Source organism: Phoenix dactylifera, chromosome 11, assembly GCF_051530095.1.
Source record: "Phoenix dactylifera cultivar Ajwa chromosome 11, Ajwa_hap1_PhDact_Kaust_v1.1, whole genome shotgun sequence".
NCBI lineage: Eukaryota > Viridiplantae > Streptophyta > Magnoliopsida > Arecales > Arecaceae > Phoenix > Phoenix dactylifera.
Genome location: NC_143200.1, coordinates 26701360 through 26821285, shown reverse-complemented (window position 1 = coordinate 26821285; position 119926 = coordinate 26701360). Strand labels below are relative to the sequence as shown.

The 119926-nt window shown below is 38.2% G+C and overlaps 10 protein-coding genes, 3 long non-coding RNA genes, 3 other non-coding genes and 1 pseudogene across 55 annotated transcripts; 9 read left to right on the top strand and 8 right to left on the bottom strand.

Annotated features, from left to right (window-relative positions):
* Positions 1-4259: 4259 nt before the first annotated feature.
* LOC113462430 (small nucleolar RNA Z221/R21b) lies at positions 4260-4344 on the bottom strand. Its single transcript, XR_003384745.1, has one exon. It is a non-coding gene; the product is annotated as a small nucleolar RNA Z221/R21b (small nucleolar RNA).
* A 153-nt stretch (positions 4345-4497) lies between these two features.
* Positions 4498-4606, bottom strand: LOC113462432 (small nucleolar RNA Z152/R70/R12). Its single transcript, XR_003384747.2, has one exon. It is a non-coding gene; the product is annotated as a small nucleolar RNA Z152/R70/R12 (small nucleolar RNA).
* Positions 4607-4822: 216 nt separating this feature from the next.
* LOC113462431 (small nucleolar RNA R11/Z151) lies at positions 4823-4916 on the bottom strand. The gene has a single exon (XR_003384746.1). It is a non-coding gene; the product is annotated as a small nucleolar RNA R11/Z151 (small nucleolar RNA).
* A 1467-nt stretch (positions 4917-6383) lies between these two features.
* On the bottom strand, positions 6384-12583 carry APO1 (APO RNA-binding protein (DUF794)). 3 transcript variants are annotated; one of them, XM_088707571.1, is made up of 6 exons: positions 12190-12298; positions 11134-11212; positions 10974-11061; positions 10818-10870; positions 8509-8879; positions 6384-7636 (listed from the first exon to the last, which is right to left on the bottom strand). In XM_088707571.1, the coding sequence occupies exons 3-6, from the start codon at positions 11011-11013 to the stop codon at positions 6799-6801; spliced, it is 1302 nt and encodes a 433-aa protein (XP_088563697.1). In that variant the 5' UTR covers positions 11014-11061; positions 11134-11212; positions 12190-12298; the 3' UTR covers positions 6384-6798. The 3 variants fall into 3 exon arrangements, with proteins under 3 accessions (XP_088563697.1, XP_038983881.1, XP_038983882.1); XM_039127953.3 differs by having other exon boundaries at positions 10974-11212; positions 12190-12583; XM_039127954.3 differs by lacking the exon at positions 11134-11212 and having other exon boundaries at positions 12190-12383.
* A 2168-nt stretch (positions 12584-14751) lies between these two features.
* LOC103702355 (protein PHR1-LIKE 2-like) lies at positions 14752-20411 on the top strand. 4 transcript variants are annotated; one of them, XM_089926234.1, is made up of 7 exons: positions 14752-14916; positions 14982-15185; positions 17032-17108; positions 17268-17322; positions 18468-18552; positions 18722-18791; positions 19738-20411. In XM_089926234.1, the coding sequence occupies exons 2-7, from the start codon at positions 15023-15025 to the stop codon at positions 20050-20052; spliced, it is 765 nt and encodes a 254-aa protein (XP_089782360.1). In that variant the 5' UTR covers positions 14752-14916; positions 14982-15022; the 3' UTR covers positions 20053-20411. The 4 variants fall into 4 exon arrangements, with proteins under 4 accessions (XP_089782360.1, XP_089782362.1, XP_089782363.1 ...); XM_089926236.1 differs by having other exon boundaries at positions 15020-15185; positions 19738-20371; XM_089926237.1 differs by having other exon boundaries at positions 18483-18552; positions 19738-20371.
* Positions 20412-21967: 1556 nt separating this feature from the next.
* Positions 21968-30049, top strand: LOC103702354 (myb family transcription factor PHL7-like). Of its 4 annotated transcripts, none has more exons than XM_008784757.4 (8): positions 21968-22102; positions 22222-22306; positions 24991-25217; positions 25635-25711; positions 25791-25833; positions 25984-26041; positions 26644-26713; positions 29281-30049. In XM_008784757.4, exons 3-8 carry the CDS (start codon positions 25001-25003, stop codon positions 29836-29838), a joined length of 1023 nt encoding a protein of 340 aa, XP_008782979.2. In that variant the 5' UTR covers positions 21968-22102; positions 22222-22306; positions 24991-25000; the 3' UTR covers positions 29839-30049. The 4 variants fall into 4 exon arrangements, with proteins under 4 accessions (XP_008782979.2, XP_008782978.2, XP_088563701.1 ...); XM_008784756.4 differs by having other exon boundaries at positions 22222-22319; XM_088707575.1 differs by lacking the exons at positions 25635-25711; positions 25791-25833.
* A 1030-nt stretch (positions 30050-31079) lies between these two features.
* LOC103702353 (putative calcium-binding protein CML21) lies at positions 31080-38040 on the bottom strand. The gene is made up of 5 exons (XM_008784755.4): positions 37688-38040; positions 35337-35581; positions 33731-33930; positions 31888-32062; positions 31080-31436 (listed from the first exon to the last, which is right to left on the bottom strand). Exons 2-5 carry the CDS (start codon positions 35530-35532, stop codon positions 31327-31329), a joined length of 681 nt encoding a protein of 226 aa, XP_008782977.1. The 5' UTR covers positions 35533-35581; positions 37688-38040; the 3' UTR covers positions 31080-31326.
* Positions 38041-43552: 5512 nt separating this feature from the next.
* On the top strand, positions 43553-45769 carry LOC148700744 (uncharacterized). Its single transcript, XR_015971486.2, has 2 exons — positions 43553-44710; positions 44799-45769. It is a non-coding gene; the product is annotated as an uncharacterized LOC148700744 (long non-coding RNA).
* A 3549-nt stretch (positions 45770-49318) lies between these two features.
* Positions 49319-50301, top strand: LOC148700743 (uncharacterized). Its single transcript, XR_015971484.2, has 2 exons — positions 49319-49947; positions 50097-50301. It is a non-coding gene; the product is annotated as an uncharacterized LOC148700743 (long non-coding RNA).
* A 659-nt stretch (positions 50302-50960) lies between these two features.
* LOC103702352 (uncharacterized) lies at positions 50961-63191 on the top strand. Of its 17 annotated transcripts, none has more exons than XM_088707568.2 (15): positions 50963-51792; positions 51887-52067; positions 53324-53405; positions 53522-53625; positions 54260-54306; positions 54391-54485; positions 55053-55176; positions 59555-59635; positions 60113-60211; positions 60361-60546; positions 60843-60930; positions 61027-61097; positions 61170-61241; positions 62321-62464; positions 62769-63191. In XM_088707568.2, exons 4-15 carry the CDS (start codon positions 53529-53531, stop codon positions 62964-62966), a joined length of 1302 nt encoding a protein of 433 aa, XP_088563694.1. In that variant the 5' UTR covers positions 50963-51792; positions 51887-52067; positions 53324-53405; positions 53522-53528; the 3' UTR covers positions 62967-63191. The 17 variants fall into 17 exon arrangements, with proteins under 17 accessions (XP_088563692.1, XP_088563688.1, XP_088563694.1 ...); XM_088707557.2 differs by having other exon boundaries at positions 54180-54306; XM_088707565.1 differs by having other exon boundaries at positions 51004-51305; positions 53324-53430.
* Positions 63192-63217: 26 nt separating this feature from the next.
* On the top strand, positions 63218-72781 carry LOC103702351 (ubiquitin-conjugating enzyme E2 28). 4 transcript variants are annotated; one of them, XM_008784741.6, is made up of 6 exons: positions 63218-63296; positions 64678-64825; positions 65353-65447; positions 67485-67612; positions 71917-72021; positions 72407-72781. In XM_008784741.6, exons 3-6 carry the CDS (start codon positions 65378-65380, stop codon positions 72548-72550), a joined length of 447 nt encoding a protein of 148 aa, XP_008782963.1. In that variant the 5' UTR covers positions 63218-63296; positions 64678-64825; positions 65353-65377; the 3' UTR covers positions 72551-72781. The 4 variants fall into 4 exon arrangements, with proteins under 4 accessions (XP_008782963.1, XP_008782965.1, XP_008782964.1 ...); XM_008784743.6 differs by having other exon boundaries at positions 63235-63296; positions 65362-65447; XM_008784742.6 differs by having other exon boundaries at positions 63235-63296; positions 65341-65447.
* On the top strand, positions 68807-70645 carry LOC113462428 (uncharacterized). Its single transcript, XR_003384735.3, has 2 exons — positions 68807-68952; positions 69045-70645. It is a non-coding gene; the product is annotated as an uncharacterized LOC113462428 (long non-coding RNA).
* Positions 72782-74008: 1227 nt separating the features above from the next.
* On the bottom strand, positions 74009-80092 carry LOC103702350 (Phosphoglycerate mutase family protein). Of its 5 annotated transcripts, none has more exons than XM_088707569.2 (6): positions 79737-80089; positions 79178-79277; positions 77468-77647; positions 77244-77361; positions 74925-74979; positions 74009-74619 (listed from the first exon to the last, which is right to left on the bottom strand). In XM_088707569.2, the coding sequence occupies exons 1-5, from the start codon at positions 79960-79962 to the stop codon at positions 74956-74958; spliced, it is 648 nt and encodes a 215-aa protein (XP_088563695.1). In that variant the 5' UTR covers positions 79963-80089; the 3' UTR covers positions 74009-74619; positions 74925-74955. The 5 variants fall into 5 exon arrangements, with proteins under 5 accessions (XP_088563695.1, XP_008782960.1, XP_008782959.1 ...); XM_008784740.5 differs by having other exon boundaries at positions 74490-74619; positions 79731-80092; XM_008784738.5 differs by lacking the exon at positions 74925-74979 and having other exon boundaries at positions 74402-74619; positions 79737-80085.
* Positions 80093-82151: 2059 nt separating this feature from the next.
* Positions 82152-85317, bottom strand: LOC103702349 (transmembrane 9 superfamily member 12 pseudogene; annotated as a pseudogene). Its single transcript, XR_015971485.1, has 2 exons — positions 85011-85317; positions 82152-84611 (listed from the first exon to the last, which is right to left on the bottom strand). The product of XR_015971485.1 is annotated as a transmembrane 9 superfamily member 12 pseudogene (transcript).
* A 1048-nt stretch (positions 85318-86365) lies between these two features.
* On the top strand, positions 86366-96069 carry LOC103702347 (elongation factor Ts, mitochondrial-like). 3 transcript variants are annotated; one of them, XM_008784734.6, is made up of 9 exons: positions 86366-86509; positions 87121-87385; positions 87483-87655; positions 89379-89468; positions 90653-90827; positions 91861-92045; positions 93357-93482; positions 93730-93818; positions 95781-96069. In XM_008784734.6, the coding sequence occupies exons 2-9, from the start codon at positions 87142-87144 to the stop codon at positions 95824-95826; spliced, it is 1128 nt and encodes a 375-aa protein (XP_008782956.4). In that variant the 5' UTR covers positions 86366-86509; positions 87121-87141; the 3' UTR covers positions 95827-96069. The 3 variants fall into 3 exon arrangements, with proteins under 3 accessions (XP_008782956.4, XP_026658507.4, XP_017697091.4); XM_026802706.4 differs by lacking the exon at positions 95781-96069 and adding an exon at positions 93905-94975 and having other exon boundaries at positions 86401-86509; XM_017841602.5 differs by having other exon boundaries at positions 86441-86590.
* Positions 96070-96217: 148 nt separating this feature from the next.
* LOC103702346 (GPI-anchored protein LLG1) lies at positions 96218-100216 on the top strand. Its single transcript, XM_008784733.6, has 3 exons — positions 96218-98208; positions 98329-98385; positions 99766-100216. Exons 1-3 carry the CDS (start codon positions 98127-98129, stop codon positions 100113-100115), a joined length of 489 nt encoding a protein of 162 aa, XP_008782955.3. The 5' UTR covers positions 96218-98126; the 3' UTR covers positions 100116-100216.
* A 1215-nt stretch (positions 100217-101431) lies between these two features.
* On the bottom strand, positions 101432-119495 carry ARP8 (actin-related protein 8). 6 transcript variants are annotated; one of them, XR_015971483.2, is made up of 13 exons: positions 118825-119495; positions 117360-117445; positions 116643-116713; positions 116413-116480; positions 114064-114125; positions 113187-113284; positions 108787-108868; positions 107859-108001; positions 107449-107597; positions 104938-105071; positions 104602-104720; positions 103813-104231; positions 101432-101903 (listed from the first exon to the last, which is right to left on the bottom strand). XR_015971483.2 is itself a non-coding variant. In XM_008784730.6 (12 exons), the coding sequence occupies exons 1-12, from the start codon at positions 119136-119138 to the stop codon at positions 101811-101813; spliced, it is 1422 nt and encodes a 473-aa protein (XP_008782952.1). In that variant the 5' UTR covers positions 119139-119488; the 3' UTR covers positions 101432-101810. The 6 variants fall into 6 exon arrangements, 2 of the variants coding, with proteins under 2 accessions (XP_008782952.1, XP_008782953.1); XR_005512450.3 differs by having other exon boundaries at positions 103813-104283; positions 107859-108004; positions 118825-119490; XR_015971482.2 differs by having other exon boundaries at positions 107859-108004; positions 118825-119490.
* Between the last annotated feature and the right edge of the window lie 431 nt (positions 119496-119926).

Below are 119926 nucleotides of genomic sequence, written 5' to 3'. Positions count from 1 at the left end.
TATGATTAAGTAGTTCTAGTAACTGTCTGTGTCATCAGATCTAGTGCTCTTCGTACCACAATGAAACTTTGCCGTAAACCATGCAGAAGTTATTTTATTTTAAGTTTTCTAGAAGCATTTCTTAATATAAGCGAATGCAACAGTATCCCAATAAAGCCCCATTTGGCAAAGCTTTTGGAGAGTAAGAAAACATCTTCTCGCTCTTCAAAAGTACTTTTAGATAAAATAGAAATATTTAGTAAAAATATTGAAATGCTGTTTTAGCTTTCTGAGTATTTTTAGATAAAATAAGGATGTTTGATAAAAAAAATCAAAAAACTGTTTTAGTTTTATTAAAAAGCTAAAATAGCTTTTTAAAATAAGCTCCATTTTGAAGTTTCTCCAGAAAATCACTTTTAGACCCGTCTGAGAGCTGTTTTGAATTATATTTTTTTTAGTTTTAGACCAAAATACCCATGATAAAATATAAAAATTAAAATGACAATATTAATATATAAATAATAATAATTATAATATTATATACTTTTATTATTGTATTACACTATAAATATAATATTATATTACATTATACCATAATACATTGATATATTATGTTATATAATATCAAATTTGGTAATATTATTATGTTATAGTATACAATATTATATTACTATATTATAATAATATTATATTATATTGCAGTAATATTATACTATATTGTATATTTATATATTAATACATATTATATTTTATTATGCTCTGCTGTATAATAACAATATCTTTTATTGTTACTTTAAAAATACAGTTACTAAATAGCAAATAGCTTTTTATAAAAACTCTACTTCAAAAAGTTTCACTTCCAAGAGCTTACTGCCAATAGCTCTTCCAAACGAGGCCTAAATATATTTTCCTTTAATAGCTTCAATAATAATATCTTCATACAGATAGTGTTTATCAGGGTATTTCTTCCTGACAATTTCTTCTATCATCAAACTAATATTGATTTGGCAGAATGTGTTACCCCAAAGAGTTGCTAAGGAGTGGCAATGAATTATGTGCATCTCTAAAATTTCAAAGTGAGTTGCTAATGGCAGGAAAAAGGGCATTTCAATGTTCTAAAAATGAGACCAAGAGATATAGGAAAAAGAAACCAAACTTTAAAAGCCTGTTGGAAGGAGGATATAGAGGCCTGCAGTTCTGCACAGTTTTCTATTCTTCACCATGTTCAACCATTGGACTATATTTCCTGTCCATAGGAAGCAGAGTATCCCTATTATAAATCTAGAATGCATAGGAACATGGAAAGAGTTTTCGGTGTGCATATACAAGAATGGTAATGGGATATCAAACTTCAGTTTGATGTTTCACTGTTGTCGTAAGACTGATATAATCAAAAAGCTGCACATATTTGGTGATTCATATATTGCAAAGTTGTCCTGCAAGTGTTTATGAAAAGTACTCTGCGAAACATTACTTACAGATTACTGTATTGAATGTGTTAAGAATCTCCTGCTTATGTTCAAGTCTTTTTTTAAAAGTGCTTTAGGTTATATTACATTACAGATTATGCTTGGGATAAATTGCATATCAAGTATAATTTTCTTTGTTACAAAATAACAGGAATTTAGGCTTGTGCAAATGCACTCAATGACTTGAAGTTACAGAACCTCGAAACCAATAGAGCATAACAATTCAGGAACAGACAAAGGTTGTCATGACTAATTCCATTTGCAAACTCGATTCTAATAAGCATCCCATCAATATTGAAACATTGGAGTCCTCTCAATGCCATGACAGCATCTTCCTCTTTCTTAAAGTTGACGAAGGCATAGCTCCGGCCTGGAATATAGGCTATGTTCTCTATTTCCCCGAACCTCAGAAAATGCTCTGAGAGAGTGCTACGTGGTGCATACTCATTGTTTGATCTGCCCCTTACTCCTCTTCTTCCCATCTGAAGGCATAGAAACCATCATCTCCTCTCTCACTTCAACTGTTATGACCATTTTTTAGGTTTAGGGTTTCATGGGGCGATCTGGGGATTGAGGTTTTGGAGGGACAGAAGGCGAGCAAATGGGCATAACAGAGGAAAATGGAGTACTAATCTAAAGATCTAATCTAATCAGGTTTAGTAACTTTATTTTTTGGATACATATCTAACAACATAAACGAATCATAAGTATTAGGGAATCTTAGCTAATTATTATGTATCATGATATAGAGGGCAAAAGTTGTTTCACAAGTCAACCAATCACTCCTTCAACATTCTATTAAAATTAAAACTAAGGCGACAGGAGTTTGTGAATCAAAAGATATGCTTTTAGTCATGCATGAAGAATCGTCGTAGGTAGTATACAGCATGGAGAAGCGGGGAGGTGGGAGGGGGAGTTACATTGTTCCCAAATGCAAAACTAAGTCAACAAGGGGCAGAAGCACAAACAATTTAAGCCATAAGCCGTCACCAGTCAAAAATGACAAAATCCGAGCAAATTAATCAATTTATTCCCCTTAAATCTCTTAATATTGTTGAAGTGTGTGCTCTTCGCTTTTTTTACTGATCTCTTTGACTAAATTCTTTAAATTATCTCATTGGTTAGAAGTATAAGGTTTTTTTTTTTTTTTTTTTTGCTAAAGACGGATTTTCATACAATACGTGTACGAATACACCTAATAAAATCAAAAAATACTAACTCATGGATAGCCATGAAGGCAACCACCCAATCGGCTGCCCTATTGGCTTCTCTAAATACATGCTTGACCTGAACGGCCACCCCAACCCCACACATCATCTCTATATCCCGAACCAAGGGATGGTCTGTGCCCTCGCTCCTCAGCCCCTCCTAGATCCAACTGATAACTGTGGCCGAGTCGCTCTCCAAAACAATCGAGCCAGCCTGCAAAACCTGCCTCGCATATCGAAGATCCGCCCAGACAGCTCGTAACTCTGTCCTGGAAACCGACGTGCCTAACAACTGACAGCCACTTGCTGCCACCACTCTGGAGTGCGAGTCTCATATCACAAAATTCGCACCACCTCGCGCGCCTCCATCCAAAAGCATGAGGTTTGCCAAACGTTCCATGTCTTTTTATAGAGAAGCTAGACTACATTGATTTCTTCTGAAAGCTAAAAGAAAAAAATGTTGGTTGCTGGAGGGAACCTACATTTATCCCACTTTGCATCACCAAAGCAGCAAGAAGAGAAGAAAGCAAGGATACTAGTCAAATCCAGCCCTGAATGAGAGGGTACAATCAAAGTTATCAGGTTTAAATTTAAGCTAATAAATTTTAGATTTATTTATTTATCCTTAATGAGTATGAAGACTGGGGATTCACCACTCCCTTTGAATGTTCCCTCTTATCTCACGTTATGAAAAAAAATTATTTAAGAAAAAACTTCATCCATCTAATTTTGGTATTTCACCCAATAATGGTGTGAGAAGTCTTCAATTCATCTCTGCACAGAATCAAAATGTTAGAAGACTGCTGAGTAATCCAACACATAACTTATATCAGAAATTCATCTGATTTAAAATTTGCCACATATCAAACATGTGGGAACTGAAAAAAGATTACTGGAAAGAAAGAAAGAAAGAAATGTGGGATGGAGAACCATCAGACGGCACTTGCTGTCCACAAAGGCGCATGAAGCGCTGTTCAGTCCGCATCTTGGTTGGGCCACTTTTGTTGTGGCCCACATCACCTGGTCCTCCACAATATAAGAACAGAAAAATAAATAAATAAATATATATATATATATATATATATATATATATATATATATATATATATATATATATAAGGATTGATAACCTCTTAATTATCAATCTATCCATTTTTCTATAAAAAAATATTTTTATTTTTTATAATTCTTAAAAAAAATTTACAATTCCACATCAACTTACCCTTTCAACCCTCAATTAATACTCTCTTTCTCCTCAGTATACATATGCATACGCATAAGTGTGTATATATATATATATATATATATATATATATATATATATGGTATTAATTAGAGATTGAGAGAATGAATTAATATAAAATTGTAAAATTAAGAGTATTTTTTATTCCAAAAAAAGGACAGATTAATAATTTACCAGAATATCAATCCCCCACCCATATATATATATATATATATATATATATATATATATATATATATCAAAAAAAAATATATATCGATAATGAAAAAAATATCAAAAAAAATTCCTAAGACAATTCCCTACCCAACTTTGGATCCGGAGAGATCTACGGGAATAAGAAAAAAAAACATTAATGCGAACAGGCTCAGATAAATATGGGTTATATGTCAATTGTCAGCACTGATTGAATCAGAGTGGTGCATGACTGTGTTTATCGTCACTGCCTACGAATGACGGGTACGATTAGAAATCTCCAAAGAAAAATTGTGTAAAAGATGAAGAAATAATGAAAGGGTGAAGAAATTGCGGAAAAAATATTATGAAACTAAAGCAATTCGACTCAAGAGAGGATTGCTCTATGATATGAATGGTGGAATTGGGAGCTCAGTGGAAGGAGAAGTCGTTTAATAATGGGGAAAGGCTCACGGCGGGATGATTGATGCATCTCGCCACTGCCCACACCTTTGTTTTAAACTCATCATCGCTTCAATTCCTCGTGCCACCCCATAGAAAACCCTTTTTTTGGGAAAAAAAATTACATATCAACATATAATAGTAGGCAGAAATTTATCAAAATTAGATTCTGATCAAAGATCTAAAGAAAAAGCACAATGTTTTTTTAAGAACACAGATTTCCGGCATCAAAAACAATATTTCGAATGAAAAATAAAAAAGAAAGATAAGATTGGAGCAGAAGAATACAGGGGCTTCAGTGTGTGTAACAACATGAGATCAGATCATCGACGCGCGGCCTCACTGAAATCCGCTAAGATCTTTGAGATCAATCATCATCAGCCGCCAAAGAGAACCAAGAAAAGCGTTCAGGAGATCGGACGAGAAGGAAAGGGATGGTGATGGGAGGTAGGAGAGAGGTCGAGCGAAGAATGGAGTTAGGGTTTTAGGATTGATATCACGAAGTGAGGATATTGAGGGCGTATATATAGGGGACGGGGAGCCGGGAACAAAGGCGTCTAGGGTTAGGGTTCCGTAGAAGGCCCGCCTGCCGACTCGCTCTCGGAGTCTCTCAGACGATATAATTAATCTTGGCCGTCCGATGAATGTGATCCACGTAAACCGCTGGCTCTTAACGACAACATCCGAATTGGTTTAGGAGACTGCACCGTAGTTCTAGAATTTTACTTTATGTTAATTCTTAACAAAGTTAAAATTAAGGGGTGTTATAACTAAAATTTTCATAGTTAGCTCTTACGCAATTTTAACTTTTTAATATCCTCAAGGGGCTTGTATGTCAAATGTTCATGTCTAATGCCTACAAGTCCAAGATTAGCCTACATTGCACCAAACTTTTGAAAGACAATCTTGCCTATAAGTACTTAGAAGATGTTAATACTATTTGATTTTGCATGCGCTCATGCATGGAGGTGCAAATAAGCTGAGCAGCTTGCTTGACTCGGATCTAAGCTTAACTTAGACTTGATTATTACTGAACCCGAGTAGCAAAATACCCGATTCACATAATATATATTTTTTGCATATATTATTTTTTTGTAATATATATTATTAATTTAATATTTTAAATATAATATTATGTTATGGTTTATTTTAACTATATTTTTTAATTATGATCACTCGAGTATGGTTCGGTTATTATTCGAGTTGAGTCGAGTTGATCTCAAGTTTTTTTTTTTTTTTTATCAAGTCAAGTTCGAGTTTGGATATTAACGCTCGATCGATCTCAAGTCTTAAATTTCGAAGCCGAGTATTTTGAATTGAGTCGAGCTCGAATCTCTAATTACTCAATTTGGCTATATTGCACCTCTAGTTCATGCACATGACTATCCGAAGCAACTTCAACAATGGCATCTGCAGGTGCTTCACTGTCCTGTGACTCTTTATACCTTGGTTAAAGATTTCTGGCTTGAGATTGAAGCATCTCCGGGTCACCTATGGCAGGAGGAGGTCCATGGCGTCACTTTTTGGTCACCTTTGATTATTCTCAGAAATAAATCCTCCCAAGAAATTACTTACATAACAAGTTCCAATCCACTTTCTTTCAGATTTGCATGTAATCCTGCAATACATATCAGAAATAAGACAGGCTTCATTCTCATGCTGAACTGAACTGACAATATCAAGATACTAAGAGAATTAGCATGTCAGCGATTAAGTTCATGTCCTGCTAGAACTTCATTACAAGAACGTGAGGAATAAATTGCCACCAGTTATTGACAAACACTTGGGTGACTTTAATCATCTATAGTTATAATGGAGAAGACAATAAAAGAACTGAGGAAGAGGGATAGATAATCAGGAAATACCTGAATAAAGAGGACCAGTCCTATTGTTTGATACGAAGCATGAAGAAAGTAGCTGTAGTTCTTTACAAAGATGTGTGTCATATAATACCGTAAGAATAACCATTTCTTTTCAAGACAGACGTCGAATGTACAGTGAAAAACCTATAAGCAAGCTACATGCGCCATAACTAATGAGCACAGAAAATGATTTCCGAGACACATGAACCACCAACAGGGTTACAGAGGTCAGATAGAGAATCTTACAATCTTGACAAGTTGGACCAGAAATAATGCCCACTAAGAGGACCTTTTAAGTACTACCAGACTCAACCACCAAATTTTAGTAAGGGGCTGATCAATAGCCAGACCATCTTCCAAACTTTTATAAGCAAAGGTATTATTCATCTGGCAACCATTCAATCTCATGCCACCAGTCGAGCTTCTTCAGAGTCTGGAAGCACAATGTCCAGCCGCATCATAGGCCGGTAACTTTCGGGTATCTCCGCCCCTGCCTGCACACATACCTCCACCACAGCAGGAGCTTTGCCATAGAATCTCTTGAGTGCAGTTGTTAGGGGTGGGCCATTTGGGTCTCGCAGATGCCACACATAGTTCTGAGGGATCACCTCATCCAGTGTTGCATCCTGCCACCCATGCTTACCATCCCTCCACTGGTGCTTGAAGGCCCCACAAAGCTTCACATTGTGTCCCCATGGGCCCACATGGATCTCAGAGCAATACCCACAGGCCTTCACCGTGTACTTCTTCATCAGCTGCCTTACGCCCCGTCTCACCGTGCTGTATGCTTTTAGAGTCCTCTCCGCAAGCTTTCTTATGTCAGATGGTGGTAAGGGCGGTCGACCAGTTTGGGCTCCATAGGTATCAAGCTCTGCAAGCAGCGACATACAATCTTCTGCTCGATAAGGCTTGGGCTCCTCAACATATCCACCCCTGTCGATGACCTTTTTCCCAAGCATTCGAATGGGGGTGGTCCGTCGGCGTGAAGGATATTCCGGAAAATCAACCCCTGCTTGAATGCATAGCTCTACAACTGCTGGGATTCGGTCATAATTGAAACGAGTCTCATGCTTGATGCGCCGGCCAAAGGGGTCAAAGAGGTGGTATGATTCAATGGGGATAAGAACGTCATTGATGGACCCTCGAACCCAACAGTGGCGGCTCCTGCGCTGTTCACTTCCAGTGCCTCTGCAGTCCTGAATCCGGTGGCCAACAGGACCAACGTGGACTTCAGAACATTTGCTGAAAGGATCATCTGAGATCAGTTAACGATGGGTAATATAATAAAACCAAGTTAACGATGGGTAATATAATAAAACCCCAAGTTTCCAGGTGTATATGCATAGTGGATATGCAAAAAGAAAATTGATCTAGTTAACCAACTTGGACAACTATCAAATTTGATAGAATATGTCAGTGTTTTCTAGGATTTATTTTTTGCAGTAGCTACTCAGTTCTTTGTTTCCTGACTTTTGACTATGCAGTTCCTTGTTAAGCATAAGTCTTTCCAGAGAATTAAAATGAAAAAAAAGAGAGATGAAGAGAATAGTGCTTAGTGTCAAATTGCAATTAGTGCTGATGCATCACACATATGTTGAAATAATTCATAGATTGCATGCATATAGATACCATATGTGTAACTGTTACGGACAAACAATATAGCAAAGTGTCTTGCCGCCCAAGTTGATTATTTAGATTAAAAAATCCATGAAACTATATAACTTTTGAATTAAAAACAGGAAAAATAAGATTCTTATGATATATCTAAATATAATTCAGAAGGATGTTCTTTTATTCCACAAATGATCCATGAGATGCATCAAGTTCAATCTCATAAGAATAAAAGAAAAAGAACCTAAGATGCATGAATGCTCTTAGAGAAAAGCACCGCTCTAACTTGAAAAGTCTGTAGGGGCTCTCAATCAAAGTCAGAAAATTGCCTTTCTTTTAAATGGTGAATATATTGACAATCTCTTAAATTGGACGTGCGTGCGTGCGTGCACAGAGAGAGAGAGAGAGAGAGAGAGAGAGAGAGTATAGGGAGAGCTAATGAATATAAATATGACATCTCAAAGTCTTCAAGAGATAAATAAACACGTCATATATCGACTTACCTACAACCATAAACTGTAACAACATTCAGAAGCTGTGACAGGCCTTTGATCAGAACTTTCCAATGTTCCAGTACCTCATAAGCAACAGGAACAAGATCAGGTACCAGTAACCCATTCTTTGGGGGCTCAAGAGGCTTCTCTATTCCCATTTCTGCCAGTTTTTTATCCTGTCTAGCAGACCTTATCAGCTTTTTTATGGGGATGGGGAAAGGTTTCTTTTTATTCTTTGGCAGTATGGGTGGGAGATCAACATTTTGAGGACGTCCATCATATCTCTTGAATCTGGTAGAAGGATGACAGGGTTCCTGAGTATTACAAGCAAAAATCCTTGACGTTCTCTGTCTAACATGTTGAAGAGGTTGATATCTGAACTGCAAAATGGGAGGGAAAAAAAGGAGCTTTAAAAGTAAGATTACAATCCAAATCACAATTCAACCATGATTAAATATTTCCAATATTCAAAGAGCTATCGACTATTCCAAGGAAGCAACATATTATGCCATTGAATAAATTTTGATTTAGCTACTTACTCCCAAAATTGATTTGAAATTAGATTGCACAGGCAGAATATAATATTGTTCATGTTTATTTGTAAAATAGTATTGAGATATGGTTTTCTCATCTCTGATGTTTGAAATCACGGTCATCACTATACTTTTCAGCATTTAGTTGCACTTGAAAAGGCAGCTTACTGTGAATCCTCTTGCTAACATGTATCTTTTCACACAGTAGATACATCAATTCAAGCTGAAAATGCACATCTAAATTGGCCTAAAGCACAGAACTAGATTGGCACAGGATTACATATTTCATCGCAAAAGGTAATGTTTGATATGAATCTTTTTTTCCAGTATCACCTACTGCTCTCTTAATACATTTGGGATGAGCCTTTCGATACTTCTTTCATACTCATTACCAACCTAACAACAGAAACTCAACCATTTAGTTTCTCTTCTAGATTTTTATTCTATAAGAGGTCAGTACTCCATTTTAACATGCCTAATCTAGCCAAATTTGTTGTACCAAAACCAAAGACCAATAATTTAAAGTTGAAGAGACAGATATTCCTCCCCGAATTAAAGGTTTAAGTGTCTAAATAGCAGTTTTAGCACTTACAAGAAAGTAACTTAACACAATCAAATTGGAATGACTCATGAAGTAATGTTCTAATATGCACCCTGTTCTCTCACATCCTGTTTGGACAGCCAATCAGCTTATATATTGATGTTCCCAACATAAGCAGGACAGAGTGGAAAGATGAGGCAATGGAGGCAAAAGAATGAACATGTCTGATGGATTGAGGTTGTCCGTAAACCTCGCAATCTCAAAAATTCAAACAACCAGAAATCACCTTTTTAGATGAATTCTGGTATCTCAAATAAGTTGAGATTGATGAACCACTAGGCCCCCTAAATTCCGCCCCATTGTAATGAAGTCTGGATAATAAATAATATTATTTAAGAGAATATAAATTCAGAAATAAGAACAGAGTTGGATCTAGGAGTTGATCTGGATTGTTCATTGCATTGACATCAAACATAAGCTGAGAGCTTTAGATACAAAGGGTATCTATTTGGCTTCTCAGAAGAATTATGAATAATTTAAAGATGTTCATTCACCACCGGAGCAAACTCGCATATCGTTGCCACTTTAAGAATTCCAACACTATACAACAAGATCGTACCTACTATTGAACAGCTTAATATTCATTTTCATTCAAGCTCCACATAACATCAAATTGAAACAAAGTCTGGAAATCAAAATCCAGTCATCCCAATTTAGTTTGAGCCATCCTAATAAAACACCTTCTGTATCATATGGGAGCCCCAGTGGACATCCATCATAGAATAAAAGGCTGGATATGCATAGCCTAGAAGGATGTTGGATTGTGTCCGAGTATGGGCCAGACCCTGAACTTTTAATTCATTTAACTAGAGATGACCAGGTCCAATCAGATGAGATCCAATCCTGCAAGATCCATACCCAAACAAAGAAAGTTTGGGTTTTCATTTGGGATCCATACTTGATCCATGGGTTCAAACTTCAGATTCGGTTTGAGGGCGTAAATCTTTCAACCCATGTAAGACAGAGCATAGAGGTATAGGGAAGTTTAAAAGGAAAAGAAAATTAAGTCAAATTATCATCAAAATTAAAGAAGTGTTCCGCCAAGTGGACAAAAAATAAACATTAACTACTTAAATAACAGCATAAACAGACTCTCAAAGTCTCCAGATTCTTAAGGATTTTTTAAGCCAATTAAGAAAAAGAATAAACGAAAGAATTGTAAGGAAAATGTTTAAAAATGAAACCTTCAAAAATTCATGAGTTATAGGCCTCTTCTCCACAAAACCCAAGCAAATGCCTGAAAGAGAGGAGGAAATGAAGAAAGTTTAGACAAAAAAAATGAAGAGAATTTTATTCTAATGAATATGCACAAAAGAAGTAAAGGAAGAAGAGTGACTAACTCCTTTGGGGGAGAATGTCCATGACATTGGCAAAACCCATATAAATGAACTACGTAGCTCAAGAGAAAACCACTATGCAACCCAAGCACTGGAATTCAGTAATTAAAATGAAAACGAGCTCAGTCAGGCCCCCAAAAGGACCAGATAATACTCATCCAACCAAGCCAATCTCCAACTTGCTGAGGGATAAACTCAACACTCCAAACTTGCTAAGAGACAGAGGATTTAGTTGACTTTACCTGCAAAGAGGAGAGGGAGTAATTAGCTTTATATTTAAACTCTCAGTAATTTTTCCAGAACCAGTTGTTTGGCACATGAGTTGCACATGCAAATGGAATAAACATGTGCGAATCTCAGTAAAACATTAGAAATAGGTTGGCGTATAATTTATATGAACATAAAAAGGAAATTGATATTATGGAATCAATTACTTCTAAATTTATGATCATTCTTTCCCCAAAATTTTGGTAGCTCGAGCCTAAATGCTTAATATAAATCATAGCAAATTTTGTACACCAGCTAAGTTGCTTATGCACACCAAAATAGAAAAGTTTTTATAAAATAGTAACCTGGAGCATCCTTTCAAATTTTGTACATGGAACCTATCCATTTCATTGGATAGACAAATTTCAAGTCCTCTGCCCATAAAAGGAAATCTGATTGACAGAATAGATATTATCATAAGTTGCGGATACATGAAAAAAAAAAAAGAGTTGTCCTGCTCTATCTCAGATAGTATGATGATGTTCAGAACCTGTAGCAGCTAGGAAGCCAACAAGGAACTGATTAGAAGGCAGTAACTAAACAATGCTTTGTCTGAAGGTAAGAACATAATGACTCGCCAACTTTATTCCGACATGTACACAAAGATCGTTTTTGCGAATCACTGCTTCCTGATTTATCTAATACTGCTGAAGAAAGATGTGGTATCCAATTCACGGATAAACAATAACAGCTTTCAATTGTGCTTTTGAAGTATTACAATGAAACAATATAATGACGAATCGTTTCCTTAACAGTTGCATATGTGTATATATCTGTGGGAAAAGAGAGCTAGGCATTTCTCCAAACAGATGAAAGGCAACACACTACACGTTAGAATTCTACATTCAAGAAAGAGAAGAAAAAATACAGTGATAAATCAAATAACATAGACATTTTTGTTGACCAGAAGAAAGCTTGTTGCTGGCCCAAAGTACAGAGGTGATCGGGTTACCTGAAAAAATAGGTATGTCGCCAACAAACAGAGCCGGGAGAGAGGGAGAGAGAGAGAGAATAAAGAGAGATAGAGAGAGAGAGAGTGAGGGGGGGGGGGGGGGGGGGGGGGCGTAAGGGGGTGTATGAGGCGTTGGCGGGATAGAAGAGCGCCCGCCGGAGCAGGAGGTGGGAGGTTGGGCGTCGGTGAGGGGCGAGAAAAGGGGAGGCTACGTTGAAAAATCCCTTCTTTTATTATGAGTCGGATTCTTCGTTAACGGGTCGGATCAACGAGATCGTCCACCAAAACGAGAGGTGGCAGAAGTAGACTCGGCGAACGAGTGCCGATTGACAAGACCGTTTCCATTGCCCAGGGGATCGATTGGGGCAATTTTGGTGGCTGGGTTATTCGTGGTAAGATTTTGGTAACCGATTTTCTGTTTATATATATATATATATATATATATATATATATATATATATATATATATATATATATGTGTGTGTGTGTGTGTGTATGGCTCGAAAGAATTTCCGAGACTAATTCCCAATCTGACATGGCAGGAGATTGCTGCAAATTAGGCCATTAGGCAATTATTATTGTGATTATTTTGATCACATAGATGGCTCATATCCATATATTTTAAATACATGCACTCATGTTAGAAGATAAAATATCCCAAATTGAGAGAGTGAAGAAGCATAATCCATCCAAACTTCCAAAGGAATCACTTGAATGATCTGCAATATAAGTTGCCACCTAATTTGCTGCTCTATTCGCCTTTGGGTAGATATATGATGCTAAAAAAGAGATGTCAAAGCCAACATAGAGTCCATAGGTCCATCAGCATATGCATCTCAGCTATCTGAGTATGTCTAGTTATCCAACCAATTATTGTTGCCAAGTCAACTTCTAAAAGAATATGGTTAGTTTGCCATCTTAATATCACATACCAAAAACCTCCCCAAGCTTCTCTTAATTCAGTGGTGAGTAACTTTACATATGATCCTCTAGTAACGAAACTCGCATCTTCTTTAGCCTCACCATCTACCATATTACCATTGGAACTAAATTATTTTGAGCTGCGTAGTTTTATAAAGTTTTGATGGTAAAGCTTTCATCAACTTCTTTTATTGTTAAAGTTTCCCAAAAGAAAGAAAAACCCTCAAATAAAGATTGCCCGATGGTTCGTAGTTGCTAATGGTAGTGTGCATTGTGCAAAGCAAGCGCAGCTGCCTTTTTGAAAATTAAACTTTTTCAGACCATGCGGTTTTTGGATAAGATATGTTCCTGTATGACTGAGAAGTTTGTGGCAACAAACTTAGTCACCATGGTTGTATGTTTTGATTGTAGTGGAGCTGGAGCAATTTCATGATCTTAGTCAAACTTTTAGAAACCATTATTCTAGCTTCATAAACCAAGCAATCAATGATGGTTCAAGTAATCTCCATTGCGAGCACTCATATGGCATCCCATGTATTTAAGTCAACCACATCATGTCCTTTATCTTACATTTCAATCAACCATAATATATATGCTTTCAATCATGCGCATGGAAGGACCATGAAATTTTGCATTCCGCCGATTCATCATTCTCGCAAGAATTATGCATTACTGGACTACAACCTAGATTAGTCATATAATCGAGTTCTCATTTGATACAACTTTATTTAGTTATTTTGATACATGCAGAGGAAAGAGAGGTAGATGGAGATCAAAAAAATGTAGAATGATATAATAAGAAAGGACTTGGTTTCATTATTTTTTTTCAAAAAGTGTGATATATATGTATAAATATAAATTTTTAATTAGTTCACTCAAGTTAACCATATAGACATATATAAAAAAAAGAAAAGAAGATAATGCAGAAGGAAGGATGGTTTGCAACCCCCACAGCATTCACATCAAAAGAGCCCCTTTTAGCCACCAAGTTGGTAGCTTGGTGGTAAAGGGGCGATAATTCCGCCCAAGCTGTCCGGGTTCGAAATGCGCGGACGTCGATTAAATGAGGGGACTGGATACCCCACGCCCGGATGACTTGCTGGTAGTTATGCTTTCCTTCCACCTGTACCAAGGTGGCGCTGGGGTGATGTACCCACACGTAAGGCGGTGAGCATAGTGGGGTGAGCCCACGGGTCGGAGAAGGCACGTAAAAATCTGCGACCTGTATCGAATATTTTCTGGTGGAAGGGGGTCCAGTGAGGACTGCTACGCAGATGGGCTCGTCCCTCCTCCTCCCCTCCTATTCTTTTACCAAAAAAAAACAAAAAAAGCCCCTTCTATTATTTTTCTTGGAAGTAGTATCAAGGCAGGCTCTAGACGCCAATCCAGTCAACCGTTATATAGAGGCAAGACATGCAAGAAAAGGAAAAAAAAGCCAAATAAAGCAAGCCAAAGATTCTCCCACATGGCCTCTCCACGCTGTATTCTTCCACAAACTAGTCCTCTCCACACTGCTCGTTGATCTCAAATCTCCATCACCCACTGAAATTCAACAATAAACGCCAAAAAGAAGTCTCAAAAAAATCCCAACTTTCTTCCACTGGTCCAAAGCCTAAAAGGGCCAAATCCCACCTCACATTTGAGGCCACGCAGACAAACAACCACCCGCAGCGCTAAGAGCCAAAAAGCCGCCCCCCTTCTCTTTTTCTTCTCTCTCTGTCTCTTTCTCTCTCGCTCTGCTGGGCTAAAGCGCCAGCAGGGGAGCTGAGGGGCAAAAGGAATAGAAAAACCCAACCCTGTGCCCAAGTGGGTTTTCTCTTCTCCGTGCTCTTGTTCTTGTTATTTCTTTATTATTGATTGATCTCCTTTAGGTCCTCTGCCTTTTGGGCCGCCCCTTTTTCCTCGAAAGGAGATGTTCTCTGGTGTGATCCACCGCTCGGAAGCTTCGGTTCCCCAGGAGGAGGCCCACGGCCTGAGGCTCGTCCTCACGGCGGACCCCAAGCCCCGGCTCCGATGGACGGCCGACCTCCATGAGCGGTTCGTCGACGCTGTCGCCCAGCTCGGAGGGCCAGAAAGTTTGTACCTTTTCCCTTTTCTTGCTCTCCAAAAGTTCTCTCTCTCTCTCTCTCTCTCTCTCTCTCTCTCTCTCTGTTTGAATTCCCACTTACAGTCTCAGTAGCAATTTGAAATGCACGAGTTTTTTTTAGAAGGATTCTTTTGTATTTTGTGATTCGTTGGTAGCTCAGCTATGCTGCTGCTTGCTTTTATGTTAAATTTGTAGTTTTTACGCTTCCTTCCTCTTCAAAATTTGATTTTTCCCGCTAAATATCTCAGAGATCATTGAAATTTGCTGTCTTCCGAGGTATGCCCTCCTTTTTTCTCTTGTAATTTGTTGGGAGTTTTGTGATTTTGCTGTTTTTTCTCCTTAAGTTTGGCACCTATCGGATTTTATAGCGGTTTTTAGACGCCTGGGTTTCTGCATCTGTTGTTATTTTAGTCGGATTTCTTCTCATTTATCATTTGCCGATATCATGTAACATCGAGCAGCACGCTTGCCGTATTCTGTTAGAAATTTTTGCGCCTGACTTTTATTCAGCGGTGATTCAGTGATTTTTGACCTTCATTGTGGTGGTTTTGTGTTTGTTTGTTGTGGATATGTTTATTAATTTCTCCTTTTTTTCTCTGTCTAATTCTAATTATCTTGGCTTTGAATTTAAACGGTGAGATAAATTTCAGATGCTGCCATGAATGTTTCTATTGGGGGGCTTGGATGCTTGGATGCTACCTGCTAGATATGGGTTCCTTGATGGAGCCTTCTACTCCTTTACATTAATTGGAACTTCATTGATTGATATCTGCAGTGTGTCTCTACTTATGTTCTTTTTATCCTTTATATGTAGTCGAACATGGATTAATGGTGCCTAACAGCTTCCATTTGTTGCATATGACATCATTGTCTGAATTTGGTTTGGTGTTTAATCAACAATCTTTGGGTAGACATTTATGGTTTTTGTTTTTCTGTCCTGAAGGGAGGGTCGGCCAGTCCACTTCATGTTCAAGCTGTAGTTGTTGCTTTGATCAAATTACGTTCTTTTTATAGTTTTTGTGCACTTTTGATGGTACATCAAAAGAAATACGTTATAATTTTTCCTTCGAGATCTATAGCTCAACTTAGCATATGGTGGCAGTGTTCTATCCTACACCCTTATGCACATAACCGATAGATATCACTTTTTAACCATCCTTCATATCACTTCTGTAGATCCCCAACTCCCATAAAAATAGATTTCCTTTACAAACACTAAACTCTCTGGTGGTGCCATGCATGTTTTGTAAAGAGAGGCTGCATAATTAAGAAGTGTTATTGGGCACATTACTTAACTGGGCAAATTATATAGCTGTTATTAAAGTTATGAATTACTTTTGGTTTTCTAGATGCTCAATAGTCTATTCCATCTTGATATTTCTTCGAACTTGTGCTAATCAGCTTGCAGGCAATTTGTATTTCACAAGTTATAAATTAAGTACTGAATTGTGCTAGACTAATATGCTCATTGTAGTTTATTTCAATATTTAGTTGATCTGTGTGTGACTTGTGGTCCAACACAATGTCCTCCAGCAAAGAGTAATTTCTGTCAATTAGATGATATTGGGAATAACTAGATGATTGGAATATTCATCTTTATATTCCTACTTTTGCAATGTATATAGGCATTCGTATAATTAAATTGTCTTCTTCGGCAATAACTGAACAGGCTTTTTTTCTTATCAATTTTTCCTTACTAATCCATGAAAATTGAAAGCCAAATGGAAAATAATTTTTATCACTCTGAAAAGATTATCTGACTTTTAGGATCTGAGTTTTCTGAAATGATTATAGCTCTGTGTATTATACATTTGAGGGCATTGCTGCTTATGCAGAAGCAACACCAAAAACTATCATGCGAACAATGGGCGTGAAGGGGCTTACTCTTTTCCACCTGAAGAGTCATCTTCAGGTATTCTGCAATCAGTTAAAGATCCCAATTTTTAAAAGCTCCTTTTGCAGTCTAATAGGTGGACTTTTTTTTAAAAAAAAAATTTGCTGCTTAGGTATAGTTAAGTCTAATGCTATTGATATATAAAAGTGCTGATTTTTTCATTTTAATGTTTGGCAGAAATACAGATTAGGCAAGCAGTCCGGCAAAGAAATGACTGATCAATCCAAAGATGGTATTTTTTCAAAAAAAAAGTTTTTCATCCCTCCTGATTCGTTTTGCCAATGTGTTCCCTTTTTCCCCCTCTTTTGCTGCATTCTGATTATTTTTTTAAAAAAATGACAAGATATCAGGAACATATTTTCCAGTGAACTAGATGAGCAACATTGTTTAATTTAAAGAATCCTTTTTGGTACATGCAGATGCTAGCGATGTCTTCAAACGCAGTTAAGCGGAGTTTGAGCTTGTTTCAAGTATTAGTTTGAGCTACTATGGTTGTTTTAAATCAAATTTGTTGTGTGGGAATTGTGAAACTGGCCTAGGGACAAGGTCAAGTTTTGGTTCCTGCATATAAAATTTTATGGAGGTCTCTAAACTGCCATTATGGTTTGAACTTTGAAGTATTGGCACCGAAGGGCATGCCTGTCACCATACAGCATGGTATCTGCCATGCCATGCCAAACCTAAAATTTTAAAAAGAAAAATTTAAAAACCTTTACTTAGTTACAACTATTGAAAAAGAGTTAAATAGGTGTCATCCTTACTTGGGCCCAGATTCGGTGCTGGTCTGGCACGGCTGAGCATCATTGGCACTCAGAACCATAAGTGCATTCATGTATCTGTGAAAGACCATCCCATCTACAGCAGAGGAATGCCCACATTCTTTGTGAAGTGATGCTATAGACAGGCAGATGTAGATTTGTTTGGGACTACATGGATGGCACACAGGGTGTATGAAAGATTCTATGAGGCACATTGGAAGCTTAGCCTTTGTCCCTGTTTGGTATTAATGCGAATCAAGAACCTATCTCCTTGGTCAATTTTTTTCAAAAAAAAATTTAGTCTGCCAATCATTTTGCTTGATTAAATATTCCAGCTCAGCTGAGCTGTGCCTTTTAAATGGAAAAAAAATCTCAACACTTTTTTCCTTTCATTGCTTATAATTTGAGCGAGCGATCTTAAACTGTGGATGATTGCAGCAGAATGCAATCATTCAACTTTGATTCCTTAGTGAAATTACTATAGCTATAGTATGCCAAAATATTTATACTTCAACATTGAGTCTATGTTAAAAGATACGTACTTTTCATTTACTTCTTCATGACAAAACAAACAACTATGTTATGCTGAGTCTTGAACTAACATATTTTTATGCTCTAGTTGTTGAAATTTCAGCTTCCTACCCTTCAGAAACCCTGAGTAGCAGTGGTTTATCTCCAGGAGTGCCAGCTCCTGATGTGAATGAGTAAGATGACACTGTCGAAAATTATCTGTTTCTGGAATATTAAATTTTTGTACAATTGTCGCAAAAAGAGTTCATTTAAGTGTTACATGGATCTGTGATGCAAAGAGTTGCATGATGCATGAAGTATACATGCTAAAAGACTAGTACTTAAAACTGTTGTTGCTTTTAGGGGTCAGGAAGTTAAAGAGGCATTAAGAGCACAAATGGAAGTACAGCGAAGACTGCATGAACAATTAGAGGTATCTACCTTTCTTTCTTTTCTTTTCGCTTCTTTTCTTTTTTTGCTGTTATTTTTCCTTCTTCCGTACCTTTAGGTTCTGTCTGCATCATCATAATCTGTCATCGACAAACTGTTGAAGCGATATCTTATTTATTCCTACAACTATTTTTTGAGCCTTTTTAAACAGAATTCGTATTGGTTTTCATAGTAAAATTCCCTTGTGGCGGGGTTTCCATATACTAAATTTGAATCTTTATATGACCTGACGTAAATCAGAACCGACAGGCTTGGAACCTTATATTTCATGCATAAATGACAAATCCACTGCTTTCTGCCTACAGCGTTATGTTCACTGAATTCATAACAACTTTTTAGATTCTTTGTGTTGTTCTCTTCTGAAACGTCCTCATTCACAGTTTAAATGAATGAAAGTTCATGTAGACCTTTTCAATCATTTGTTAGGTTACTCTGTCTAGTTTGGTCCATGGCATATTCTGATGCATCTTGCTTGCTCAAGCATGGAGCCCATTTCATCCATCTGAATCCATTCCATTTTATTAGCACTTGACATGAACTTTAGAAGATATTGCCCATATTGTCATTGTAATCATCTAAGACAAGCAATCTACCATGGTCTGCTTGTGCAAAATATAACTGATTATGTTTTTTCAATAGAGAGAAAGTGCACACGTCTAATCTTTGCACGAGTTCCTGGATAATCTTAGTCCAACAATATGAGTACCAGCTCAAAACGCCAAGTTAATCTTCTTTTCAAAGTTTAATCATTAGCCAAGATGATTATATGATAAAAAAAATATCAATATATTTATTTAATCTTGCCAACTGAAGCCCAGATACATGGTTTATCTTAACCTGGTAAACATAGCTGCACAAAGTTCTCCTTATCTTATGAATCCTGAGCGTTTAGCAAATTCTACTAAAGGTTTGCTTGGCTGCTTGGCCAGGTCCAGAAGCATGTGCAGATCCGAATGGAAGCCTACCATAAATACATTGATTCCTTATTAGAGAAGGCATGTAAGATTGCCTCAGAACAAATTGCCGCGAGTGGCTTCAATGCGACTGGGCATGACCTCCCAGACCTGGCAACTGGGATCATATGCTCCCCATCTGATCCACTGAGCCCGTCGGTGTTTCACCAGTTATCTGTGGGAGCAATTAGTTTGCACAGCCCTGGAGGCAAGACTTCCCCCTCTTCGGCTATCGAAGGATATCTCTTTTACCACCAGAAGGCCCCCGAACTGAAACGCAGGCCATGCTGAACTCTGGTTGTAAAGATTAAGACAATGGCATTGGTTTCTCTAATCCTTAGGCGAAGCTTACTAAATTTTTAGGGACAAGCAAGTTAGGCCAATGACTGAAGTTGAGCAAAATGTTGTCCTCTTGTAAGGCTGGGTTGAAATTCTCACATAAGACTCCTTTTGTAATGGCTCTCCACCAAACAAGCTTCTGTCTTAATGTTCTTTGGTTATTTGGTCTTCAGTGCTTATCCTCTGCATAGGAGAAGCAAGCTTTGATGTTTTACTGATTATTTTCAGCTGTTGAGATATCGGATCACCTGATTGGTTGGAGTTGTCTGCAGATAAATATGAAATGAATGTTGCATAGTATGACACAGAAAGGTATAAATTTCAAGCCACGTTATTGGGAATTTAGGTGCCTCTGTCATTGGTTAGATGGTTCTGTTGAAAGTTTCAAAACGAGCTTATTTAAAGAGATGTGGTGTCAATTTCCTGTTACTTAAAAAATGATAGCCATGTCTTTTAAAAATAAATAAACGTAATGACAACTTCTTTATCCTGCATGGGTAAAACAGATGATGAGATCCCATTCCAAGCATGTTTTATCAAGCTCCTGCAAAGGTGTAGCATACCAAGATGGTTGTGGTCATTGGATTGTGCATGTCATGGTGCTCAAGCCTCTTCTTTCTTTTTGTTTTTTGTTGTTAGGATGGATGGCTCAAACATATCTGGTATATATATACCCAGCAAGATCAGAAAATAAAATATCATGAAATTGCTGCGGAGGTGCATGAAAAGTTCATCCATTGAGTGCCATCAAAATGATTTGAAATAAAAAAAGTCGTTTAGTTTGCAGCCATATTCGCTTCTTTCTAACACTTATGAAATTAGTGGACAAAATTATTAGACATGGTTTGTAGTCACACATCATCTATTGAAGTAATCTACTTTGGAATCCCTGCCATTTGATCTGGTTGGCGAAGGAGCTGATATCGACCATCCTTGTTCTCATGCAATTGACCTAGGGTATCATGGAAAGTCATTAACTTACTGTTCAAGCTCTTCGACGGGTGATGAGATGTAGAGCTTTTTATGTAATCCTGATCTATTGATTTGTGCATATTAGTTGCATGTAATTAATTAAAGAAAGAAATGAGGTAGCCGAATTTCATCGAAAGAAAGAAAAAAGATTTCGACAAGTGTTTTAGTTCTTCTTATGGGAATAGACTAAGAAAGATCCGATTGATATGGATTGGATTAGATTTTATATTCAATAAAATTAGAAATTTAGTTTTTAATCCTAAGAATCCAGCAATGAATTATGGTCCATTTTCCATCTTTTTGGCCTCTTTCTCACTTATCTAAAACCTACGCTTTGAGATCCACGTAGAAGGTAAGTTGTAAGCTAAATCACCCTCGTTGTTCCTTGCGATCTCATTAGACGATTTTTGTCCCGCTTAAGTCCCAAATTAGTCTATTAAAGCTGCCAACTAACCAACAAAATCTCGAATTTTCTTCGAGCTTTGTTTCGACGAGGCCGCTCCCGTCCAACGGAATATTCGAAATCATATGCCTTCAGCTGCCATCCCCAATAATTCCAAATTTCAGCGGATCACCAATCAAATAGCACACGCGGCAATCCACCGGCAATTCGTCACCTCGTGCATCTCATGCCAGCCGAGCCAGAACTCGACGACGGAAGCCAATCGGGACACGCCACGTACCTATTAACGGAATATTCGAAATTATACGCCTTCAGCTGCCGTCCCCAATAATTCCAAATTTCAACGGATCACCAATCAAATAGCACACGCGGCAATCCACCGGTAATTCGTCGCCTCGGGTATCTCATGCCAGCCGAGTCGGAAGTCGAAGACGGAAGCCAATTGGGAGACGCCACGTACGCATTAGCGGAAGAAGCTAGTTCGGGCTCTACAAAGCTTGTGTCCAACGAGCGGGCAGACCCTGGGCCTGGGCCTGCCCGCGGGTAGGGCTGTAAGAAAGAAGGCGACGCCCATTCGATCCCATCCCTGCTCGTTGTTTGGCCGAAGCGCGATCGGTCTCCGAGCTCGTAAGAAATAAATTTTCGCAATAATTCCTCGATTTCTACCAAAAAGTTCCGACTTTTATTTCTGGTGACTGCTGTATTTGCTATTATATGTTTAATTCTGCCTGCTTTTTTTTCCCCAGTCAAATCTAGCTCTCCGTCGCACCAGAGCCAGTGGATTTCGTGCCTTGTGATTTCTCCGGAGCTCCTAATTCAACGATTTCCGAGGTTTCCCGATTGGGTATCACTCTTTCCTCTCGTTTTTAAATTCTTCTGCGTCGATTTGATGGTTTCTCTTGCCAATTGGGCTTGGGGACGTTTGATCAGTAAGTTTTTGTTTTTCTTGCTGGGAAAAATTGGTTTTTGAGGATTCTTTTCCGAAAACCCGGGAGTTATCTTAGGCTTCCGGTTACTGTTTTTCCCCTCTATTATTTTTCCTCATTTTGTTGGATTTTTCCTTTTGGAAAATCGATTACTGATTCAAAAGATTTCGTAATGATTATAGCTCCAAAACCTCATCTTTGAGAATGGGGGGGGGGGGGGGGGGGATCAGAGGAGTTGCGCTGATGCTTCCATCACTTTCCATTAACGGATGACAAAACCCTCGAAGGCATTGAAGTTTGGGGCGTAGCGGGAACTAGGTTTTCACCTCCTATATGTCAGGTTTCTCTTAGATTTCTATGGATAGGTATCTCTTTAAGCCCTACCCTGCATCTCTGCGATTCTTCTTTAAATGTAAAACTTATTAAAGAACAGTAAATTGATTATTTGATAATAAAGAACAGTAAATTGATGGTTATTGATGCAAGGTATCCTTTTACTTGGGTTCTTTTCTTTTGTCTCCGTAGCCAGTCTATGGTATTCTAGGTCCTCGTATTTTAGCATCGAATACTTGCACCTTAATATGTTGATTTTGTTGACGCAATTTAGGAGAGTAAACAATAGAATGCAAGACTAGCTCGCTGGTTATTTTGAAATAGTTGGACCTTGAAGGATTAAACTTCGATTACTAAGAATAACATATGTAGGATACTTGCCCTTTCAGGAGCCTTTTTGCTCTCAAAAGTTCGGATTGTTTTGGCAAACTCAGATGAAGTTATGAGCTAGAAGATTTCAGAGGACAATTAATATTTAATTCATTTTTAAAATTAAAATATTTCCTTGTTGAAAGATGGCAGTAATACCAAAAGGTTTACCAAACTTTGGAAAGATACAAACTAAGGAGGGGCCACATACGTCTCAAGGTTTTTAAAAGACCTTTTAGCATCCTCTCACAGTATTCAGGATGGGCGAGAAAATTTCTTGAACCATGGAAGCAAAATTTTTTGAGGTCATACATCTTGAGAATATGAGACGATGGATAAATGGGCGTAATTTTAAATCTTTTTGTTTCTTGGCAATCACCTAACAAAGTTCAGATAATTCACTATAGATTAACCAGGTCTTAGTGCGTTCTGAGGAATTTAAGCCTCACTTTGATTTACAAGAACTAATTAAAGAGCTGTGACTGTCAATTGGATGATAGAAGGAAGAATAGATTGGCTGGCTATATATTCATGGAGGACTGGGTATGCGTCTTAGGCATAGCACTGTAATTTCTACCTTGCTAGTTGTGCCTTTTCTCTTTTTATACAATGGAAAGTAGATTTGTTAATAGAAACTAAGTATCCCTACCGAAATCAAAAAGCAGTAGTTTGATTAGAACTATCAATTTTTTGGTAAAGCTCGTTTTACATTAACCAACCCAAGGGGTTTAAGATCAGCCTGGAGACTGCATATTTAAGACGGCATCCCTTTCCTAAAGGTTTAAGGTCTCGTCTGGACAATCCTATCATAAAAGTTAGTTGAGCAGCTTTGGGGAAATTTTATGTAGAGTCAACAGAACTTTAATTTTTTTTTTTTAAAAAAAAATTATATCATTTGCAATGGTGACCAGCTTGACATAGTTGAAAAAAGGTCATCTCTTGTCAGCAATGGCCCTAGAAGTCTGATTTCGTTATGTGAAACTTATGCCTCAACCTTGGGATAAATTTTCCTCAAAATGTCCCCAATCCAAGAGATAATTTAGAGATCTTGAAAAGATTATCATACAAATACCTTACTGATGAGGAGAGTTGAATATTTTAATACAAAAGTTGCAGCCTCCTATTATTTAAGCATTCACCTCAGAGTTAATTGGACATGAATTAGGTTATGTAATTTAACTACTTAAAAACAAAAAAGGTGCAAAATTTCTTTGTAATGAAGGAAAATGAAAAATGGAATACAAAAAAAGGGAATGTATTATGAGCTCTCCAATGTTCTTAGCAGAGACAAATTGCAGTAGAATTACCTAAAGTTAAAATTTCATCCAATTCCTTGTTTTCAGATCATACAATGTGATATGTAGTAGAATCCTCCGTTAGTTCCATATGTTAGTTCTGCTTGTGCATTTCAACTGTTTATAAATACAAATTCGCCAATTGGTGGGTGGCTCTGTTGTTTCTGATGCATCTATTCAATGCATTTATGAATACAAAATCTTGTTTTGGTATTTATAGATTCATCACAGAATCTCGAGCACTAACAGCACTTCCTTGGTGGCTACTCTTATTCTTGTAGTAAAAGCAGAGACTAATGTAATCTGGCCTCGTACTTCTAGCCAGTTTGATTTTAAATGTCGTTTCCCTGTTTGCTTTTTGTTGGATGAAATAACAGAAAAGATGCCTGACATGGTCTTATGTTGTATTTCTCTGTCAGATTTAATGTTAACTTCTCTGTAATCTGACTATGGGAGTCTATTTGTGTCTCTTCTCATATATCTGTTTTATAAAGTAATTGGTACAAAATATCATTTGGTATTTATCCCTACACATTCTGCCAAATCATTCAGTATGTTTATCTGATATCAGTTCTTGTCAATTTTTTCACAGATAATTATAGATGTATCAACCAAAACCTATCTCCAATTTAGTCTCAGCTCACAGCAATCCACTAGTTTGTGACCAGCCAATAGAATTAGCTGGCAACAATATGGGCCCGTGCAGTGGAGGGACCAATCAGAATAACCCTAATCTGGCCTCAAGGCAGCGTTTGCGATGGACGCATGAACTTCATGAACGTTTTGTTGATGCTGTAACACAACTTGGTGGACCTGAGAGTAAGTGCTTATTTTTGCAATCTCACCTGCTCAAGTTTCTTGTTTCAGCTGCTTGATTCTGTCCTCATATTCTCATATCTTTCTACAATTTAAGTGGTCATGTTATTCGCTTAAAGCCTAAGAGATCGTGACCGTAAATTTTAGCTACTTAATTGTTTAATTGTTTCCAATATAGTGATTAGGCGATTTTTAGCTACTTAATGGTTTAATTTTAAGGAAAACCTGTATGTAGTCCTTGAAGGATAAAAATACTTAACCAAGTCTCTGTCATCTATTAAATGAGCCAACGAAGCTTTTAAAGTTATGATAGATGCCCAGCTTGGTTTAACTAGTAAAATATGACTGTATTTCCCTAGTTAATACATGATAACCTTGTCAATCTTAATGTGGCCATTTAATTATTTTACACCATGACAGGAGCAACTCCTAAAGGTGTACTCAGAACAATGGGTGTAACAGGGTTAACCATATATCATGTCAAAAGTCACTTGCAGGTATTTTGCATCCAGTGGCTTTTCTTCTTCTTTTCGCTTGATATGTGTTTTTCCTGATTCTGAATTATGATGTATCCAGAAATATCGGCTTGCAAAATATATTCCTGAGTCTTCATCTGATGGTAGGTTTTTGGGTGGCCATATAGGTTTGAATTTTGGCTTCTAATTTTCGATCATGAAAGCTATTTCTTTAAATAAAAACAAGGAGCTGAAAGGCTTAGTCATTGATCTCCATTATATGGTTCAGTCTAACAGGGTATCCCTTCATGTAGGTACAAAGGCTGCAAAGAAAGATTCTGGAGACCTACTTTCAGGCCTTGAAAACTCCTCGTAAGTATAAAGTAGTCATTCTTTTATTGCACAAGTTAATATGGAAAATAAACCATGCTGGTTTCGATGCTTACACACTTTTCAAAGAGAACTCAAATTCACCTTATTAAAACTAGGTGTTGTTATCAACTTTGTTGCAAGAACCTTGGCTGTTGGATGCTCATTTTTAAATGACTTCAGTATTATTTTTAACTAAGTCCATGTTTCTTTTTCATATTACTCGAATTTGAACTAGAACTTGTGATCTGTAAAGAGTATCAATTTTTTAGCTTTCACAACTGTTACCTTCTTTTTGGAGACCATGGCCATCAATGATAAGAGGACAGAGGGGAACTGTGCCTGTATATGTGTAATTTTCTCTTCATGCATTTTGTGTCTGCTATTTGTTTCTCTGGAGATATGATTAGTGAAATATTTGTCTGCCCTGCGTCCTTTTCCATCATCATGCACTTAATAGAAAAACCGATTATTTATTTTTAATATCTTTGCTGCTTTCCCCATGTCCCTTTTCTCAAGTTAGTCTTATGCATATTGTTAATTAAATAATGGATTTGCAATCAAGGTACAACTATGTCATTTAATTTTTAAATTTTTAATGTCAGAGGGATGCAAATTACTGAAGCACTTAAGTTGCAGATGGAGGTGCAAAAACGGCTCCACGAACAACTAGAGGCAAGTTAAATATTATCTTCTAGTGACATACGATTTGATGATTCAACTTTATGTGATTCCAATAGTTATGTGATAGTCAATCTTAATAAACATGTTTGTTTATTCAAAAGCTACAGTGAGTTGAAGTCCATGAAAAGGACAATTCGGTAGAGGCAGATTCTCTAATGATTTTCCAGATCAATACTTAAGAAAATCCCATTAATGTGAGATATTTTAAACACAATGAATTTGGAAAACAGACATACCAATGAACAAGAAGCTCATAAGATGACCTCTATGAATTATCCACCCGTAAATGCATGAGTTACATGAGGAATGGTGCATAATAAGATTTCAGTTGTTATGCATGCACAGCACCAGATTGACGTGATGAATTAAGCATTCTTTATCCGCACTATGTTGGCATTTGTCCACTATGCTTGTTGTGTAAGTATTGTTTTGGGCATAGAACAGCTATTCCTGTCCTAAAATTTTTTTTGAAGAAGGAAATACTTGTTAGATACCTTACAATTTTGCTTTCAAGAAAAGTAATAATCTGTGTTGGTAATATGGAGGCCAAGTGTGTGGTTCTATGAATTCTAGTGTTATGTTGATTTCTGAATGTTCTAGCTATTTTTCTCTCTGTTACTTTCTTAGGTGTTGGTGGCAGACAGATATGCGTGGTCCTATTCTACCTTAATATCCCCTGATTCTTTATTCTTTCTTCTAATGTTTACATTCACAAAAGTAAGGGACAGCCTTGATGAGAAAGTCAACTCATTGCGCACCATGCATGATAACCTAATGTAAGGAATCAAACAGTTGAGCAACTCATGAAGATCAACAAAAGCAATATAACTGCTCCTCACAAATACTTGAACAAACATTGCTTCATCAACTTGCTTGCTGTTCCATTAACCATGCTCAAAATTTTGGAAGTGTGATATGATAAAAAAAAAAAAAAAAGATAAAAAAAACCAAGAAGCCAACTATCTTTTTTTCCCCTCTCAAGCTAATAATTACATAGTTGCATGCTTTCATATAGCTGCATGCATCTTTCGTTCTATTTCATTTCTTTTTGTTTCTTTTCCTTCCTTTCTTGCTTCTCTTTTCTGAGGGTCATCTGCATTCTAACATCCCTGCTCGGTGCGACAACTGCATAAACTGAATCCAAGGTCAAATAGCATCATCATGTCCTTGCCTGCCTACTAGGCTCCACCTTCTAGCAGGACTGAAAATAGTACCCACTGTTGTAAATCATGGAGGCAATCAAGCCATCATTTATTATGGTACAAAGAAACAGAGCTGTAGTTTGGTAGAGTAGGAAAAATTTTCTTTCCAGGTGGTCACAAATGCTATTCATTGTAGTAAGACCATCACCAATTATACATAAAACTGAAGTACCAATTCATATGATTGCTTCGTACCGTTATTTTAAATTGATCCAGCCTGTAAAAGATTTGTATATATCCATATCCTTACTGTTATAAATGTTGTAAATATGACATCTTGGTTCAAGAAAGGATGATCAGGTTGTATACCATTTCCTGGAACCACTTTTTGTGATGTGTTAGATTCCCTCTTCTGTTGAGTAAATGTTCTTCTTTCCGAACAAAAAGACATATTCATTATCAGAAAAAGGGCACTATTCATTTAAGAAAAAATAACAAATAATACCAACCATCATGTTACAAAGTTAAATGCATGCACATCTAACACGAGACAAAGTATTCAGCATGTATTACAATTCTATTGACATACCACCACACATAATGTGCATCATCATCATATGTTGGATCACTTGACCATATGATGCTTGTGCCCTTGAACAGGAACTCTTAGGAACAGAAATATCTTCCCATTAAAGTTTTCCCTTGCTCTTTTCATCTTTCCTTCAGTAAATGGCCTAATAGAGGTTAAGAATCATTGAGCTGCAGAACTTTTGGTTTGATTATAAGTTCATAATTTTGTTGTTGATTGGTTTGTCTGGATCAGATGTCATGAATAACTGTTATGATACAAGTGCAACATATTTATTGTATAATTTGTGAATAGCATTAGAGGACTAAACCGATCATATTATGTATCCCAGGTATAATGCAGTCAGAAACATTTTCTGGTTGTTAATAAAACTCCAATTATATAATTTCATTGAATTAATATAAGTGTAAATTATTCCTGAACAATCAAAATTTTAGTGCTAATTGTTTAGCATACGTACATTTCATAAGCTGACACTATCCACACTTTAATTCATCAATTTTTTCTGCACCAACAGATTGGATTATGTCTATTATTGCTGCTGTCCTTGTTTTTGCTTTGCATGTCTTGACGCATCTGCACAGACTTCCATGTAGATGCGTCAGCTTCTTGTCCTATTCTTTTGCTTTAAAAAGCTGATAATATTGACAAAAGGAGATGCATTAAGCCAACCCCAAATGGTTGGTAAAAGGCATCACATTATTCAGATTAAAATTATTTGGGAACCAAACAGCCAAAATGTCTTGACATAATCTGCAAATTGGAGTACCATACTTTGACCTTCAATAGTACGGTTTTACATGATCTCAGCTTAAGATTTTTGACAGGTACAAAGGCAGCTGCAGCTGAGGATAGAAGCCCAAGGAAAATATCTGAAGAAGATCATTGAAGAGCAGCAGCGGCTCGGGGGCGTGATGGCAGAAACACCGAGTGCAAGCATTCCTGCCCCTATCTCAGGCAACCAGTGCCTCGACTCCGACAAGACCGACCCCTCAACCCCTGCCCCAACCTCGGAGTCCCCACTCCAAGTCAAGGCTGCTAGTGGGGACCATGGAGGCAGTGGTGGACTCTTCAAGAGCCTCTCCCATGATGATTCCTTCTCGTCCCACCATGAGCCTCTGACTCCTGACTCCAGCTGCCGTGCCGGCTCTTCTTTCGAGAGCCCAAAGCATGAGAGGCCTATCAAGAGGCAGCGGGAAGCCAGTGATCCAGGGAATGGGAAGACGGAGCTGGTGCTTGTTCATCATATACTTGAGTCAAGTTCAGGCTCAGATTTCCAGCAGCCATGCTCAATTTTCCCAGCTCGTGGAGGGCATTTTGATTCCTCAGGCACTTCAATTTGCGATGATGATAGGTTGAAGAATGGCTCGGGAAGTGATGTATGATCAAACTAATGCAATGCTTTTTCTTAGATGGTGGCTTGTTAGTCTTCCCAGAGAAATATTGTTAGGAAGTGTAGGTACTATGATTATATTATGATTACAATGTGATATTTACGCCTGTAACTTTTCACCATTTCATGAGATCTCCATTTCCTGAGATGCCTGTGTGCATGTATAATTCAGAAAGAAAGTAATATCTCTGGACTTCATCAAAGTTGGATTCTTGGATCAACAGGCGATTTTTTCTTTTGCCCGCGCAGATGTGCCTTTTAGCGGAAAGATACTCTGTGATGTGAGATGAAAATTTAAACGAGATTGGGATTGATTTTGAAACATGCAGAGCCATCACGAACTTTTATAACTTATGAGTTAATGGATTAAAGCATGAATCAGATTATGATGTTCCAGACCTGTTTATGAAATCAATCAATTTGCAGTGGCAACAAAAAGGGCCAGAGATCAAGTATATCCAACCAATTGAGCTGGTGATAGTTTTCTTAAGACGGTATGTCCCGGTTGAAAGAAACTGAAAAGCTTAAAACCTCGAATTGACATGAAAAATAATTGAGGTTCATGCTTTCTTCTGGATAAATTACTTTTTGCTAGACAAGGTTTCCCTTGCTCTAACTTATTCAAATCATTTACAGCCAATTAAATTATATAGAACATTCATACAAATTTTTCTCATGCATCCAATGCCAATTATGGTATTCTAATGCCTTGATGTTTTTCTTTTTCGTTGCAGTTCACACTCTTGCATATGAATCATGGATAGCATAATTTTAGATCTTTTAGTTTTTTTATTTGCCTGTTGTTACTCAAATGAGTTCCTGATGAACATCTAACAAACTCTGAATTTCTTCCACATTCTAAAATCTACATAAATATAGAATGCTTTGTTGGTAAAACTTTTTTGATTTCGGATTCAAAATGCTGAAAACCAACATTGTCCGCAAAACAGCTTCTAAAGAGAGAACGAGTAATCACTAGAGTTCGTCATCACTCATAAACATAGGAAGCAATCAGGATAGGCTCAGGAAGGCGAAGAAAAGATAGGAAACCTAATCTTCGTTCTCCAATTGAATTCATGGTCGCATTAAAAATGATGGGTGGTGGTCGATCATACTCTTGCAGGCACAACACATGCAATTCAAAATTTTTCCCGTCTGTGGAATGCTTTGAAGAATTTGAATAAACATTAACTTACCCAATGCATAAGCCTTAAACGAATTGGCAATCGAATATGAATAGAATAAAGCTTCTGCCAAAATCTTATTACATAACTAAAATTATGTTTGTTAGGTCTATTAACATAAAAATAGCAAAGCCAGACATGGGGGGAATGGATGAACCGATCTCAATCTCTTTGTCCCCACATGCCCTTATTGCAAAAGAAATACAAGTCGCCTCACAGGGATAATGCTGCTCATCAGTTCTGGTTTTACCAATAACCTGAATTGCAGGCAACTGATAAAAATGGCAGCAGAAAACTCATTCATCATCCTCTCCTTCCTCAACATCATCAATTCCCACCCAACGGGTAAAAGCAAAAAGAAACTCCTTGAAAGTCACCGTTCCATTTTTATCCCAGTCCATTTCTTCTGTTACAACACAAAAAAAAGTCATCAGTCAAACAAAGCAGCGAATTTATCTAATACAGAAATAGCTTTGTCAATATTTTACTTATACATTATGCTGCCAGCTGATTGAAGGCGGCACTTCGTACAGCATGTGAAACACAAGATGATCTACTTTCAATTCCATGCGGTGCTCGAGTGTCATGATTATGACCAACTAACTAAACAATAAGTTTTCTTGCCAGAGTTGATGCTATGTGACCGAACCGCAATGCATTGATGAGGAGAAACAGGTCCTCACAATACAAATTAAGAGGTAGTATGTTAAACCTAAAACAAATTAGAACTTCTTTGTCACCATTACAGATTTGCCGCTGATAACTAGCATGTGGACATGCATGCTTTTGAAGAAGTGGGCTTGTGCATGCACTTCTGTGTGTTAAAGAGAGGAGAGGGTGAGGAGGAATGAACTGACCAAATCTTTTCATGGCTATGCGTCCTGAAGAGCGTTCACCTGTAGTAGTCTCGTTTATGGCTTGTACCATCTCATTCTTGCTAACATATCCATCCTTGTTCTTGTCCAAGAAAACAAAAGCATCAACCAGAGTCTCAAAAGTTGCCTCAAGGCTTGGTAATCCCATCCGTGATTTCTAGCACAGGTCAAGGAAACACAAGTTTCGAAATTTTCTGCTAATGCTTTAGCCAAAAATAGTAGGGACAATGAAATTATTGAATCGGCAAGCGTAAATCAGAGGACAAAGATCATACATGGCAAAACATCAGGAATGAAGGTTACATCCTTCAGCTTCTTTTTATTTTCCCAAAATTTTCCCTCAGTTTGATAAATTTCATAAAATATAGCAATTCAATATTAATTATGCTTTGACATAAATTGGGAAAAACAAAAACAACACCTCCATCATTAGTCAACTTTGACTAGCATAGAGATTTGAAAGTATGACTGGCAAGCCAAATCAATTTGACTGAATTTGGCTTGATGGATCCAATTTCCACGCGTGATTATTCATACAAAGGGTAGCAGCCTACTTTTCTTCCTTTTTTTTCTGAGAAGTAAGGGTGGTAGCCTACTTCACTAAGAGTTTTTCAAAAATTTCCTTTTCACCAACTTAGTCCAGATATTATTATGTTGTATCTTCTTTTTTCTTTAGAACCTCCTTTTTTTTATGGGTTATTCTGGAAACTTTCAACACAAAAAGCATAAAGCTCTCCTGGCGACGTCTTCATTAGGCTCATGCTGAAGCATTTTATTAGTCTCATCCACTGAAGTGAATTCTGACTTCTTTACCTAAATAATTCTAGAACACACCCACTAAAAATCCTTGCTGTCAGCATATTTCATACCTTTTTGACTACCCAACTTTTCAACAACTGTCTTGTAAAATAATATTCATATTAAAAGTCAAATCCATGGTGAGATGACAGAATTGCTGCAAGACATTCTGAATATGTTGGATCCAATTCCATACCAGAAGATTGAAGTATGCAACATAAAAACAACAGATAATGAGGCTAGATGTCAAAAGTCATCATATATATATATATATATATATATATATATATATATATATTATGAAAGATATTTTTTTAAGATCCGCAATCTCAGTACCGGATACCGTATCGGTACCTTATTGGTTCGTACGGTACGGTATGGTATGGTACCGGATACCGAAGTAGTTCTCTAATAATTTTTCTTAATTTTTATCTCGACACGCCTCGATACAGACTGGTACACCTCGGTACGGACCAGTCCGCCTCGGTACGGGCTGTATAGGGCTTGTACCAACTTGAAGGCGTGTTTTGTACCGATTTTCTCCCAATGCGGTACGGTACGTCCCATACCATGTGGTATAGGGCGGTACAGCAAACATGTATTTTCGTAAGACTTAGCTAACACAAAAATAAGAGCCCAGATGTGAACCCCCTGCAAGGTGGGAACATTTGAGATTGATTCTGGTAGGAAAAGTAATCACCTATACAGAAGATGATTGATGGGCATATCTTTGAGCTTGCAGTATATTTTGGTATGCCAAAACCTTTTTCACATTCTAAATATAATAACAGCAAGATGTAAGGCATGACTAAAAGCAACGCCAATTAAAAATAAAATCAGGCAAGACAAAATACAACGTAGCAAAGTCTTACTTAAAAAACAGAGATGTTGTAACCAACAAAGATAGATTCACCAATTTACAATCAAAATTGTCCTCTATCCTCACTCCTATAGTCTGTCATCCTGTGATGTAAACAAGAACCAGTATGAAGCAAAATATAGCAAGCAGTTAGTGTACGAAGGATACTACTTGCACAGCAGCCGGTTCCTTGAGAAGATAAACAAGGCAAAGAAGAACGATAAACTCACTGAAATTAATTCCCATACTTTCATTGATATCGCATGCCTTAAAGAGATCACTGATCTCCTCCTCCGTAGCAGAGATTTCCAGCTTCTGGAAGCAATGCTTCAGTTCTTCTGGATCTATTGCGCCATTAGAATCTTCATCTAAAAGAGAAAATGAAATATATTAGCCAAATTGGTACTAATCATATAATTTGTACACAGGAGAAGGCGTGACTAGTTAAGAAGGAGGAAAAAATTCTCATATTTGGCCACATGATAGAGGGGCGGAAATTGATATATAGTCCAGGAAGAGGGTTGTGGAGGTGACTCCACATAAAAAAATGAGACTTTCTCATGCGTTCCATCCATCAATGGACCCTCTTTACCCCTTGGTGAACCCACGAATGAATTATGAATCACAATCTTTTAGTCAATGCGGACTTAATTGTAGACCCTCATTTAAATTGTTGAGTCAGTCTTAGAGACCCACTTGAGTAAATGTGGATGTGAACAACCCGAGATCATAAACATGCACATGAGCAAGCGAGAAAGAGAAGAGAGAAAGATAGAGAGCATATTTAGTATGAAATAGAGTTAGCTGATATCCTCCCTCTCCTTGCTTTGATTACCATTTATATCACATGGCACAAAAGGATTGTATCCTTTTCCTCCAAGTTCATTACTTGCTGGAAATTTCTTATAGTCTTGCTGATTCAAAGAAAGAAAATGGATTAATAGATAACTACAGTTCCTTGGAGTAAATGGCGATCCTCGTGTTGTATCATATTACCAGCTCAATAATGCACATGTAGAGGATTCTTCGTGCATACTCGTGCATGAAGCAATTAAAATTAATATGGACCATTCAATCTGCTGGTCACTTCCAGTTGGTGAATCAGCAAGTAGGTACCAATTGAAGCATTACAAAGTGTTGATTAAGGCACAAGATGCATATTATTGTATGAGCAACCATATGAACAGAGTTCAGATCTGACGCCTGTTCATAAAGTGAAAATGTGCCCACAATCATGTGAAAAGATCTTAAATTTAGTGTTCATTCTCTTATAATTTTTTTGATTCTTTGTGCTGAAATCTATGTATCATTTCAAGTGTATTAACATCTGATCCTACTGTAATAATACTGGATCAGTGATGGGTCATATTGGTCCTAGCCATTCCCTAGATCAAACAAGTTAGAGCAACAGGTTGGGCCATTCCTTTATGGGGACGAATCAACTTAGTAACTTAGTCGATTTGAAGACTGTCAAAGTTCTCCAACCATGGTAGGAATGACTACGGATGTATTAATAACAATAAGAACAATGACCCTAGTTAATTTGACCTCCTTTTTCCTATATTTTTTTTGGAGAATTAAACAGACAAATTGTCTTCTCTATCTTGCACATCTAGCATTAATAAGAAACTTCCGATAACAAAGAATAACAGACACTTCTTCCTGAAAGCCATTTCAAGCCCCTTGATTTGGCAAGCTCATAGTCACTTAAGATGATCGCTAACTTTTGTTTTTTATATAGCAATAAATAAATTCAGAAATGAAAATTACTCACCGAATTGTTCAAATATGGTTTTGCAATTTCTTAAGCTCTCATCAATTTTTGGAAATTTCATGATAATGCTGTTGAATGATTTCATGGAAGTTCCTTCTGATGCCCTTTTTTGCATAGCTTCGACCATTTTCGCCTCAAGCTTTGATTCTGGTGCACTACGCCTTAACGAATCACTCCTCCCAAGTACACCACCCATCTTAGAGCAGCAAGATATATGGAATACAGAATACAGTCCAATTATTTACCTATAATGTAAAGCAAGGAACAAGCATGAGATATGTGATAGCTTAGAGATTTGACTCACTTAAGCAATCTACTACGATGCAGAATAGTGTTTGACATGAAGCAAATAACGAATGCTTGATGTTGTAACTTTCTATATAGCTACCAACAGTCAGTAAGCAAGGCAAAGAAATAAACCATGCTTAGTTTTTCATTGGAATCTAGTTTCTATTACCTACTTAAGCCCAAAATTTCAGGGAAAAACCATAAGAGCGGAAAGTAAAATGGGACTAGTTTTGCATTCTAACCACATACGTCTCATGGTTCATAGAAAAATTGAGAACTCTCCCTGCCTCAATCTTTCTGCTGCAGGTCTGAATCCAACACTTTCCAGTCAGAGACAGTGCAATTACTATTGTAATATCAGCCAAAAACAAATATAAATATGACTATTTTTCTCAAAACTAAATCATTAAATGACCAACCATCTATTTTAACAAAAAAAAAAGGACCAACCTTCTACTCTTTCTTCTCAATAGTCTAGGATAAATTAGACAACATCTCACACTTGCTAGATATGATTATGGAAGGAACTGCAAAGAGCAATTCTCAAGTAAAACAAACATTTCCAATGTAAGATAGAGAGAAATGGGTGAAAGATGGATCAAACAGTCTTTAGAAATATAAGATGCAACCAATTATTCAGTCTACTACTTTAGCTACTGATGCTCATGAGATCCTATGCTTGTCCCAAGCTAGAGACCAGAAATCTGATTTCATAAGATCCAGCTTATGTAAAATTAACACCTCTATAATTTTCCTAAAAAACTGTTGATTTAAAAATAAGTTTCTAACATATGTGATATTCTCAGGTTCTCTTCACATTGAGGAGAGGTGAGATACGATTCCTAAGTAAATACAGCTCTGCAAAATGCACCGTCATTTTCAGCATCATCTATCCTTCGCTGACATGCATTTTAAATATTGTAAATTAATTCAACTTATGAATGAAAAGTCAGAAAATCTTGTTAAGACGAGCCACAAACTAAACATTCTAAAACCATGCTCAATATCATCGCACATTCTAAAACTTTTAGTATGTCCTAAAACATGCAGAAGATGAAAGAGAGTTTGGCTGTACAATTTCTACGAACTTCATTTCATTGTAGTTAGTTTACAGCTTGGGAAACACATAAACGATGAAAGTCCACAACTTGTATGGCCACAATTTTGTTATCTAGTTCTATTATCACGATGCTGGAAAATAAATGATAACAACCAAAGAAGTGATTAGTCCTAACTAACAAATTTGCTTTCTGCAATGCAACCTATACATAGATTATCAAACAAATTAATAGGAAAAAAAACAAACTCTGGCTCTTATATAACCAGTCCTAGTAATATATAGGTGAAAGAGGATAAGGAGCACTGGAATTTTTGTATGCACTCCAAGCTTAGGTTTAACACAAATAGGCCCTGTCCCACCTATGCACAACTAGCACGACAATTCTCATGCCATCTGAGAAGCTTAAAAATAACAATAAGCAAAGATAATTGCGGTTGCCCGTCTCATATATCAACAAAAATTCATCACAAAATCGGGTAAATCAACTTGCATAAAAGAAAAAAGATAATAAATTTGCCATGAATTCTTGGAAGGGAATCTTCCAGACCCATTTTGGCAAATTATTCTAATCCCTAAACCAAAGTTGACCTCTTTAAGATGAACTGAGAAGCTATATCAAATAGAATTCAAATACAGTTTTAGACGCATGATATGGCAAAAAAAGACAGCAAAACCAAAATATTATTAAAGACTCTCAAATATTTAAATAACAAGTAGTTTAACAGGTAAAATGTCTCCAAAGATAGTAAACCGAATATATAGCGGATGGGGAGTCCCTAATCATTCTCGACCTTCTCGTATTAAATCATCACAAAATTGATCAAACCCCCCCCCCCCCCCCCCAAAAACAAAAAAAAAAAAAAAATCAGCCAAATACCCAAAAATCCTCATCCGTATCAAGATAGAAGAAAACAGGCAAAATAAGAAAAAACCACAGCAAATCGGCTCGATCTCAGCCTATTAAAACCAAATGCAACAAAAATTGAGACAGACCACTTCTCACCTAGCCTTTTAGCATCACATCAAACAATCCCACGAAACGGAGCCAATAAATTGGCACGGAGGGAGAGATTTGTGTCAGAGGAAATGAGCTCTCTTCGAGCTCTCCGGTTCGATCTTGAAGGAGGAGTCTTGGATGATCGGAGGAGGAGATGGGGCGGAGAGGAATAGGGAAACGGGAGGGTTCCTTTTGGGCTAAAGTTTGGGAATTTGGTACGATACTTCATGGGATGGAGCCATGGAGCCCATTATTTTCGGCACCACGTAGGCGTTTAGAACCGTGGAAAGGGAGGGGCATCCTATTCCAAGGTAGGGAGCGTTTCCGCTTTGGAGTGGTTTGAAAGTCCCAGCCGCGACGAGATTTTTGTTCGATCCGGACCAAAATGAAGGAAGGAAGTTGGGAATTTACAAGGTAGATCCACCGTTTCTTCTTTTGGATAGACCCATGGTTGCCATTCAAATCAGGAGAAATAATAATAATAATAATAATAAAAAGCTGGCTAAACAAGTAGGAATCATCTGCCTGTTTCATCAAAAATAAAAAAAAAAAATTCAAGTGATGTGCCGCATAGAAAGCCACCCATTCAATAGTTGTGTTAGCCTTCCGGTAAATATAAGTGGTCCTGAAGGAGCCACACTCCTCTGCCATCTGCCATATGTCAAGGAGAAAGGATCGCCCATCCGACTTGGAATGTCGTCCGCAGACCTCCTTGATCACAGAAGCCGAGTTGCCCTCCAGGTGGATGCACTTTGCATTTATTGGAGATGCCCTCTCATGCCGCCCGCAGCTCTGCTCCAATGATAGAAGTGTCGAAAATCCATTATCCGCTAGCTGCCACAAACCTAGAGCAGTGATCTTTGATGACAAAGCCCACACCTTTCTTCCATCACGCTCAGCAGTGCTGCCATCAAAATTCACCATAAAAAAATACAAACAAAAACAAGTTTCATATGTATTTGTTAAAAAAATTTTTTTGACAAACATAAAAGAACAACATGCATTAAAAAATTTTATTTTTTATTTATATTTTCTAACCAAAAAAAACCAAACAAATCCTAGATGTCTACAAATTATCCTTCAAAAATTATTATCTGCACCTCTAGAAGCGTAAATCTTTATTTCTCACTTTTTTTTTTCTAATCTATCATGTTTTTGCCTAGACTAAAAGGCAACTCAATTTATGCATTAGCTATTTTGCCCTTAATCGTATATTTTAAGAAATTAAAAATATATAAATTTTCATGCTAGTGCTGTGTATATTTACATTCTCAAAAACCGAATAGATAATTAAACACCTCATAAAAGAGTGCATAAGAAAAAAATTAAAAATATAATGGCAAGATGATATGATAATAATGCATTTTGTTTGGAGAATGTCATTTGAAGATAGAGGCGTATTCAATTTTTTGATTTATACACGCATATCATTTAGTGATACTTATATCTCCCCCCCCCCCCCCCCCCCCCCTTCTCTCATAGCAGGCCATGCATCCAATTTGCATGTGTTGGTATATTAAGTGGAGAAGTGTGCAATGCATGTATCTTTGACCTTGGCACTATGCTTTATGATTCATCTATAATTAATTCCAATAATGAATACCTTTTCTTGTGTTGCTACCTTCACTATTGTTTATGAGATATTACTCGAAATATTTTATTCAATGCTTTAAAACACTTCATAGTTCAAAGTCTAAGTAGCTAGGCATATGCACACTGACCTAGCTCGAATTTAGCTTAAGATGGGATAATGTTGGTTGAATGAAAGAAATCCAACCCAATACAAGGTCGATTGGAATTAATCCTTATCTTGGCCTAATTAGCCTGGGTTGCAATCCTACTTAAGGCAACATCAAGGAGACTTATCCATACCTTGTTGAGTGTGTCCTCTAGGGCTCGTTTGGTTCGCGGAAAGCATTTTTCCTTCTAGGAATATGATTTCTGGGAAGCAGATTTCTAGGAAGTAGATACCCAGAAAAGTACTTTTGGCATGTTTGGTTGACCATGGAAAAATGATAAATTTGCAAAGTGCTTATGTTTGGTTGACCATCCACTTTTCTGAAAATGTTATGTATAATTTCTATTATACTCTTAATAAAAATTAGGTCTTTAATGCCTCTTTAATACTTCTTTAATGTTGAAGGGACTTTTTGGGAAAAAATAAAAATAGAGTGATTTCCGCCTTATGGAAAAGTAACTTTTCCATGTTTCTTATGGGAAAGTAACTTTCCCATGTTTCTTATGGAAAAGACTTTTCCATGAAATGTGGGAATCATATTCCCATGTGAACACAACTTTTCCATCTCTCTCCTTTGAAAACTCTAACCAAACAAGAGGCATCTCATTACTTTCCCGTTGACCACACTTTCTCCTATTCTTTTCCCGCGAACCAAACGGGCTCCTAATATAAAGGTTGCAGAAAATTCCTAGAACTGCCATGTGGCAAACTTTCTTCATCCAGTTCATTGGAGAGATTGATTTTAAATGAAAAGATAATATTATCTAGATACTTCATTATTATAATAAAATCTATCATTTATCCAAGTTATATCAATGTCCTGCAAGTATATAGAGAGGATTCAATATCCTCCAAAGAGTAGCTTGTTATATTTATAGTGCCTGCATGCTTTATTAACTTCTATTGTATATCCAAGTTGTAGGCACTTACTACAAGCTTATAGGGCGCCCTTCAATGCTTGCTTTTTGCTGTATTAAGTATTGAAATTGTGCAACCGTGTTACTACGTGATAGCAAACTCATGTGGCATCATTTTCTACATTGAGCTAGCTTGTCTTCAAGATTTCTTACTAAATCACCCATCACCAAGATTTCAGTAATCAATGCCATTAATTACTTTCATAGGAATTATTTTTGGAACATAATAGAGGTTATAACTATCGAAACTAACATGCGTTACCGGTGAAATTAAAATGTCATATGTCACCTTTCATAGAAATATAAATTCTTTAAATCTACATTCCCATGCATTAATAGAAATGTCAACTCCATCATTTTTTATCTTTTTTTTTCTCTTAAAAATTGTCGAACAAAATTTGTCATCATCTAGGACTTTTGAGTTAAAGATGGGGTCAAATACAAAACATAGCTCAAAGCTGAGAATGCTTAATAAAAGGATTGATTAAACGTTGTAATGAGTTATCACCTTTTTTTCAAACACCTAGAAATTGGTGCTAAGTATCATCTTAAGAAAGATGTGGACAACAAATAGGCTTGACATGAACCTACTAAAGGTAATAAACATGTAAAAGATTCTTCAAACATCTTCCAGGACTCGAGGAAGAGCTTAGACACGCTGATTCTGGCCATGAGATCACACGGCGTCCCACTTTATTGCAGCAATTCAGGCTAGATTACTTGGTGTGATCTTATAGTGACTCAAGTTGAATTGTTCTATCAAGTCTCTTGCAATTCAAATGTCATAGGATTGTTTGTACACAAAGAGCGTATCAAGTTTTCATACGACGACCACCACATTCATCAAGCGTCTTTGTGGTTGCCTGGTCTCTTGACACGATGGTTTAATTGACAAAACCCACCATCCTTTCCGAGTTTCGTGTACATGCATCTCAATAATGAAGCGATCCCTATTTCATAAAAAAAATATTTAAAGCACAAAAATTTATTTTATTATATTCTCAAAAAAATTGTTTCGTTACACGCACACACACATATATGATAAGTCAGGGGCGCCAAAAGAGACCTCGTAGCTTGCAAAATAAAGTCGATCGGACATTTCCATGGTTGATAAGCTCCGACTCCTCGTTTCTCCACATCTTCTTCAGAAAATTTGGGATAAACAGGTGCTGTAGCCCTGATTCGTTAGTATTCCGCCCTTCAAACTTGGCAACACCAGAAGTCATCATTTCAATGGTGTATGTATGTGTATATATATCCTACACTATGTGCACCATGCCAATTACAGCCATCCATTTCTATAGCGATGCATCAAAATGAGCGTTTCATGAATAGAATCATCGGTGTGGTGCACTGCTATGTGGTATTCAAGAATCCCTCAAAAGCATCATTTGAACAGAAAGCTAACGATGCGGCCATTAGTTCAAAGATGAAAGGGCCCAACCCCTTAGTTTCTCTTGAGTGAGACCCCAAGCCACCCTGCCTCTTATCCTCGCCATTCTCCATGCTCTCGATGGCAATGGCGAACCTCTTCCAAAGGGAATATCCTAATGATACCCATCATGGTCATGCCCCGTCGCAATCAAGACCGTTCAATCACATGCCAACATGCCCTGACGTACGCGGCATGCCATGTGGAGAACCTTTGTCACCATTCGCAGCCCAGTTGGAGTGGTTATTGGTTAGACCAGGTTCATGGCTCCGCTGATAGACCAGTCCAATCACGGTGCAACACACATAAAACAGACAAAAAAAAAAAAAAAATTGCAGCCTTAAATACACATGCATATGTACGCGTTATTTTGCGGTTGGATGGGTCCACCAGGATCTGGACCAGCTAAAAAGTATACCTACCTCCAATCAATCATTGACGTTGACGGGGGAGACCCGTCCGGCTTTGGACCGAAGTCCACCTACGCGACTGGCGATGGACCAATCTGCCTCTCCTCGTCTACCGAATGACTGAATGAGCCATCTTTTGCTCTTAATTACAAAACTAGCCCTCTGCTTTGATAACCCAAAGATCCATGGTGGCATCTCTCGTAAATAACGAAAATACTTGGTAAATAATTAGATCTAACCACCGAGGTGGCAACACGGATGGAAACGGAGCTTTGATTCCATTGAAGTGGCATAGATTCGAAATGCATGGACGTCGATTAAATATGGAGACCAGATGCTCTCTGCCTGGTTTATCCGGTAGAGTCGCCATTTGATCCGCTGATACTGAAGATGGTGCTGGGATGACGTTTTCACACGTGAGGTAACCCGCAAATCGAAAAGAGTATAAATAAGGATGGTCATTCCGTCTACCCGCATCGAATATTCTCCAGCTGGGAAGGGGGCCTAGTGGGGGTTGTTACGCTGGTGAAGTTCTCTCACCCCCTCTTCCCTTTTGTTTTATCAAAAAAAAATAATAATTAGATCTATTGATACAAGTGGCTGCTTCAATTAATAATTAAAGGTGGTCATCACGCTACCTACCTCGTTATGAATTCTGAAGCCTTTAATAAATGCTCTGGTAACCACTAATATCTATTTAAGACTAATTTACCAAAATACTCTTCAAGTCCTTTGAAACCCTTCGAGGGAAGGATCACTGTTATACCATTTATAATAATTTAAAAATTTATCTAAAATAACTAGCCAGAAAGTATTATTTGGATTTCTTCATTTTATATAAGTATTCAAGATCTATTCAGCAAATAATCAATATAGGACTAAATACACATCCACATGGATTCTCAGATGCTCTTCTCGTTTAAGTCCTAATATACTCGTTAGATTAAGAGTTCAAATCTAATCATAATATTATGATTGGCTCGTGGTCAGCTTTAAGAGATTTGTGCTGCAGTGTCTTCTAGTCTATATAAATTATGGACAAGATTTGTTCTAACTATTTGTAACAATGTAGGGCCTATCCGAAAGATAAGATGGTAGCTTTGCTTATACGAATTCCGAGGCCATGGGCATTTTTATGGTGACGTCGTAGAGTAGAGGGCATAATTGGCCAAAAAGTACGGAGAGAATTGGTTGTTTTCGGGCATTTTGCGGTTCCATGCATTGCTTGAGGCCAAAAAGAAGCACAGCTTGGTGGGTAGCCGGGGGAAAGTAACGGTGAAGCTTGACGACACCCGCTTCTTAACGGTTGACACCCGGAAAAGGCATCATCTCTTACCAATTATGCGGGAGACGCGGTGTTGTGCGGATTGGGTGTTTTAAGTTGGCGAGTTAACTAATTTCCCGAAATAAAAATAAAGCCGGCGCTCTTCTCCACCGTAAGAAAAAAAAAAAAATATCTATTTTAAAAAAGCTAAGTTCTACCCCTCTTTCCTTTTCCCGTGCAACGTCCTTCTTGCCGGGCCACGGCCTTTCGCCCCAACGGAGAAGTGGTGTCCTCCGCCCCGATTTCGCCCACAGGTTTCCTCCCGCCCACCTGCTCCTCGGATGCGTCGGAGCCCGCGAATTGCTGCCCCCCGTGGAGTTTTGTAGGGTTTCTCCTCCGATTCGATCGATTCCGTAGGTCTTGGGGAGTGCCACGAGCCTCGGATCTGCGGAAACGGCGAAGGATTGAGCTGGCGCGGGCTGGGTGGGCGGAATTCGGTCCTCGCTTCGAGATTTTAGGTAATGGCTGGGGTTTTTAGGGGTTTCTTGGTTTGGGTGCAGATCTCTAGGAAGTTTGAGGTGGTTGGACCTCGGAGGCGTGTTCACGATGATTTGATCTGTGAATCCTGAGCCGATAGATATTGAAGAGTGGGGGGGATCAAGGTGGAGTTTCAAGAATATCTTTGTGATGATTTGGGAGGTTTTAGCATAACAAAGCAGAATCTCTGGATCTTTGAGCCCTTACGTCTCAAACTTGAATGAGTTTTGTTGCTATCTGTATCATCACATCGGCAATAAGTTTGAGTTCTGATCCTATCTTCCTGTCGATCTTTCTTTCAAACGGTATGGGTTCTTGATTATTTTGGACACGGAGCGCGTGAAGTTTGGGGAGAGTCTCTCTGTTCCCCTGGAGTTCCAAGATTTCAAGGTCTGGTGTTGATGTTGAGCTTGAAAGTTGGGAGATCAGACGAATCTTTTCCATTTGTCTTAATAGGTGGTCGGTTCTTTCTTTGATGGAATATTTGGAAAAATTTCAGACCTTCTGGTTTAATACGTTTTTATGGCTTTAATTTTGTTGGGTCCTGCAGTCGTGTAGTCTTGGAATTATCGGCAGAGCCAGTGGATTTTGGAAACGGTGACGGTTGATATCTTGATGTTATCAGAGTCCACTTTTTTCAATACCTCAAGGTGAAAGATGGAGTAGCTCTGAGGAGTACAAGGAAGGGAAATGATCGATCAATTTGTCAATTTTGTGATTCGACCTCCTCGGTATATTTCTAGAACTTTCTCTTGATTAATCTGTAGTACCTTTTATTTCTTGCCATAATTTGATCTTTTAACTTCCTGACTCTTTCAGCTTACTGGACTTTTCTACTTACATGCCAATGTCTATATCTATTTGTGTATGTCCGTGCACACACACACACACACACACACGTGCGTGTGTTAGTTGAGCTTGTTAAGTAATTTTATTAGCTAATTGTACGAATGCTACATTTGGATGCATTGTAAGAGCTTATTTTATCCTCTCTCTCTCTCTCTCTCTCTCTCTTAAAGAGACTGATTTCTATACTAGAGTCTTGCTTGCGCCATGCTTGTGAGAAGTATTATGAATAGCTATAATTCTCCAATTTTGGGAGGTACACTTTCATTATTTCTTCACCTGGGAGCCCCCCACCTTCGAGCTTCCTTAAGGTCAACTTTGATGGGTCTGTCTCGGACGGAGGTACGAGAGGAGGTGCGGGGTTTGTTATCAGAGATGCCAGGGTGGTGGCAGCAGGTGACTGTCAGCTATTCAACGTCTCGATTCCCGATGCAAAGTTGAGGGCTGCTTGGGCAGGCCTTCGACATGCCTGACTAGGGTTGCGAGCCCGCTCAGTCATCCTGGAGGGTGACTCGGCCACAGTTATCAGCTGGATCCGGGGTGGTTCGAGGGGTACCGACGGCGACTACCCTCTGCTTTGAGACATCTGGGCCATGACGAGGGATAGGGGGGCCTTTCAGGCCAAGCATGTATTCCGTGAAGCTAATGGAGCTGCGGATTGGGTGGCCGCCTATGTGGCCAGCCATACTGGTAGTACCTTGTGGGCTGGGGATGGAGAGTTCCCCTGTGCGCTCCGAGATTTTCTATTTTCTGATTTTATTGGGTGCATTTGTACTCGTCAGGTATGAATCACCCGTTCTAGCAAAAAATAGAGGTTATAACTATCGAAACTAACATGCGTTACCGGTGAAATTAAAATGTCATATGTCACCTTTCATAGAAATATAAGTTCTTTAAATCTACATTTCCATACATTAATAGAAATGTCAACTCCATTAATTTTTTATCTTTTTTTTTCTCTTAAAAATTGTCGAACAAAATTTGTCATCATCTAGGACTTTTGAGTTAAAGATGGGGTCAAATACAAAACATAGCTCAAAGCTGAGAATGCTTGATAAAAGGATTGATTAAACGTTGTAATGAGTTATCACCTTTTTTGCCAAGTATCATCTTAAGAAAGATGTGGACAACAAATAGGCTTGACATGAACCTACTAAAGGTAATAAACATGTAAAAGATTCTTCAAACATCTTCCAGGACTCGAGGAAGAGTTTAGACACGCTGATTCTGGCCATGAGATCACACGGCGTCCCACTTTATTGCAGCAATTCAGGCTAGATTACTTGGTGTGATCTTATAGTGACTCAAGTTGAATTGTTCTATCAAGTCTCTTGCAATTCAAATGTCATAGGATTGTTTGTACACAAAGAGCGTATCAAGTTTTCATACGACGACCACCACATTCATCAAGCGTCTTTGTGGTTGCCTGGTCTCTTGACACGATGGTTTAATTGACAAAACCCACCATCCTTTCCGAGTTTCGTGTACATGCATCTCAATAATGAAGCGATCCCTATTTCATAAAAAAAATATTTAAAGCACAAAAATATATTTTATTATATTCTCAAAAAAATTGTTTCGTTACACGCGCACACACATATATGATAAGTCAGGGGCGCCAAAAGAGACCTCATAGCTTGCAAAATAAAGTCGGTCGGACATTTCCATGGTTGATAAGCTCCAACTCCTTTCTCCACATCTTCTTCAAAAAGTTTAGGATAAACAGATGCTATAGCCCTGGTTCGTTAGCATTCCGCCCTTCAAACTTGGCAACACTAGAAGTCATCATTTCAATGGTGTATGTGTGTATATATATATCCTACACTATGTGCACCATGCCAATTACAGCCATCCATTTCTATAGCGATGCATCAAAATGAGCGTTTCATGAATAGAATCATCGGTGTGGTGCACTGCTATGTGGTATTCGAGAATCCCTCAAAAGCATCATTTGAACAGAAAGCTAACGATGCGGCCATTAGTTCAAAGATGAAAGGGCCCAACCCCTTAATTTCTCTTGAGTGAGACCCCAAGCCACCCTGCCTCTTATCCTCGCCATACTCCATGCTCTCGATGGCAATGGCGAACCTCTTCCAAAGGGAATATCCTAATGATCACCATCATGGTCAATGCCCCGTCGCAATCAAGACCGTTCAATCACATGCCAACATGCCCTGACGTACGCGGCATGCCATGTGGAGAACCTTCGTCACCATTCGCAGCCCAGTTGGAGTGGTTATTGGTTAGACCAGGTTCATGGCTCAGCTGATAGACCAGTCCAATCACGGGGCAACACACATAAAACAGACAAAAAAAAAAAAATTTTGCAGCCTTAAATACACATGCATATGTACGCGTTATTTTGCGGTTGGATGGGTCCACCAGGATCTGGACCAGCTAAAAAGTATACCTACCTCCAATCAATCATTGACGTTGACGGGGGAGACCCGTCCGGCTTTGGACCGAAGTCCACCTACGCGACTGGCGATGGACCAATCTGGGGTAGTTCTAAATACACCCCCCCGATTGCTCAGGACACCCCCCAAAAACAAAAAAAAAAATACCCAAACTAACCTTTAGTGTAATTACCATTTTACCCTTAAAATTTTCTCAGTACACCCCCCTTCCTCCTCCTCCGTCTCCTCCTCCGTTTCGTTTTCAAAAGAAAAAAAAAAAACACCCTCAAATCCCCCTTAAACCCCTCGATCCATTTACATCGTTTAGGCGATCTTTGAAGGAGATTTAAGCCCCATTCGAAGCATGGACAAGCAACTAGTGATTTGGGACGAAGAATCGGCCGCAAAGGTACGTGTTCCACCTTGTTTCGAAAGTTTTTTTTTTTCACGGTTCGTGCTCCGTTCGGCACTGGATCGCCGAACAGAAGGCTTCTGTTCGGCTGCATAGTGCCGAACAGAAGCCTTCTGTTCGGCAACCCTCAGCCGAACAGAAGCCTTCTGTTCGGCTGCACAGTGCCGAACAGAAGCCTTGGCGAGGTGCACTGCACCGACCGGCGACGAGAGGAAGAAGGGGGAGACGGAGGGGGTTTGGAGGGGCTTGAGGTGCTTGAGGCGAAGTTTTTTGGGCGGAAGGGAGAAGCCGGCTGGAGTGGTGTTTTGGAGGGGAAGAGCGGGGTGGGGGGGGGGTTTGGGGGGTGTAGAGAGCAATTTAGGTGAGGGGGTGGGGAGGGTGAAGGGTAATTTAGGATTTTTCAATTTTTTAGGGGTGTCCTTAGCAAATGGGGGGGGTGTAGAGAGTATTTAATTTTTTTTTAATTTTTGGGGGGTGTCCTGAGCAATCGGGGGGGTGTATTTAGAACTACCCACCAATCTGCCTCTCCTCGTCTACCGAATGACTGAATGAGCCATCTTTTGCTCTTAATTACAAAACTAGCCCTCTGCTTTGATAACCCAAAGATCCATGGTGGCATCTCTCGTAAATAACGAAAATACTTGGTAAATAATTAGATCTAACCACCGAGGTGGCAACATGGGTAGGAACGGAGCTTTGATTCCATTGGAGTGGCATAGATTCGAAATACACGGACATCGATTAAATGTGGAGACCGGATGCCCTCTGCCTGGTTTATCCGGTAGAATTGCCATTTGATCCACTGGTACTGAAGATAGTGCTGGGGTGACGTACTCACACGTGGGGTAACCCGCAAATTGAAAAGAGTATAAGTAAGGATGGTCATTCCATCTACCCGCATCGAATATTCTCCAGCTGGGAAGGGGGCTTAGTGGGGGTTGTTACGCTGGTGAAGTTCTTCTCACCCCCTCTTCCCTTTTGTTTTATCAGAAAAAAATAATAATTAGATCTATTGATACAAGTGGCTGCTTCAATTAATAATTAAAGGTGGTCATCACACAACCTACCTCGTTATGAATTCTGAAGCCTTTAATAAATGCCCTGGTAACCACTAATATCTCTTTAAGACCAATTTACCAAAATACTCTTCAAGTCCTTTGAAACCCTTCGAGGGAAGGATCACTATTATACGATTTGTAATAATTCAGGAGTTCATCCAAAATAACTAGTCCGAAAGTATTATTTGAATTCTTAATTTTAAATAAATATTCAAGATCTATTCAACAAATAATCAATATAGGACTAAATATACATCTGCATGGATTCTCACATACTCTTTTCATTTAAGTCCTAATATGCTTGTTAGATTAAGAGTTTAAATCTAATTATAATATCATGATTGGCTCGTGGTCAGCTTTAAGAGATCTGTGCTGTAGTGTCTTGTAGTCTATATAAATTATGAATAAGATTCGCTCTAATTATTTGTAACAATGTAGGGCCTATCCAAAAGATAAGATGGTAGCTTCGCTTATACGAATTCCGAGGCCATGGGCATTTTTATGGTGACGTCGTAAAATAGAGGGCATAATTGGCCAAAAAGTACGGAGAGAATGGGTTGTTTTCGGGCATTTTGCGGTTCCATGTAGGGGTGGCAAAATATGATCCGACCCGCCAACCCGACCCGTGTTCGACCCGCCATAAACAGGTTTGGGTTTGGCCTAAACAGGTTCGGGTTGTAAACAGGTTGACCCGTTTAACCTGTTTATTAATTGGGTCGGATACAGGTTTTAGATGTCTGACCCGTTTAACCCGTATAACCTGTTTAATTGTTGGGCTGATAGATAAAGGCCACAACCCACAAAATAAGGCTTAGGGCTGGCCCAATTCCCCGCCTCGGCCCAACTCCCCGCGGCCCGCCTCGGCCTAATTTTAATTTCAGCGCGAGCTGAAATCCACCGTCCGTTCTCCAATCTCCATTCTTATTTCTTGATTCTCCTTAGGGTTAGCCAGTTAGGGACCTTAGGCTTAGGGTTAGCTTTGTGCCGCCCGAGTTCTTTGCCTGTCCCTCTTCCCCTCTCCTCCGGACCTCCGCGGCTCCGCCTCCGCCCTCTCCTCTCTCGTGCCGACTACTTCCGCCTCCCTCGTTCCCGTTTCAATCACTGCGGAGGTTGAGGGCAACGCAGCGCAGGCCTCCTCGGCTCCTCCTCCTCGCAGAAGCATCTCCGCAGGGTAATCGGAAGAGAGGGGCGACGAGGGCACCGCCACTTCCGCCCCGCACAAGTACTCCGTCAAGATTCTCTTCGGCAACCGCCATGTGAGCGCTCCGTTACCTCCTTCTCGTCTCGCTCTTCCTTTCCTCTTTCCGTTTGTACGTTTCTTGTCTTCCTTAGGGCCTTTTTTCCACCTTGGGGAAGGAGATGGATCATCTAGGGCAAAAATCTTCCTTATCGTTTATTTTCTTAGGGTTTTATCTTTTGCATTCCAAAGGACCATATCACCCTCCGCGATTACGAGATCCACGACGGCATGGGCCTCGAGCTCTACTGCAACTAATCTAAGGTCATCTTGCACGATTCCTCATCTCATCTCTCATCTCCGTGGTTATCTATTTTTTCTCTGAATTTCTGATGATCTATTGTGTGTGGATGACTGGATTTTTGAGAACTGGGGCTTGAGTATCGGAAAGCTGGTTTATTGAATTAAATTGGCAATCCTTCTAGATTGCTTTCGGCTTTTTTTTTCCCCTCAAGATTTTGCTCTTATCCCGTGCAATCGCATGCTTGGATGATGGATAGACTGGCTTCGAGTCTTCGACAGGTGACCAGAAAATTGGGTTCGTGAATTATTTAGCACTTGTTTTTGGTTCTTTTTTGTTTTTCATCTAGTTGTTTTGACTGGTCGGGTCGGATTGGAATATATTACCTGTTTATTAAACAGGTTAAACAGGTCGGGTCGGGTTACCTGTTTATTAAACAGGTCAGGTTCAGGTTGTAGTTTCTGACCTGTTTAATAAACAGGTCGGATTCAGGTTTATGATTTTCTGATCCACTTGCATGTGACCCGATCCATTTATGATCCGACCCGACCTGATTGCCACCCCTAGTTCCATGCATTGCTTGAGGCCAAAAAGAAGCACAGCTTGGTGGGTAGCCAGGGGAAAGTAACGGTGAAGCTTGACGACACCCGCTTCTTAACGGTTGACACCCGGAAAAGGCATCATCTCTTACCAATTATGCGGGAGACACGGTGTTGTGCGGATTGGGTGTTTTAAGTCGGCGAGTTAACTAATTTCCCGAAATAAAAATAAAACCGGCGCTCTTCTCCACCGTAAGAAAAAAAATATTTATCTATTTTAAAAAAGCTAAGTTCTACCCCTCTTTCCTTTTCCCGTGCAACGTCCTTCTTGCCGGGCCACGGCCTTTCGCCCTAACGGAGAAGTGGTGTCCTCCGCCCCGATTTCGCCCACAGGTTTCCTCCCGCCCACCTGCTCCTCGGATGCGTCGGAGCCCGCGAATTGCTGCCCCCCGTGGAGTTTTGTAGGGTTCCTCCTCCGATTCGATCGATTCCGTAGGTCTTGGGGAGTGCCACGAGCCTCGGATCTGCGGAAACGGCGAAGGATTGAGCTGGCGCGGGCTGGGTGGGCGGAATTCGGTCCTCGCTTCGAGATTTTAGGTAATGGCTGGGGTTTTTTAGTGGTTTCTTGGTTTGGGTGCAGATCTCTAGGAAGTTTGAGGTGGTTGGACCTCGGAGGCGTGTTCACGGTGATTTGATCTGTGAATCCAGCTCCGTATGAGCCGATAGATATTGAAGAGTGGGGGGGATCAAGGTGGAGTTTCAAGAATATCTTTGTGATGATTTGTGAGGTTTTAGCATAACAAAGCAGAATCTCTGGATCTTTGAGCCCTTACATCTCAAACTTGAATGAGTTTTGTTGCTATCTGTATCATCACATCGGCAATAAGTTTTGAGTTCTGATCCTATCTTCCTGTCGATCTTTCTTTGAAACGGTATGAGTTCTTGATTATTTTGGACACGGAGCGCGTGAAGTTTGGGGAGAGTCTCTCTGTTCCCCTGGAGTTCCAAGATTTCAAGGTCTGGTGTTGATGTTGAGCTTGAAAGTTGGGAGATCAGACGAAGCTTTTCCATTTGTCTTAATTAGGTGGTCGGTTCTTTCTTTGATGGAATATTTGGAAAAAATTCAGACCTTCTGGTTTAATACGTTTTTATGGCTTTAATTTTGTTGGGTCCTGCAGTCGTGTAGTCTTGGAATTATCGGCAGAGCCAGTGGATTTTGGAAACGGAGACAGTTGATATCTTGATGTTATCAGAGTCCACTTTTTTCAATACCTCAAGGTGAAAGATGGAGTAGCTCTGAGGAGTACAAGGAAGGGAAATGATCGATCAATTTGTCAATTTTGTGATTCGACCTCCTAGGTATATTTCTAGAACTTTCTCTTGATTAATCTGTAGTACCTTTTATTTCTTGCCATAATTTGATCTTTTAACTTCCTGACTCTTTCAGCTTACTGGACTTTTCTACTTACATGTCTATGTCTATATCCATTTGTGTATGTCCGTGCACACACACACGCACACACACACGTGTGTGTGTTAGTTGAGCTTGTTAAGTAATTTTATTAGCTAATTGTACGAATGCTACATTTGGATGCATTGTAAGAGCTTATTTTATCCTCTCTCTCTCTCTCTCTCTCTCTTTCTCTTAAAGAGACTGATTTCTATACTAGAGTCTTGCTTGCGCCATGCTTGTGAGAAGTATTATGAACAGCTATAATTCTCCAATTTTGGGAGGTACACTTTCATTATTTCTTCACCTGGGAGCCCCCACCTTCGAGCTTCCTTAAGGTCAATTTTGATGGGTCTGTCTTGGATGGAGGTACGAGAGGAGGTGCGGGGTTTGTTATCAGAGATGCCAGGGTGGTGGCAGCAGGTGACTGTCAGCTATTCAACGTCTCGATTCCCGATGCAAAGTGGAGGGCTGCTTGGGCAGGCCTTCGACATGCCTGATTAGGGTTGCGAGCCCGCTTAGTCATCCTGGAGGGTGACTCGGCCACGGTTATTAGCTGGATCCGGGGTGGTTCGAGGGGTACCGACGGCGACTACCCTCTGCTTTGAGACATCTGGGCCATGACGAGGGATAGGGGGGCCTTTCAGGCCAAGCATGTATTCCGTGAAGCTAATGGAGCTGCGGATTGGGTGGCCGTCTATGTGGCCAACCATGCTGGTAGTACCTTGTGGGCTGGAGATGGAGAGCTGCCCTGTGCGCTCCGAGATTTTCTATTTTCTGATTTTATTGGGTGCATTTGTACTCGTCAGGTATGAATCACCCGTTCTAGCAAAAAAAAAAAAACAAACAATCTGTAACCATTTCTTGTCCAAAGATTTTCATTATTTTCTTCGTCTCCTTCGTTGTCACTACTGCATAGATAGCATATTCTGTATTAAGAAGCAAGTACTAAATAGTAACAGTGGTGTTTATCAATAATATTTCTGCTTCCATGATACTATAAATATTTTTTCAATGCAAATCAGCAAATGCAGTCAAACCGTATTGACGTATTCTCACATTTACCATACTTTGAATGTTGCATGTTTATTTGGAATGTGACTATTGTTGGACAATGCTTTGGCCTTTCAACTACTTATATCCTTCTTGATATGGTGATATACAGGGCAGAATATGACCCAGACCAGTATTTATGGGAATCAGAATTCACTCTTGCAAGCAGAAAATTCAAACGTCTAGACTTGGAGGCAAGTACGGACATCAGTTATCGAGGTTTCTTCCGTCTTTCTGCAGTTCATGATGAGATGCTTATGGAAACTATGTCTAATACTTGCTGATTTTGACTTCTATTGAAATTTGACAGCTTACAAATGCAAGAGGTCACACCTTGCAGTGCAGTCACTATGTTCCATCTGATATCCCAGAAAACACTGCTCTTCCCTGTGTCGTTTACTGCCATGGAAACAGGTCAGAGATTGTTCTTGCCATTGTTTGCCCCCATATGCTTTTACCTTGCATGTATTGTTGCTCTAATGTGCTCCTGCTTGGTGCTGCATTTACGTTTTCTTTTAATAGGAAAAAGCATTCTATTCTTTGCTAAGATCTCTGGCACCAAATTTGGTGAAAAAATTGTCAAAATTGTGAGTTTTAAAAGCACAAGAAAAGGGAAAATGCTGAATTGTTATTTGAGTGCTTATTCCCTGATGTTATATCGTAATTATTTGGTTTTTGAATTTTTAAATATGTATTGTTGCTTCATGTAAGTGTTAGAGGAATGTTTAAGTGATCTGCATCTGACAAAATCCATGCCTGCCACCTCTTTTTGGCTCACTGACAATGCCATCTCTTGCAACATCATCTGTTGCAGTGGGGTCTGTACCAATGAGGGGTACAAATTTTGGTATGGTCAAAGGTGGTTGTGTGTATTTGACGTTGCTGTTACTAGTCCATTGCTTTCGTGATGAAATTTTATCCTTTGAGATGCTGAAGTGTGCTTGTTTCTTTGGTATTAACAAATGCAGTGGATGTAGAGCAGATGCAAATGAAGCCGCCGTAATCCTTCTTCCTTCAAATATTACAGTCTTCACTCTTGACTTTTCAGGCTCGGGACTATCTGGTGGTGACTATGTCAGCCTTGGTTGGCATGAGGTATCTTAATGTCTTTCAATCCCTACTAGCTTGTGCTTACCAAGTGTTCTAACAATTCATTGCCATCAATGACTTAACCATCAGAAAGATGATCTCAGAATTGTCGTCTCGTTCCTGCGGAGCAATAAGCAAGTTTCTTGTATAGGCCTTTGGGGACGATCTATGGGTGCTGTCACAAGGTATATTCTTAATATGGTGGCCTTTAATTTTATCAGTGCTAAAATTATTTATTATGTATCTTTCTGCTTTTGTGAATCTTTCTCTGCCAATCTTCTGGATTATCTCATCCAGAGCTACGGATATTGTAATTGCTTTGTTTGGTGAGTAGTTTGTAGTTTGTAAATTATGTTCATTTAAGATAGAGATATCTGGCTTTTGAAATTAATTGTACTTAATATTGTTCCCTTCGGGTAATAAAGATTGTAATTCAAAATACTTATCTTTTACTTGCTCAACCTTTTACTCTTTTTGTTCCTTTTCTGTGTTAGTTATAGGAAACCTTGTGGGATTATGATTTGCATACACTCTTGTTTTGGTGTGAATCTACGTAGGAGTCCACTTATTTTTGCCATCAATTCAAGTTATTAGGCCATCAATGATACCCATCCTATATCTCTGAACAGATCCAATTTCTTACATAGAAGACATTCAAATTATCATATCTGACTGCAAACTGCTGGCTGATAATTTGATTTCAGAAGATCCTTGCTTACTATTGAAGCCTTACTCTTGTGAATGCAATGCAGCCTTCTTTATGGTGCAGAAGACCCCTCTATTGCTGGCATGGTGCTGGATAGTGCATTCTCTAATTTATTTGATCTAATGATGGAGCTTGGGGATGTTTACAAGATTCGGCTTCCCAAATTTACGGTATGCTGCAGCCCCTGTCCCCACCCTTTCTTTTCCTGCCACCCAGAAAGAAAGATTTCTTGTAAGCTGCTGTATGGATTGACAAAGTAAATTTGTGGCCATCATTTTTGTTCTGACGTGACAAATAATATTAATGTAGACACCCCTAGTTCTATATGTGGTTCTAAATGAATTAGTGCTTCATTGTGTGCTGGGTCCTTGTAAGACTAATAGCTGAAGCTCCTGGCTTTTGCAAAATCTATGGTGGCTGCAGATCAAATAAGGGACTGTAATATTAAAACTCGTTTCATATTCTTTATGGTCATACCTCAAAATCACTTTAAAGAATATATCTATAATCATTATCAACAAGTTTTCTGCCATCTTTTGATTGTTGTTGCCTCTACTTCCCGAAGATGGGTAGTATCAGATCGATGTAATTTTAGCATAGTCTTCATTGGCGTTCCTTGTTTTCAGATCATTGGGCACAAAAACAGGACTCTGATGAGCAGTGTCCTAGTTGGCCTTTGCTACTGTGTCCAGGTTATATTAGTTACTTATCCTCCACTTTTTCCTCAACTAGTGGAATTTGTAGACCCTTTTAAACATGCATTTAACTCTGACTCTAATTATCAATGTTCTGAAACCTGGCTGGCATACCATCTTGTTTTGGTGTCTGGGTCACATCTCAATAGTTCAATCGTAGGTCAACCAGAGGTCAACCCATTGGCCTGTAACATCTAAAATAAACAAAATAAGTACATCTTTAAAATAATAAAAGTGTTCTAAAAGCACAAAATTATGAACAGATACGGAAAAAAATACAGTGATTTTAATTTTATTACATACATAACATCTAATACCATAAAAATGGCTGGATCTTACCACTTATTTTTGCCCAAGAAAAAGGAGATATAATATTATCTATTACCAAACATACGGAACAAGTAACTTAAGATGACAATGATGATGAATGGAATTCAGTTTGGACAATTTTTTAAATAGTTGAGATTAGATCCTAATCCTCAAGCGTAAAATAATGATATTTTTATTTCTTTTTTATTCGGCGCCCTTGAAGTGGTTGACCCACGCGGGTTGAAACTGGATCACCCGGGCTGGTCAAGGGTTGAACGACCCATGTCAACAGGTTGAATGGGTTTTCAGATATATGGATTTGGGTTTGACGAGGCCCATGCAGTCTTCCAGGTCCAAAGTGGGCAGGTTGATCCTGTTGACCTGCCCTGGTCTTAAAACATTGCTAATAATGGTCAAAGTTTACCTAATATATGTGGATATCTTCATGTCTCTATGCACAATTATGTGAATGCAACCCTTTCCATGGATCATCAGTTTTAACCATATGATGTTTTCTAATGTTTAACCTAAATGACAAGCCTTTTACAATTTGTAAGTAGGTGACTTTCTCAACCAGAACGATGGTCGATCAAAGTTTGAGAACAGTTGGCCTTTAGCCTATTGTCGACCCATTTGTGGCTGGTGCAGAGATTTTGGCCAAGGCATCTCAACATATTATGTAAGGCTAATTGTGGGGTACGAAGGTCTAGCCTTGACCTTATTGGCCATTTCATTTGAGTGCATGCACCCGGGAGGCCATACTGTATGGTTCCCCCGTAATGGAAGTATTTGAATCAAGGTTTTAAACTTGGTTCCAGTTTTTGGCTTTGGTCCCCTTGCTGCAGTTTCAATATTGGCAGTTTGTTCTGATTTTTGAATTTTTGGTCAAAAATTAGAACAAAATCCAAACAATAGAGAGAGTAACATAAAAGTAAATTCAAAGTAAGTTATTTCACATCATTTTATTATGTTTTGAGTTATCCAGGATTTTAATTTGTGTATTGGATTATTTTAAGCTAGGACCCATCTACACATATTTCAATTTAATAACTCATTTATACAAAAAAGATCCATTTTATGCTTGTTTCATTTTATTTCATTTTATCTTTCATACTATATCCAAAAAAAGAGAAAAAAAATAATCAAAGGAAGATACCAATTTTTATTGCTTTCTTTTGAAAAGAAAAATAGAATTATATCATGCTTATTTATTTAGAAAAATATTTTAAAAACTATAAGATTTCTTTACCTCTTGAATCTCTATCTGTGCTGCTGCTTGATTTGTGTGAATCTGGTGCAATGTCAGCAACAAGGAGAGAATGGACCGAGAAGATTGTTGAGTTGCTATCACTCTTGAGGTGGTAAAAAAAGGGTTGAGTACATTTCAATCCATCTTCCCCCACCCCACTTTCCATGATCAAAAGGAGACAAGTTGGGAACACTGATGTAATGTCACTAATTGTTCATGCTCCCCTCCCCCCAAGATTTTGCAATATAATAACAGGTCTCCCCTCTCCCCAAACAGTCCACTTTCAAATCAGAGATGCACAAATCTCTACATGTTGCAATGCCGTATTAGCTTAAAAAAATGGTGATTTGAAGGTATGTGTGCCTGTGTTGAGGCAGTAATGATCAAACACAATTCACATAATGTGTTCATGTCTTGAATTGTATCAGCCCTACCAGAAATAGCCAGGAAATTAAACATATGTACTTGTTAAACATTAAAAAAACAGCAGTTTTGGTCTGTTTCGGCCGAACTAGCTGATACCAACTGAAATATTTGGTCACTATTGGATCAGTCTTGGTCAAAAAGTTTTGGTTTCAGACGAAACTTAAAATCTTTGTCTGCACAAAGATAAAATTCTAGGTTTAATATGTGAAGTGACCTTCATCAATGTGAAAAATATGAGCAAGTAGCCAAATTGATCATAACATTGATGACCTTGTATTCATCCTATATATAACCTGTTAATGAATCTGGAAAACACGACCTCTTAATTATATTCCATGGGATTAGAGTGGAGCCCTTTAAATTTTACAGTAGTCTCCAGTTGTGGCGTGATACTCTAGGGCTGTGATTCCACAAATAGAGAATTGATAGGCCAACTGTCCTAAAATCTGTAGCAGGTGTATCTGAGATAATATGAATTAAGATCAATAAATGAGATATTTGGACATATAAAGATCTTTGATTAATGGGTATTGATGGCTAGATCTTGGTTTGGAGGCCAAGCTGTGTGGGTCAAGGGCTGTGGTCAGGCTTCCAGAAGGGTGAAGACCGGGGCATGTTAGGAAGTGGGTGCAGGTTTAAGTTTCTATGGAATTTTAGAAGCGGGTATGTTACCGTAAACTGAAGTTTCCTGTTGCTACGTGCTGATTATATGGAAGAACCACCAGGTCCAAAAATAAATTGAAACATTTTTGGAGCTAATTTAACTTAAAGGTTTGGTTAAACCATAACTTAATGTGGGTAACTCTTATTCATGTACTCATTATAGTGTTAATTGGATACATTTGCCACTGGTACATGTCTAACCAAGGTATGCCATCTTGATACCCGGCTCCATATCGGTGCTACCCTGTTACTAATCAGTATGTCCGGTACGGGGGCTGGTTCGGCGTACTAAGTATCGATACACCCTTCATACCATGTACTAGTTCATTATTACTACGGTATGGTATGCTTCATACCGGCTAGTATGGTATGCTCCGTATCGCCCGATATGGTATGATATACCTTGTGTCTGACTAAGTCATCTTTAATATCATCATGTGAACATGTGAAAACCTTCACATGCCATACTTGTTTGCAAATGTTATATGCTGAATAATCATGTGCACTGCATGTGCTACGGTTTAGCTTTGATTATATTCTCTACGTTGTAGCATGAACTTACAGAGTGTCTATAAGTTACATGGTTTTACTGGTTTTCTTTTTAAGAAAATAATACTTATGTTCAATTTGTGATGAATAATACTGCTATGATATAGTAATAGTAAAAAATCCCTGCTTGTGAGTCACGCCGTGGTTTTTTCTTTTAACCACAATATTCCATGTTCTATATGAATGTCATGAATTGGATGGTCTGTATGGAACACTTATTGTGGAAGACATTCTATATATAATCTTTTTGTGCTGTCGGATGTTTGGCTGCTATCTTTGTTTCCAAAAGAGGCTCATTAAGGGTGCATAGAATGGCCGAAATGCTCTGCTCTATATGTGATCATCTGTTATCTCTGTTTAATTCTCTCAGTATAGGTAGTTTCAAGGGTTGTGAAGTTATTAACGCTTATAGAAGCATAGTTTCCATTTTTCAATTCACTAATAATATATTAAAATCAATGAATATGACAGCTATTATCTAAGGAAGTATTCTACTTCTATAGATGTCTTACTTTATGTGTAGGTTATAATACTTAATGCTGAATCTGAGTTTCCATGATTTGATGCTTATTTTCATAGTGTTTGTATTGTTAGCTACGCAATTCTATACATTCTTGCAGCATCTTGATCGTTGATATGAAATGTCTGCCCCATCAGGTCAAAATGGCTGTTCAGTACATGCGGCGTGTTATTCAGAAGAAGGCTAAATTTGACATTATGGATCTGAACACTGTGCAGGTTTGGTTTTATGGAGTTTTTTTGTACTCCCTTCTAAAATCAACTTTTCCTATAATATTCATGTTATGTCACACAACAGTTTAAATTAAAGAAAATAAAGACAAAAACATATTACTTTCTTGCATTGAGATGGTGGTTTCTTTGATAAACTTGAAATCTGGCCTAGTGCAAGTGTTCATTAGGTTTCAGTTCGTCTGAACTGTGTTGTAGCCCATCAGGCTCCATATTATAGGGGGAGTGGAGGAGGAATAAATTGTCTCTTATTGATTATAATTTTTCATTGGCTGGTTGTCTCTTGTTAATTGTAAACCCTTATTGATTGCACAATCTTAAATTGCTTCCTACATCTTTTTTATGGTATTATTCCCGAGTTGTGGGACTCGTGCAATAGGATTATCTTCTGCCTGTACTAGTAAATTTAGATCCATAGTTTGCAAAGTTCAACTAAATACCTACGTTCATTCTGTTTGTCTACAGTTTGCACCAAAGACCTTTATTCCAGCATTATTTGGGCATGCTTCTGAGGACATATTTATTAAGCCACATCATTCTGATCTTATTTACCAGGCATATGCAGTAAGGCATCATTCTCTACTTGAATTAGAATAGTTTGATTTGACAGTTTTATCCCACAGAGCTTGCAGTTATATTCTGAATGTAGGATGTGAATATTGTATAAAAATGTGCATGTTAATCAATTTATCTATTTGCGGATTATTATGCAGGGAGAGAAGAATATTATCAGATTTGAGGGTGATCACAACTCCCCTAGACCAGAATTTTATTATGATTCTGTTTCAATTTTCTTTTACAATGTCCTTCATCCCCCTCAAATCCCTATAACATGCTCAACTAAGCCGGAGAGGTACTATGGTTTAGGAGGTCTGAAGATTGCTGCTGGTACAGATGAGGTGATTTCCAGATTCTTGTATATTAACATGACTCCTTAAAAGGTCGCACAACTGCACGGGATTAAAGCTCTGCGCTAGACTGAATGTTGGAAATCAAATTTGTAGTTATGCATGTATCTGTTGGTTTCTTTCACAAAAAAAAGACATGTATCTGTTAGTTAATTGTGATAAGCTTTGAGATATAAAGTCACCTGCTATGGTCTTTTCCCAATCTCATGTTTTTAATAGTGAATGATGTACAATTGAATTGTATAATTAGGTGTTTGCAAATATATTGACTGTGTTACTGTCTGCAGAATTTATTGTACGAGATCATTACTGGTCTCCGTGCTGCTCGCTCCAATGCAGCAAATTCCTCATCAGCTCCTCCTAGCAATCCAAATGGTGCAGGACCAATCTCCTTGACTTCTATAGCATTGATATGTAACTTTCACTTGGTATTATTATCTGTTCCTCAACAATCATGCGGTTGCATTATAGGTTCAACCACAAAATCAGTAGTTGAATTGCTATCGGAAAGTGTAGCTAATATGTCGTTAAATAATGAGCTGGTAAGCTGAAAGCCCCAGATTTTCTTCATCAAGTCAAAATTGGTATTCTATTCTTATTTGCCATTAATGCAGGATTTTTTCCTTGATCATGAGAATACTGATACTGGAATTGGTGAGACTAGTGCGCAACAATCCCATTCGCAGGTAATTATCTATATCCTTGCTATTCAGAGATAGTTATTGCTAGCAATCATTTTATTATTGAATTATCGACAGTGTACTTTTCACTGGCATCCTCTGCATTCCACTGGTGTGCGATGTTTGTAGTTGATTATTTACTTGTTGGTCTTACATCGTTATTTATATGTTGGAATGCCCAAAACTGTAAGTTTAGTTTTCTGGAAAGAAATGATGGCATATGATCTAGGAGATAGTTGGGGACTCAGATTTCAGTTTGTTTACAAGTAGTCAAGAACAAGAAAGAATGTTTATTAAAAAAAGAACAAGAGGGAATAAATCAGTTGTTGTTTTGGACTTTGGGTGATAAATTGTCACCTTTTTCTTTTTTTTCCCAATTAAAAAATCAATAAATCACTATTTGAGAACAATGAATATGTCTGTATTTATTTCTTTTATTCTTTGACCTGTGTGGTTGCTGATTAGGGAGGATTCAGATGCAGTAATTATCAATTTGTTTTATGGTTTAATGAATTTTGCCTGCTGGAGGAAAGCTACACTCTTATTTTATTTTATTTTATTTATTTTTTTGAGTAGAAGCTTTTGCAGGCGAGCCTAGTCTTTGGTTATCTTTTGTTTATAGCCAAGCAAGTAAGGTGGAGGGTTGACTTCGGGGTGCTTTTGAAGGGAATACATATATTTACTCTTATTTCAATATCTTTGGACATCTGTAACATTACAGGTGCTTTTTTCGATGGTCTATTACATCAAACAGAATTCTTTTTCAGTGCAGTTGCAGAAGTTTCCTAATTATGTTGCTTCTCTTTTACATGGATTGCATCTCTTTTGATCCATTTGTCTTCTATTTCTGCTCCCAATCTTGCTGTTGTTGATAAATAGTACAGATGTTTGGATATAATATCTTGCACTTTCAAACCCTTCTGATAGCCTTCTTCTAACTGTTTGCCAAAACTTATCATGTGCCCAAACACCTAGACAGATGGTCATCCATATGTATGTCTGTATGTATTCCAAGTTCTGTAGAAATTTTCTAATGCCAAATTTGTTACAGTCACCTATTTTTCTAAATATGCTATCATTTCCAGGATAAACTGAACGAGCAGAATGATGAATGCTGCTCGTATACAAGCTCAAACAGAGAGAGCTGGGGGAGGTGTTCATCTTTAGGGGGAGCAAGTGAGGGATCATCCTCAGCAGAGTGCACTGGAAGTTTGAACAGCAAAAACCAGGTCCTTCTTCCTTCCAATATGGCTCTTAAATTAATTTCAACCATTTTGGGCATCTTACATCAAAGGAAATAAAACACAAGCCATTTTCCTCATATTCTGTTCAAAATCCCCTTCTGAATACTTTCTTTTTAAATTTTATTTAATAACACTTTTTTGAAATTCAATGGCAAGTTCAACCTTTTTGATGCTTTAGATATTTTAGATATAATCAACTTTATGGATAAAATTTAATATTATAAAATCAACTGCATCTTAAATTTTTAGATCTGACCCTTAGTACTGAGGATATGGCTTCTTTTGTCAGCATATGACACTGAAGGCACTCGCAACGCCTCTGAGACGGATACAAGGGAAGTCATCTGCTGAGCTAAAAGAGAAGAAGGGCAGCCCAATATCTAAGAAACCAAAACATGAGAAGCTGGAGAAGTGGGAGACACTAAGCCAGCGCCTGCGACTCTGCTTTCTGGGTCGAGCCAACCACAAGCGACACCGATCATCTTAAACTACTTTAAACTTCGTCCCTTTGTATCATAAATGGTAATTCCCTGTGAAGTTTTTGATACGTCTCTTTCTCTCCCCATTGTTTCCCTTTATTTTTTAACCGGTGAATGTAACTTAAAATGTAAGTTGTATCTAGTTAACAAGTCTACTGAATCTGAGAAAAGTGATTTGACCTGAACCTACTGGCTTGAAGGTGGATCAGGCCAGCCGGTTAGGCTGAAACAAATGCCATGTAATGTGTTTGCAGTTTTGTTTCTGGTTCAGATCAAGACAAATCAGACCTGAGTTTGCCGGGCAGGAAGTTTGTGACCCAATCTGGAAGAGGAGTTAGGTAAAGTTTGAATTTATGATCTATGACCAGCACCGAGTGATCCATAAGATTGTTTTCCATGAGATGAGGTTTGAGTCATGCAAATTAGCAGCTTTTGCACCCGTTTCAGACTACATCGCCTTATTTCTGATTGTTGGAAACTTAGATTAGAAAAAGTAGCATATAAGCAAGTACGATTGATTTCTTTCTTTCATTCTTTCTTGATTTAGATGTGATTGTTTCATTTATATAAGATAGTAGAACCCTGTGCCTAAGTAGGTGGTATATATTGTACCGAAAAAAAACAAAACAAAAAGAAGTAGGTGGTATTACAAGAGTAGCGGAAATAAAGCTTTCTGCCTTTGCTAAACGCAATCTCAGTAATGGTGTCATCTCAATATAACTGACACTCGCTTTAACAGTTACCAATCGTCGCTATGCTTAAAATAATAAGCGGCCATTATAATATTGTTTTGATGTAAAATGACAAATGATGATAAGAAAATAACAGCACCGTTACCGACAATTTTGTTTACTTAATAAAAAACTTCAGATGGTACAATTTTTTGGGAGAGATTTTTTAAAAAAGCCTAATTTTTAAAAATATTATTTTATTAAGAGAATAGTGGACATACCAAATAACCTTCTTCAGTTGTGTTACAGCAGTAGTCTATAACGTCTAGATGTTTTATTTTTTTTTTTATTCTGAGGATAAGGAATTAGGCCAAAGGTCTAATTCAGTTTTAAAAAACAAAATTTTAACGCCGGTTGCATCTTTCTCCATTCTTATATTTTTCTCCATTCTTATATTATTATAACGGCAGCTATAGCATTACTAAATGTGCCTCCCGTGGGACTTTCAGCTACCATCCTAAATAGTGCTGGAAATAATAAAAAACTATAATTGTGCTTTAGATAAAATAAAATATATGATATGAAATCCACCGTCAAGCATGATTGATTGATGGCATCCCCGTCCTTCCTCTCAAGTTCTTCTTTCAAATAGTTCGGTATTTCTCATTAGTCACATATCAATTCCATGACGCTAAAAAATAAAAAAAAATGAAATTCTTAAACTGCATCGCGTCGAGATGCTGTACGTAGCAACGCGGTCCTCACCCTCCCCACAGCTCGTACGCGTGTAAAGGCGGACGTGCCAAGCCCCAGCGTGCTTCTCACGCGACCCCACGGCCGTCCCAGAAGAGTGACTTAAACAGAGCGATGCAACTATGTCGTCACCATATTAAGCGCCACTTTTTTTTTTTTTTTTGTTGACGTAGCGCCACTTTCTTAACAACCACTTCACTACCACACATCACCCGATCAAATCCCTCTTATCCTCCATCGAACGGTCGAAATAATCTCACTTTTGGTCTTATTATCTGACGTGGCAATTTCTCAGGTGGAAAAATTCACTCGAAATTGCCGCAGTAGCCCGACTATTAAAATCTCGAAACCGCCCATTCCAGGGGAACGAGGCGGAGAGAACGGGAGAAAAGCCCTAGGGGGCCAGCCATCAGCACTTGACCTCTCCTTCATCTAATCGATTGGTACGATTATCTTCTTTGATCGATCTCGTCTTGTTCGATTGCGTTTGTATTGTTGGTGTTGTCTTGGCCGGTGCCGTGGATTCTTTGCTTGTTTCCGTCGTCTATCCTTTGATTTCTAGCGTTTGGGTGGGTGTTGTGAGGATTGGATGTGGCGGATTTCTTCTTTGGTCTAGATTCTGTGTACTTTGAGACATGCGTCTGTTAATTGGAGATTTTTTTGATGGTGTTAGGATTTCCGCTGGCTTTCATTCAGAAAGCGTCTCTCTTTTCTGGTTTGCTTATATTAGAGTTCGATTTTATTGGGTATTTGTTCAAAAGATCGGATTTGTAGTGGGGGCTTACGAGTCTATGTTGTGATTCTTCGAACCGTTATCGGGATTTTGGAGCATGTCATGGAGGACGTTTTGCTTCATAAAATCAGCTTTTATTTATTTTTATGGAAAATAAAGATAACGTTTTGTTTATTCTTGTTGTGACACTTGGATAATAGTGGGTTATCTCTAACTGGATTTCAGTGGTTTTGATAGGGTTTACAGTTTTTGGTAGCCACAAATGGCTTCCAAAAGGATTCTGAAGGAGTTGAAGGACTTGCAGAAGGATCCTCCCACATCATGCAGCGCTGGTTTGTTCCCTTCCGTGCCCACTTCGTAGATGATACTAAGTTCTGGTCTTTAAAAAAAAAATCCTTTTTCCTCTTCTTTCTTGTTCTCCTGTTTACACTTTAGCAGTAGATAAAATTGTTTCTTTTGATGATGGTAGAGAAAACATGGCTGAATGATGTCCTTATCGTTTCAATTTGATGATGGTTTTACCAATGATGCTCTTCGCTGACATTTATTTAAATTCCGAATGCTTTCTTTGGTTGAATGGAGAATTTGTACGTTCGTATGCCTGCTTGGAAAATAGGGACCCATGAATCTGGGCCCTTTAATAATATTGCATTAGACTGCTTGAAACATAGATTGAAGCAGGGAAAACTTATCCTTGCAAATTTTGTCTCAACTGGTGGTTGGGCTCAGTTATATCTAGGGTACTACTACTATGTTTATGATGTATTCATCTGTGATGATCTTGTTATGTAAATTCTTTTTTGTGGTAGTTGATTGCGTAAGTTGTGAATTATCAGCAGTGATATGTGATATCAAATTGATATGAAAATTAGTTTTAACATGTAGATTTTTCCTTTGTCTTATATGTGAAAGGAGTTCTCTGGTTGCAAGACCGTGACAATGCATATGGTGGCAACTTGAGTTTCCATTAACCACTTTGCTGGATTTGTAGTAAGATCTTGCATTTAGTCATATAGATGATTTATCATGCTTAAAACCACCAGGTTTAATGTGCAGAAATTTCTAAATACAAATATATATGTATAAGGAGTTTTGGCTCATTTAATCATTTACACTTTTAGGACTAAGTTTATGGATTGCATAAGCATCAGAACTCAACAGGGCCCTATGATTCCCTTATCTGCCCTTTTGTATTACCAAGGCTTAGCCCTTGCTTTTAAATTTCATATGCTTGTGATAGATGAATTGCCTATTGGTATTTAGGAGGTGAATTATGTTTTTGTTCTTTGTGGGCGGTATTACAAGAATTGGTGATTTGAGAAGTTCAACTTAGGCAATGATGGTCTGAAAGTTTCTAAATATGACATGAGTCAATTGGGTCACATTAATTAAAAAAAAAAAAATAAATCCAACAGGTTATTGCTGAGAACTTCCAAAGTTATACCTTTTATCGTCTTTGACTTCTACATAAGATAGTAAATGTAATTGAAGGCAGTTTAATAGAATTTGGGTATGGTGTTTGATACAGAGAATTGCTTTGGGGTATACTTTTCTGACATTTCTGAGACTATGCTTGGCATGCCTGCATGCATAAGATCGATTTTATGAAGATGAATTTTAAGATGGATACCTGTGAAGTCATAAACTCTGAAGGATTTAGTTATATGGATCACATAGAGGTATTGTAGTTCTTGATTGATAATTACAGAATGTGCTGTTCCAGATTGAAGTTGGGCGGATTCCAAATTTCATAGGGCACAATTTTAGTCAGATCTAAAAAAGGTCCAAATTAAAATTTTTGAGGTACTGCCCAAGTTGGACATTTTGGTAGATTCAATATACACATACCTATAAACAAAAGAAAATCATATGTTCTGGAGACTTAATTATCCATGCATCAAGTTATCCAAAAATCAACCCACCATATTTTGCCGCTAAAGCTACTAACTGGGGGCAATTTGATGTGTAGGCAAGAGATCTCTGAAATGTTTTTTGTTTATAGGCATCCTAGACTTCGTAGATTACATTCAGTGGTTTATTTTAGCTCTAGCCATTGAATTGGTCATGGGTGTAAAGTCCTCTTTATGCCCTTCGTGTATTACATCCTTATTCACACATACATGGATTTACATGAGGATGGTCTAATAGAATTTAGTAGGGTCAGTTGATTATTACTATGGATGCATTTTTACATGAATAGCCTCTTATTTTTATGAGTTTCCCTGGGTGATAATTATGGCTAGTTGGAAGTGGTGTTTAATATAATATTTCACAAAAATTAAGGGATCAGCGTAGAAAGATTGAGAATACTGTTATTCCCTTATATGACTTATTATTAAAACTACATTTTGACTATTCTGTGTTGTCAGGCCCTGTAGCTGAGGACATGTTCCATTGGCAAGCGACCATCATGGGACCTGCTGACAGCCCCTTTGCAGGTGGTGTTTTTCTCGTGACAATTCATTTCCCTCCAGATTACCCTTTCAAGCCACCCAAGGTGACTATTTTTTAATCACTTGATGACTATTATCAATTCACATGTATATATGTGGAGTGGCAAATCATTTTTAAAGAATCACTTAGCTTAGAAAAAAAGAATCATTTTCAAAGAACTAATAGTATTTGTCACTTTCCAAATTACCCTGGCCATATTGCTCTTGGAGGTCGTATCCACTTTTACATTTTACCAGACATTGCTAGCAATTAGATGTTTTTTGGGTTAATGTTTCTCGACAAACTGATTTCTTCAGTTTTGCCTTGATTGTTGGAAAATGCAACCAGGGTACAAATTATACTATTTATAAAAAAATTTATCCATGTTTAAAAAGGAAAATTATTGAATTGTTGAGACCAAATTATTGGCTAATGATCAGCTGAGAACATTTTGATTTGCTGTAGAAAGGTTCTGCTCATCCATGAGGATGTATATCTAGATAAACTTTTGAGCGGAGTTTTCATCCAAACAAAAAGGTTTCATGCACATAAGAGGATGTGTGGTTATTTTTTTTTAGTAGGTTGGTTCATGTCATTGGAATCATGCTCCTTGGGGAAACTTATGCCCTCCCTCTAATTTTTGTGGGGTTTAAAGTGGCTTGGCAAGAGAAAGGAGTGAGGTGGGAATGTGTATGGTTCTTTGTCTACTGACTTTGTGTTCTCTGAGCAAAACTATGAAAATGTTGTACCATTAGTGAGCCAACAATAGTTGATCTATTTAGCATTAGGCAAGGTCTGCCGAATCGGGCCGAACTGCTCGGTTCAGGCAGTACCGAACCGACCCAGTGCGAAATCGGGTCGGTTCGCTAATTGAAAACGGTTCTAACCCATACACTGGGTCGGTTCGCTAATTAAAAATGGTTTTGGGGACTGGTTGGCCGGTACCGGCTTGTACCTGTCGGAATCGGCCTGTACCTACCGGAACCGGTCGGTTCGCACCGAGTCAGGGAGCAATGTGGCAATAATGCCATAGTGGCCTGCTGGGGACTTTAAAAGCCCCTTCAGCAGCATTGGAAAGGCTCGAGCTTCCCCTTTCAAAAAAATTTACAAACAACACCGATTCAAGCTATCAGAAGGAACAGTCAAGGCTAAATAATGTGTGTTTCCTCTCTTCTATCTTTTTTTGGGGGGATTTGAAAAAATAGCTCTAAATTACAAAATAAGATTCGATTTGGGCTTTTTTTTTTATATGTTGTAGATCTATGGACGGTGTACACACTAACATAAGAGGAGATTATTAACATAGTACAACACGGTTCTTTTCAGAGACCAAATTATTTAGAGAGGACAACGATAGCTTTAGAGTGCGAGGAGTTGTCGTTAGTAAGACAAGTATAAATTCAGGTATGTTATACATCAGAAGGATATTTACCTGGTGTTAGATAGTTACTAATATGGTACTATCTTATATCTATTTTTCTTCAATATTTTTGTAGCTGAATGGTGGATTCATTTTAGGCTGTCCGCGAAAAATCTTAAGCGGATAGATATCCGGATTCTCTTCCAGACGGTCTTTTTGAGTGGCTGTGAGCGCAACTGATCCACCTTTGCCATCATCCACAACAAGCAGAGAAACCGTTTCACACAAAAGCGCCTTAACGATCTTGTATATGTTCACTGCAATCTGAGGTTGAGGCTAAAATACATTCAGAAGAAAGTAGAACTCAAGTATACAGATCCGGTCCATAGTGCTTTCGTTGATGATGAGAATGATCTTATGATTGGATGGCTTGTGGGCCAGCAGCAGGAACCAGAGCTTGACGAGCCAGGATCGCCTCCACGATCGGTCAGTTTCGTAGCTAGCGGGGCTAGGATCGATGCAGAGCAATGGACCGAGCGCAATATTTTACGCATTATTACGACTGATCAACCACAGCTACAAGAGAGCCAGTCACCACATGACTCATTGTTCGAGACATTCTCTTAGAGATACGATCGAGAGATGCTTAGATGAGGCCACTACGCAATCCGGTCGACGTGGTCAGGAGGATGACATAGCCAGACAGGGAGAGGTCGAAGGTCAGAAGGCAGTTGTCTAGCACACTAAAAAAGAAAAACAAAAGGCACCTGCAGCCCTAATGGAGAGTGTCGAGAAGTCTTGGAGCAACATTGATGACAGTTCTAGTGGTCGTGGATCTGCTGGCCATGGAGAGAGTGGAGAATGGGGACACTGTTCGTGAGATAGCCGCAAGGCGTTCTTCGATACATCGGCGAGTTCCAATTTATGCATGCTATACAGGATAGAGACCACGATGCATAATCTAGTAGAGTGCGCGAGGATACGATTGCATATAAAAGACAGGCTCCTCGAGGTCATTCAGGAAGACATGATGCAGCTATAGATGATCTCGCACGTGGTGTAGGATCCATAAACATATCAGATTTCAAGTTGTATGCTGGATCCTATTACCTGCAGCCACATACAACTTATAATCCATATGGATACGGATATGGATATGGTGCATCTGAGGCATCTTTCGGTGGCTACTATCTTATTTAGTTCGAGGCATTTTGCGAGTCGGATTTTGCTGCCAGTATATTCGGATGGGTCTCTCCACAGTCGTATTATTAGTTAAAGGATATCTTTTAGAGTTAGAGCTTCAGCGAGAAATTCGAGAGTGCTTATAATCTGGCGCGCATTCCTTATAAGATGGACGTACAAGACTACAACGTCGCTTGGTTAGAAAGGTGGGTTGATGTGCCTCCTGACTGTGCTGACGATTTAGTTATTTACGAGAGGCATCACCACTCGACCTGATTTTAGATATTAGTATGTATGTTGAACTTTAAATGTATGTAATTGATTGTATTATTTTTTTAATTTTTATGTCACCACTTGATTTGAGGATATTTTATGTTTTATTATTTTAAAGTAATAAGATGCATCATCTAGGTTGAACCAGGATCATAGAAACATAAAAAAAAATCAAAAAAATAAGAAAACATCAATCAAACATTAAATTAGACTTAAATTCATAGAAAAAGTTTGAAATGAGGGATTACCAATTAAATTTTTTTGAGAACTCAAAAAAAAAAATTAGGGCGTGCCAGTCCGTGAACCAGAATGCCCTATCGGTTCGATTCGGCACCGAACCGTACTGGGGCTGACCGGTACAGGTTCCGATAGCGGATCGGCGGACCTTGGCATTAGGTATTACCTTCCTACCCTTGTGGGAGTACATTTGAATTGGGGCTTATTACGGGAAGGTGATCCCTCACTGCACAACTTTTTTGCATCTCAAGTTATGCCAAAGCTTACAAATGCTGGCAGAACTCAATATCTGTAGTGCTGCAGGCGCTGGCAAATGCCCAAATAATTTTAGGATTTGCAAATATGGAGGATGTCTAGATAAAGCTGATGGTCAAATGTCAAAACCTTATAATATCACACTGGTTCAGACACCAGTCTTGGTGAACATTTCTGTTTTACACATAATTCCTGTATGGTGTGCCTAGTGTTGAAATTTTTTCAATGTCCAATCATGTTACCTTGTGCACTATCACCTGATTGTTGGAAAGGCTTAAATAAGGTGGTGATGAAGTTTTGAGGGTTGGAGGAGGCTGTAAATCCTATTTTCCTAATTGTGGAGGATATTGAAAATACCATTTTACTGGATCCTATTATCCGTAATTTTGAGGATTGAGTCTTGTCTACAACCTCCTATGATCCCTCATACTTCTCTTACTGCGACTTCCACTACCTGACAACTCTCTCATCGAGTGAGGATTGTAATTAAGTGTATGAAAACGGAAGTGAGTGCCTCAAAAAAAAGAAAGAAAAAAAAGAAAAAAGAAAACAGAAGTGAGATTACATTTTCACCTGGCAGGTGCAGGCCTCACATGATCATGAATTTGCCAAGCAATAACGAAAATCAAGTTTGTTTTCTGTTGATTTCTCCATTTTTATTCTATTTTTGTTGCAATTTTTGCCAGTCGGTCACAATCCTTACATGTTGGTCGTGAATTTTCCAAGCATTATTGCTCACTGAGGGCCTGTTTAGTACAGCCCAAGAAGAAAAATGAACTAGACTGAACTACATGTCTGATGAATTCTTTCTTTTTTAAAATTGTTTGTAAAATGTTTAGAGCTTTCGGAAGCAAAGTTTTATTGCTTTCAAAAAAAAATTTGAAATTAAAAGAAAGGGTTAGCAGAAGTGCTGTGCAAATGCTATCTTCAACACCAATCTCCATTTTATATTTCACTAATTTGTAGAGAAACAAAAACACAAAAACAACAATGATGCTAAACAAACTCTGAATTTGTTTTATATTGAAGAGTACATGCAGAATACTAAATTCCATCTTCAGGTTTCCTTCCGCACCAAGGTCTTTCATCCAAATATCAACAGCAACGGTAGTATTTGCCTTGACATTCTCAAGGAGCAGTGGAGCCCAGCTCTTACTATCTCAAAGGTAATTTTTAATATTTAACTAATCTTCCTGTCTTTTCAAGAAGCTTGAAATCTAGTTTTAGTTTCCTATATAATTATGTGTTTGAAAGCACCTTGACTATTGGACCTTTTGATATTTGATACAAAATTGAAATGACATTGAGGAAGCATGATTTTGAGTGTCCATGAAGTGATAGTAGTTTATCCAGTCAAGAACTGTGTTCAGTGGGTTCAACATTCGCTGCCTTTCAGAATGCACTGCAAGATGGCAGGACCAGGTTGAATTGGCTTGTAGCAGCTGCCATGTTGGAATTATGGTTCTGCTGTTGTCTTTCTATTGATAGGTCTTATAATTTTACGCTCTCCATGATCTTGCTTTGAGCCTATGTACGTTCTTAAAATTGCAGGTATTATTGTCCATTTGTTCACTTCTGACGGATCCCAACCCAGATGACCCACTTGTGCCGGAGATTGCCCATATGTACAAGACAGACAGAGCCAAGTATGAGTCCACCGCTCGCTCCTGGACCCAGAAGTATGCCATGGGTTAAAAGTCTCTCTGTGTGCCAGATTCTATCTGTGGGGCACCAAATAAGGATAAAGTCTGTCGTTTGTGGACTAATGACATGTTAAGGTCGTTAAGCATGTGGTGAAGAATATGTTGTCCTTCGTGTATTGGGTTGTTTTTTCTTGATAAAGTTTAGACTGAAGCCACTTTCAAACTCGATTATGGTTTTCGTTTGCAGTGTTCTATTAATATAGTTTATATTGTCCTTTGTGTATTGGATCGTATTTTCTTGATAAAGTTTAGACTGAAGCTGCTTTCAGACTCGATTATGGTTTTCCTTTGCAGTGTTCTATTTAATATAGTTGTGTAGGTGTCCAAGGACACTCTTTGGTAATCTGGTGGCTGGATGTCTCATCTCTATGATTAATGTTGAAAGAAAACATCAATACATGGTTGCAGATGTTGCCTCTCTTCCTTCATCCTGTGACATTAATATTGAAATTCCATCACATTATGACACTCTTGCCTCTTGGTAGATTTCTGAATATAATTGATGTTATCGGACAAATTGGTCTTCCAAGTCAAGCAGGTTGCCCCAAAGGAACTCCAGTCTCCTGAAAGACATGACGAAGCTACCCCACAAACTGCAACGATGGTTTCCAGACCAGTGGGAGAAACTGTTGGATTGTGACAGTATTCAGCAATCTCATGGCAGGAAAGTTGGATTTAAATACTCATGCCATGCATTTTAGAGCTACCAACAATGGATAGCAGACTACTTCAGAATCGTGCATGGTGACAGTTTGGTGCAAGTGCATCCACCAATTCAAAATTAATCCACATTAACCTGGTTTGATGAACCAGATGCCTTGATAGCGCGATACTGGACTGGAACTGCATGGATTTAGGGGGGTAAGATCTGGGGGGAGATAAAAGAGTATACAGGATAGAAAGGACTGGTGTGTATCCATTTCATGGGAAATCAGATGATCACACGAGTCAGAAATACACACTTCCCGGCACACGCATTGCACGTACCAAGTTCTGGTAGATATTTGGAAGGGCCTTATAAACATTCCTATTGCCGTTGGGAAGCCATTTTGTCCGCTGATGTGTGGCATCATGCCTGAGTAAAAGTTGTATGGAGTGATGGGGTAGGCTAAGGGTGCAATACTGATGGTAAATCTGGTGCCTTCATAGAAGTCTTGTGCGAAACCTACATGTCATGTACTGCATTAATAACTCGTGTATCATGAGAGAGTTGGCATTCCAATTTCCACAAAGGCTATGCTTACTGAAAGCTTACATATATTTTTTTTACTACAAAGAAAGATGTTTCTTCTTAGATGAAAATATCATGCTGAATATGTTTTCCTTTTCCTTCAGAAAGGGCTCAAAATCAGTACATGCACCATGGTTGCTGTTTCTGAATTTAAAAATTGACTCCACCTGGAGACTGATTGGTTATAAAATCCACCAAAAAGGTTACTATAGATGCGTATTCAGTTTCAAATTCATAACTCAATTACTCAAATGTGAAATGGTTCAGAATAAACAGTCCAAGCTTGATTTCACACTATGATCAAACATTCAGATATCTAGACTATGATCAGTGAAACAACAATTCGATGGCAATATCATGGGAGAATCATTAGAGTAGGAAGCAACCGAAGCACACAATAACCTCCGTTTCATATTAACAGCAAATTCTACGAGGGCATGGCTGAAAATTTGCTTCTCTTTCTTGGACTCGAAATATTTTAGCTCTAGTGAAGAAGTCAGGAATTTCTTCTATTAAGTGCACAGCTCCAAACAACACATCGGAACTGACTCCAACTTGGATATACTTGCATATGCCTCATCTTTCAAAAGTGGAAGAGACTAACTTGGGCATCATTATATACACCTCATCATTCACCAACATAAGTATTTGTAAGATAAGCCGGCGGCCTCAGATGAAGACTTGTGCAAAGCTATAATCTGTTCTCCACAAATACAAGTCAAAAAGCAAAGAAAGCTCGCTAATCAAAATTGAGGAACATCTCACAATGTGGAATCAGGCTTCACAACTCCACAGAGCTTCCAACCTCCAAGGCCAGCCAAAGTGAAGGCCTGTATTATAGAAATTAATTGGGACTAAATCACATCAAGCAGCTAAGAGCTAGAGAAAACAAACATTAAATCAACTGAAGGTCATTCAGTCAGGTGCCACTTTCATATTTTATTGAACTGAAGCCCTTCAATGCAGTTACCAGATGTGGCCTAAAATTTATGAGCCCTTTACTGCAGTTCTGAAATGTGGTCTAAGATTTTTGTAGCATAGACAGGCATAACTATAATGCTAGGTTACTCTACATCTTGCCATGGGTATCAACTGTAACAACAACAAAACCTGTAAAGTCAAACTGATGGTGTACCTATGCTGCACCGCTTTCACAATCCATCAAGTCAAATCGTGCAAGGGGGACCATACTATGAACACAAAATGGGCAGAATCAGAAGACACAAGAAAAAGGAAAGAGAAAAGAAAGATTTGTGATATGATGCATTTCTTGGTTTGTAACAGAAAAGAACTAGACGGCAATAGTTGATATATTTATTACAAAATGAAAATAAAATATTAGATATTTTCCAACTTTCATTTAATAAATTTTGCTTTCTGTAGAGCCATACTGAGAGATCAAGTCCCAGAGATATCTTTCTGAACACAAACGGCTAAGAATCGGCTTTCAATATGATTTGGACTTCTATGGGCTTTTTTTTTGAGGGTTCTGCCTTGGGATACATTAAATAGTGCAAATGCCATGTCAAGATATGAGACCAACCTTTATAGAGAAATCAGACCCATTTCTGGTTAAACGCAATCCTCATTACTTTAATACTCCAGTATAAATCGACAGCTTTCCTATAATAGTCGCATCCTTTTGGAAACATAAATCAGTAAGCCACAGTTTTGCCTACAGCAACATACATTAGAAATACTAAAAAGCCTCCTATAAGTACCCTCAATTGAAGCACTTCTTTGAACTAAAATATACAGATCAAGAATTAAAACTCTTTTGATGTTATTGTTACCTGTCCTAAGTTACCCAAAAAGATATCTTAGGTTAGTCAAACAAGTAACATTATAGCCTTGTCGCAAGATGGACTGAATTTTTTTTTCTTTTTTTGATCATCTATGTAGTGTGCGACAATGGATTCATGTTACTTCACTGATTTATCCAATACAGTCACCAAAAAAATTGCTCTGACGAATCATGATCTCTCATGGAAACTTATTTGCTTTAAGGATCTTGTTTTACCACTGGTTACTATAAAAGACAACTTACACGACCCAGACCAAGTTACGATATTCTTGTGGAAACCAAAGTGGACTTTTCAAGAAACATTATGCAAGTTCAAATTTGAGGAGGATGTGGTAGAAAATTGGGAAAGTTAATTTAAACAACAGTACCTACCAGCTAACTCATCATATACCAATACTTTCTCTAACTTATTTTGAGTGAATTTCTGAATGATGAAATGATCTATATCTGACAGTGATCTGTCTAATTTACATCTAGTTTTTGCAAAGCCCTGAACATAGTCAACTAGGCAAATGCTTTTGTTGCTGGCCAAGAAGTGAAGGCTGGTTGGAATGGAAAGAAGAATGGCTGGTTTAGAATAAGAAAGAAGAAAAGAAAAGCACAGGAATTAGTCCTCTTTTCTTTCTCTACCTTTCATTCACTTTCCAATTTATTATCTTCTTGAAGAATTCTGTGCAGCAGAATTGACAACTTTCTGCCACATAAACATGAAATCTAGCAGCTAAAACACTTTGCCTCATCCACTAATTTAGACTCTAAACTCCAACTTAAAATTCATTGGATCTGTGATAGGCCGAAAGTGGTTTGGTCTATCGATTTCAGATTTATTGCAGATGCAAGAACTAAAACTCAGCAAAACATTTCTTTATCTTCCAACATAGATTGAAGTGCTGAACCAGTACGACATGTTGACAACTTGACATCTCTAGGTTCCTTTGGATTTAGAAAACATTCCTTTTGACCAACATGTCTATCAATTTTAAATTTATTTCACATACAGGAATTAGAACTCAGCAAAAATATTTCTTGCCTAGACTCCAACACAGGCTAAAGTGCTGAACCAGTACAACATGTTGACATCTCTAGATTCCCTTGGATTTAGAAAGTCTAGATTTTTTCCATAACTGAATAAACTTTTTGATGTTTTTTAGTTAGATCAAATGTTAGATTTGGTCCACAATCTAAACCTGCAAACAAGCATTAGATATATACCTTCTCATCCCTATTCCCCTTTTCTATTCGAACCTCCCTTAATTTTTTAACCATAATGATCCTTTCTTTCACTGATTATCTTTGCCGAACCTCACACCAAACAGATGTAAGATAGCGAAAAATGGTCCCTTTTCCTCAAACCTGGTAATTATGGTACTGGATTGCATCAATTTACTTTGTTTGAAACTGAACACTCTGCTCAGTACCTACCCTTGTACCAGATAGGTAGACCAAGACCTTAGCTGCAACAAATCAAGCCTTCACCAGATGTTTCTTGTTATAACAACTGAAGCTTTTACCTGAAGTCTCACAGTCTATACTAGTTTGCATCTGCTTCCTTTCTTAAGCAAATGCAGAACTTTTTGAATTTGAACCATTGAGTTTATCAGTATGCAAGAAAGTAACGAATCTGTCATAACATAGTGTTATAGTGCTAACCTCATCCCATGATTTCCCAGTAGCTTCAAGCAAGGCAGCATTGGAAGTCTTCAATTCTACTGTAGCACCAGAAAACATTGAGGCCGCTTCCTCCCAACCCCTATTATGTCCCATGCACCTGTGCCATCACCCTAGCTTTGAGAACCTCAGAGAAATATAAGCACATATTTTAGAACTTTCAAAGTGCAAAGATTGAGATATTATGAATTTCACGTCAGACTCACATCACAGTGAGGATTTCATCCCTTGAATACTCACAGATAGCCTTCTGAAGGTGTTCAGCAGTCTGGCCATCCATTGCTGCAACAGAGTAGAAGCTTGGTATAAAATATACCTCTGCTTCAGAAAACCCCTGTGCATGTTCTTGCATGATTTGCAGAGTTTCCTTTGTTCGAGTGGCATTGCTGTTATAAGTGCAGCAGAATAAACTCACATTGTCATGTTCATATTGATTTTTTAATCAATTAAGGAATACTCAAATGAAGACAGAAGTTGGAGGAAAGCTTTAATTAAGAACTTGCAGGGCCAGGGCGGGAGAGAAAGCAGTAGAAAATGATGAGCATGTATGTGCGGAAACTTCTTCTGGGAGATGAGGGATAATGTATGATACTTGAAAGAACTTTCAATATTAAAGTTTTGGTAAGGATCCACCGCTATATATTGATAAGTTTTTCTGATACTGCACCCATAAATCAAAACCAATTAAAAAGATTACTAGTGCAATGATGGGGTGAGAAAGATGCACCAAATGACCTAGTCTCTGGTTCTAACCAAAAATATGTGCTTCCCAAAAATATTTCATAACTTAAGCTCAAACAACAAGTCATGATTAACATTTCTGAACTATGAGCAAAATATATGGTCAAACCTTGATTATCTTTTAACCCAAAATATCAACAGGTATCATGCATGTTACAAACATGAAACATGATAAGAAGTGAAAATTTTGAAATATGCTATTTCCCCGTATGTTTTTTCTTTTTTTTTAGCAGAATCAGATTTGCTTTGAAGCTCTCCCTGTCTTAGGAAAGAGCAAAGAAAACAAAGCTATAGCACACTCTTCTTGCAAAAGTAAGGTAACCGTAACTGTATTGTCTCCTGCTAAGGCCTAGCCTAGCCACCGCCTTTTGTTATCTTCCCCTTCCATATCCATCCTAGGGTAAGAAGAAGTAGAAAAGAAAGCCCTTCATTCGTGAAAGAAGACTTCTTAAAATCAACCACCCGGCAATGAAGGTAGGGTAGAGGCATTCGAAGAAGCTATTTTTTCAGACGCTAAAAACGGAAGATACCACTGGAGAATTTCTGGTGAATTACTTCTATCGGGTCGCCAACATGTTTTTCAATTTGATTTTTCTTTTAAAAGATGAGGGCCCATCAACACACCTGGGAAATTAAATCTACACTGACCATTTGTTACCTTCAACAAATCTATACACACAAAAGAACTCCTCTGAGGTTTGCATCTTTACTCCCAAGATAGATGAGCTCTCTAATTTCAAGAATTTTCCTTTGATTGCCATTAAGAAGTTAATATTTGTACACCTTTGCCCCACCATAAGCATCCTTCTTCCACACTTTGATTTTTTTCTTGTAACGTTTTTGTGGAGTAATGAAAATTTGCAAAGGATTCCTTTCATTTCTCTTTCCCAAGCTCCTCCATTTTAAAACCTCCTTACATACAAGTTATAATTTTAGATAACCTACCGTGATCAGAGAAAATTTTATATGAATATGCAATTTGTTTGGACTCATGACGAGAATTTTTGCCTAAAGCCGTCAGATCATAGAGAACAAATATGAGGTCTATAATAATGTCCATTCACTCAATCTCTGCTTCATAATTGAGAGTACATAAAGCATTTTCAACTGTTCTATAAAAAGCATAACAACAATGTAGACTCATGTAAATCACAATTTACTCAGAAAGTTCAAACCTGGATAGAATAAGCTCAGGTATCCATCCCATCTGCTGAAGCTTGTAAGACACACTGATCGCATCAGTCCGCCCAAGTTTACTCAATGGGCGACCATGATCTGACCAAAAGAGGGAGAAAAAGAGGGGTTAAAAAGGAGAAATACCTATCCTTGATTAACCGATTTAATATTATGATGGATATTATCCGACTGGTAGAAAGAAAACCAATTCACAATACGCTTGCATCCTATATAAAAGCATCGTTAATTATGCTTCTTCTGCAAACTTTCTCCTCGCATCCACCATTTTGATTTTTCACTTATTCCTCCATGTTTAGCCTTTGCCAAAAGATCGTATTATAAACTATCATGAACTAAATATTGAACTGACTGTGGCAGCAAACCCCACTCAAAAACACGAGGGACAAAATCAAATTTTGATGCTTCCCGGGAGACCAGTCGCACCAGACATCGAACGAACCGATTAACCACGCATTGTAACTGAGAGAAAGACCAAAAACCCTAACTTTCAGACTCCAACAAACAAGCAGAGAACCATGAGGAATGGCTTACCCCTACCTTTCGTGAAGCGGTCCCCGAGAGCGCTCTCTGCGTGACGGAGGAGGATAAGGCGGCGGCGGTGGAGGGGCTGGGCGGAGGCCTCCTCGGAGGCCTGGGGCTCGGCAGTGGAGACGGAAAGGGATCGGGCGGGGCGAGGACTAGGGTTTCTGGGGAACGGACTGGGGAGGAAGAAGGAGGGCAAGGAAATGGCGGACGATCCACAGCAGCAAAGAGGCGCTCTCATTCTCGTGGTGTTAAATATGAGAGCAGTGGCACAGAGTAGAAGAAGCTTCCTTTTTTCTTTTGGGTTTTATCCATGGAGCTGCTCCATTATATATATAGCCACCTTTTCTCTGGTGGCAGTGATATTAGACCCCATTCCTCATTTTTGTCCCGTAACTCCGGTTGGTCCTGGAGAAGGACTTCGATTAAAGTTTACTACCATTTAAAATTTGCCATGCACGTATAAAAAAAAAAAAGAGCATACAAATTCAACCATACGTAGGACCTGATGATTTGTATTTCATTTTAGATATAATATGTATTGCAGCATTTAATAAACCATGGTTTATCTTTGTTTTAGAAATAAAGCAGATATAAGGTGCAGACCAAGTCTATATATTTGCCAAACAATTTTTTTCCCCTATTCTCAGCCTAAAGCCCTTAATTTTACGCATCACTTATAGGTGTAACTTCGTGACACCTAGGCCAGGTCTGTCTGATGGAAGAATTATATCAAGACGGATTCAAAATGTTAAAAGAATTAGACTATGCTCAATGAGTAATTAATGGGGCTAAGAGCCAATGGCACATGAAGAAAATTTTTCTATATCCCTGTTTTGCCATCAGTATTGGCAGTACTATTACATAGTATTGTAAATCTCAAGACGAGGCATAATTTCTATTTCTTTTAGCTGATATTATACATAGCGGGTACGAATACATCTAAAAAAAAATCAAAAGATAGCAAGTTTCATAGTGCATCGTATAATTCCCTCTCCCCCAACCAAAGGGTCTCTCTATAATGGTTAGCCACACATAAGACAACCTAATCTGCTGCCCCATTGGCTTCTCAAAAAATATACATGCTTTACCTGCAGTGACATCCTACCACTGATCATAGCTCGGACATCCTCGAGCAACAAATGGTTATCGCCCAGCCCTCCCACTCTCTATTGGATCTAACCAATAACTGTAGCCGAATCATCCTCAAATAACACTGGCTCGTAGCTTGCGCCAAGCATAGCATACGCCAGTCCAGGCTGCTCACAACTCAGACATAATTCCTAACTGTTGGTGCTCTGCAAGCCTCCCATTGATTACCGAGTTGGAGCTTAATTGTGGTACGTCTGGTTACCAGGAAAGAACACAGGGCTCCACCCTCCATGGAGGTCTGGCATATGGGCATACCAGAATTCAGACACATCGCATTGATGTCTGCAACGGGTAAAGAAAAATTCCATCCAAATCAACTTATCTCGCCATCCAGTAACAGCTAAAAAATTCGTAAATAAATCAAAATATTGGAAGTAGAAAGGTAAATCAGATTGATATAAGACTTCCTTTAAGCTGTTTTCAAAAGAGAAAAAAAATGAAGAGGACAAAAGAAAGAAATGATAGTTGAGCCAACATAAAGCGGCCGTTCTAGCGAGCTGCCGAAAGCAGCCCCTACAGCCTGCTTCATAACTTCAATCGCATTGCCGTTGAAAAAATAGGTTGCCGGTAAGCACAAGGCTATGGAGAAGTACATGAGAAATCTACCTCTGAATCTCAAAGAAGGTTGCCTCCATCCCTGGTCAATAATTATATAACATAAACAGTTACAAAAAGGACAAGGAAAACATCCTCCATTTTTCCTCTGTATTTTGCCATCCATGCGTATCTTGCCATGAATCAGAGATCAGAAATCATGAGCTTAAAGTAGTTTCACCACGTACACGAGTTCGAGCAATCATTAGATTATTGTTGCTGTCAGATCAGCCACAGAACACATGTTCATTGATAACAAGCATGATTAACTCGATGCAGGGGCTGATGGCACAATATAGAGTGGCAGCCTGAAACACTGCTTAATGTTAAATGTCTACACCAAGTGCAGCAATCATGTCATCCATAATAAGCATATAGTGGCTGTATATTTCTTTCTTTCTTCCTTTCTTTCTTGAGAGAGAGAGAGGGGAAGGGAGGCTTGATAAGATACTATGCTAATGATATCAATAGCTATCACATTCAAACCGGGCACACTAAATAGATGCACCTATAGCACTACTTTCCAACTGAACCAGATTAATAAGAAATTACGGAGTAGGGAGAAAATCCACATTAACTGTTACGCAATGAAAATCCAATTGAAAGGGTTCCAGATGCCACTCCAGCAGGTTTAAAATCCTATAAGAACCACAAACCACTCTTTTCCAGAATTAATCGACATCATAGAAGGAAACTGCTAATATTTGCAAGAACAGGTGATCCACATTAATAGTCTCAATAACATGAGTGAAAAATTGAAATAAAAGAAAGGAAAAGTTACCATGTAGCCTAAAATAAGCTTAAAAGCATTGAAAAGAGCGTCTTGGAGGACATCATGTTAAAAAATTTAAAGTAAACCAGTTAATCATCTAATGCTGTAGGTCACTGAGATTCCCCTCCATAGAATAGGGCCTTCATTGCACCTGGTGATCAGTATAAACATCTCCAACGTATACGGAATACTGAGTGATATAGATCCAAAATCCATCCAGAAACATCTTAATTGAATGCAAGGAACTATTGCACCTTAAAGAAGCTATCCTCTAGTCAATCTTCACAGATGAGAAGAGGTAGTGAACAAAGTAGAACGACACCAGGAAGCCAATGGTGCCAGTAGATAGCATGATAGCAACAGCCATGATAAGTGAATACCCCAGGTAGAGCATAGCTGACACAGGCCCACTTAAGCTCTTAAGATCAAACACCAAGTAGTTGATGGAGTACAGGAACACATAAAGAGCGACCGAACCAGAAGCAAAGAATGCTTTCCACCACCACCTCCAGTCTTCCACACAGAGATGCATGTAAGTCAGAACCACAGACACTTCGGCACAGACAATAACAAGCAATAGGAGGACGATGAGTAGAAATCCAAACACATAATAGAACCTCCCAAGCCAGATGCTGGAGAGGATAAAGAATAACTCAATGAAGAGGGTCCCAAAAGGAAGGGTTCCAGCACCAAGAACAAGCAACCATGAAGGGTATTTCCTTGCTGGAATTTCCCTTGGAATTTGGTTGGTCCTGACTGGGAATTGTATGGGTTCAGCTCGGGTACCTAAGAAACCCCCTAAAAGAGTGAGGGGCACTGAGATGCAAAACCACAGAGATAGAAGAGTGAAGTACAATGAGATTGGGAGAGCCCCTGTGCTCTTGTTCCACCAGAGCAAAAAGTTTAGGAAGGTGAGAATCATAAACACGATCCCAGGAAAGAAGCATGCAATTGACCAAGCAACTGGCCTCCAACCTTCAGACCCACCTTTAATGGTACTCCATAGCCGGACACCAACATACCCAGCAAAAATACCAAGGAAGAGATAAAGGAGTATCATCCCTGTCAAGAGCATGCCCCGTGATGCAGGAGACATGAACCCCAGAGCAGCAAACACAATTGTCACCACTGCCATACATGTAATCTGCACACCATCTCCAACCATTACACAAAGCAGTTTAGAGCAAGTTGGCTCTCTAAACACATCACCCACAACAAGTTTCCAGCCTGAGAGCTCCTCATTCATCTGAACCTGGGCCTCTTTATCCAATTCCTCGTACCTCGTCAAGTCCCTTCGAACAGTTCTCAAGAAAATAACAAACACTATTCCAGCCAAAAAGAAGATTACCATCAAGGAGTTCATGATCGAGAACCAATGGACCTTGGCACCTTCCATCTTCAAATAGGCATCCCACCGTGAGGGCCATCTAATGTCGCTCTTCACAAACTCTACTTCATAGGTGAATGTGATCCTCTCCTGCTCCTTGATCATCTGACACTTGTCGAGCTCCAGGGGGCAATTCACAGAATCAATTTTGTCATACATGTTATGCTTGGACATGGTTTCTGGGTCACGCTTAACGCTGCATGGAATTACTTCGAACCCAACTATCTCATAACCAGACATCTTCTTCTTATCAGTCTCTGAGAACACCCCCATCCCCTCTTCCCCTGTGCTAATGATTTCTACACCACTCCCTTCATACTCATGGACCAAGACCTTAAACTTGAGGTGATTGATGATATAGTCATCATTGCTTCCAATGGGGGTGTATCCAACCGGAAAACCAGTCCACTGAATGGTGAGACCATTTTGTTGAGTGAACCTCATTACAGGCAAGTTGTCGAGAATCATGTTCACCTGATAGAGATCACGAGATCTTTGCTTCAACAGCTTCACCTCATGCTCATTTAATGGCTTTGTCGTGCAAAGATAAAGTGATTCGTTGATATTCACACGGAACCTGTACGGAGAGTTGTCGATCTGATCCCCCATGAGCAGCTCTCCCAGATTCTCTGCACTCTTCTTGATACCACCCGGGGGTGGGCAATAGGGAAGACTATAGTAGCTAAACGGTAGCTCCGTCTCAATAGAGGTGAGTGAATTCACTTTGACTGGGATAGATTCACCTTGAGAGTAGGTGTGCATATAACTCCCAGGAAGATAGAAGCCATTGGAAGGGCGGGTAATCAGAAGCAAAAAGAAGGGAAAGATCAAAGAAAAGGGCCTCTTCGAGATCAATTCCGGCGCCATACAGACCGGGCCTTAAAGCTATCTTCTTGATCTTTTTTCGAAAAAGAAAAGTTGAAGGACTTAGATCTAAATCCACCAAGCCTTACCTACCTCCAAAACTAGGTCATGTTCCGATTACCTGGAAACCATAACAGGAACCCTAAATCAGACCCATCCAAAAATAGCATTTTTTAATCTAACCATGCAAGCAGCAAATCTACGGATCCGATAGCCATGCCAGTATGAACAAATAAAAAGCAACGATACATAAATTTTGGATTCAAAATACTAAAAATCTAGCAGGATCCAATGGAAAAACCGAAGTAGAAATATATATGAACTCCTTTCACATCCAAGTAAAGAAATTAACAAAATCGAAGCACAAAGCGTGTATCGAACACTGGAAAACAAAGGAAACAACAGATCTGAATCCACAATTACGAGATCTTTTATATATATATTCTTCCAAACTCAACTAAAAACCCTAATTCCAACGGCAAAGATTAGAATGAAATAGATCCAGAGGCAGGAGATGTACCTTTTTCGCGGGATTTGATCTTGATCTCCTCCGATTCGGCGAAAAAAAAGCAAAGTAGAGAAAGAGAAGAGATGGGAGCTCTCGGAAGAGATGGGAAGAAGAAGAAGAAGAAGCAGCGCGGAATGTCGTCAGGATGGCGTGGAAGTACCGCATCACTCCCCGTAAAATATTTTGATGTGGTTTTTGTTTGGCGACATCTCGACCGTCCATCTGGTGTTCTTTCTAAATTGGATGGAGGATTGACTTAGAGCGAACCTTGAACGAAGGAAGAAGCTTGGAGTTGAGCAGCATTTCCCTTTCCCCGCCTATTCTCCGCGTATCAAGTCCAATAAAAACATAAATACATATTAACATAATTAAAAATAAGTAAAATAATAAAAATAAAAAAAAAGTAGTGGAACAAAATATGTTTTTCATTGCTAGCTTAATTTACTCTAGCTGTAATTTATGATTTTCATTCTATTTCTCCTTTTTAATCTGCAAACTTTGGACCCACCCTCCTTCCCCTCACACTCAACTCTATTATAGTAATCAAGACTCATGAAAACATATAATGATGAGCTTTTTTTTTTTTTTTTTGTAACTTCTATAAGTATTGAATTGTGCTTGAAGATGATTCCAGCATGGTTATTCCTTTGAATCCTCTTCTTCTTGATATCCTCTGTCTCTTTACAACTTTGGAATGTTTCATTGAGAATCATATTTTTAAAGAAGCTAATAATCCTGCATATTACTTGGCTTGTAGAGATTCTAAGTACAGCATCCATATTAATGCTGTTGTACATCTTGAGTTAGCTATGTTAATACAATTTGCTTATACGTCATTTTCTAATAAATGGTCTCATTGAGATCACTTAAGCTTTGCACAAAAAGATATCTAAGCGACGACAACTTTGAACTTTTCATCTACCAAATATTGAATTCGAGGCTGCTACGAATAATTGAATATGGCTGATACTATAAAGTGGATCAATTTATCGTTACGTTGCTCCAATGTGTATTTTATTATAAAATTCTTGCAAATTTATACAAAGGAGATAAATATTTTGGTACATTAGAAAAAGGTCCAAAAACTCTTAGCTCAGCAAGCATTATGGCAATTTTCCTTGTGAGTTGCATATTGTTGCTAGTACATGATAGATGATGGATCTTTTTTTAAGCAAGCATGACGCTGCTTGTGACGGTGGAGCCAAAAAGGAAATTATCCGCACTAACATGCCTCTCTTGCTGTACCGTACCAAAGAACTAGTTTTAGAAACGTTTGGTTGGGACTTGGGACCATATCATGTATACTGGGCCGGGAGGCCCTTCGATGTAAATATCCGGGCCAAGGTTGGGCCGGGCTTCGATAGATCGACCCTGAGGTGGGCCCCGGCCCCATCTGATCTGGCCGACGTCGATCTAAAACCCTTGCGCTGGTGCCCTCTCCCTCTCCTCACCGCCACGCGTAGGGTTTCTTTTTTTTTTTGGTTTTTTGGGGACAACGCATTTTCTCCGAGGTTGTTCTTGATCTTGTTTTCCTCTGCTCACTTAAGTTTTCCGATATTTTTCGTATATCAATAGGATAATCTCAAGCGCTGGTACTTGTTCTTCTTCATCCATTTGACAAAGCGTCGAGGTTTCATTCACCGGCTTCCCGTCCGATTTCCGATCATCTCGACGTATCTCTTTCGAGAGCAATTGGTTTTGATGCGTTCTTGCATGATTTTTTTCTGATGCAATCCTTACTCTTCGTAGGTTTTGGGGCATTCTTGGATGATTCTAAGCAAATGCTATCCTTTCCAAAGATCTGGCCGGCTTATTTGTTTTGTTTGTTTTTCGTGGCCTAGATGCCCTTATTTTCTTTGTCGATGATGTTTACATTTTTTTGCGACTTAGGTTGCGTGCTTAAACGTTTTCTTGTTAAAGCTTTAACCCTTGTTCGATCTTCTTACACTTCTTTCTTACTTTCTTTGTTTTTGATTTTTCACGATTTTGTTTTAACGTTGTCTGGTAGAAATAGTGTTGAGGAAATTGGCATATCTACAGAGTATTATACTTCTGTTTTTTTTTTAGAAAAAAAAACGCGAATAAAGTTCTGATATAGCGATTTTCTTGTTATTTTCACCAGAAGTAGTATTAGAGTTTTAGCATGGCTCGCTCCTGGGTCGCCAAAGTATCAAGAGAGTTGCTGCACAAGGAACTGGGCACTTACCGTCAGCCTCGACATGGAGAATTTGGCAACCTAAATTGTTTAAGTTCGATGCTTCTTAGAAGGTTTGGCACTGAAGTGTCAGCTTCCGAGCAGATGAATCTTATTAGACAGCTGAGGGAAAAGACGAGCGCGCCCATAAAAGATGTCAAGGCAGCCCTTGTTAGTTGTAATTGGGATATTGGTAGGTTATCTTCTTTCAGCCTTTGGGCCCTTGCTTGCTTACCTAGAATTGCGATGTTTCCATGCGCCGTACTTTACTTGTTAGTGAATTTATGCAGAGGCTGCACACAAGGACCTGAGAAAGAGAGGCGTGGTGCTTGCATCGAAGAAGTCCTCACGGACTGCTGCTGAGGGTTTGCTTGCAGTGGCACAAAATGACAATGGGGCTGTTGCAGTTGAACTTAACTGCGAGACTGATTTTGTTGCAAGGAATGACATATTTCAATACCTGGTTAGTATCATGCTTCTGTAAAAAAAAATTAGCCTAGTATACATACAATTCAATTGTGAAAACCTTGAACGCGATTCATTTTTGTATTCTTTTTCTTCTGTTCCATATTTAAAGTGTCTCCTTGTTGGATGATACCAGCTGAGTTCTAGATATGGGTTACATTTGATATATCAACAAATGTTGAAGCTGGAATATCATACCTAAAAATACTTGGTGGTTCTTAGTGTTTGCTTTGGAACTTTAATGTCATTGTTATTGAATTTAATCTAAGATTTAAAAGCTAACGCGAATGCCATAATATCTCTGCTTGGCTCTCAATAGCTGTGGCCCCTGCAGATCCCGGAAGTATCTGATTTCAGCAGAAATAAGTGAATTAACTTGTGGTTTCATTCATGGTCAGATAACTGTAATCATAATCATTAAAGCTTCATCTCAATTATTTGGATCTGCTTTATGAGTTCTTATTTTCCAATTATTCTTCCTTAGGGCTGCCATTTGATGTTATTGCAAGAATTTTCGTACTTTTCTCGCTAATTTCATTCATGTTATGTTGGGTCTTCCCCTTATCTTCTATATCTCGTGACAAGGATTAAAAGCCTCTGCTAATCAGAGACTCTTCAGTTCTTTGGTTTGATGCCCGTAATGATAAAGATCTGTCTTTTGTTTGTATGCCATTAAATAAAACAGCAAAGATAATAGTAAAGAAATATCCCTACTTGAGCCTTGAGGGTTGTGCATGGTTTTTTTTACCTCAATATATTGAAATAACAAAAAAAAATAAGAATATAATTTCATGAATCTCCTAACATATTAATATTTATAGTCAGTAAGAATCTATTCATCCAAATATTTTATTAAACAGTCTACATTAAATTGCCCTGTTTTTATGTAAAAAAAATGGTTCAAGTGCTATCCAAGTAGCTTCAACACTATGCTTACAAACTCTTGTCTTGTTATTGAATAAATCAATGGAACACATAATGCACGATTTTTAAAGGTTCATCTACTTGGCACCATGTCGACGGAGTTGATCTTGGCATAGTTGTTACAATTAAATAATTTTTTTAATCTCTTGATCTTCATCTAAGATCATGTGTTCTATGCACAGAATTTTACTAGTGAACCTTAACCTTGTACCATTCATATCATTTCCATTTGATACAAACTACACTTTCAATATAGTTATGAACACTAAGTGGAGAAAGAAAACCAATTATCGGCTGTTAATGCATCATTATCGGCTTATTTTCTATTTTCTTTCTCTTGTTTTTTGTTTTTCAGTTTTTACCATGTAATTTGTGGGAGCTCTTCAAATATATTATTGATATTGAGATGCATTGAGTGTTTATTGACATTTAGGTGCACTGACTGTAGGACCTGAATGACATGCCAATCTGTCATGAAAACAGAAGTCCAACCATGAACTAGCCATGGATGTTCATTTGAACTTATACAATAATTATACACACCCAGCGTGATATGAGCACTTAAATTATCATGAAACCAATTAAGACTTTAACGATGTTAAGAAATTGTCAGCCTTATGAAGATTAGTTGGCGGTTGTCTGATGGATGTTCTTTGAAGTTCAATGGGCCTATCTTACAATTCTACTCATGCTTTCTTTCCACCTTTCTTGTCTTGATATCTTTATTTATGCAAAGGAGGGTTTTGCTTCTCAGCTATTTAGTTTTGCTCAGGCATCGCCAACCATCTTCTTTGCAGGCTTCGTCTTTGGCAAGGGTAGCCTTATCAGTTGAAAGCCCTGTGCAGCAAATTCAAGCAGCTTTTCCTTTTGGCCCTGAGTACTTGGAGGTACAAATATAAATAAGGTTATTTTTGCAATCATGTTTAATTCACGATGCAGGGTTTACTAAGCAAATAGATTCAAAAATTTTACAACCATACGAAATTTTGTTTCTTCCCTCTAATTCCATGCCAGGCAATTATCTTCTCTACCCCATATTCTTTTTATCATCATTATCTTATGTTACTAGCTATTCTTAAAGGATCTAATATGCAACGTGAATACAATATTGTCTTATCAACCGTTACTTGCATCCAGAGTACAAATTTAGGCACCTCTATCTTTTGCCTCACATATATTCGGTCATTTTATGCATATTTTATTCTTTCTTCTATATCACATAATTTACCATTCTATTACTAGTAAAAAAGCATGATCATTGCATGACCTGACCTGTACAACCTTCATAAAACTAGGCACTGCATAAATAGTTTTGTTTTTCCAGATTACTTTTTGATTTTCTGGTGGACACTGAAATTGCAGCAAACAAATTGGTTTATAGGTCTTAAAGGATTGTTTTGATCTACGATGTAAAACTGGATGCTCAATTGAAATTGCAAGAAAAGTAATGAACATGTTATTTTGTACATATAATATAAATTTAAATTTGGATAACTTATCAAAACTTTTAGCCTTGTAGAATATTTAGAGGAGTAATAACATTTATATCCATCCATGTATAACAAATATTAACAATGCACATGCAGTGACTAATAGGATGCCTAAAAAAGAATTCTTTATTGCTATTTTTGTTTTCCGTATTTCATTTGAAGATAAAGCTAGATTCTTGTCATTTAACTAATTAGCTATAATAGAAGGTTCACTTTGATTTGCAGACTGTATCTAATTGAAGTGATTTTGTTGTAACATCCAATGCAACACCTGAAGCCTTTTTGGCTTTAATGAAAATCTAATTGTAAGATCTGAATTGTAAATCCTACGGTCTTAAAAGTAGTGGTTTCTACTCTTATTGCATATTCTATCCATATTAGTTCAATTAAATCCTATAAGTTAATTCCAAGGTCTAGTGATTAGAAATCTTCCATATGAATCATCATATGATGGGATTGTTGGGAAGGAACTTTCAGAACAATGAATCACTATCTTACACCCAATCATAATTTTATGGTAATCAATATGTATATCTTAGTGCCCATGATAACATTTTTAACAAACTCTATTTATTTTGCAGAACATGAAGATTAATGCAGATCATCCAAAACTTTGTGGAGAAATAACAGTCCAAAATGCAGTTACAGAAGTTGCTGCCATGGTCGGGGAGAATGTAAAGCTCAGAAGAGGTTTTGCAATGTCCAGATCTTCACATGGTGTTATCTCCTCTTACCTTCATACGAGTCCCCAACTAGGTACTCCAGTTGTAAAATGCTTTTCATAGGCCTGGCTGGTTGATGTGGGAATTATTTTTTATATGGATGGAATTGGCATATGCATTGAAAGGAAAGCTTTAAGGTCTCTAGTTTAGCTGAAAATTGAACTATATCAGGAATCCATTGCCCATTATCTGCCCTCTAAATTTTCAACTATGGAGACAGCTCTCAGAATATAATCGGTGGTTGACTTATTCAGTAGCGAGAATTTTCTAATTTATTACCCTTTTGTTCTAAAGATGCGTTGTGTTTGAGATTGTTAACAAAATCAAATATATGGACAAGGAAGGCAAATAATTTACTGACTCTGTGAGATCAGTTGGTTCTGGTACATGGAGGTAACATTTGTTGGCAATGTCATCTGTTCGGGTTTAAAAAAAAATGAAGCAAAGCAGAAGCGAAAGATTTGAGAACAGCTACATGAATTCTTTCAAGTCTCAACAAATATTTTATGGAAGGTAATCAGAACATGTGTTTTCTTGGCCAAAATAAAATGGCAAGCCATGTGCATACTTATTCATCTAAAGGGCATCAATTTGTGCTGTCGTGCTGAGTGCTGGAAGGGAACAGGATGGAAGTTTGTTGAAATGGGGAATCTTACTGCAGGTCTTGCAATTTTACATTTCTAATAAAATAGTTTTGGGAGCTTATATGAAAAAAAAAGAGTTTATCAGAGGAACAAATAGTTTTCTTTTTTCAGTTTAAAGTACTGCAGGAAATGGGAGTAGAACTGTTATAAGTCCAGTTCAGTGCCATATTTCCAAATTCAAACTCTAAGCATTTGATTCTTTGACTTTCGAAACAGGGCATAAAGAATGCTTACCTATTCTTCAGTCTAATCTGTCATGCTTTACTTTCTGTTGTGCTGTTTCTGATATTTGTCTTTGTATCTCATAAATTTCTGGATTTATTCTTTACGAGTTGTGTCTTTTAATGTATTTGAATTCTAAAACAGCTTGAAAGGTACCCTTACAAAAGTTATCATTGATACACTAATTTATTCCTGTTCCAGGATTGGGCCGAATTGCTGGATTGGTTACTTTAGAGGTAGAAGATGAAAATGCTCCATTGGATGCTCTTCAGCGTGTTGGTTCATCACTGGCAATGCACATAGTGGCATCGAAACCCTTGTTCTTATCGAAGGAATTTGTTTCTTCCGAAGCAATAGAAAGTGAGCGTGACGTACTTAAATCTCAGGTAATTCATAATCAGGCATTTATGGTATATAAATCAAAAGAAAGTTGTATCTTCTTATTGCCTGTACATCTTATTCTGGAGAATTTTTAGGTCCTGGATACTGTCAACAAGTTTATATTGAATCTGGAAGTTATATTCAATTATTTGTGAGGCTACAAATCATCTAAACTACTTTTACTGATGATTGCTATGGTAGTTAAAGAAAAGCTCTAGATTTCTCCAAACTGATAGGGCCTAAAGGAAAATCGTTATTAATAGATGTTAAACTATGTCGCATCCAATTTGAAAATTTCATGCATTTTGTTGTGACCTATATTTGACTCATTTTATTCCTGTTAAATTGGTGGTCTTCCTTTTGCTCAGTTTTTAGCAATAAATTAACCCTTTCTGGCTCTTTATTTTTCTGTTGTACCTTCAGATTTCTAAATGATTATCACATACCAAAAAAAGCCTTTTGCCTTGAATTGTTGATTTTAGAACCAAAGGAAATTAAAACAGAAAGGTTCGTAGGGTTGTCAAACCTTGTTAAGCTGTTGATTCTTCTTCGTCTTCTTCTTCTTTATACCAAGGATGCATCTGGTTGCATGTCGGACTGGTCATGTGGATTAGCTGATTTTGTTCTATAGTCAAACTATTTGGCTTTCCAATGTTTTCCAAATTATAGAAAGGTAAAATATCACAGAATACCTTCAATGTGGACTTTGATATGCCTTTCAAGAATTTGCATGTCAATTTTGGATGAGCGAGGGACTAATGTATGCAATCAAAACTTTTTCATATTCAACAGGATAAGTAGACATTCTTAGGACAAGTTTTTTCTTGATTGCGCAAATCTTACTTGGATCGTTTGGAAATTTACATGAATAATGACTCTTACATAGATGGAGAAGGCTGTTTGTTATGGTTTTGATTTTAGTTGTATCTGGGCTTCTAGCCAGATTCTTCTAAGAGCACCTACAGCGTTTTTAAAATGAGGAACTTTTTTTTGGCATTATTTGTTATATCTGTAACAATAACCAGCCGGGCTTCTCCGATCTAGTCAGAGTCAGATTTACTGATTCTGTGTTACTATTAAACCGCTTCCTAGGCATTATGCTCTATCATGTATTAGCACCATTTATCAAGGGAAAGGAAGTTTATGCATGCAATGACAATGAAGCAGCGGTAGTACGCTCACCTTTCAACCAAGCATAGGGGCCCTCCATCTTGAAACGCACCCCCGCCCTGCAGGGTATCTGCAGGCAGTTAAAACATGTATGGTCTTATCTTCTCTAAACTTTTGTCCCTTTTTTTAAAATTCTTCTGTATCAGGCAGAAAGTTCAGGGAAGTCTCAGATGGCCATTGAAAAGATGGTGGAAGGTCGTATGAGGAAGTACTTTGAAGAAGTAGTGTTATTGGAGCAAAAGTTTGTTATGAATGATAGTGTTCATGTCAAGGTTTGTCTGATATCTTCTTTTCCATGGTTGTGTTTTTTTATATTATTATTTCATATTATTGAGTTGTACGATGACTCATCATTGCTTTTACTCTTTATTTACCCAAGGGCTAGGCAACCTATGTAGTTCATTTTATCATCTTTTGACCCTGATTCAACTCAGGCTTCATTGTATTTACTTGTTATATGGTATGCTATGTGTAAATTCTATTTTGGGTATGAACATTTGATGGTTGTGATATTTGCAGTCACTGCTGAATGATTTATCAAAAGAAGTGGGCTCATCTGTAAAGATTGGCAATTTCCTCAGAATTGAAGTTGGAGAAGGAATTCAGAGGTAAATATCATGTTGAATTTGGTTTATGACATCTTAAGTCAACAATTACAGTAGGCTGATCGCTGATGATTATTACTACGATGCAGCTGAAAATATTCTACGGCTTTATCTTTGAATTTATTACACCCCCCTCCCTCACTGTAATCGAAGCATTCACTTACGGAACAAGTACATTGTCGGAAGTATAACATGCTGACAGATATGACAGGATTAAACCACAAAATGGAAATGAGATGCGAATATTTTGTAAAGGCTTTATCCCTTTTATAGCAACTTCAAATACTTTGTCACCAGATTTCTCAAGTGCTTTATAATCTTTTTTGGGGACTTCTCTAAATTCGATCCAAGGTTGACGGCTACTTCTAAGGTTCTAGCCTTCTAGGTATTAATAGAAATTGTTACTTCTAATGTGAACTTACCCCAACATGGTGATCTTTCCACCCTCTTGCACCCCCATTATTGCTCTGTACTTCAATTTACAGAAGATTATTATTTATATGATTTCTGATTAGGCCTTATAGCATGAAAGACTGGTAGAATGAGAATATTGCTAAGGAGGGGGCTCAATGTACCATCATATTGGAAGTGCCTCATATCTCTTTTTTTTATTGAATTCGTAAATAAATATGTGAATTTGTAAATTTGAACTTTCCTGAAGTGGCTTCACTTCCTCTTTCAATAGTGATAAATGAAACAGCCCTTTTGCAAAATTTGGGTTGACTTCATTCCTGTTTAGGTATTATGCTTAAGGATTAGCCCATTAAGATTATGGTGGCTTTTCCTTAGAAGATAAATATGCTTTCTACTGATTCTTTCAGGGTTGCCTGAATACGTGTTTGATGGTTCCCATGACATAGTACTCGAGTTCTAGATTGCTATAGCAATGGGTGCCATTGGATGTTTATGATGTTTATGAGATATGACTTAACACATTTGCGCCCCATATTGGCCTGTGAATTAAAGGATTTGAAGCATGGTCCATTAACAATCCCCCAGAAAGGCAAGCATAATTGTTTTGGCAATATTTCAAGATGAAGTATCATGCTAGTTGACACTTATTTGGATGTCCGTCTTGTATTTCAGAAGGCTGTAGAGTTTGAATTTATGGATTTGGTATTTGAATCTCTACTGGGCTTGGAAAGCTGTTAGAATTTAAAAATAAAACCTTATCTATTGTTCCTTCTTTTTTTTGTTGAAAACGGGCATTTCATACAACACGGATACGAATACACCCAATAGAGTCAGAAAACAAAAGGCCCCTTATCTATTGTTCCTTCTTCACCATTAGGGATTTGCTTAATTGTCTAAGAAATAATAATGGAGTGGTTTTTCTGAGTCTACTGGTCTTATCCAGAGTTTGAATCTTGAGTTGTATTCAGTTGATGAAGTTAGGTTTGAATTACAGGTCGTTTATAATTTTATTCGATCTGATTTCTATTTCGTCATGAAACTCTTTTCACCATGCTGTAGATATTTAATACTCGGTGTCATTATATTTAGTTCCTCGTCATGGGGTGTGACATATGTTCTACCCTTGTAATTCTACTAATACACAGTTTAAAAAAAGATTCTTTACAAGCATATATTTGATTTGTACCTCTAGCATTCCAAATATGTAATTTATGTGTGGGTGTGTCTTCTGAACTTCTGTTTCAGCTTGATGGTATTCTAGTTTAGGACTGGGAATGGGGGTTATGTTAGATAAAAACTAAGATAGTCATGCTTGGGAGCAGTTACCTCCATTGGGTTGTGTTCAGGGATTACAGTAGGAATATGCACCTACTATTGCTTGATTGCTAGTTTTATACATAACAAGGCACTTGAGACAGCACTGCTATGTGTTATTTATTTATTTATTATTTAAGCTGGTGCGGTTGGATTTGCACTCTCCATTTGGTAATGTTATGCATAACTAGCTCCTGAATGTATGGTTGATCACTAAAGATGTGGCGTAACATCCAGGCTTGAAGCTTCTGAGGCACCAGATTCTGTGGCTCAAGCTGCATAATATCCTATCATAATGGTGATAGGAACTGCAATTACACCAGGAGGAAAAGATCGTGATCTCAACTTCCCCTTATCCGCCTCATTAAAAAGTCTTCTTTATGTGGAAGATTGATATAATTTTTATGACATGGTTGTTTCTAAATTGTTCCTGTAAGTTTGCCTTTTTTTAAAACAAAATGATTGCTGATATCACTTAAATTAGAATAATTTCATCTAATTTATTATTGGGTATTGGTTTTCTTAATGGAATAGAATGACTAATGAATTTCTGATAGTTATAAACATATTTGTAATATCAGCATGGCATGTTAGCGATAGAAAGGGATCACACCTTTGTATGCTTCTCTTTTGGTTTCTACATCTGACAAGTTAACTCTGCGTCATCCTTTGCGGGATGCAGTCCACAAGTATTTCAGAGACAGTCCTTTGTTTAAGATTAGAGACATGATTCCTTTCCAGATGCTCAATTGGTATCATGTTCAGTAAAGGGAGCCTAAAAGGTGCATGCTCTTAAGCTCATTGGTAGTTTATTCAACATTATTGTTTTAAACATACAGCATTTCGTTTATCCTTCAATATCGTGCACAATACGTTTGGATCTCATTGTTGGCTGGACTTTCTGATATGTTCTGGATTACAAGCCACATGATTTTTGATGATATAAAGTAGATTTTAGAACCAAAAAAAGGGCTTACTTGTGTCCTTAATTCTGTTTTTCAATATATTGAGTTTAGCAAAAGACTTGGAGTCAATAGTGCTGGGCAAAGTATATTATCTATAAAGGGTAAAAGGTCAAAGGAGCATCTTAGTGTGTAAAATATTGCTTACCTCGAGTAACCAATTTGTCCATCCTATAATTGGATACATTTGGTTTCAGTAACCAGTCTGCCAAGTCTAGATCGCTACGCTACCGTGGGCCATCTTTTGAGTGTCACCCAGGCGCGCATCCGGTAATGATATCTGTTTCACATTTTGAAGTCCACTCATTTTAACAGCTAAGCGAGCTTCAAATTTTGGATCTCAAGCTTCCTCTACTAGGTTTGAAAAATCCTTTCCTAATCTCGGCCGGTGATTAGGACAAAGACTTTTTGAATGCAATACCCTTGATAATTTTAAATTGCCACCAGAATCTTCCTTTGCTCAATATGACGTAATTTTATGGAGGAAACGGTGGTTTTGAAGGGTGACAGCAATGGTCGAATATCAGCTTTGCAAACGGAGGTATATGCTTTTCTGATCGTGTGCCGTCGTATCATTCATTGTCCGCTTTCTCAATTATCGATAGTTTTTTTTCCCTAAACATAAAGAGTGGCTACCATACTATTCATACGTCGCGGATTGAATACGTCGAGGATCCATCAAAAACATTTAGACGAGAGGAGGGGAACCTCTCAAGTAAATAGGCCCCACGCGTCTTTAAATATACCAATGATCTAATAAATGAGTACGGTACGTTCGTCCTCTGATGGCGTTACGTGGCTCGGTACCACTTCCTGATGCTCCACGCGGCTATCCTACCAACCCGAGCGTATACGTCTGACAGTCGAACGCGCGAATATGGGACCGGCTGATATTTCGGCGGCTCACGGGCTCGAGCGAGTGGTGGTTTCCGGCGCCCTCGCCGGAGGCGAAGATCCAAAAAATCCACGGCCTCCATTAAAGGCTTTAAGATGGCTTCACAGATCCGGTGGCCTCCATGAATGACCTGAAACATGGCGCGGATGTCGTCGCCGAGGAAGGAGAAGGGGGAGGGGGATTGAAGGGAAGTGACGGATTTGAGGATGTTGGAAACCAATGTATCAATCATCGTCGACGACGAAGAGGCCGGCAGGAACGAGGAAGGAGGGAGCCTCGAATTGGCACACACGTGGCACCCCTTAACATTACTTGAGGAAAGGAGACCCTGCTCCCGGCGCACCTCTCTAATCTCTCATTCTCTTTCGCCACGATGCTTCTTTGGAAAAAAAAAAAAAAAAAAAAAGATAGGGAAATTTATGACCGGATTGTACTCCTTTCTGTATAATTTCAAGGCTTGTTTCATTTTTAGCTTTTATTATTGGGCAGACGTGAAAAAACGGTCATGAATGCATTTAAGCTGAGTTGACTCGTTCCGTTTATGCCGGCGCTTGCTCGTTTCCCCTCCTCTTCTCCTCCGCTTTCTCCTCCCACCCTCTCATCCCCTTTGGTTACGAGATTGGAAGTAGAGGGGGATGAGAAACTTTTAGAATGGTACAAAAAGTTTCTTGCTTTTTGATTTTTATTTTTTCTTTCAATCTTTAGATAGATTGGCGGCCAAGAGAGATGGCCTCAAACCAGAGCATCTTGGTGCCAGTGGTTATGTTCCACCTCTTGGCTGTATTCTCTACTGTCACCGCCATTGCAGGTTCTTATCCACCAATCTTCTTTCCCTTGTTGTTGATTTTTTTATGGATTTTTTAAACAATTTATGGCTTGATTTCTTTTTTCTGAATTAATTTTTCTATTTGGAGTTAAAACAATTCAGGGGATGTGCTCCAATCTCACGGAACCACCGGCCGCAATCTCTTGCAGGCCAAAAAGAGTATGCCCCCTCTCCTTTCTATCTTGTAACTTATGAATGAATATTAAGCATTAATGAAGTTCTCCCTTTTTTTTCTTTAAATGTATTTAACTTGGTTTGAAAAGTATTACAAGGAGGACAACTCATATCTTTCAGTCTTTCCTTCTTTCTTATCTTTTTTGCTTTTTGTTTTTATGACTGGTTTAGACTTTACAATGGAGAGTTGGTGGAGGAATTGGTGACAAGTTATGAGATTGTAAGAATTTTGAGGCGAATTGGAAAGATAGTGAATGCTTTGCGATTAATTTTATGACATGAATGATGTGGGACGACCGTTCTATGTGACCCCATGCATGGCAGACAATTCGATACCTATTTCAAGGTAATTCCCATGTAGGGCATGAATGTAAACAACATCCATGTCTCAAACGTTAAGGCTCATGCGTGCTTGTTGATACATTTTGGAGGACATCTGCAATATAGCCCTCAGGTAGTTGAAGTCCACCTCTTGGATTTATGGAAAATTTTATGTACGGGCCTTGATTTTGAAGACAATTGTATGCTCAAGCCTTGACCCTACCATGAGGTATGCACTATAAATATGAATGGAAGAAGGACACCCATATAGATAAATAGGGGCTTATCCTAAAAGTCATACCCCTCTGTTTAGCAACTAAATATTCTACATTCAATTTTTGGATAGTGAATCCAAAAAAAAGTCTAAACCTAGATAACTATAGTGGACGAGGTCTCTTACTTTATCTATAAAGAAAAAAGAAAAGACTACATGTTATGTGCAGGGATGAAAATGCTGCATTGAGGTTAAGTAGCAACGACCAGGATTCGAGTCCCACCCTCACCTTGATTCTGGCTGGAGCTTCTCTCATTCTAATTCTAAAGAAAAGGGGAAAAAAGAACTGTTTGTATGGATTACATGTGAAATGCAAAATGTGTAAAAACTATATATATCAAATGGCAATCAAACAAAGAAGCGAGTACTAAGTTTCCGTCATTGAGCTCGCCATATGATAAAAAGAATCATGAAAAGGTCTATATTTTCCCTGTCATGGTATAGAAAATGCTAGAACTCTATAACTGCAATGCAAATACTGTGAGAATGAATCCCATCAGGAACCAAGAAAAAACAGTAGAGCTTGGTTCGCATTATATGCCTTAATAATCAGTAGGTCGAACAGGACTATAAGAACAGAATTTATTTACCCTTTTCTTTTAAGTTGAAAGAGGTACTCTATTTATTTACTCTTGTTCTAGATACTTGTGAAGTAACTTTGAGCATGTATTCCTGAAAACAAACGCCTGTATACTGAGTAATAATCCACGTTAAAGCTCTGTGCAGAAAGTAAAGATAAATGTTAATTCAGTGATTCCTCTTTCTGCCAGAATGCGAGATAGACTTCGAGTCTATGAACTACACTGTCATCACGAGCCAATGCAAGGGACCGCAGTACGACGCCAAACTCTGCTGCTCGGCTTTGAAGGAATTTGCATGCCCGCATGCAGAGTCTTTGAATGATCTCAACAGTGACTGCGCATCAACCATGTTCAGCTACATAAACCTCTACGGGAAGTACCCGCCAGGCTTGTTCGCCCATGAATGCAGAGAAGGGAAGGAAGGGCTTGTCTGCCCCGCGGAGCCTCCGAAGTCTGATGATGCTAATCACATCGGCCAGGGCTTCTTTCATCTCATACTCCTCGTATCCGGGTTGTTCTTAGCCTTCCTCTTCAACTGAATGCTTTCTGGCAGCTGCAAGCGGCTGCAATGTTGTTAATCGATGATAGGCGATATGTATTCGAAGTAAATGGTTTGGTGGTGAAGCATATCCTCGCATTCCTCCAAAGATCATTCTGTGTCTGCCGGAGTCTGTATTGATATTAACTTTTATGTCGACTCTCAGTGAAATGTGATTTTTCAAATATTTATGCGACATGGCGTATTTCCAGTGTACTTTGAGCTTTTAGGAAGCAATTTTGTTTGTTAAGCAAGCATATATGAGATGTAAATTTGGAACAATGGAACGTCATAGAAATCCAGAATGGAAGATCGTGATATCCGTCGCTTCCTTTTTCTGAAACCTGGAGTCAATAAGTATTAGTTTTCTCTGAGCAATTTACTCTAGCACATCATGAATGAAGGTCAGAAAGTTGAAACTGCCTGTTATGAGAAATTCTCCAGGGCCTCAGCCAGGTGGAGGAAGACAACATACCAAGGCTAAAGATTTCCAAGAATCCATCGCCTCACTAGTCACTACTGCCTTATCTGTCACCCAGCCTCGGTGCATCAGAAGTTCACAGGCACCAATATTGTAAAATCTCATTTAAGTTTTACGTGGTTGCATGCAATGGGACTCGAGCTGCGCTCTTCGATAAAATAGCACGAAAGTAGTTCCTTCCATTGCCCGCCGGGGAGCTTGCGGCAATATGCCATGCTTCGAACGTTAAAAAGTCTCGTATCAATGGTTTCGCGGTTAAAGCGTCTTATCTCGCTGCCGGTGAACAAGCCCAGGTATTAGTTGCTGGTAAATGGAGGACGTGTAGAGATTGACATTCGAACCGTCAAAGATATTGAAAAAGACTGATGTGAAACAAACCTCTTTTTTTTTTTTTTTTGTCATTCTTGTACAGCGAGCAATTCTGCAGATCATGTTCTGCTGAGCAAAAGAAGAGTCTGACCACGTAAAAAGCTCGTAAAAGAAAAGAATTGGATATCATCTTTTTAAAAGTAAGTATCAGGATGATCCAGATAATGCAAAGAAATCCATAGTTCTAATTTTTCATTAAAGATAAACTCATGGTTATATGCAGCAACATTGGAGACGGGTTATCAAGCACATGAGATTGGAGCCGGAGAAAAAAGCACACTCTTTCTAAGGTAGCGGGATGCTTTGGGGCTTGGAAGAATTTCTGGATTAGACTGAACAGCAAGGCATTAGAAAGATAAATAAGCGCATGAATCAAATTGGTCTTAAATCTGTAAGGATCTCTGTACAAAGTCACGATCCATAGGACCGAACGGCCAGTCAAAAAAGCAATACTTACAACATTACGCTTTGAAAGAAATATCATATGAATCTGTTTTATTACTACATTCTTACACGACATTTTACGTCGATATCTGGAGCACTGTTACTGCTACAGCACAAGTGATAATTATTTTCTTACGTCTTATACATAGATTATCTACAACACTTTGCAGCAGCATGCATTCTCACAATAAAATGGAACAAGATGAGGAGAAACAATGACATTTATTGAGACCTAGATAATTTCCAGGATTGGAGAGTGCAATAGCTCGGAGAACATTCTGGAATCTCCATTTATGATGTTGTAGCTCTACTCTGTAGCATTACCAAAGTATAATTTTCTGTCTATGAGCAAGGAAAGCCACTGACCTACCAAGTTTGGGCTTGAAAAAAGCCGCATACTTGTCACCATGAACCAATGAGAGATGTCACCTTGCGCCGGAACTTCTGGCGGAACTGTTTTTTGGTCATGCACCATGCCTCAGAGAAAGTGCTCACCTAAACAAGCATAGCAGCACAATCAACTCAAGCAGAAATCATCAAAGCATGCAAAACAACTAGTTATAGATGGCCAATGGAAAAGCTCTGCATAAGGACATATTGACTGCTATAGAGTTATGAAGCATTCTCCCGACCTTATCATCCCCATTTGGACGGCCATTTTTTTTTTATCAATCCATTTTTCAGCTCATGTAAAACTAATGAAAGGCTAGCATCATAAACCAACCGGACTATCCAAGAGAAGCAAAAAAGATATAGAGGGTATATTTAGCACAATGTCTTAAAGACTTTGTCCTTTTTTATAGCCGTTATTAGTACAATGTCTTATAGTCAAGGCTTAAAATAACAGCCATCATAGCCGTTATAAAGATTTCAGGGTCCATTACAATACAAATAATGATCATTATTTGATATCTATTCTATTCCCCTAACAAAAAAATTTTACTTTTTAGATTCAAATTTCTTCAAAATTATTCCTCTGTAAAAATGTATTACGAACAATGACCTGGAAAATAATACCATTATATTTCCATTATTCTTTGTTATTTTCTGTTATAATACTAAACAGTTATTATTCTACTAAATCAATAATAGTTTTGGTGAGGGTCTACTATAATGGAATAACACTGTTATTGAAACCCTGCACCTAGTAGATTTTCACTAGATTGCATCCTTATACAGATTGCTGGGGATGGTTTATTTTCAATAGATCTAATCCTTCCTGAGAACGGGATTCATTCCTTTATGGATTATTTATAAGTATATTTAATTATATTTGCAAAGATAAATTATATTTAATTAATAGCTTCAAATAAAGCTTCTGGCCATGCATGAACATTACAGAGCTAAGTATCTGAAACTGATTATGTTTTGTGAAAGTTTTGATGATGTCTAATATATTGATCTGTAGAAAACTGATGGAAGCTAAGATACCCTCAAACTCTTTAACTTTTTTACAAAATAATATAATGATTGTTCTAATGTTGCTCAGAGTCATTATAACCAACAATTTGGATAACGGCAAAATGATTTCCTTGTTTCACACTAGAACTGTTCAAAGCTTTTTGCAGCTCATCTCGTTACTAATAAAAAACATGATACAACAAGGAATAATGTATTTAGTAAAAAATCAAACAATAGCTGTTATCAAATGTTATCATTTTCATTTATGATATAATCATGGGAATAACAAGAATAAGAAATTCAAAATATAAAAAAAGCACAGATGCTACAAGACATTAAATAATGATCTCCTTTTGGTAATTTGAGCGCTAATAGGCCAGTTCAAGACAGCTCAACCTGATACCACAGCCCGTGGACAAGCAGTGGGAGTGGGCAAGCACCCACAGACCTTTTGACCAACCAACAAATTGCTCCCATCCAGATCACCTAAAGTATGCCCCACGATACTCCTAAACTATGCCTTGAGCGCACCACAAGTGACATGCATCATACAACCTGGATAGCAAGGTGTTCAAATGTTCCCAACAACAACCTCATGTGATACCAAACACACAACCACCACTTCTTAGGAGGTTGGCATTGGACAAGCTCGCATAGGGTTATTGACTAAATTTTTCTCTTGAATGGCAGACGCCTATTACATCATTTGGACAATATCCACAACCAGAATGGAGACCCAAATTAGATTGCTTAAAGATCAGAGAATGTGGATTACAGTCCAAAGCTAACAATGTTGCTAAACATCACTTATGAAGTGGTCACTTTTTCTTTTTTATTTTTTTTATTTTGAGGGAAAATGAAACGATCCCTATGCTGCTTTTTGATCACACTAGCATACTGCGCATCTAACCATGAAACCGTCTGATGAACCCAAAGACTATAAAATGGAAACAGATATTGCGATAAGATGATGAATTCAGTTAATAGAAAAGTATGGTGTTACCTCAAGAAATACATGGAGCTCAGGATATTGAGCGAAGCTTGAAGGACCGATGTCATGGCACTCCCACTAGTTGATGGCAATGGATAGACCTAGGTTGGTTATTTGAAAATGGATGTTTCTCTTGGGGAACGATGATTAGGACACAAGCTTTGGAAATGTCAGAAGTTTGACGGAGGAGACCTATTAAGTGGATAATGACTGATAATGGAAGGAAGAATCCCCAAGCTGGAAACAGAAGCCACGAGGCTTGGTCTACAGTGAGTTGAAAGTGGGTGACATTACATGTGAAATGCTGAAAAAGGAACCAACCATGGCCTCCTATGCTGCCCATGATGCAAGAAATTTGTTGCATTGTTTCATAACTTTTCAAGTGATCCATACAATAAGGCTGCAATTCGTCAGCAATCAGCTTGTTGTTTCTGGGTATCAAAATCCAGCCATGCAGGTCAGGTGCAGTTTCTTGCAGTTAGTCTGTATATATATAACCAATAATAAAATACTCATTGAGCCTGGTGTGCCGCACAGCTCACCAACTCATAGAAAAAAAGAAAAAAAAAATCTAATAGAGCTACATTTCATTATCCTTTTATATGTTCAAACTTTCTTGGATTAATCACAGTCAACATATTTATTTATAAAAAGAGTCACATGCTTGGTTTTTCGAAACTGTGTGCTCTGCAAGACAACATACAATTCCATATCTGGACATGAATATGAGCATGTATATATATATATATGCGTGTGTTAATGTTATATTCTGCATTTGGACACAAGGTTAAGCAAGCTTACATTGCTGACAATCTTTGCTCCAAACCAGGCAGAATCAGTGCCATACGGTGGCGGGATGACTTTTATTCCATCAGCCATGGATGGTGGAAGAAGTTTGTACAGCTCTTTCTCTAACCTCTCTGAGATCAAACAATTATGAAATAACTTGGTGAAACATCGCCCATTTAACATAACTTCAACTTCAGCTCAATATACAAGAAATAGTACAAGACTAGTAGCAATATATTGACATGGCAGCACAAAAGTACCAGATATATCACCCAGGGTATTTGTTTAACCCATTGTCTCTTTGTACCAAAGAAAAAGAAAAGGAAAAACTCATTGTTGCCAACACACCTGGTAGTCCAGGTAAACATGAAGATCCACCTGCTAAAACCACAGTTTTGAACCATCCATCATCACTGGCCACTTCTGCTTCAAAACAATGATCCATACAAAGAGCTACAGCTTGATGCAAACCCATTGCACGCCTGTAACCACAACAAATAAATCATAAGCATAAACAAGCTTTATTCCAACTACATATCCTGGACTCAGTTAATTTTTTTCACCTTCAATCCCATACACATTACATGAATTTACCTACTGATCCATTTCAAGGAAGCGGATAATTCATGATGCAGAAAATACAAAATGTAAGGAAGCATATCTAAACTCAAAAAATGATCTGCAAAAAAGCACCTAAGATGCCTAGAAGTTACAATTTCGCATGTTTCACAAGATGAATCTTCCGACGAAATACTCAGGAGATTAACTTCCCGAAATGTGTGTTGGTGTAGTTCTTTGCATGCATACCAACACCTTGAGCAGACATCATGGTTCCATTTCAGTGTTTTATAATGGAATGGCAAGAAGTTCTCAACAACTCTCTACAATTAATTCCTCCTAGGTACCAATCATGCACCCAGCATTCACATATATTTCAACGTCAGTGCTCTCCATTGATTTAAGCTCATGCACAGGAATAACTTTAAAACAACATAAAATGTCCTTCCACGATTTTGCAATATCCATAAGTTAAAGGTATGGAAGGTTGATATGCAAATGTTTAATAGAATAATATATAGAGAACGGTGAACAAGATCATATTGAAACAAAGCTTCTTGAGCTCTTCAAAAACAAAGACATCGATAAATATCAAGAAAGAGTAGCAAAAATGCGGCACATGCCATATATTTTACTTCATTACTAAATGACTGCAACATGTTGAACATGATGGGTTGATAAGCAGCCTTATGCTTTTCTGCGTAAGAAATTATTATCCTTGGCCAAGATGCCACCATGAGAAATTTTATACATCTCATAATGGCACCATAAGAGAAAGATAAAACAATCAAGCATCTAAGTTCAGCCGTTCAGCCATCAAATTGAACCTTCCAAGATGATCTTCTACAAACAAATCAAGGCTAATGAGTCTAAAATCATAAAAGTTTTCAAATCTCAGTGCTCGTATCATCTTAGGACTTGTCTACTTACTAATCTGTAAAACAATACATACCATTTCTGATTCAATTTTTGAATTAAATTAGGCATTGGACAACAACTGAGTTAATCTTGAGATTACAAAAAAGAGGGCATGGCAAATATAACTTTTGAACCAGAGCCTTCCACGCTGAGATCACAAAAGATGCACCACTTTGTTTCCAGTTCCCACTCCAACAAAATCGCCCATTATTCCACTAATGTCAGAAATTAAAGACCAGTTTAGCCATTAAGCAGTTTATAAGTGTTAAGCTAGAGGATACCCAGGAGGAGGCTGCTAGTTCAGTTTAGGAACAAAGAAATGGATCTAAAATCACAACTGACACTTGTTTGAGCAATGCTATGAATTTTGCCTTTCAGAAGCATAAAACCAGTAGACCAGAAATATCTCATTTGTATTTGCGCCACTCAACCAACAAACTTGAGTTTCTTCACAACAAAAATCTACCTCTCTCTCCTTCTAATTCCATGCATCATCACACATGATGGCATACAGAGATCCCCACACATCATATTTAAATATCACACTACCCAAAAGATCCTTCCTCTAAGTCAAAAAACATGCATTTCAGAAATGAGATAACACATGAATCAGGGCTTGCCCTAGTTGTCATACTCAGACCTATGCTTAGCAACCAGAGGTTTTGGGTTCGGGTCTTGAGTGGTACATCCCCAAGTATTGGAACCTAGGTAATTGTAGTGAGGATGGGCCTCCCTCCCTCCCTCCCTCTCTCTCTCTCTCTCTCTCTCTCTCTCTCTCTTTCTCTCTCTCTCTCTCTCTCTCTCTCTCTCTCTCTTTCGCACAAAAAAGGGAAGATAACACATCTAGCAATAACATATCGAAGTAGAGATGATTAAGCAATCAATCTATTCCCGCCAAATGACGTGTTACATAGATTAGTCCACTTAGAGTCATATTCTAGTTAACACCACAAAAAAATCATTTATATACCCCTGACTACCAAACCATAGTAGGCAGCATGAGGTATACCGTACCAACTTGTTACAGCACCAGTATGCCAGTATCAGAGCTCAGTTTGTCCCTAAACCAACATATGGTACAGGTGTTGTGCCAATTTTAACATCATAACATGTGTCAGTATGGAAGCAAACAATAGTGTACCAAAATCAGTAAGATACTGATATGATACAGGGCCTGGTACCAAGATTTAAAGCATTATCCTCACTAAACCAAACAATGAAAAGCTCCTTGATTGAGACACATACCTTCAAGCTTCTATGGTATTCATTAAGAAAATAGGAAACACATTATAATATCCAATTTCACACAATAAAGTTGCAGAATTTATCGATAAGAATCATAAAAAATTCTGTAAAAATGATGCATGAAAGTAAAGAACTTACATCCCCCCAATATGTGGCTGGAAAAGGATCTCTGTTGTTTGGAAGCGCTCCTTTGATAGAGTGAACCAACCCTCACTTGCAACCTCACATGATGCTTGTGTATCTTTACATAACTCTGCTTCATAATCACTGGCCACATAGCATAGTTTCTGGACACTCAGAAAATAACAATATTGTCAGGTCATAAATCACATTTACATGTAACTGTTAAAAGACATCCCAAATTTATGATCTATCAGGTAGCTAAAGACACCCAAACATCATAGTTTTAACTGCAGTCCGTTTGAGGGATGATCTCCAAGTCGTCATCCTCAAAATGTCGGATTACCTCAGTAGGGTGTGGCCATGTGGGTAACGGAATGCTAGGCATAGACAGAGTTACTTATTACTGTGCATTTGAGTGCGCGTACCTCCTTGATTGTTCGAACCGTGTATAGTGACTCAAAACTTATATTTCTCTGCTGCATTAGCTCCCTGAGAAATCCAGTAAGTTTTAAGGCACCTTGTCCCACAATTTCAACACCAACCTCACGCATCACCTTTCCCCGAAGAACTGCTAAATAAAAGTCATTGTAAACATTTATGTTGAGGCCATCATGGAACACATATTCTAGTAATGAATTTAGCAGCAGCACCATATTGCTGGCTGTGATGTCTATTAATGTCTCAGAATCAATTTCATTAAATAGCTTATATGATCTTTGGTTGTTCAACATGAAATGACTTGTGTTGTTTGCAAAAACTGAGGATAGTCCTCTAAAATGCCTGATGATTCACCACCCGAGACTTGAACCAAAACCTTCTCCAAGGAGAGGAAGGGTGCGATCACTAGGGCATCGCCAAGTCCACTAACTGTAATCATATTTAGATCAAGATCAAGATTATGAATTTGAAAAGAAATATCAATTTCAATACACACATATACTCATGATTAATAGAGTTTAAGGCAAGATAATGATTGTACTTAAACAAACCTGATGATAGGAATCCAAAATAGTCTCCGGAACAGTTGACATGCACATAGACACACATGAAGACCCTCAAGCACAAGCAAGCATGCACACACAAACACCCATAAATGCATGTGCACGTATCAACAGAAAACCTGAATATCCCACCTAAGATTTTCTAGACAGCACAAAATAATGCCTAAATCAAATAAATAACCAAGGAGTGGCTTGAAGGATCAGTCTAGCCTATTTATGCCTTAAGATATTTTGATTGGTTCACAGTCATTTGTGTAAAAGCCTCTCCTCAGTGTTTAAGGTCTTGTAACCCTAGAGAACCAGAAATAGAAACCTAGAAGATATTTGCAGCACAAGGTAAAAGAAGACTTACTTGGGACGATGGAGGTGGCATGGAAACCAATATTGACAACAATTCCAGAAGTGCGCTTTGCAGCATACAATGCCAAAACAGCCTGAAATTTTCATGATACAAGATTAACGATGGTTTAATTTTTTTGATTTTGGAATAAAAACCATTCTGTCATCTACTGAGGAGAGCCATGAGAAGGAAATAGGTAGCAATGATCATACTTCAATCTATGTAAAAGCAAAAAATTTGCACCAGAAAACAAACTTCGGGGTTTTGTCCAATTACAGGAGACCAAACTTGAAGCTTTGGTAAGTTCATAAATATTGATATTTCAAATCAACGACACTGGCTTTCGTATGCGTTCATTAGCAAAAGGAAGCAAAACGAAATTAAAATAGCTTCACAAATATTAATATCTTGACAGGGACTAAAAGGTAGTCAAAGCTACTCTTAAATTTAAGCAAACTAAAGTTTCTGAAAGTGCCACCTAAAATCTCTGTGAGATAAGCAGGACAGAATCCAAGTACGCATTAGAATTTTCAAAAAGAAACCAGAGATACTATGCTATATTACTATTTCCAAATGATGAAGCAAAAAAATGATAGATCCACGTGCTGGATATATCAAAGACCGATACTTGTCACTTGTCAATACATGTAGGGTACATGTCAGATACTTATTTTTAACTATCCTTTTTTTTTTCCAAAAAGACCGCATATATTTGTAGAATATGCTTCAGCACCTTTTTCAATACCTTCAGTGATGAAAAATAGTGCTCCTTTTATTGCGAGTATTGTGGTATTGATATTATTGTATGGAGTATGATTTACCTTTAAGAATTTTAATGATGACTAAATGATGATTATTGTGGAATGTGGATATTGATGTTAACATATAAAAGCATGCAAACAGGTTATTGCAATAACCTTGTGATACGTTATGGATGCTCTTATGCATGTGTAAAAAAATAATATATTCATAGTATTGTTCACTCAAATCTTATCATGTTTTCTCAAGATTTATCCTAACAGTATCTCCATATCTTGTCATATGAGTATCTCATACTCATGTCCATGCTTCATGGGTAAAATTTGAGAAAGATCACAAGGTTTGGTTGTCAAAATTATTCACATGAAAACAAGTAAAAGCGGAAATTGAGGAGATTGAGACCTGATTGGATGTTGAAAATCAAGGAAGAGGTCGAAAAATATCCAGATTGGCTTGCTAACATAGTCCCTATTACGAACAAGAATGACGGGGTGGGTTTTTGGGACTAACCAATGAGGAGACAGAAGGCAAAGCTCTTGAATACGCCAGGCCACCCAATTCTCAGTCCCATCCTATCACATGCCAATAAAAAAAGAACATAAACCAAGGTGCTTCTCGGGCTAACCTTCTTTCTATTTGTTATCGTTTCTCATATAACAACCTTAAAGTAAATAGCATACACCATTGATCCTCATAGGATTTCAAAATGTAAGGACTTGATATATATATGTCTATCAAATCTCTTTGGCGACAACAATCATCTCAGGGACCAAGGTTGGCAGAACCAGTACCGATAAGTGTGCCGGCCGGCAACTGGTACGATACTATACTGTAGCAGACTGGAGGGAGAGGGAGAGGGCCAGGGAGGAAGAAAGAGAGGGAGAGCAAGGGAAAGGGGGAGAGAGAGAGGGGACTCACCTAGGCGGGAGATGGCCAGATCCAAAAGTCTCTGCCTTATCTTGTAGCAGTTGGAGAGAGTTATATACAGAACCATACGACGAAACCCTAACCCTAACCCTAGCAGAGAGAGGGGGGAGGCTTATCATGATGGCCAGATCGAAGAGAGGAGAGCAAGGGGCAAAAAGTGGTCCGGTAGCTTGCCAATGAGTGGCTCTAAAAGGGAGGGTGGGGGGAGTGAAGATGTGAACCATCGAAGAGAGTTGGAAATTTATAATCAAATGGCTGAATAGTCTCGAGCTGGCATCGATACAGTTCGGTTCGGTACAGATCAGTTCGGCAACCCATGTCATGGACATAATTTGAGTTTAATGATATGAAATCCACAAAGAATCTGAAATAAGGATTCAAGTTAAACCTATGCATTATATGTCTAGCCCACCGGCCCAATTATAGGTGGGCCTAGGCAAGGGTTCCCGACCCATCAAGTATAGTCAGGCTTGAGTTGACCAAAAACTACATAGCCCCAATGTGGCCTAGCTTAAAACTCAAGAAATATATAATCTATATATTATATTATATAGTGATATACTAGATATATCTTAATATAACATAAAAAATACTAATCAAATACATGTATCTCTTAATATCATCTCTCTCACACATGGATTAACCACTCCCTTTTTTCCCTCTACCCATCGCTGACCCCCACCTCCCTCACCTCCACCACTATCTCCTCGCCATTGTACTCTCTCTCTCTCACACACACACAAGCACACACACAGACATGCATGCACACATGCATTCACACAAAGGAAGAGCCATGACTAGTCACTAGATCTGGTATGCTGCCTCATCCCTCTCTATCTTTCCCTCCCCCTACCATAAAATTTTGATGCTGCTCACCAGATCTTTGCTTCTCTCTCTCTCTCACGCACACACACATACACGTACTCTCAGTGTGTTGGACCATTAGATTTATACTACTGCCTCACTGAATTGAGTTCAACGCCTCCCTTCCCTAATCTCCCCCCCCCCCCCCGGCCTCATTTGCCACAAAAAAAAAACTATTTGCACCCGCTGCTTCACTGGAGTTGGTTCACCTCTACATGGAAGAAGGGAAGAAAATTATGAGGTATATTCTGTCAGGTTGGGCCAGACTCAAGCTGAATAATGCTTGCAAGTCCTTCATGCTAAGCTCAAGATCCAACCAAACCCAGTGCAGTCCAGCTGATGCTCAGTCTAATTCAAGTTCCAGCGACACAGAGTTTGTGGGTCTACTGAAATTTGAAATATTAGAAAAAATGCAAAATATATAAAAGCATTTCATTACTTATAAAATTAAAAAGGACTTAATAAGTGTTGTGCCCATCTAGTACCAGCACTAACCTGACATGGTACACGCTATCAAGCATAAAAACCTTGATCTTCAAGCTTGTTTCATGCTTATAATACAAAATCTCTCAAGTGCCATTGTGGGAATAAATGGGGAGGATCACAATATTGAAATGTTAGCCATGAGAGAGGAAAATGAATAAAAAAATGATCTGGCTAATTATCTTGAGAAGTACTCAGATTATTGAAGGTGCAGAAAAAAAACGCAGCTAGGAAAAGAAACAAAACCTCGCCACAACCATGCAAGAACCTGTTCGTCCAGAAACATGTTAGCCATCTCAGATATATCTATAGTTCAAGCGATGAGTCCTATAAATAAAGACTGAAATTTGGATGATAAACATCTGCGCAAGACTCGTGGTAGATTTAGTTGGGGTTATGACTCAAGAAATGCAGCCAGGCAGATAGGATCATCATCTACAAAAAGAATGACAAGACTGAAAGCCACGTGGAGAGCCTCCAAAGGAAGATTGGCGGTCACTTTTGATTTATGCAAGATATGAGAGGCCAAGCAAGTTTGGTTACATAAAAAAATAAAAAGACAAGTGATGATAACAATTTATCAAATGAGAGGTTAAAGGTTTTATACATGTGTTATAATGACTAAGAATCTCTTGCAAGGCATATCCAAATAATTGAAGCCAAGTTAGGTATGTAAGAAACTAAGAATGAACATCAAAGAACAAAAGATCCGTTGCAACTTTGCTATGTTCAGCTAATTAATAAATTTGTGTCGCCGTTACAAACAAAATAAATTCTGGACATCAAGGAAGATTGGCTAGTCACTTTTGATTCCATGCAAGAAATGAGAGGCCAAGCAAATTTGGTTACATAAAAAAAAAGACAAGTGATGAAAAGTTGAAAACAATTCATCAAATGAGAGGTTAAAGGTTTTATACATGTACTATGATCACTAAGAATCTCTTGCAAGGCATATCCGAAGAATTGAAGCCAAGTTAGGTATGTAAGAATGAAAATCAAAGAACAAAAGATCCGTTGCAACTTTGCTATGTTCGGCTAATCAATAAATTTTTGCCTCCATTACAAACAAAATAAATTCTGGACATCATTGACAGCAATCAAAATACATTATGATTATCTTCTCCAATGGATACAGCTCCACAATAACTTATGAATGAATTCATCAAAAAAATGAGATAGGACACAAATTATACGAGGCATAATACCATGGATCAGCTAACCTACTAAGGAGGTCCAGAGTTAAATATGATAACTGAAATGTTTGCTGTGTTACAAGTTACAAGGACAAAATATTGATGCCAAATGGTCCCTACATCAAGCTTTTTAAGATTTATGCATAAGCATCTAAGGAAATAAAGTCCAACAACTAAAATACATACTTGATCAATGGCACAAACAGCTGGAACATTCATATCAAACAGGACAGCATAAATAGTCTCCCTCAATTGTCTTCTAGAAGCCCTAGCAGATTCAGTATCTGGACAAGCGGAGACAAGAGATGCAAATTTATCAGTTCCAGCAATTTTATTCATTCTTCTAGCAGCTGTAAGCCATAGCAACAATTACTCCTTGGATAGCAGATGACTGAGGGTCCTCGAACAAAAAAGCTAATGGGACCAATCAATTAATTAACTGGATTCTAAGAAGTATCATCAAATTTTGAGCAAGTTTCAGAAAAATGTTTCTATAATTTCTCGAAGAATTGCAAAGCTGCAGTTACATGCTGATGAAATATATAACAATTAGACCCATCGAAGGAACTTTATAAAACAACATGAGATTTCCTTTCAGTTTAACATCATATGAATCATTAAAACCTATCTTCCCATCATTAGTTTGATACAGGTTTTTCTCCCTCAGATTTTTTGTTGTCAGCTTTTAAGAAACCAACTTTCTGAGTCAGGGTTTGGTGAAACACAAACTGAAAAACTAGAAAGAGCCAATAACAAGAAAGTTTGTCAAAGTATTCTTTATGAACTCACTCTTCCTCTATTTTCAAAGTAACTAGTGGAAATTCGATTTTTCACAACTTCAAAACACTACATGCTCATTACGAACACAACAAAATCTTTCATATTATCATTTCACCAAAAGTGGTGGCTTTATTAGAATCAGCGAAGTATATCTTCAATCTGCATCAATGGTGGCTTTGCATGAAAACAGAAAATGTTTTTATTTAACAAGGTTCTTTGACTTCAAGAGATATGTAGAAAGATGTCATTTGATATTTTTATCATGGTCAACTAGTGTGCTAACCTTCAGAATGGCAGATTGGGATGGAGATAATAATTGGCTGAGATGACGCCTTCACCTGCATCCTGCAATAACACCTTGTTAAAGTTCGCAAAAATCAATTTAAACAATTATATTTGGGAATTTAAAATTGTCTTCAACAACAGTTGCATAAGCTTGAGAATGTTTCCTCCTCTAATAGTCTGTCCAGACTAAGAAACATAAATAGTTAACCATGCTTTATAGCAAGAAAAAATATATCCTTCAAAATTTACACAATGTTTAAGTGTCCGATACAATCCACATGGAAGTCCATGTTAAAAATGTATATGCCTTTTTGACATTAGAATGTGTGGAAGATACCATTCATACATATGTATGTGCATGTGTATGTGTGTGCATTATATTTCCATTCAGAACATGTGTCAATTGCTTGGATGGAGTAGATCAAGCCATCAAACGTGTTTTCTGGCCCCAATGTACAACAGTAATTAAGTGCTTGCATTTAGCTCACCTTATCTCCCACTTCAGTTTGGCATTATTGGCTACACATCACTCTACTATGATACGCATGGCAGAACCCATATTGATAATTACCTGGAATTTAGGGTCAGACAAAGCATATGAGGATTGATTGCCACTTTATTTATTGAGCAAATTGCAAACCTCTTCACATGCCTTGATTTAATCATCTTATAGGCAAACTCGGATTTCAGGAGACATCTAAGTCCAAAGATGTTTGTTCTGTAACTTGCATGGTATTCATGCATTGTTTAAATCTTCATGTATTGATCGCAAGCATTTTAAGGGGGCTAGAGATTTATTTTAGGATCTTTTCCTTCAACAATGAAGTGCCGCATTTATTGCATTAACTCGAGCAAAGATTTGAGTACCAGCCATATCAAGTATACCGTACCATACTAGGAGGGATCCAATACTCAACATGTCCCCAGTACCAAGTGCCAGTACTATGGGAGGTATTATATCAACACTCTGTACAGGATGTATTGATTGAACACCAATACAGGTATTGAAACCGGTACACAAAACCTTGAACTTGAGCACTTCCTTCCAAAATAGTTACAAATATTTTGATTCTTTGACTTCTCTAACCACAAGTTCCAAAAAGCTAGTAATAATAATAAAATATTCTTGTAAAATGGCTCATTACATATATATAGACAAACTGGCAATCCATGACTCACAAACAAGACTCGAACACAATATTGTAGAAAGGTTTAGGTCAAGCATAATCAAATTGGGTCATAAACAGGTCAATTGGGACAGAAAGTTTATTAAATAGGTTGGCTTAAGCATAATCAAACAAGCCAATCCCCAACGTAACCCAATAACACAATTTAAACTTATTACCTGAAGTGTAAAATGCTATCGTTTAATATAATTACAACAATTTGCATTTTTCATATTGATATAAATGATACATTATATTGCATGAAGCAACAAGTTGAAAAGAATAACCCTAATGGGTTAGCTTAATTGGATTGACAAGCTAATTATTTCATGCTTGAATTAATTCATCAGCGGTATCATGTCCATCTTGATTAGCAGGCCAAAGGTGTAGGAATCATGTTGTTTGACAGGTTACACAACTTGATATGTTTATTAAGCAGGTTGAACAAGTCAATTGAGGTAGCCGTTAAATTTATAATAGATTGCTTCTGGTTTGCAATTCTGAAACAGCTTCTTAAATGGGTTAGATTTGGGTTGGCACCTATATATGAGTACCTAGATCTCAATCCAGCACAACTTGTGCAATCATACCACTACAAATAAACCATGTAGCACATGCCACCCAAGAATGAAGGCATTTGCAATTGGTTCCTAACGCGTTTAAGATGCAAGGTACCGGTATAATGGTCTGCAAGTGTAGGAAAAGCAAAGAGTGAGGAGGAAAGGAGGACACAATGGGAATACAAGCAACAAAAAAAAAATCATAGTCCAGCAAAAAAATAGCCAGTATTTCAAAATAATATTTCTTATCCCAAGGATTTGGATAGCCTTTACTACATGTATAAGACAAGGTGCTTAAGCCCTAAGAAATACCAAGCAATGTTAAGAGTAGATTAAAATCTAACTCAATCTTTCTTAACAGAAAAGCAACCAAGATCTTCTATATATGAGTCAAACTCTTAGAATGGTCTCGTGCTAAAATCAATCTTTCAGCCCCATCATGAACATACTAGGATAAACTCAAAACTAGAAAACCACAAAGCTCAAAATCAGCAAGCAGCGAGTGGTCATAGGCCTTAAATAGTAACATATACATTGAATGGTGCCACCTCTAGCATGGCAAAGCATTTTAGTACATGACTGATGCATATTTTATCCAAGAAGAAGAAGAAGAAGAAGAACCTGCTATAGATTGTCGAGAAAAAATGACGAAGCCTTGAATACATTGGTGACTCAATGTTACCAAATTCCTGCATACAGTGAAGATTAACTACAGGTGAAAATGTGTCCACTTGTGATCTTAGATGTTAGGCAATATAGGATGAATAACAAGGACAAGGAAGTTTCAATGAACTATTGAATTTTTAGTAGAAACTTATTAATCAATGTTAAATAATATGACCAATTCTTACCAAAAAAGTAGCACAACGTCCAGATGGAGAATAATACTTGCTCCAGCCATACTTGCAATAGCCTGATCCACCTTTACATAGTACATGAAATGAATTATTTAGAAGAACGTTCAACCAACTTAATTGCACTGCTTCTTGCAAAATTACCAATCATATATCAAACTGAAAATTTTCCTTTTTTATTAAACATCGACAGATACACCTCCTGCAGTAGGTGAAGAAAGCTATTCAAGTAAAAAATGTCTGATAAGGCTATACAAAATTCCTGCAGAGTGACAAGGGCTAGTCTTCCATAACTATCCTACAAACTAATGGGAATCGCTCTGCCATGCTATCTAAGTTCTTTGTTTCTCTCAAACTTAACCTCACTAAAGGCTTTCCAAATTCCAAATGAACAAATAAGGAAAAATGTAGTCCACTTAGAAAGCTCATGCCACTGCTGCTGCATCAGTTACATAGTTTTCTCATCATGAAAAGTTGACAGGGAAGTGTTAGAGCATAGACTAAATATCCCTCCAACGCACACACGGTACCATCAGTCCCAAATTACCAGCCCCCCATCCCACGCACTGACAAATAGGCTAAAAAAAAAGGAAAGAAAAAAGGAAGAAGAAAATAACAATAGCAAAAAGCAACTGACACATATTCTTGATTATAAGGAAGAAAAGCAGCCATACTAATGAACCATAAAATAGTTTTTTTTTTTTTAACCCTTACCATCAATGATAACAGAACCTGGAATTGTGGCACGCATTGCATAAATGTTCATGAATGATAACTGTGGTGACTGGTCAAAGTACATCCTGCAATAGAGAACAAATGATGTTTAAAAATTGTCTTTTTCCCCTGGAGTAGGTAAGGGAAAAAAAACCACTAGCTGAGAATTTAAGTGCACAAAGTAGTCCAAATATTTTAACAATCTCTCTCTTTGGAGTTTTGTGAAGCCCATCCTGGCATATCAGGATTTTTGATATGTATCTTCTACCTTGCTGCCCATAATTTGAAGTTCATTAGTGTTAAGACCAAGATAACAAGATTCCTCAAAGTTGTTACTGAAAAGAAGTGGAAAAGAACAATTGAATCCACACAAACAAGATAACCTTCTATCCTGGCTAAAAAACACTTCACAATTCTCTTGTGAGAGGAGGAAAAAAACTCTCATGCTGGACATGAATGGTAAACTAGATTGGCAACCTCCAAACCAAGGTCCGCCATACCAACCATACCGACGTACCGGTGGGCGCTGGTACCCGTACGGTACCGGGACCATACCGGTTTGGTTGGTTCAGGCCAAAAGTAAAAAAAAAAAAAATGGAGCCGGTACGGATTGCGAATGGTCGGTACAGTTTATTTAACGCATGGCCACTATAATCTCGCGATACCTACTACTATTTTTTTCCTGGTAGAGTGATATAAACTTCAAAATTTCTAGCTTTAAGAGTTATTTTCCATATGCATTCATGGAAATTGAATTTTTTTCATATCTAGCAATCAGATTATTTTCACCAAGCAACAAAAATGTCAACATCAACCACGTTATAAGAACTATTCCAACTAATTTTCCCCTTTTCTACCTTTTTGCTGACCACATGTAAGTAAATAAATTTACAAGAATTGCCAATGTTCGCTACATTTTGGAAAAACATTTCTCTAACACCTTGATCATAAATCATGAAAAATAACAGGTAAGTGATCCACGAAGCTCTCCGTGTTAACATCAGAACACCATTTATAACCCAAGATAAAATATATTGAAGATTGGAAGGCGTTGAATAAAGATTTGGCATGACAGTGGGTATTTTGGATGTATATTCGGCATTTGTACAGGTTAACCCTTATCAATGTTTTCCAATTATCTGGCGACCATAATTAAGATGATCATGATTCAAAAAAGTGATACAAACTTAAGCAAAATTATCTAACAATAGGCTGACTAACAACTTTAGCAGTCTTGCAGCAATACAAAAGAACAAAACCAAGTTAAGCACAAAAACAGAGTCAAAAAGCATAAAAGCATTCCACCCCAATATATAAACATAAAATTAATCGCTATAAAGTGAATTAATGATTGATTTCTCTAAAACCTGTTCCAGGAAACATTATTTTAACTTGGTTCTTGGTTCCGACAATCTCCTGGGCCGTAACACAGACTGTGAACATCAAAGACGTGACAGCGACTTACATGGAAGGAGACCCCAATCTCAAGTGAGTCTCCGAAAAAAGAACAGAATCCCAGGGCTCCTTCCGGTTCTGAAGGAAGAAGATCCAAAGCCTATTGTCCGACGCCAAAAGCTTCCAGGACTTGCAGACAAGACATGTCCTTGCGACCTCCTTCGGTCCGAGGCACCTAAGAATCTGTACGAGTACATCGATTGGGAGCTGATCAAAGGCGCCCATCGAGAGATGATCAGCCGGGGATTCCGACGAGCTCCGACCCGAAGTCGAGCCAAAGCGGCTCAGCACGGATCCACGCACCTTCCTCAGCAGCGCCTCCATCGGAGTCTCCCGCTATCCACGGATTCAAGAACCAAGAAACCAGATAATGACCCAGAATTACGTAAAACTTGGATCTTTGGAGCGAATCGAGGTGTTCCTTGCCTCGTCAAGGCAGCGGTTAAGAAGCCACCGAAGAACGGGTTTGTAGGAATCCAGGGTTAGGGTTTTGAGAGCAGGGAGGTTGGGAATTTCCAGGGGTTAGGGTTCGAGAAGGAAGAGAGGGGAGAGGAGAAAAGGAAAGCAGGCGGATGAGATGGCGGAGAGGGCCGTGCGAGCGTATGCGGCGAACGGAAGGGAAACGCCACTAACGTGTTCGTACTTGGACGCGTGTGCATCTCAGCGCTAGAAGATCGGGCGGGCACGGGAAGGCTCATGTTCTTACAAGCCGACATATACACGTGGCGAGCGGAGGAGATTAAATTGGCATGTAATTTTGGAGGAAACTAATGACCGGCCCGTGTAGGATTTTTAATCTTGTCAACAACCGATCTATCTATATTTCAATATTTTATTATGAGACGAAAATGCTCCACCCCTACTGGTCTCCAATTTTCACCAAAGAAGAGAAAGAAAAAGGAATGGGCCCACTGATGGAGAGGAAGAAAAAGGGGGTCGGGCCAGCTGCGGCCGCCTCCCGCCCCCTCCCGTGGCCGTGCTGCCGGAAAAGGCCCTGCCCCCACAGTGGGAAGGTGTCAAAGAAGAGGAAGAAGGGCGCCCTCCCACGTCCTGCGATTGTCGTCGGCCCCAGTCCGCCCTTCTTTCGCATCCACCGCAGCCCAGTCCCTTTT

Excerpts from the sequence above, each read along its gene's own strand:
- APO1 (XM_039127953.3), bottom strand. The coding sequence starts at position 11,013 with ATGGGTTTTGCCAATGTCATGGACATTCTCCCCCAAAGGA. Across the intron at positions 10,871-10,973 it reads GGACATTCTCCCCCAAAGGA|GCATTTGCTTGGGTTTTGTG; the intron begins GTTAGTCACTCT and ends CCTCTCTTTCAG. Across the intron at positions 8,880-10,817 it reads TAACTCATGAATTTTTGAAG|TTCAGATATCAACCTCTTCA; the intron begins GTTTCATTTTTA and ends CCCATTTTGCAG.
- LOC103702351 (XM_008784741.6), top strand. The coding sequence starts at position 65,378 with ATGGCTTCCAAAAGGATTCTGAAGGAGTTGAAGGACTTGCAGAAGGAT. Across the intron at positions 67,613-71,916 it reads ACCCTTTCAAGCCACCCAAG|GTTTCCTTCCGCACCAAGGT; the intron begins GTGACTATTTTT and ends TTCCATCTTCAG. Across the intron at positions 72,022-72,406 it reads CAGCTCTTACTATCTCAAAG|GTATTATTGTCCATTTGTTC; the intron begins GTAATTTTTAAT and ends TTAAAATTGCAG.
- LOC103702352 (XM_088707554.1), top strand. The coding sequence starts at position 52,813 with ATGTATTCCGTGAAGCTAATGGAGCTGCGGATTGGGTGGCCGTCTATG. Across the intron at positions 52,968-53,323 it reads GGTGCATTTGTACTCGTCAG|GGCAGAATATGACCCAGACC; the intron begins GTATGAATCACC and ends GGTGATATACAG. Across the intron at positions 62,465-62,768 it reads GTTTGAACAGCAAAAACCAG|CATATGACACTGAAGGCACT; the intron begins GTCCTTCTTCCT and ends TTCTTTTGTCAG.
- LOC103702353 (XM_008784755.4), bottom strand. The coding sequence starts at position 35,532 with ATGGGTGGTGTACTTGGGAGGAGTGATTCGTTAAGGCGTAGTGCACCA. Across the intron at positions 32,063-33,730 it reads AACCGGCTGCTGTGCAAGTA|AAATCACGGATGGGATTACC; the intron begins GTATCCTTCGTA and ends GACCTGTGCTAG. Across the intron at positions 31,437-31,887 it reads CATAGCCATGAAAAGATTTG|AAGAAATGGACTGGGATAAA; the intron begins GTCAGTTCATTC and ends GTGTTGTAACAG.
- LOC103702347 (XM_008784734.6), top strand. The coding sequence starts at position 87,142 with ATGGCTCGCTCCTGGGTCGCCAAAGTATCAAGAGAGTTGCTGCACAAG. Across the intron at positions 89,469-90,652 it reads TTGGCCCTGAGTACTTGGAG|AACATGAAGATTAATGCAGA; the intron begins GTACAAATATAA and ends TTTATTTTGCAG. Across the intron at positions 90,828-91,860 it reads TCATACGAGTCCCCAACTAG|GATTGGGCCGAATTGCTGGA; the intron begins GTACTCCAGTTG and ends TTCCTGTTCCAG.
- LOC103702350 (XM_008784737.5), bottom strand. The coding sequence starts at position 79,962 with ATGAGAGCGCCTCTTTGCTGCTGTGGATCGTCCGCCATTTCCTTGCCC. Across the intron at positions 79,278-79,730 it reads CCGCTTCACGAAAGGTAGGG|ATCATGGTCGCCCATTGAGT; the intron begins GTAAGCCATTCC and ends TCTTTTGGTCAG. Across the intron at positions 77,648-79,177 it reads CCTGAGCTTATTCTATCCAG|CAATGCCACTCGAACAAAGG; the intron begins GTTTGAACTTTC and ends CACTTATAACAG.
- LOC103702346 (XM_008784733.6), top strand. The coding sequence starts at position 98,127 with ATGGCCTCAAACCAGAGCATCTTGGTGCCAGTGGTTATGTTCCACCTC. Across the intron at positions 98,209-98,328 it reads TACTGTCACCGCCATTGCAG|GGGATGTGCTCCAATCTCAC; the intron begins GTTCTTATCCAC and ends AAAACAATTCAG. Across the intron at positions 98,386-99,765 it reads TCTCTTGCAGGCCAAAAAGA|AATGCGAGATAGACTTCGAG; the intron begins GTATGCCCCCTC and ends TCTTTCTGCCAG.
- LOC103702354 (XM_008784757.4), top strand. The coding sequence starts at position 25,001 with ATGTATCAACCAAAACCTATCTCCAATTTAGTCTCAGCTCACAGCAAT. Across the intron at positions 25,712-25,790 it reads ATGTCAAAAGTCACTTGCAG|AAATATCGGCTTGCAAAATA; the intron begins GTATTTTGCATC and ends TGATGTATCCAG. Across the intron at positions 26,042-26,643 it reads TCAGGCCTTGAAAACTCCTC|AGGGATGCAAATTACTGAAG; the intron begins GTAAGTATAAAG and ends TTTTAATGTCAG.
- ARP8 (XM_008784730.6), bottom strand. The coding sequence starts at position 119,138 with ATGGAGGCGCTGCTGAGGAAGGTGCGTGGATCCGTGCTGAGCCGCTTT. Across the intron at positions 116,714-117,359 it reads AGGTTCTGTTATCATTGATG|GTGGATCAGGCTATTGCAAG; the intron begins GTAAGGGTTAAA and ends TACTATGTAAAG. Across the intron at positions 101,904-104,601 it reads GAGCAAAGATTGTCAGCAAT|GTGAGCACTTTCTCTGAGGC; the intron begins GTAAGCTTGCTT and ends ATGCTTGTTTAG.
- LOC103702355 (XM_089926234.1), top strand. The coding sequence starts at position 15,023 with ATGTTCTCTGGTGTGATCCACCGCTCGGAAGCTTCGGTTCCCCAGGAG. Across the intron at positions 15,186-17,031 it reads CCAGCTCGGAGGGCCAGAAA|AAGCAACACCAAAAACTATC; the intron begins GTTTGTACCTTT and ends CTGCTTATGCAG. Across the intron at positions 18,553-18,721 it reads CCAGCTCCTGATGTGAATGA|GGGTCAGGAAGTTAAAGAGG; the intron begins GTAAGATGACAC and ends TGTTGCTTTTAG.